The following is a 136,085-nucleotide window of genomic DNA, read 5'->3' on the forward strand; positions in this document are numbered from 1 at the left end:
AGATGGCCAGCATGTGGTGCACGTACACACCCACGGACACACAGAGGCTGTGTTCTAAAAGGAACTTCCTCCCTACTCCCACATTCTACCTGCGGATTGCCATAGCAGGTGCACAGCCAAGTTGGAAGTTGACCTGCAAACTTGGCTTGCCACAAGATGGGCAGATCACTCAGCCTGTAGCCAAGAATCTAGAGAGGGAAGAGGAAGTTTGGACTTGAGCGGCCCTGCAAGGCACAGTGGCACACAGCAGCCATCTTCATGCACGGATCACGGCCTTATGCATTCATCATCAAAACAGCTTATAAAACTCTTTTCTCCACCCCTCCTCCTCTTCCCCGGCTAGCAACCCCACTCGGCACAAGTTGCCACTCTAACTGGCACGATTCCCATCTACACTTGCCAAGTTCTTTAAGCTTCGCTTCAGGTTTTGCAGTGGAAAAATGGGTGGCCTGCCAACTCCAGAGAGTTGGGGGCAGGAGTTCAAGCCTTACAGCTACTCAGGGATCAAAACAACTAGATGGGGAAGCCCTGCTGGAGTAGCAGAACTGCTGTGATTTAGAGTTCGCAGGCTGCTCTGGAGCTCCAGGCAGGAAAACTGAGCCACAAAGCAGCTTTTGTACAAGATCAAGAGAAGCTGCTTCCAGATAAGGAGAGATTTTTTTTTAATTATTAGCCCCGCAGTAGCTCAGTTTCTGAAATGCTTAAAACTTATAGTTGATGGTGGGACTCCCACACTACAAGCATGCCAACATCCTCTACTCAGCCCTGGGGGTTACCCACCAGGGACTGTTGCAGGTGAGCACCTCTAGGTGCAAAAGCAATCAATCAATAAACTAAGAAAATACTTCTGGTTTAGCTGGTCAAACAGCTGCTGCCCCTCCCTTAAAACAGTGGCTCCCAAACTTCTGACAGCTGAGACATGCATGTTTCCACCCTAAATCTGAAGTCAAGGCACACATCACACACATTTGTTCACTCTTAAAGCAAGAGGCGTTACTCAGTCTCGGAATGGCTCACTCTGCTTCCATCAGAGATGCAATGGCAGTTTCTATGGGCAGAGCTGTATTTTGACATCAGGAGAAATCAAATTAGCAAATCACGTCCAATATAGACATGCAGCAGGATTGCCTACCCACAGAGTCTGCATGGAAACAGCAGCAACTCTTGCAGAGACGCTAAAGTTTTCTGAGTAATTCAGAGCTGCCAGGGCCGCTGATTCCTCATCACTTGAAAAGGGACCCTAACAACCATTGGGGATTTATCACTATGATAGGCCCTATCTCTTTCGGTACATAATTGTGAAGATCCATCTCTTGGATTAAAAAAAAAAAATCAGATAAGGAATTTCTTTGGCTCTATTGACTGGCTTGGCATTTCTCACATCATTGAGTTTGGCTGCCTTCTGGAATTTTCCAGGACCATTGCAGGGACACACCTTGGACTTTGCTGAGGAAGTAGGCCAGAGCAGCAAAACACCTAATCATGGAGTGGGAAGAGAAGTGCTAACTATCTAACTTGCTAGATACCAGCACTGCTGAAACCACCCCTGCTGTTTCGTCCTCCCCCAAAGTACCTGCCTTTGCTGTTCAGAGTCTTTACTCCTAAAAAATCTCTGCTCATGACTAGATCCACGCAGCTGGTCATGCAACAGGTCACAGCTGCTTGTCCTAAGCAGAGCCAGTCTCCCGGTACCTTAGTGCTATGTATGTATGTATGTATGTATGTATGCATGCATGCATGTATGTGATTTCTATACCGCCCTTCCATACGGCTCAGGGCAGTTTACATACAACATGGGGGGATACATGGAACGAATTAATATATAATATAAACAAATACAACAACAATAATCTAACACAATTTCAGTGATCTTAAACAGTATAACAGGAACAGAACTTAGCTAAGGCTCTTAGAGAGGACAGACTGCTTCAGGCCATGGAGAGGATGTCTGAGGGGGGACCTGTTGTCGGTCTCAGGCAAATGCCTGGTGGAGGAGCTCCCTTTGGCAGGCCCTGTGGAACTTTGGAAGTTCGGAAAGAGCCTTGATCTCTTCAGGAAGCTCATTCCACCAGGTGGGGGCCAGGACAGAAAAAGCTCTGACCCTCGTTGAGGACTGACGTGCTTCTTTGGGACCAGGGATCACTAGCCAGTTGGTGGTGGCAGAGTGTAATGCTCTTTTGGGGGTATAGGCAGAGAGACAGTCTCTTAGGTACACTGGGCCCAGACCGCATATGGCTTTGAAGGTAAGAACCAAAACCTTGATCCAGAATTCAATTGGGAGCCTGTTGAGCCTGTTTAGATCAGGCCATACCCCTTGAGGCTATCACATTTTATCTCCTCATACAGTAAGTTTTAACCTCTATCCCCTACCTTTCCAAACCAAAATTGACTCAAGATCAGGATACAGTTCCAGTTCTGCTCTTCAAACTAATACCTGCTTTTTAATCCCCAAGGTCCTCAAAGCAGCTTACATTTCAAAAGAGAATTTGAACTTCCCTTCCTGGTTTCTGATATATTAAGCTCCCTTTGGTGAGTTGAGAATGGCAATTGCTCAGATAGTGCATATTCTTGCCCAGGAACCTCCCAATAGAATCCATGGGGACTTTTTCAACTGAAATCAGCCAATAGTGGGTGCCACAGCAAAATGGCTGCCATGGACAAAACACAGTTGTAGGTTCTATACCAAACATCTTCCTGTGATGCAGACAGCTGTTTTCAAATGGGTACTCCATGCAGACACAAACATGCTGTCTACCATGCTTTTAAAGCACCCCTTATCCCAATGAAATGGATAAAAACCAGAAATGCTTCAGGGAAAAAAACAAGAACCACCAGGAAACTCATCAGGATCACTCTAAGGATCAATGCTCTAGCCCTGCTTTTGCCAAGACTAGAAAATCCTGGGGCATTTCTGCACATCAGAAAAAATAGCATTACACTAGCTGAATGGCATAGTGCTATATATTATTTCGCCTCCAAGCCCCTCCTTACCATTTTAACTGTGTCACTTTCATCTGCTGCCTTTCGCGCTTCTCATCCTCCACAAGTGCTGCTGGAAATGGCAGAAGAGAGCAACACGCTTTACATACGACTCTTCCACCTGCCAATCAACCCAGGCAGCCAATCCCCTTTCTCCATGTTTTTAAGGTCCTGCGATGCCCGCTAATTTTTTTAATTCATAGTTCTCCGTTTAAACATATAAATGCATATAAATTTTGAAAATTATTCTCATACCTGATTTTGGGGGGAGGGGGAACTTTAGAGAGGCATGCTTTGTGTTACAACTTGGAGGAAAAAAATTATCTCTGGCATTGCCTGCACACTTGTCCTCCTATTTGTTGCTCCAGGATGTTAGACCTTTTAAAAAAGAAATTCCTGTCCCCAGGAACAAGGGAGAAGGAGGTGAGCGTGAGGGCAGGATGAGGCAGGTGCCTTTAGCGCATCTGAGCCTCCATAACTTTCCTCTGCTGGTTGCTCTCCTGTAGCTCGCACTAAATAGGTTGGGGAATCCACTTTATGTGATTCCCCAACTAGCACTTTACAATAGAGTTACTGCCAGTTACTGCCCAGATGTTGGTGACGTCATATGGAGGGGCCGGAATATAACGACTACATAAGGCAAGCATTTCACTACATTTAAAGGGTGCGGAAATGCCCTTGAAAATCCTGAGGCACAAGCAATCAGGGGCCCCTTTTAATATTTTCCTGTTGGTGGCTTCAGGAACATCTCCCTCAGACTCTCTTTACAAAGCTGCATGGCTGATATGAACTCTACCAGTATCTGAATGGGAGGACACCCATTGGATTATTTTCACCAAATAAGAGAGTTGGGTCCTTAGTACCATTAGAGCTGTTGCAAGTATCTTATACTCTTCATCACATAATTTGCCCCATTCCTAAAACAGGAAGATGTACATTACAGGCTGAATATTTGAAATTGCTTTATTAATCTGACCCATTGGTCAGTATTGTCTGTTTTGATGGGCAGCAGATCTCCAGTTTTTTTTTTGTATCATCTACTATATGAAGGCTTTAATTAAAGAAGCCAGAGACTGCATGCAAAACAGATGCATCACTGAGCCATGACCCCACACATTATTTCTTTACTTCCAATATTTTCTAGTAAAATAATGTTAATCATAATTTAACAGCTGTGCATTACCTATAGGCACCAATAACAGACAGTGTGTGCAAAGTGGTGACATGTACTAGCGGAGAACTAGATGCACTGAAACCTAAAGTTTCAAGGAGAACCTAAAGGCACAGCTAGATACAGCTAACACAAACATGCTATTCAACCAGATACTTTCCAAGATAACAGGAATGGGGTTGGGGCGGTGGGCAGCACTTATATGGGAGACTTGGCTAGTGGAAGAACAAAACCAGAATTAATTTACACAGACTATATGATTTCTCTTAAAGAATTTAGAGTGTCTCAATGAGGTATTTAAATAGTAAGATATGGTCCTTATGTGGTTTTACTTTGAGATTAAAGCAATAGTTTTAGATTTCATTTATCTACAAAGGAACAAGTTTCCCTTTCACACAACTGTGAAGCACTGACATGACTTTTTTTAGTAATGAAATAATTTATTTTCTAACAGTTGAACAATACAGAAGTATACATATACACAGCAAGGTCTTCTAAAACATGTAATTTCTAAAAATGCATGTGCTAACTGTAGTAAAAAGCACCATTATATGGTCTTGACACAGGATTTGTAATGACATATTTACATTAGGAACTGAATATCTGGAAACCAGATTCCTGTTTCTCCCTGCCTGCTGCTCCCCTTTTAGACTGTGTTTTATTTGGAAGACTCCAAAACCAAAAAGCCAAGAGTTCAAAACAAGCAAATGTCACTAAGAGCACCTATTTGAGGAACGAGGAAAGTTACCAGGTCAATCAGAACAGCACAAAAATAAAGCCAAAGCCAGGCTACCAAGCCAGTCAAATCTTTGGGCACTTCAGAAGGGAACGGCTGAGTTTCGGCAAGCATGCTACAATCAAGCAAGCAGATGGCAGCCAGGAACAAACTGGCGTTTAAGTGCTGTTCAACCAGACCCCAACAGTAAAACATACAGGTTTGCTAAAGCCAATCTTGGTATATAGACTTTGGAATGTGGAAAACACTTATGTTTGTTAAGCAATTATGGGCAGCTTTCCCTCAAAAGCAAATGCATCACTGATTCACGTAGGTGTTCCAAGAGCTTTAGGTGGCCATAATGCACAGGAATCAAATCACTTGCACTAACACAGAAAGCAAAAATTCTCTCTCAGGTCAAAGCAGCAAGAGAGGAAGCAACACACTACATCTTCAGGGGAGCAAACACACAGCTGGGTATCAAAAGTAGAATTCGTCCAATACAGTTAAGTGTCAAAACCTGAAATTTGTTAGAGGGGGCAAATGGAGGATAGCAAGTCTTCCTAACATATTGCTAGACAGTACACCAAATGCCTCAGTTTACTCAAATTCGGCAGTGAGCACTTAAATAATCTTATCTCCCACCCACTCCTCCATAAGAGAACACAGAGCTCCCTCTGTGTGGCTATGTTTGCAAGCTTTATTGAGATTCAAATGGCGGGTTCAGGGGCAGGAGAGAAGTGCCACATTGTGAGAACAAAGTGCTAAAACGGCAGTTGGCAGAACGCAGCCTGCATACGCCGAGAGCTCTGGAATCAGGAGGGTGGAAATGTTCATGGCACCTCATATGACAATTTCAAATAATCTGAATCCAAAACAGATATATGCACCAACCCTGGGAAAAGTTCCTAATATGTATCTAGCAGCACCTGAAAAACTTGGCTATTTATTTATTTTAAATCTGTGTGTTCAACACCCAGGAGAAAAGGTTTATCAGGTACAGACAATGACTAGGGATTCTATGCCACAAAAGTACCGCAGCACTCCTGGAAGGGAGTTTTCCAGCATCCCCCTCTCACTGCAGTCCACCATGGCCCTTTGGGAAATGCATAGGGATGAAGTGGAAAGGGGAATCTGAGAACGGCTCCTCTCCTGCCGGAGGAAGTAGTTTCCAGCAACTGAGGACATCGTTAGAAACTGTTAATATTTTAGGATACTTCCATCTGTCACCCTGACACCCAGAGTTACTTCAGATCAACAAGATCAGAAACTTTGGATTTCTTATCCAGTCAAACACACCCCCAGATTCACTACTGCATCGGAAAATGCCGCAGCAGAAATTAGTGTAACTTGAACATATTTTTGTATTTGGATATGTATGCTGCTTCCTGCTGTAAACATGGGCACAGAAGCAACCCATGACAATCTACAAAACCTAATTTTCTGCAGTTTATTGAATAATAATGCTGGTGGATCAGTGAAATCGAGAAAAGGCTGGCTGACCCAGAATGTTATGTTTCTATGGCCCAATTTACACACTGACCAAATGGTATTATTGCTTCCATATGACTCTGCAAGTGCATGAAACTTCTGCTTGTGTTTATAGGTGACAACTGTTACCCCTAATAAGTTGCATGACTTCTCCAGATGTAAATAAATGTTACATATCACTCAAGGAGCATGGAAGCAAACACACTAAACAGACCCATGAAAACTGGCCTTATTTTTCCAGCCTTGAAGCGGACATAGCTGCCTGGGGGATGGGCTGAGCAAGTAGCAAATAGGACCACAGAAGTTTGGAGCTGCCGAGGTCAGTCCTAGCCAAGACATTTTTAAAAAGTAGCCCTGGAGCTCACAGGACAATTTGATTTATCTGCCTAAATGTTTTTGAAACACTAAACAATTCCTTAGGCTTGTTTTCAACAATAGTGCACCATTTGCAAAAGGTCAACATTTTTTGTGCCACCCAAAATTTTGAAAGGACCAAATTTAGACAGTGCAAAGATCAATTACTGGTTCACAATAGGGACAAAAGAATTCCCACCACAATGTTGCACTTAAACAAAAAAAACGAATGGACACAATCCATTAAGGATTTCTCCTGATCAAAGTGCACCCAAATGAAAGCAGCTGAAGAAAAGCATGAACGTGCTTCTATACTACTTGCACACATTTGGATGGAGCAGGCCATGCCCAAGAGATTCTTGAAATGAATTGTGTCCCTTTAGAAGTAACTGAAAAAGGCACAACAATTAAAATACATTAGGTTAAATTCTTAAGACATCTAAAGAAAAGTACACAAATGTATTTTCATATTTGCCTCAACAATACAAATCCCAACACCTGAAATTACTTTCAGCTTTAAGGTGGCAGCAACTTGAGCCAGGTGTGAGGCAGTTTTATGCAACACATTTAACCAATATAGAAGCTCAAAAAGTCTCAGGCAAGAAACGGGTCAGAGCAAAGGACCTCAAAGGGCAGCAGCTCAACTTCTTTAAAGGTTGGGAGCTTGCTCTCTGATGGGCCTCTGCTTATTTTTGAAGCCAGCTCATAAAAGCAAGGCAGCCTCCAACAAGTAGGAGTTCAGTGCAAATCTGCTGGACACCTGAAAATTCCAGCTGTTATTTGTGTTTAACATAGCACACTCAAAAGAAATCACTTTGGAGATCTTTAGCAATCCACTAGCCTCACTTTCCATCTTGAAAATTTATCTAGAGAAAACTGTCAAGCTTCTTGAAATCAAATTTCATTTGTAAGTTGCTTATTTGGAACGTTGACAAAGAGTCTTAGTGGATTTTGGCAGTTTGAGTCATAGCCTGCTAGCAAGCATGAATGACATTTTTAAGCTAAATAAGCTATATAGCCCTTTTAGAGTGAAGTTGCTTAACCAGCTCTTGAGTATCCTCTGATTGCTGGGGGGACATCTGGCTGCATATGGAGAACCAAGAGAGTATGTTAAAAGTTACTAGGAAGTGGCCAAGCAGGCATAATACTAATGTTAACAAGCAAGAAGAAGACAACTAAGAAATGCTCTTGGTTAGTAGACCTTGACATACAAAGTTTCCTGAACATCTATAAAAGCACAAAATCATAAGAAGGTTATCTATTACATTAGGCTTATATAAAAATGAATAAATACTATTTATAGGTCTTGTTATATACATTTGCGTGTGCTCTACTTAGCTTAAAAGAAGAGGTGGGACACCAGAAATACGGTGAAAAGGGGGCAGAAAAGATTGTAAAGGCAACCCAAAATCTACAGACAACCACTTTCAGAGTGCTACCAAATAATTTAAACAAGGTATTAAGTGCTGGAACGCCAGGAGGGCTCCAATGACTTGCTGCAGTTAACTCTCCTCAGTCATTAACAACTCAAAGCTAGCACAGCTAACTTTGTCACTCGGTTATTGCTGAAAATTTAAGTAAACAGATTGGACTAGAACCAAGTATACAAATGAGGCATAATTCTTTTTTCATTTTGTGCTAAAGGGATCGAGATCAGCTTTGTTCATCTCTCTGAGGTAGAAAGATTTGTCCCAGAGACAAGAAACAGGACTTAGCAGCCAGAAAAAGCTGCTAGGAACAAAAGGTAAATGCAGCTGTCAATGTAAAGACACTATCATAAAGATTGCACAGGAGTATTCTGAAGTACCATTTGGTCTTTTGACATCAAAGATATTGAGACTGATTTGAGCATAGGCATCCTACTAGGGTAATCAGCTACAAGTGGAAACATTTCCCTGCCTCTACAAAGAGCCTGCAACCTGATTCTGTTGATACTACACTACTGTCAAACTAATTTTATTCTGTCGGTTACCTGTCACTAACTTAGTCCTATGGTGCTACTTTTCACAAGGGTTGGCTCAGACTTCAAAGGTTCAGTACTGGCCGAAAGGCAGTCCCAGAAATGGCCATATCACATCTGCAGTGACTTGGGACACGTCAAAATAAAACTGCTGAGTCAGTGGTTGGGAAGTCTCACTGCATAATTTCCTATTGGAAAGTTACAATGCTTTGTAAATTTGCCATGCTCGTCCCTGTTCTGATTGACAAGGATGTGGATTTCTGTCTTTCGAGGTCACATTTGAGGAGTAATGGCTAGTCTGGCTATTGTTTTTTCAAACATCTTATAATACAGCCCACCCCCTACCCCTGACATAAGGTACATCTAGAACAATAGCAGCACAGGCAAAGTGTGTATGTTGCTATTATTGCAACAATATTCTTGGGCGCTTAGGAATTTGGTTGGAATGTTCAGTCTCATAGAGATGAGTTTACCCAACAGAAAAGAGAAGCTAGTGGATGCCATCAGATGTGTGCTCCAGAGAGTAGCTTGTAACCCACAACCCTATGCACTGTTGTCAGACTTAGGCAAAGCAGATTTTGGTAATGTTGGTGGTATAAGAAGTTTACGTGCAAGAGAATTGTGGGACGGTCCAACATACTACCTAATAAGATCCAACAAGGAAACAGCAAGGATGGAAAGAAAGCCACTGGCTTCTTATAGCTTCAGGCAGGCCTTGAGATTGTTCTGCAACTTTATTCTCTTAATGCCGGCACTCGAGTAGCCCTCATCACTGCAGACACTTGGCAAGCTTCCCCTTTCATCCGAATCACTTGGGCTGCTGCTGCTCCAGTCCAGGTCCCCCGTTAGGTAGTCTGTACTTTCCACATCCACATCAATTTCTTCTGCAATCAGAAATTGAGACCCCCAGTCAGCATTTGCCTCTTAACAGAACAGCTAGCTAGCAGCTAGTGTTCAGGCCACAGGACCAGCTCCCTCAAGGCCACCACTTACCTCTATCTGAATCAGACCGTTCAGAAGAAATAGTTGATCCTATGCTATCCATTCTTATCCGTTCAATGCCCAGTTTCTCCAGCTGCCTTTTCAGGTGCCGCTGTTCTCGCTGCAACTGATCTATTTGGTGTACCGCTTTCCTGTCATAGTCTTCAAGCTTCTGTTGAGGAAAATAAGAATCATTATATTGTTCTTGTGCCTCGTGTAGTGACAAACTAAGGTTGACTTACTTTTTTCCAGAGGCAGAAATCAGCACAATTTACTTTAGTTGTACCTCTGTTTCTCACTACTCACAGCAACAACAGTTTCGAGGTACATGGTCTCTTCCCCACCTAGTTATATATCACCTCCTTTGGGACCTGATCACTTTACTCCAATCACCTGTCAAGATTAAGTATCTTCTGTATATGTTCTTCAAATGTGACAGTTTCCCAGGTGGGAATATCAAGACAACAGGTCTACCATCCCTTCAAGGCTTGCTCTAGTATTTCAACTGGCCTCTATGCCGCCAGTGAATTTGAATCTTACTCTGTATTTCCATTTTCATTACATATGTGACCACAAGATTTTAAGTGTACTTGTGAAAGTAATGAATCGCCAGCTCCTAACTTACCTTTATGTGCAATTTAGCTTTTGTTAGTAAACTCAACGTAGTATGTCTACTTGATTCTGGTCCAAGTGGCACCATCCCTTTCAGCTTCTCCAGACACAGTCGCAGATGAGCACGTCTGTTAAAGATTTACACACATTACAGCTATAAGATCAGTGAATGGGAAGGACACATTCATCATGGGCACTTCTGTAGGATGCCATTAAGGAAGCATGAAAAATAATCATGAAATCAAGTGAAACACCTTCTTAGGTGACTTATAGCATTTTCATTCCAGGATCTTCTAAAAGGTTATTGTACGTTAGATTCGGGAAATGAAAGCTGTCCTAAATAAACTTTAGGTTAAACAAATGCCATACAAATAGCATCTCACAAACAGGGGCTTTAATAGGCCAGTGAGCTATAAGCTGTGTTATAATAATAACGACATATTACATGCTAAAGTTTCATTAGAAACCATTCTAGTTCTAAATCACCAGCAATACTGGTTTTGGAGATAATCCCCATCTTGCTGGTTGACAATCTCATTCTAGCCACAGAAGATATGCTACTTGCTAGTAATTGACTGATGGAGAAACCTTTTGAGCTTTTCCATGCAATAAAAATGGTGTGACATTTTTTTTTAAAGCAGGTAGCTTTAAAGCATGGAAGAACACACAGTGATACTCAAGACGCACTTTTTGTAAGAAAAACAAAGATGCTTCATTTAATCTTCTGCTTTGGCTCATTTTGGCAGAAGCCATTTGCTATTTCAGCTGGATTTTAAGATGAAACTATTTTGATTTCTGCAAGAAGCTTATAATGGACAACACCCTGGTGAGATATATTCCTGGCCCAATTACTTGATATAAACTAGAACAGGGGTAGTCAACCTGTGGTCCTCCAGATGTTCATGGACTACAATTCCCATGAGCCCCTGCCAGCAAACACTGGCAGGGGCTCATGGGAATTGTAGTCCATGAACATTTGGAGGACCACAGGTTGACTACCCCTGAACTAGAAGGCTGTCCCTGTCTTAATTATTACTGTTTCTATAGGTATGATGAAAAGTACAATTTCAGACTATTTAGCACAGCAGAGACTAAAAACAGCTTTCCAGCTCTCTTACCAAAGATCTTTCAAACTTAATATGTCAGAATTAAACCTGTGCACACAAAGCAGTTCTTCTGTCACTAAGCTATTGCCTCTCTTTTATTATAGGGTTCAGAATATTTGTAGGCCAACTGACTATCCTCCACCAAGTTTCAGCCTCTAATGCATGACTGCTTAGGGATGTCATTAACTATGATTTTGTAAGTTTCCAAAACAAGTCCTGGAAAACAAATATTTCTGGCTGAAATTTAAAATAAAACACAAGCTAAGTTACACAATAACAGGACCTTCAATGGGGGAACTCAAAGTAGCTGTTTTATTGCAAAAGAATTTCAGAAATAGTGGAATAGAAGACTGTTGAGTTACAAGTTATTACAACATTCAGGACAATGGAAGCTTCAGGGCTTAATAGAGATATCAGGTTCTTATCTCACCACACAAGCTAAGTCATTCAGTTCTCACTAATACCCAGACTTAAACTTTCTTGGTCTTAAAGGAGCCACTGGTCTCAAACACAGTTCTCACATTAACTTTTACTACCTGCATATCCATGCCTACTATCCATAGGTCTTACCAAATATTTTATTCCAATCTTAGTTATATTAATTGCTCAGTTACTTATACATCAGTACTCCCAGTAGTCCCTCCTGGCAACTATCCCCCCCCCCCGCTATATGTAACATCTGACAAACTCTGTTTCAATGGCATCTGAAGGAGTGTGCATCATGTTAAGTCTCTCAGTTCTTGTTTATATCCAGCATTGAACTTTGCTGTTCTTGGAGGTACCACTGGACTCAAACTTGGCTATCACATTTATTTGTTAGCCCTAGTATGCTGATTTACTGTTATTCACATATTTATTTACCAATCTTAATCCAATCTCAACTATAACTACCCAATTACTTATGCATCTTAACTTCTAGTCCTTCTTGGCGATTAACGCCCCCTCCCCTTCATCTTACCTATATGTAATGTTTGAAAAAGTGCACATGCACACAGAAACTTATGCCTTGAATAAAACTTAGTTGGTCTTAAAAGCGTCACTGAATTCAAACTTTGTTCTGCTGCTTCAGGCCAACATGGCCACTCACACACCTGAAGCCATAGCAAGTGCTACTCCTTCACTGTTAGAAGCCCATCTTTAATATTTTCCTTTACCCCATTCTGCAGTCACTCACCAGAACTAGCCTTGAAAAGGAGCATTTGTCCCTTATTTCACTGCTGCACAAACAAAATTTGCCTCCAATCAACCAACTCTAAGAAAAAGGGTTCTGTACAACGGTAGCATCAGACTTCAAATACAGACAGACAGTTTGGCAACAAATGCTTCAGCACTAATTGTCAAATGAAGTACTAGTCAATTGTCAAACTAAATTCTGATACAGGTTGATCTGGCAGAAACGCAGCAGTCCTTAGGACTTAATATTTCTGACCAATCATTTATTTTTCTCGAAGAGTACAACTGATCAGAAGAACATACAATAAACTTAACCATTACCAAACAGCTATACTCTCTCAAGAAAGTGATAATTCAAGTTGCCCAGCTACACTATACACAATATAGGCATGTAGTTATCATTAAAGGATCAGGCATCAGTTGAAAGATATTGCATTTAGCATTCATATAAATGACATTTAAAAGGATATTAGCTCTGCAGAGTGTTGAACTTGAGGTCATGTTTTCAAGTGCCCAAACCATCATTTTAGAACAAGGGATAACTTTTGGTGATGCCAACAAGCTTATACAGCATCTTGCTTCCTCTTGTCAGTTCAAACAATTGTGGCTACCGATGAAATCTTTATTATTGCTGATTTGGACATCCCTCCTGCCCCAGTTCCCATGGTCACAGCCTGTTGTTTTCAACATATGGGCAATGATTAATCAAGAGAGCAACTCATCAAGATGCTGAACTTTCAGTATGGTGACAATGAAGCCTAATCCTCCATTCTAAGCAGAATTTCCTTTGGTTATGCTATATTCTAAGGGCCAACTTAAACTTGCTGAGCATGTTGACAATTCCATAACAAACTGGCTGTCATGAACAGAGGGAATCACCATAGAAATAGAGTTTGCATTTGGTGAGGCAACATTACTTCTTTTTCTAGTTCATTCACCCATCCTTTAATGCAGGGGTAGTCAACCTGTGGTCCTCCAGATGTTCATGGACTATAATTCCCACAGCTTTAATGAATGTTTTAATTTAATGAAGAAGAGGCTGGAAAAAGAGTAGAAACTGAAAAGAGAAGACTGTATACCATACCACTTCAAAGCTCCTGTAGAACCCAAGTTGTCCACAGACCCCTGGGTTGGAATCCCTGGCCTAGACTACTGCAAGAGGCAGCAGGAGCTTAATTTTCCCTGTTCCTCTACCTATCCCATCACCTTTAGTACACATTGAGGCTAGCTGAAGAAGTGGAATGGGGTAGGGGAGAATGTCAAAGGCTTAAGAAAATGAGGTTGAGAAAGATGAAGGAAGAGGGAAAAGGGAACTTGGAAAAAGATAAGGGAAGGAATGCAGAAGGGGTCAGTAGAGTGGCAAGAGTGACTGCTAGAGTGGCAAGAGTGAATTTACACGCACCATACAGGAAATCACTGTTATAATCCATCTTGCATATCCATTTGCAGGTGACAAATACAACTCTTGCTATTTGCAGGTATGATATGACATATAGGGTACAAGCCTGTAGAGGTTAAACATCCTTGACTCCCACTAATTAAATATCCTTACATTTTCCCCAGCCAAGGGTCAGTTAAGGCCCTGAAAGACTAACAGTAGTTGAAATAATTGCAATCAAAGTCAAAAATCAAGGCATGAAATACTAAGCTAGAAACTTACAATTAAAAGTGAAGCATATTGTAATTATAAAACATTATCCAAATACAACTGGATAGCAACACAAATCAAGCGCTTATTGAAACATCAGATGTTCCTAATTTGTACAAAAAGTTAGGAATAAATGAACAAGAAATAGTCCACAATGCAACCTGAACAATCAGTGAGAGAAATAAAAAGCAACTAGAAGTAGATATAGTCTCTCTTTGCTGCCTGCTTTTCAAAACTATGCGTTTTTATGCAACTTCCAAAATTGGGCCCTGATTTCTACAACAGATTGGCAGCCAACTCCTACGCACTTAATGAGCCTATTAAAAAGGCCTCAGAACAGGCCATGCCAACACTCATCTTTTCACATAAACACATGCAATAAACTAAGCTCCTGCCTCAAGCAATGCCAACAGAAACGCAAGCATTTAACCCATCACACAGTAAGCCAAATATTCACCACCCAGCTGTTCCATCATACTCATCCACCACCCCAGAGGACCATGTTGACTAAAACTCCACAAGTGACATTCTGAAAAAAGGCAGATTTACTCCTTAGAATTGCTATGGGTACCCTACCTGTACCAATAAAGGAGACATAGCAATTCCATATAAACATGATAAACAGGACTTAAAACAGTTGAGAAAACGGATAGTTCCCCAATGGAGGGAAGTAAGCAGTGGAGTCAAGGGTGTACCTAGCCTATCTCATGCCTGGGGGCAGGCAGGGCTTGGTGTTGCAGGGGTGGGAACACAGCTGCTATGTCAAAATTAAAGCCCAGCCTTGCTGGCTCTGGGTTCTACTTCATCATGGCAATCCAGTGGCCTGCAGGGACCAGAGCCTGGTGGAAAGAAGGGCACCAGCAGGCACCACCCCCTGGCTGGCCCAGTCCTTCTGTCCATCGCCAAGGGAGGGCCTGCTGGCCAGACTACTAGAGTTCTTCTGCACCCCACCCAAGCAACAACCAGGGCATGCACCCCAGCTGCCATACTCTGGATATGCTACTTAGTGGAGTCACACAATGATCAGTAATGTGCCTAATACTATTTAATATGTTCATAAATTATCTGGAACTAGGAGTGAATGTAGTTTGCAGATGACACAGAATTATTTAAGATGATGATGAAAGCTAAGGTCAACTGTGATGAACTCCAAGGGGAGGAGGAAGTCTCCATAAATTGAATGCAACAATGAAGTTCAGTGGAGGTAAATGAAAGGTGATGGACATGGGAACAGAAAATGCCAACTTTATATATGCTAACAGGGACTGAATTTGCCAAGACTGAGGGGGATACACTTCGTAGTTGTGGTGGATAAAAAAGAATGAATCCAGCATGCCAAAGCAGTGAAAAAGACCAAAAAGTTGGGGGTCATTAGGAAAAGAACTGAACATATAACAGTAATATTATAATGTCCCCAAACAGATTTACGGTGCAGCCTTATCTGAACTGTGTACAGTTCTGGTCACCATATCTCAAAAAGGACACTGCAGAGGTAGAAAAAATACAGAAGAGGACAGCCTAGATGATTAACAGACTGGAACACTTTTCCTATGCAGAAAGGATGAAGAGTCTGGGATTCTTCATTTTAGAAAAGTGATGACTAAGGGGTGAAGTTTACATAATTATGCTCAGGATAAATACAGTGGACACAGAAAACTCAAAGGCATCCAATGAAATTCATGAGTAGTAAAATTCAGGATGCAAAAGGAAATTCTTCTTTACACAAGAAGTGATTAAAATGTGGAATTCACTACCAAAAGATATAGTGATTGCCACAGGCATAGACAGCTTTAAAAGGAGATTAGACAGTCATGGAGGCTAGGTCTAACAGTGGCTACTAGCTATGGTGACAGAAGGGAGAACCTTTACATTCAGTAAACCTGCAAATATCAGTGACAGAAGGCAAGAATGCATTTGCCTCTGTGCCCTAATGTGGGTTTCTCCAGACTAGTTGCCCACTGAGAGAGACTGGATGCTGGCCTAGATGGACCACTGGCATGATCCAGCAGGGTTCATGTTCCTAACATGGCTTTTAACCTGGCAGGACACAACTTCACTCTAGCAAAGCTCTTCTGAATGAGTAAAATTAGAATCAGAGTTGGAAAGAGACTCCAGGGTCATCTAGTCCAACCCCCAAGCACAATGCAGGAACTCACTACCTTCCCACCCACGGTGACCCCAATTTCATGCCCAAGTGACCATCCACCAAAAATCTCCAGAATCCAGCCTGGCCTGGAGGAAATTCACCTACCATCCCACACTGGCAATGAGCAATTCCCTGGGTATTCAAGGAAGGCTACAAGAGAGAAACACTGGCACATCCCTTCCTGCCCACCCACAATCTGCCTAAATCCATAAAACTTATATATTTTCATAATCAAAAGGGCAAAGATAAACTGTGAACTATTTTTCTAAAGCACACTACTTGTGAAGTACTGAACAAAACCTGCATAGTACAATTAGAACAGTGATATTAAGTATAAAGATTCCTATTATGTGTGATGGATTGTTCCCCAACTGCTCATTTATAAACACCACATGGGCAGCAGCCTACTTACCAAAATCCAGGGGAATAAGGCTACCAAAGTGCAATCCAGGAGAAGAAAACAGGTCCTTCTTCCTTTTGTGCCAAAGTGCAAATACTGTTTTTTTCAGCATATTGCATGGCCTTCTGCACTCCACAGGGCTATTATGCTCAGGGTAGAGAGACACAGGCTATCAAGGCTTTGAAAGAGTGATGTCGGAAACTACAAATATTCTAACACTCCCAGACAAAGAAAAGAACAACAATTTTGAGCAGACAGCTATTAATCCACTCTGTGTCAATGACACCTGAATAGAAGATTCCTAACACACTCTGTTCAGGGTTTAGCACATTCTATTGTATGGAAATATGATTACAGCGTGTCAGTGTACACAGGAACCAAAATAGCTCAAGGGCAGTACATTAGATATTGCATTAGGATGAAGTCTCACCACTTAGCCAATGTTGCCACACAAATATGTACAAGTCTGCATACTGTAAATCACCATCCAGAAAAACCAGCTTCCTTAACACGGACTCTAGAAAAACACTAATTTTCTTCCCCTGAAAGGTACTGGGGAAAAAGATGGGAGTTGACTGCTTTTCAGATAAAATTGTATTGAAGACTCACCTGTTCTTTTCCATTTCATTATGTGTTGATCTTAAAGAGAAAATAAGAAAAAAAATACCTGTTTACAATTAACAGTGATAGAATAAACATGCTGTAAAAGTTGTTGTAGTTGTAACTGTAGCTGTAATAAAGACTACAAACTCAGGACTTCTTTTAATGTATATGGTCATATTGCTGGGTATCTTGAAAACAGAATCAGGCTTCAGACTCAAAAGTCAAATGCCTCAGCTGCAGTTAAGGGCTAGCTCACCATCATTACACCTACCTTTCATATGGATCTCACTCCTACATGAGGCAAACTAGCATTCTGAATTGATCCAGGAATGCAAGTCAATCCCTACCTAAGAGAAATTCAATCCAGCAAGATCAACAGTCTTTCCATACCCAGTAATTTCCAAACTAACAAAGATTAGGTTAGTCTGACTAATCTGAAGAATTTTTTCAGAGCTTCTCTCTTTTGCGTTTGCAAACTTGAATTCTCAAGGGCAAAAAAAAAAAAAAATTCCAGGGATTAAAAAATACTTAAATTTAATCTAACTAGAAGATGCCATTTTAACATAACCCTTCTTAAAACATAATATGCATTTGAGTGTAAGACTGAGTGTACTACCTCCATTTGAATCATCCATCCTCACAAATGCTGTCATTTCTATTAAAAGATGAGGCTGGGAGAAATGAAACTAACGTAACACACTGTACATACATCACCTACTCTACAAGACATACAGCCAGAAGACAACCTAACGTTGCACAGCATTATTACACATGAACAGTCAATAGACAAGAGTAAATAGAAATACTTTATTAAGCCTCTATTGCATTTGTTTCCCTTCATATTAATAACATACCACCCGCATCAGCAAGGCCCAGGATTTCTCTCCAGATTTCTACAAGCTTTACATGTATTTTAACATGAAAATGCCAAGCTCCACAGCTGAATGGCATGGCATCCCCTAAAAGTGACCCTCTGCCTGAAATTTAACATATAAGTAGGCAAAATACAGATTTACTGAGAAGTTTCTAATCCTGCCCTCCATGGAACTAAAGTACACTGAGAACTAACACTGGAAGTTTCATGCAAAGTTTTGAAGTGATCAGCATTGACCTGAAAGACTGAAGAGCCATATTTGAGCTCCAGTTTTCACTTCTCTGACACTATTTAGTATAAATCAAATAATATACTAGCACTAGTACGGTTACATATTCATTTCAAGACCACTAGCTGCTACTGAAACCTTCGATATGGATTCATTAATTTGAGCATCCTATCTCATAGTGGCCAACCAGCTCCTCTGGAGGGCCAACAATAGGGCATAGAGGCTGAAGCTTTCCCCTGGCTCTGAGATTCGGAGACTTAGTGCCTCTGAATGTGGAGATTTCCCCTCAGTCACCACGGCTAGTAGCATTGATAGACCTATCCCCTCTGAATCTATCTAATCCCCTATTAAAGCTGCTTACTCCTATGGCCATCAGTATATCCTCTGGCAACAAATTCCACACTTTAACCATTTTCAGGGTAAAGCAGTATTTTCTTTTGTTCACCCTACTGCCCATCAGCTTCATTGGATGCCCTCAAGTTTCAAGTATTCTGGGAGGAGGAAAATGTATTCCCTACCAACTCTCTCCAACTCATGCATAATTTTGTAAACCTCTATCATATGTCCCCTTAATTACCTGTTTTCTAAAGTCCCAGACTCTTCAGCTTTACTTCATACTCCAAACCCCTAATCACCTTGGTTGCCCTCTGCTGTACTTTTTCCAGCTCTGCAATGTCCTTTTGGAGATACAGAGACCAGAACTGTACACAGCATTCCAAATGAAGCCATACTTCAAATCTATACAGGGGGATTACAATATCAGCTGTTTTATTCTCAATCCCCTTCCTAATAACCCCTAACACGGAGTCTGTCTTTTTTACTGCTGCAGCACACTGTGTGAATGCCTTCACCAAGCTATCCAATACGACACTAGAGATCTTTTTCCTTCTCAGACTCAGCAAGTTCAGACCCCATTAGCTTAGAACTGAGTCTGAGTTTTTTTGTTACAATGTGCATTGCCTTACACTCGCCAATGCTGAACTTCATTTGCCACATTGTCGCCCACTCACCCAGTTTGTGGAGGTCCTCTTGGAGCTCTTCAGAGACAATCTTGGTTTTTGCTATCCTGAATAATTTTCTCTCATCTGCAAACCTGGTCACTACACTACACACTCCTGGTTCCAGATCACTGATGAATCAATTAAACACTATCAGCCCCAATGCTTGTGGAATCCCACTGCTTACTTCATTGGGAGAACTGTCCATTTCTACTCTTTGCTTCCTGTCGTTTAGCCAGTTTTTAATCCATGAGAGAACCTATCCTCATAATCCCATGACTGCTAAATTTACTCAGGACTCTTTGATAAGGACTCTTTCCAAAAGCCTTTTGGAAATGCAATTATATAGAAGAAGAAGAGTTGTTTCTTATCTGCTGCTTTTCTCTACCCGAAGGAGGCTCAAAGCGGCTTACAGTCGCCTTCCCTTTCTTCTCCCCACAACAGACATCCTGTGAGGTGGGTGAGGCTGAGAGAGCCCTGATATCACTGCTCGGTCAGAACAGCTTTATCAGTGCCATGGCGAGCCCAAGGTCACCCAGCTGGCTGCATGTGGGAGAGTGCAGAATCGAACCCGGCATGCCAGATTATGTCTATTGTGTCACTGTTGACTACATGCTTGTTCACTTCCTCAAAGAACGCCAAAAGGTTGGTGATTTCCTTTCAGCATGCTTTATCTGTATATGTGCCTAACAATTCTATCTTTGATGACAGTTTCTATGGATTTACTTGGGACAGAAGTTAGGCCGGCTGGCTTGTAATTTCTTTGTTCCCCTCTAGATTCCTTTTTAAAAATTGGTGTAAGAATTGCTTCTCCCCAGTCTTCTAGTACAGTGGTTGAATATAGTGACTGTTTATGTATACAGGTTAATAGATCTCATATCACAGTTCCTTAAAAAATGTAGGACCTAGACACTTAATTCCCTCTGTAGATCTAGAACTTCTCTGGTCACCTCAATTTGGTCAGTTCTTCACACTCCCTTCCTGAAATGGGGCTGTAGTTATGGGTACATGTGCCACACTTTCCACAGTAAACACAGAAGAAAAACGTTACTGAGCTTCTTCTACCAGCTCCCCATCTTCCTTTAACAATCCCTTTATTCGTTACACATTGCTTCTCTGGCTGGTCTCCTGCTCTGGGTATATTAAAAAAATGTTTGTCTTGATACCTTTAGCAACCTGTTCCTTGAAATCTCTTTTTGCATGCCTAATTATTGACCTATTTCTTTTATGAGAGCTTGTGGTCCCTTCCTTAATTAAATGAGGACAGAGCTTCCACTTTTTAAAAGAAGCCTCCTTCCTTTCTATAATTTGCTTGTGTTGTTAACTACACAGGTTTTGTTAGTGCACTTGACAGTGCCTTCCCTAACCTGTGGAATGCATTTTATTTGAGTTTCAGTTAGAGTGATTTTTAAAAGCTTCCAAACATCCTCTAGGGATTTGACTCTTATGTTTCCCTTTCAGCTTCCTTTTTACTATTCTCTTCTTTTTTGTAAAGTTCCCTCTTTCAAAATCAAATGTTAACATTTTTGAACTTTAGGGTTAACTTTCCACTGACCTGAATGCTGACCTTAATAGCAGTGTGGTCATTGTTCCCAATGTCTTACCAGATCTTGAGACCTATTTAGAACCAAGTCCAGGATAGCTATCCCTTTGGTTGGTCCTGTGACCAACTGTTCCAGTGCAGTCATTTATGATGTTTAAGAATCTCATTTCTACAGCATGTGACCACACATTTATCCAGTGACAGTAGTTGAAATCTCCCAGTATGACATTATTTGCTTCAGTTTCCACCCTTATTTTCTTCTCCATCTCAAGATAAGCTTCATTTGATCAAGGGGCCATAGTACACCCCCACTTTTAAGTAATCCTTACGGTGCAGAATTTCCACCCATATTCATTCTGTTGAAGGGGTAATTTCCCTGATGTTTCCTAACTTGTTGGATTCTATGCCCTCTTTGATATACACGGCAACACCAACATGATCTTGTCCCTCCTGATAAAGCAGATAACCCAGAATGGTTTATCTCATAGATTCCAATGTTTTTGAGATACCTACTATATCTAAATTGTCATTGAACACCAAGGATGCCACCTCCCCCATCTTGACTCAGATATCTATATTGTGTTTTCCTCTCCAGTAACCTTCGCCTCCCTCAGTCTCTACACATGGCCCTTAGTCACTATCATGTTCTCATTCTCATGTTCTAGTATGCTCCTATCAATATTGCCCTGAGTGCTTATGCAATCATCCCTTTGGATTGACTTGTCCCAAACCAGGGACTTCATAGCTCCGGTCAGCTCCCACCAACAACCCAGATTAGTTTAAACACTGCTCTGCCACCTTTTTGATATTAATTTCAAGATGCACCAAGCAACTACTCCTACATTTCTTCGAATCTGGCTTCTAGAAAACAGCAGATGCATTGTGCAAACATTTTCACTGATAAGATGACTTTATAAAAATAAATCTTCCATGAAGTGCACAGTTAAGGAATCCAATCAAAAAATCTCCACAGAATTTACTCAGTGTGACTATATATATTTTGTTTTAAAAGCCAATGCATTCTGAGCAGAAACAAAAGTGAAACTTATCAGGCAGTAAGCAGCTGACACGGCAACACACGATTTTTTACTCTATGGTGTGACTTATAGCATGACTTTCCACAACTAAGCTAAATAGCCTTGTGATTAGCTTACACCCAAGACACTCATCAAATTACAGCTAAAACTGTCTTGGACATGACTGAATTTTGCATGATCAACCCTGCAGAACCAGAACAAAAGGGGTTGTACATCATCATGTGTTTCCTTACCTGCTACTACTGCTGTTTTTCTTGGATTTGTTTCTTCGTTTTAAGGCATCTCTGTCCTTGCTGTTGTAGGGTAACATGGAAGCATATCCATGCTCAGCTTCTGAGGAAAAACAAACCAACCAACCCTGCATTCACTGCATTATCAGCCTTAGTCAAAACTGAAAGTTTCTTCTCCTACATTATCCCTGTCCATACAATCGCTATACCACTTACAGGACTTAAGCTCTGCCCCCACCCTTCAAGATTTGGGTCACAGGCAAACCAGGACCTAGAAGTCTCATCCCTTCCACGTGTAATATGAGAGTGCCAATGTTGCCAAGCAGTTTGCGTATGGGGGAATGTCGGCATTTAACATTTGGAATGCCTGACACGTCCTGCGCTCACGTTAATTACAATACTGGATCACGTCCGGCGAGGGGTGTGACTTGGCCCTGACACCCAGGCCCGAAGAAGCAGCACAGAGAGAGGCTGCGAAGAGCCAACCAGGCAACGCAGCCCGCCTCCTGGCCGGAGCGGCTACGTGAGAGAGGAAACGCAGCCAGGCCGAGCATGCCTCCTCTTCGGGGCCCGGATTACAGCTCTCGGCGGGGGGATGCCTGGGGAGGCCCGCCCGCTTCCACGGCATCGCGACGCGACGGGCTTGCCGGGGGTCGCAAGTGGGTCAAGTGCAGAACAAAAGACGCGCAGCGGCCCGAGGGCTCCGCGGCGGGATCCGGGGCCAGGAATGACGAGGGGCGGCCCCCACCCCCACAGCAGGGCCAGGCGGGAGGAGGCGGCGCTCCCTCCTCACAGGCCGCCTTTGCCGACGAGGCCGAAGGACCAGGAGCGCCGCCACGGCCGCTAGGCCCCTTTCTTTGCCTCCCACCCACCCACCCACCCACCCCGGTCCGTCTCCAGGCGCCCGAAGAGGAAACGCCGCCGCCGCCGCGCGCCCTGCTTTCGGCCGGGGGAAAGGCCGGAGAGCGGCTGGGCTCCTCTTGCGCGGCGGCGCTTCCTCGGGCAGGGAAGGGGGGAGCCCGGGGGCCGTTGCCGGGGCGCCTACCTCGCTCCCGGCGCTCCAGGAACTCGGCTGCTTCCAGCAGCATCTGGATGTTCTCGCACACCTGGGCAGCCGCCGCCATCTTACGTCTCCGTCGGCCTGCGCTGGGCTACTGGCTCGCTTGGTGCTGCCGTCCCTGCGGCCCCGAGCCTGGCCTGCCTGCCTCCGCTCAGCCTCGCCACCCTCCGCTTCTTTCTTCTCCGGCAGGCGCAGCTCGAGTGTGTGTTTATCCCACCTCAGCCTGACAGACTCGACGCAACCAATCCCTCCCCCAGACGCCAACCGCAACTCAACCCACTGCCGCCCGAGCGCAGGCCGGATTGGGGAAGAAGTGGCGACTCCGCCCATGTCGTCGCTTCATTGGTCCGCTAGGAAGGAAGAAAACAGCACGCCACGCCCACCGCGCACGCCTCCCTTTCCATTCGCCCTCCTTGGCATAGGCAGAAATTCAGCTCTTTTATTGGTTCAGAAGCCTGTGACCCCGCCCCGGGCAGGTTTCCGCGAGTCATTGGACGAGCCATATTCGCTCGCTGTCCCGTAATATCGGGCTTGGCCTCTACTCGCCTGATCCCATTGGACCGGGCATTTAGAGTTTCGCCCTACAATGCTTGGGATAGGTAGAGCGTGTTTCTATCGGCCTTTTAATCCCGTTCGCGACTCGTCCCTGATTGGCTTGGAAGCTTCTCAGACCCGCCCCTCCCTAGTTTATTGTGTTGATCTTCACTGCCTTGCTCCGCCCACCGTCCACGCGCTCTTGCAGGGTTCAGACATTATACGAGCGAGAAGAGGGCATTCTACGGGCCGTGTAAATTGGGCTGCAGCCTCAAGTAAAGCAGCTTCCCGTGCTGCGGTTGGTTTGAGGGGGCCTTGTAGCCACGGCGCCTGCACGCCAAATACGCAGGCCTAGCGAGTTTGCAGGCCTTTGAACTGGATGCTGCGCAAGTGGCAGGAGCCATTTGACGTATTTAAATCAAGCCAGACTAAGCCCTCGGGGATGCGTACTAGAAATTCTTGCTATTGTTCTACCATTGCAAGGCCACTGGCCCAATTACATATACATTTATATTCTCAGAGCCTGGAATTTTTATTCTGTACACTTCATTTATACACATATCCAAAGTGAGCCCCACAAAATGGCCCCCATCATCTTCCTCTCTTTTATTCTAAAAGACGACAAAGAGTTGGGTCTTTTAATAGTCCACTTTTCACTACCCAAAGGAGTCTGCAATCATTTTCCCTTCCTCTCCTGCAACAGACACCCTGTGACGTAGGTGAGGCTGAGAGAGGGCCTACAGAACTGCTCCGTGAGGACAGCTCTATAAAAACGGTGACTACCTCAAGGTCACACAGCCAGATGCCTGTGGAAGAGCAGGGGATCAAACTAGCTCTCCAGATTAGAGGCTGCCATTCCTAACCACTACACCAAGATGACTGGAGGGGGAGGGGATAGTATAGCGCTTGATAAAATTATGCATAGGATGGGAAAAGTCCACAAATTATTTTTTCTTTCTCTCCCCAAATACTAGAATTGGAGAACATTCAATGAAACTGATGGGCAGTAGCCATAGGAGAATCCCTCTATGAATCCCAGAGACAGGAAGCAACATCAGAGGAAGGCCTGATGCCATCAACAAGCCTCTATGCCCTGAGGAATTGGTTGGCCACTGCATGAAACAATATACTGAACTGGATGGACCATTGGACTGATCCATCTGGGTTCAGTTTGGGTTCTTATTCTTACCACAACCCTGTGAGGTAAATCGCCCAACAAGCTTTGATGGAAGCAGGGAAATGAACACATCTTTATATTAAGTCTGACCATAGATCAATCAAGGTCAGTATTGTCCACTCAGACTGCCAGCAGCTCCCCAAGGTTGTTGAGATCTTTCACATTACCTATTACCTGCTACAGGAAGAAAGATGGCTCAAAGCCTTGGTGAAATTTAAACCAGGAACACCAGAATCTTACATATCAGGCTTTTAGGTACCATCTTAACCCAGTTCTCACAGGACTCGAACTGCAGGCAACATCACACAAGATTCACTAAGAAGCCACTTTATATTCTGATTCTCTGAGAAAAGTCTGTTCTAACCAAGTTTTACTTACTACGGAACAATTCACAGATGTCATTAACAGGCAGCAGACGTACTACCAGCCTTAACAGAAAGATAAAAAATGTAGGCGCCTCTAGCACCATCCCACTCATATGCACAGGGCTTTATTTGAAGCTCTCCCAGTGTGAAACACGATTTTGGCAAGTAGTACTGGAGACTGCAGATGGCTGTCAGAAACACACAGCAAAAGGCCCACTATGCACCACGCAGTTCTCTACACTAGAGCACAGGTCTGTTTCAGAGCAGGTCAATTAAAGAGGCAGGGGAGAGCTGAGCAACCCACAAGCTCCATTCCTATAACACACTTGCCTCCCCTGGATGGCACACTCTAGCCTGGTCTTGTCAGATGATGGAAGCTAAGATGAGTTGCCCCTAGTTAGTACTTGCATGGGAGACCACCGAAGAAGTCCAAAGTTGCTGTGCAGCAACAAGCAATGGCAAGTGATCTCTGCTCTCCTCTCTTGCTTTGAAAGTCCAACAGGGTTACCATAAATTGGCAGCAACTTGATAGCACTTTCCACCAGCACCCGATACACATTTATGTTGCCCTGCACTCTAAATGTATTAAGAGTTAATCACAAAGTATACCCATGAATCAGTCATAAAGCAAGCCTATCCATTACCCCATTGTATTAAAAAAGCCAGATTATAGCCTTAGCCTCTCCAGAGGAGGAACTCTCTCTACAAATCTCTTTTTAGTTTAAATTCCAGAATAAGGTGACACCAAAACCATTTCTATGTTACCTAGAGAAAGAAGGAATTTAAGGAATCATTTAGATGAAGAGCAACTAGTCTTCAGTGGTATTTCTCCAACCCCCCTTTTAAAAAATTATTTCAGGTAGCTTTCAACAATTACATTCTTGACATCCAAAGTTAAGTTTTATAAACAGGCTAGTGTGTACATTGCAAGAATCCCTTCATGTGATCTGACAGGCTTGACTTTAGAATTGTCTGTGGGATAATCTTATGCAAGGCACACCTACTTGGACTGCGTGCTAGCAATATCCTGTTAGCTTTAGGACTGTACATTTACTTGTGTGGGAGGAATAAATCACATCCCCATTCTAGGTCAAAGGAAGCTGAGCAAGTGATTTTAATCTGGATCGTATCTCTGTCAAATTCATTGTGGAAGGGGGGGGGGAAAGTACCGCGAACACTTAACTGTGCATGATAGTAGCAAAACAACTCAGAAGCAAAAATGGCTGAACTATGAAGGGTTTACTCTCAGGGTATAACTGTGCCTGGGACTTCAAGCTTTCAATGGTAAGTACTCTGAGGGGGGGGGGGAGAGAACAGAATCTTGAGGGCATTCACTTGCTAAGATGGAAAATTCAAAACTCAACCTCCTACACTTAGATGGTGCACAATCCACCAGAAAGTTCTTACTTTCAGAGTGGTAGCTTGTACCAATGGTTTGTATCTACCTGCCTCATACTATGCTTTCATCCCCTCTGTACCTTACCTTAAGCCTTAAAACGCAGAAATTGGCAGTATGAGGAAGCAATCCAATACAACTGCTAGCCACATCCTGCCTGTGCAAACAGGTATATTTTTCAAAGGAACACGATGTATAATGCAGAATTTGCATCAAGAGGTGGTGATGATCGTTAGTTTAAATGGGCTATATAAAGGCTAGGGAAAGAAATCACACATGTTAGCAGTGGTTGTTTGTCTATGTGTGTCTCTGGCAAACCTCTTACTAAGTCAAAGCATTCTCTGCATACCCACACAACTCCCCCAGAAAACCTATTTCAAAAATTCTGTACTGAAGGTGACACAAAACATTAGCATGCAGAACTGTGTGCACAAAAAACAAATGTTGATTTGTTCTGTAAACAATCAGGAGAAAGTTACCCATAGAATACAGGGATATCATACAAGGAAACATACTGGCTTTTCTTACTAGTGCAACTGTGGTGTCCTCTGCTGGACAGAAATGGAATGAAGATACTAGACAAGCCGCAAAGCAGGAGTGGAAAAAAATGAGGAGGAGGAAGACTACAGGCTGCTGCAAAGCAGGTTTTTTCACCAGATTTCATCAGGAAAAAAAAGTCTTATATTGCGTATTTAGCAACATATTTTACAAGCCTCTGCAACATAAATCCACTTTGCATCCTAATGTTAATCTTTCAAATATACTCTGCAAGTGTGCGCCAAGAAATATTTTTCTTTTTTCTTTTTAATTTTAGCTGGCAACATTTAAAAACTGAAACCTACCCTTCCCCCCAACCCCCACCCCAAAGGGAAAGATGCATGGAGGCCATTTTGAAACAAAAAGCCACAAATATTACCATCTCCCCTTATGAGATAAAAGTCATTTTCATGAACTCTTCGCAAATGAGCTCCCTGTTCTCTTCATCACAGGTTCCGCTGATAACACAATACAGTGATGGGAATGAAGTCTTTTCCTGTATTATAAGCAGAGGATTCAGGCAATAAAATCCAGAGGCCTGTTGAATCCACCTTTCCTGTTCATGTACTGCCTGCCATGAATGAAAAAGCAAATGTTAGCAGCAAGCTACCCTGAAGCCTAATTGCTCAACTCCTCAGAGTTGTCCTAGACTACAAAAGACTAAAAATCTTCACCAGACATTGCCTGTAGAGTTTAAAACTCTGTTGTGTAAGAAGAAGACTAGTCTTTTTTTTTTTTTTTACAGAAAGACAAAAGGCAGGATTGCTTGGATACAAATTGTTGCACTCAACACAGAATGTGTTAATATTGTGGAGTAAGGACAAACCTGATATTTGGATATATTTAGCAATACACACAGTAGAATGCCAAAGTGACTGTAGCAAGTCAATTGTACAGTCCTAAAGGTTTGTGTCTTACCTCAGATGGTAGCAGAATAATCTGCATAATGCTACTGAATCTTAGCAAGGAGGATGGGAAGCATGGAGCCAGGGTCATTTAGATGGCCCTTTGCTCTCCCTGTAAGCCCAACTGTAGGCATTTTATTTGTACTAATAATGGAACTCAAGTCCCCCCTCAAGGTAAATGGCTCACTTATACTCAGTTCATGAATCACTAGGACAATTCAAGTTTGGTACTTGTCAACTAATCACCAAAGATGAAGGTACTTTCCATTAAGAGCTTCAGTGACTTAAATCAGATCCTCCACCCTTCCTTTTTGGGGGTTAACAGAGAAACACACAGCTCTTTTTGCATGCATTCCTGAGAATCACAGAATGGTAGGCAAAACAGTATTCTCTTCAGCATAAGGGAGATCTGAGAGTCATGACCAATCTGTGCAAGTGGAAGACGCTAACCTGTACTTCCTCTTCTGGGACACATTTATAGCATAGGCATTTACGGAACCGTCCACTTTCTTGCCCTGAAAAGAAAAAAAATGAAACAAAACAAAAATCACCTTCCAAGTCAGTTTTGGACAACAGTAACCAAAGTACACATGCACAATCCTAAAAAAATCCATTATACCAGCTTTCTAGTCTATTAAACACATTTTGCTCCTCTTTGTACACTTTAGAAAGAAGCTGTTTGGCAATGTTTCTATACAGAGCATATGCCACAAGGACAAATTTACATTTTTGGTTTTCAATAAAGTACCTTTTCCCCTGGAAAATTGCATCGCAGAAGGTTTTGAAGGATATTCAACAGGTGCTAGAAAAAATCAAGAGTCCAGTAGCACCTTAAAAATTAACAAAATAGTTTTTAAGATACTACTGGACACTTGATCTTTTCTACTACTACAGACAGACTAACACAGCTACCCATCTTGATTTATCACCAGTAGCCTAGTCAGGCCCACTGAACTTGGGCCAAGTGAATTACGAGTGCCCTGTTGAACACAATCAACATGCCTCCTGCAGTGGTGTATGGCCAAAGACAATCAGGAGTTAACCTGGGATTCTGAAGGATTCCTGTACAAGTCAATATTTGAACAAGTTCCTAGAATGATCTGGGTACCGAGGTAGGAATTAGCTGAAATCAAACAAGAGGAGCTAGTATTTCACACAATACAACAAACATAAGAGCTGTGAGATTTAAGCCACTTTCAAAATTTCATAGCAATGTGCAAAAAAAAAAAACAACAACAGGCAAACAATAAATACAAGTGTAATCTATTTTGGTTTTCTGTTTTGCAATAACAGCAGCAGGAGCAAGATCACCAGAATATTAACAAGGTGACTTTCACACCCCTTTGGAATGCATGAATTTTAAAACTAAAGAACTTAACTATGGGGGAGGCAGAGTGAATTCCTGCTGTGTGCAGAAGCCAATGTATAATATTGGTTACCATTCTCCCAAACAGCTCAGGGCAGGATAGTTGCACCCTTTCCCATTTTCTCCTCACAACGAACCCATGAGGTAGATCAGGCTTGAGAAATGACTGATGATAGTAAGGCTACTCAGTAAACTTCATGGCAACCTGAACACTTGAACCCAGATCTCCCCACTCCCAGAACAATCTGGTATACCTGCAAGATGCAACATGAAACAGGGCCTCTTTGCATCATCTCAAACCATGAGGATCTTTGCATTTTGAGATCAACAAGCCACAGGTTGTTTAGGACTTTATATCATGAAGTCAGCATCTTGAATTTGGCCTCGGGACATACAGGAAGACATCATGATTGCTTTGGCCCTGATGCAATGTGTTCACACTTGATAATACCAGACAGATGTCTGGCCATCACATTTTGCACTAGCTGAGTTTCAAAATTGTATTCATGGGTAGCTCTGTGAAGAGCACACTAAAGTGTCTCATCTTGAAGCCATCAAAGCTTCGATAACGGCAGCTGAAACTTGGTCTTCCACCACAGGAGCAACTGCCAAGTTAGCCAAAGCTTAAAAAGCTACTCCAGCACACACAAAAAATCTGACAATTCAGCAGAGCTCAGAGCACCCCCAAGCTGAAAACGTGAGCTATTCAAAGGACACCTGACCTCTTCTTCTACATCAGCCCTTTCCCCTTTAGCCAGTTTGTGTTTCCTAATATATCATCCACCCTGACCTGGATGGCCCAGGCTAGATTAATCTCGTTAGATTTTGGAAGATAAGCAGGGTTGGCTCTGTCTAGTATTTGGATGGGAGACCAACTAAAAAAATCCAGGGCTGCTGTGCAGAGGCAGGCAATGGCAAACCACCTCTGAACTCTGTTTCATTTAAAAATCCTACAGGGTCCCCATAAATCGGGTGTAACATGATGGCACTCCCCCTCCAAACCACAACACATCATTCACCCCGAGTCAGTTTATTACTAATTTAAGACACAGTGGAGAAGCAGAAACGGAATAGAGAGCCGGGTATTATCGGCATATAGACGACTTAGCACTCCATACGTATGGATGATTCCTCCAGCATTTCCACATAGATATTATGAGTATGTGTGATATAATGGGCCCAAGAAAAAAATTACTCCCTTGGGGGTCAAGCACCAATCTTCTCAGCATGTCTTGTGGACATACCCAGTCCAAGGAGTTGAACCACTTAAAAGTCACGTCCTGCAACTCTTAACTTTGCAAAAAGCTGCAGAGAAAGCAAGATGATTCAGCAATGCCTCACTCCTTCTGTCCAAGTTATAGAATGTTCAAGGCAGTCTCCCAAAATCCAATCCACCCCAAAGCTGAAATGGACAATCAACTTGAGTCAAGAATACTTGAAGCAGGTGGACAACCACCTGTTTGCCAAAAAGAGATACATTTAAGGCCTGACTATAGTATTTTGGATTCCCCACACTTGGGCTTTGTGAGGTTCTGTTTTGAGTGTCTCATGAATGCCTCCTTTTGACATTTCTCCAGTGGTCTTCAAGTATTCATAATCCCATTGATTGCATTAGTCTACTTGAACTAGCTTGACAACATTACCCATAATGAGCAAGGCCGGAGAAGACAAGCAGTGGTATGAACCGGCTTGAGTGACTATGGTCAAAATGAATCCAATTAATCCAATTATGCTCAGCACTGCTGTAGAAGTCATGGGAACATAATTACCAACAGTGCATCATCTATGGAGGATCAGATGTGGGCGATTCACCCCACAAAGCTTCATGCAAAAGAAATGCCAACAGGCAACTGACAGTTCATCATAGTCATTGAACTGTGGTTGGATTACTAGTAACAAAAATAATCTTTCTTCTATAGCATTATGTTGGCAATTGGCTGTGTAATGGAGCTGTGCTGGGTTACTAGAAGCTTAATCCAACCACGGTTCTAGGAACCTGTTGAACAAAACTTAGCTAAATGAACCAGTGGTCTGACCTGCTTTAAAGTCTATACTCACTACCTTAGATTCCACAAAAACCTGAGGGGGAAATTAAAAATTAGCTATGATTTATAATTTCTTTATCACACACTGACTCAATTAGTCTAACTCATGAAACAGCAATCCCTCAATAACTATTAGATAAGAAACAAAATCTGGAGGCAGTTTGTCTGTCCTAAATACAATCTGTCTGGAGGCAGTTCATTTGTCCTTTTTTGCAATAAATCTGGTTAAATACCAATTTCTATTTCCAGCATGATAGTTCATCATTCCAATGAAGAGGTTCACTTTGCAAATAGGGTGTTACACATCTCCAGTATCACTGCATTATAAGGAATCCAATCTTAATCCACAAAAATACATTGTGGATTAATTTGCTTAATTTCTCATTTGTTTCTATTCATTTATTTTGATTTAGGCAGTCAGAGACAAGAACTCTGCTGGGAAGTGCTACAGACTTCCCCCCCAGTCCCACTTCATCCATCCATCCATCCATCCATCCATCCATCCATCCATCCATCCATCCATCCATCCATCCATCCATCCATCCATCCATCCATCCATCGGTGGTGTACATGGAAGAGTAGAACAAGAAAGTATAGAAACACTTGCAACAATATGAACAAGAAAAATAGAATCATAGAATAGAGTTGGAAGGGACCTCCTGGGTCATCTTGTCCAACCACCAGCACTATGCAGAACATCACAACCCTATCTCGCATCCACTGTAACCTGCCACCTCCTTGAACCTTCACAGAATCAGCGTCTCCGTCAGATGCCTATCCAGCTTCTATTTAAAAATTTCCAAAAATGGAGAACCCACTACCTCTCGAGGAAGCCTGTTCCACTGAGAAACCACTATGACTGTCAGGAACTTCTTCCGGCTGTTTACATGGAATTTCTTTTGAATTAATTTCATCCCATTGGTTAGTCCCTCTAGGACAAGAGAAAACATCTCTGCTCCATCCTCTACATGGCAGCCTTTTAAATACTTGAAGATAGTTATCAGATCCCCTCTCAGTCGTCTCCTTTTCAGGCGAAACAGACCAAGCTCCCCCAATCTTTCCTCATACATCTTGGTCTCCAAACCCCTCAACCAGCTGTGTTGCCCTCCTCTAGACACCCTCCAGTTTGTCTACATCCCTCTTCAACTGCAGTGCCCAAAACTGAACACAGTACTCCAAGTGAGGCCAAACCAGAGCAAAGTGGTACCATCACCACCCATGATCTGGACACGATACTCCGTTTGATACAGCCCCAAATCCCGTAATAGTTATGAACAGTCAAACTTCATGATAGTAGGCACAGCTCACACATATTCAAAAAAATTATGAAAGAAAAGTTCAAAAAGTATTGTGGGGTTTCTGTGCTCCTATTAAGTTGCCTTAAAGATACCTTTAAGGCCCTAAATGGTCTTCGTACCTGCAGGACCACCTTCTCCATTACGTCTCCAAAGAAATATCTGATCAAGCACAGAAAATCTGCTCAAGAACCCAAGCCCCAAAGAAGTTAAATTGGCTTCAACCAGAGCCAGAGCTTTTTTCTGATCTCCCTACATAACATAAATGGTAACATCTGCATATCTACTCAGTGTTGCCAAGAAAGCACCACATCACCCCCTCTCTCCCTATCAGAGAGAAGGCAATGAGTTCTGATTGCTTTTTATATAAGCCTGATTTTTAAAAGTTTAAAATGTTTTAACTATTGTCTCATTATATGATATATATGATACACTATAAGTCACCTTGAGCCCTCAGGGAAGGGCAGTATACAAATGTGAAAATAAATAAAATGATACATTCATTCTTGCTGATTAAAGTACTGACCCGAGAGGAACCCCAGCAGTTAAGAGCCTAAGAACCAAGGATAAGCACTTACTTTGGTTGTGTCAAAGGATGCAAAACCCATTGTTTTCATCATTTCTATTTCTTCTTCTGTTTTTCCCTCTAGGTCTTCCTCTAGAAAGGAAAACACAACCAAAAGATAAAGAATGTAACTAGAAGGACCTTACTACTTATAACATCAGCGAGAAGCCAGGATCCAGAACTGCCATAATGTTCTTGGCACAATTTGCTTTCTCCAAAACACATTTTTTAAAAGGTCACCTTTCCATGTGTCTTGGCAATTAAATCTGTAACTTCACCGTACATAAGTCTAGTAAGATACTAAGTTTGTACTATTCATTCTTTGAAACCATATGAAATACCAAGGAAACTTTTATGATGACTAGGGTTGCTACACATTTACAATCCAAAACATCCCTAGTAACTTGTAATCACATACAACCAACCCCACTCTGTTTTGAGGAAAATCAATCATAAAACATTGCCTGACAAATGTGGCTATTTCTCAGCAACAGCTATATTACATTGGGGGCAGATGTGCAAGAAATGGAAATCATATAAACTTTATACAAATTAAGTAATCATATGGAAAGTCCTTAAACTGAATTCCAGAATACTATTCACTGGGTCTTCTCAGGATGGTTGGCTATATACTGTCTACAGAACCAGGAAGTCATCAACTAAAATTTCTTGCATAAAGAGTGGTTCCTGCTCACATTAACACCCACTTCTCCCTAATAAAGTTTCATCTTTATAAAGTTTTCAAGAAAGCAGTTTCATAATATAATTTAATAATATAATTGAGTTAATATATTTAAATTTAAAGCACTCAAAATTGTTTATCACACTGATTGCATATGTCTGATTGTTACCCACCCAGAGCCAAAAAGCTAGGGCAGACTATAAAAATAAAATAATTATTTATAATGCATATAATGTTGTCCAGACCATAGGTACAGAGAGTTGGCATTGACAAGGAGCACAGAGTCAAAACGTTATTCAGAGTCAAAACGTTATTCAAAACGTTCTGTTTCATTACCTGTGATTTGGCGCTCTTTGCCTTTGGAGTCTTTGTTTTCCTTTTTTTCATCATCTCTTCTTTCTTTTTGTCGGGAAGGTGAAGGGGAGCTGGATCTGTGTCGCCGGGGAGACCTAGAATGTCAACCAAGTGCGGTATTCGACTTAATAATGAGAGGAAATGAAGTGGTAGGCTTTGCCAGCTTACAAAACAATAACAAAGAAGTGCTTGCATGTTCACAGGGTGCACCAAAGGGGTGTAAACATAAAATCACAATTATATCTCTAAATCTCTGTGCTAAAAAACTTTCCCATTTTATCTTCACTCCTGGAGGGAGTAGTGTGGGGGGGGGGGTTCCATAGACAGTCACCATTACATAGTTATTTCCCCTCTTACAAAGGAACTGTTTCACCACAAAAGCTTTATTGTCCACAGGATCCAACAAGAGTGCAGGGAGCTGGACTCTGCAGTTAAGAAATTAATTTCTGATCATATTCACATTATCTGAACACTGCTGAGTGTCAATTTAGCTGGGTGACAACAACTGCTCCATGTCATTCATTTCAGTGAACAAGGATTTGAGCCAGACAACAGTGCACTATGTACCATAAGGAACTGCCCCTGCTCAGATGGATTGTTCTCTGCTGCCTAAGCTAGATGGAGAAGTGATAACCAAGGAGCTTCTTTGCAACTGAACAGCCCTCCTCCTTCCAGCCATCACTGAAGCCCAAAGAGAATGGACAGCAGCAGCCAGGCATCATTCATCATATGTGCACCAAGATCTTTTTTATTTCTATATTGTATGGCATATGTGTAATATAGCCAGGAGATTCTAAAATTGTCTGGCTGCTAGGCAAGAGACATTCAGAGACAGTTTGCCGTTGCCTGTGCCCACGTCATGATCCTAGTAGTCCTTAGACATTGCCCCTCAAATGCCAATCAAGGCCGACCCTGATCAGGAGTGCCTGGGCTATCCACTGATGTTCTATTTTAACTGTTATGAGTATTTGTTTTTAATTACTGCAAACTATTGAGAATGCACAGTTTTGGTTAAGAGGTGGGGTAAAAATTACAACAAATAATTCAGTTGCTCAACACAGGAATTTTCTAGCTGCTCAGAAAACATCATTCATTACCAGTACTAACCCCTGAATAATCCCTCTTGCCAGATATTGCACAGCAAAAATGCTGGAGATGGTAGGTAGGAAAACAGTAAACATGTTGAAGGATACTTATGAGATGAATGGGAAAGACACAAACTTTCCCCTTCTCTATGCAAACATGTATCCCAGCTGCCTGAGAAAAGAGAAATGAGCATTCATGCATCTTTATTAGGTAACCATGCCAAGCCATCTTTCCCCTAGAGGTTTCTAATGACAAGAGCTATTTGCCTTCTCTATCCTCACATATACGCCTACAAAAAGAACATCAGCTATGAGAGATTAGTAAGTTGCCTTACAGAACAGGTTAACCAGATATTCAGCACTACTATCAGATGTCACCTTCTCACCTCGATCGCCTCCTGTGTGGTGAACGGGAACGACTTCTCCTCCTATCTCTCTCCCGGGACCTCGACCGCTCCCTCCTCCTCCTCTCTCTTTCTCGTGAGGTGGATCTAGAGCGTCGGCGTTCTTTACAGAATGAAAGAAGAAAAATTATGAAAAGGGAAAACCAAGAGAGACAAAATCTTTGTTACAAAGCTTGCTTTCCTATCACTTGGGTCACATCTATAATAAACCAGATCCAAACTTTTCAAAAAAACTAGGTTACCTTATGACTAGTTTTCAATTGACTGGTTAAAACACAGCCCCCTAGTGAGTAGTATCAAATACTTAGCATGACATAGTGGTTAAGAGCATCAGACTGTAATCTAAGGTGACCAGATTGTCCCACTTTTGGAGGGACATCTGGGGGTACCTGGCAAATTGTACTTATGTTGAAATTAATATATATATATATATATATATATATATATATATATATATATATATATATATATATATATATATATATATATATATATATATATATATATATATATATATTACAATACTATTTTTGCATTCTATGAAACTTTTTGTTGCTCCATATAGACCCAATTTTTAATCAAGAACCCCCCCCCCCCCCAGTCAATGGTGTCCCGCTTTACCAATGTTAAAATCTGGTCACCTTACTCTAATCTGGAAAACTGGGTCTGATTCCTCACTCCACCACATGGCACCTGCTGGGTGGCCTTAGGCCAGTCACAGTTCTCTCAGAGCTCTCAGCCCCATATATCTCATAAGGTGACAGTTGTGGGGAAAGGAAGGAGACTGTAGGCCACTTTGAGACTCCTCAAGGTACAGGAAAGCAGGATATAAAAAAAAACAACTCTTCTTCTCTCATGGGCTACTTTAAAATTATCATAAGTGTTTTAACTCAGCTGAATACATACACTGAATTATTTATGCCTTTACAGGATGTTCAAGCAGCAAAGTATAATAATTTCCCCCCATTAGTAAGTTAAAACAACGTTTTCCTCTCTGGCAGCATGACAGCTGTCCCGTTTTGCATCCCACAACCTGCTTGTTTCAAAATGGTCCAGGAAAAGTATTACCGTAGCATCCTCCCCGCCCCGCCAAGTTAACCTGAGAGTTACGTTAGCTTCCACATGAACGTTTTCTGATGCATGCAGCACCTAAGGATGCATGAGATTTGGAAGAAACTGCGCAGGAGAAGCAGCCCGCCAGGAACTTGCAACTTGCCACCGACGGTGGAGCGAGGAACAAAAGCGACTGTACAGGCAGGGAAAAAGAGGCCTAGGAAGAGCCCCTCATTGAGGGAAAGGAGGCTGCCAGGAAAAGAGCTTCGCCCTGCTGCGGCGGCCTCTGCTACTCACCCCTACGAGGCGGAGACCTAGAGCGGCTTCGGCCCATCCCGGTCCTTTCAAGGCGACACAACCGATACCACTCCCCTCGCCCGCCTGCCGGACTTCCGGCCTGGCGTTCCGTTCACGTTCGATCCGACTGGAAACATTCAATCCATCATCTTCCGTTCCGCCCCTGAGATTGGCCTTTCTGATCCGTTTGGACCAGCCTCTGACCAATCCGCGAGCGGCTGCTTGAAGAGGCTTAAAACGGCAAGACCCGCAGATGTGGGACCTCAACTGGGTATAATGCCAAAGGATACATATACTCTGCAAAGCAACTGTGTTGCCTACAGATCAATTGCAATTCTGGAAGAGCTCCAGATCCCACTTGGAGGTTGGCAGTCCTAGAATCTGTTGCATAAAATGGCTTCAGATTTAGCCTTTGTCACTGTTGATACCTCTGAGCCATCATAACCATCAAGATGAGCTGAGAATGTATTCTTAGCTATACCATCCGTGCCCCATGTGCAGACAGCAGGGACGCATGGAAAAATTGGCTGCAGTTCCATCAAAGGATAAGCCTGTGCATTTTTTTTTTGTAAATAATGTCAAATTTTCCTGGTTGTGTTGGCAAACAACTGGAGTTTAAAAGCCAGGAGTAATTTTAATTGGTGGCTATTTTGTTATTATTTGTTACAATTATGTTCGCATTTATTTTTTTCTAGAGAAGGGGCAGTAAACCATGGTTTGGAGTAGTGGTTAAGAATGGCAGCCTCTAATCTGGAGAACTGGGTTTGATTTTCTGCTCCTCTACATGCAGTCAGTCACAGCCAGTCACAGTTCTCTAAGAGCTCTCCTGTGTCACAGGGTTTCTGTTGTGGGAAGAGAAAGCTGCTTTGAGACTCCTTTGGTTAGTAAAAAGAGGGGTTAAAAAAAACAGCTTTTCTCCTTTTTCTTCTCCTTTTTTCTAATATTTTGCTGGCCCAAGACATGTCATCTCAAGAGGCAGTTAGTTAGAGAACAGCTTTCCAGAATTCTTTGACCATCCAGTCATCCTGTAGAGTGAGATTCCTCCATACCAGTCCTCAATGGATGATAAGCCTACAGTTCTAAATAGTTGAGAGCAACAGTTCTACAGTTCTAAATAGTTGAGAGCAACAGTCTAGCCCTGCTTTTAAAAACTGTAAGTGCCTCTTGCTGAATGAAGACAGAAATACAACACAGCTGAGAAACCAGAGGCTTGGCTCCCTATGGAAGTACCTCTGACCTGTGTAATAAGACCCAGTGGGTCAGACTCAGCTCCCCCCCCCCCTATGCGATGGGTCTTTCTAGGAGCCTGATAGCTTTCTTGTTTTTGCAGTGCTTGGTAGCCTTTGGGGTAAAACAGGAACATCTAGTTCTTTTTTTGTGGACTTTGTTTCAATGTAAAAATTGGGAATCAGATGGAGCTCTTTGGGGGGGGACCCTATGAAATAGTTTCTCTTTTAAAATGAGTAAAAGGCTTTTTAAGAGGAATCAAATGCTTTTCTCACTCAAATATATACCATGGGTAAATTGGGACATTTGGGGAACACTGAAAACTCTTGTGATTTCCCCCCACAATGCTTTTTAGAATGAGTTCCAGATAAAAATGTGTTATATAAAAAGTTATGTATACAACAGTCTATAGCAGAATTCCTGATCATGAACCCCTGAGGGCCCGTGGGAGCTCCAAAGGGAATCCACTGCCTTTCCCCTCCTACCTTAATGAATTTGGCCACAAGCTAGGGCTTGGGCATGGATGTAAAAATCAAAGTGAGGGACTTGGTTGTGATATGGGAATGGTGATCCAGGCTTTCTCAGCTTCTGCCCTTCCAGACTATATAAGGCAGAGGTGCCGTGATAGTAAAGGTTGGGGGAGGGAGTGAAAAGTGCATGTGGTGATGTCACTTCTGGTAACATGTCACTTTGAGGGGGTGCAGCAGGGAGGTGTGGCCAGTTGACATCACTTCTGGGGGTCCTCAAAGCCTAAAAATTAATTTCAGGCTCCTCCATAGTAAATAGGTTGAAAAAGCCTGGTCTATAGTATGAGTGGTCAAACTATGGCTTGCCAGATGACCATCGCCTACCCAGCGCTGTATGGAAGGGTGGTAAGATAAAGGTAAAGGTATCCCCAGTGCAAGCACCAAGTCATGTCTGACCCTTGGGATGACACCCTCTAGCGTTTTCTTGGCAGACTCAATACGGGGTGGTTTGCCAGTGCCTTCCCCAGTCATTACCGTTTTACCCTCCAGCAAGCTGGGTACTCATTTTACCAACCTCGGAAGGATGGAGGGCTGAGTCAACCTTGAGGTGGCTACTGAGATCGAACTCCCACCCTCATGGTCAGAGTTTCAATCAGCATGTCAGCTGCTTTACCACCCTGCGCCACAAGGGGCTCTCATGATAGCATGATGCTCATGGGAATTGTAGCCCATGGACATCTGGAGATCCACAGTTTGGCCACCCCTGGACTACAATATAATGGTAATTCCTAGGTTTATTAGGCATGAACACTTCAATTATATTTTTTATTTACATGTAATTAAATGTGATGTGTTACTGATCATACATTAAGGTGCTCAGTGTTTTCAGGGTTATTAAATATAACAATGTTGTGAAGTTCGCCCTTAATATCCAGATATGCTAGTAGTCCTGTGACTGTATCTCTGGCCAATGCTCTCTTATCTTCTACAGAATTTGTTTTCTACCCTCAACTTTTATTTTTCCTACATTTCTCAATGAAAAAATAAAGATACATGTAATACAGGATAGGACATTGCTGTTTGCAATAGTTTCTCAGGCACTGGGTATACTTGCAACAATGGAGATTCAGTTGACAGAGCTCTTCTTTGTAAATTGGTCAAGCCCTGTAAGAATAGATTTCAGAAGCAAGGAACCCATGTTGCCCTGAATCTGGAGGCAGAGGGGTTCTGAATCCACAACTCCATTGACCTACTGCATGTGATGTACCCACCACAACTGCCTTTGATTTTCAATCTTTGCAGATACTTTCTTCCTGCCCCTACTAAATAAGAGAGACTTCAAAAAGGCTTTCAGTGATCTGGTGGAAGTTTATTTGTGTGGGTTTCCCCCCAACCCCGAGCAATCAAAGGAGACAGTAGCATTTATTTAGCAGTACCTTGCTTGGCCTTTGACATCCCAAAGAGAGCCAACCTCTCCCTCTCAGCTGAGCACAATTGCTTTAATACTGCAATATCCATGGCCTGGAGAAGGAGAGCATATACGTAGCGACATGCAGCATTAGCAGACTTGCAAAGCGCGACACCGTTCGGAAGGGCTCAGCTGCCAATGTGTAAAATTCTCTTGAAAACAACAGGTAGTCAAAGATTTTTTTAAAAACCAAAGTACAATACAAAAAAGGAAGATATAAAATTTGCAAAGGAAAGCAACCATCAAGAAAAACGACTCGCCCGTCGAATTGTCCCTGTTGTTTTAAAAAGGTGATAGTAGCGTACAGAACAAAAATAGAGGCTTTTGTGTAATAATGCACAGAGAGAGGAGTCGTCAGTCATGAGAGAGGGATTATTTACATCTGAACTCCAAAGGTCAACTTCACAATATCAGTAAAAGGCGGAACACAGGACACATATTTACAGAGGGCAACATTAAATAGCACTTTGAAGCAACGATTGTCAGACACAGACATTGAACTTCTTAGCAGCCTGACCGGTGCACATAACTTTGTGGCAATTTTAGCTATTTGTACTTTTCTTGACTGGTCTTGGCCAGAGCCACCTCTGATAATTTCCCTCCTTTTGGCAAGAATGGGAAGCAGGAGATTTCCAATATGACTTTTACCTGCTTCTCCCCTGACAACAGCTTGCTGCTGTTTTAGTTCTGCAACCTGTGTTGCTCTCTGGGGGAACGGCAGAGAGGATGGCTTGGAGATTGTCCTGGATCTGGAGCTTGGCTTTGCCCATTTGTGGGCCCTGGGCAGCTTCCCAGCTCTTCCAGGCTCCCACCACTAGCCATGAGCTACGTGGATGCAAATGTCATTTTGTCTTGGGGCTGACAGGAAAAGACCAAGAATGTCAACTGAGGGCCGTCTGCAAAAGGGCATGATGCAGCATTACCAGTCAATCAGAAAGAGAGATCTGATGTCATTTGGCATTTGAAACATTCATTAACCTTTTCCCATCTCTTTAGCAATTTCACCACCACTTCTGAATCCCCTTCTTGCTCTTCCAGAAACCCAATTGTATATCCCGGTTCTTCAACCAGAACTTGTATGAACCAGCCCAGGTCTATAATTATCCCAGGAGGGAGGAGTGCTTGGTGCAGGGACTTGCCTTTCAGGGGGCAGGTTAGCAAGAAAGCCATACAAGAACCTTGTGGACAATCACCCCAAGATTCTGCAATTTAATTCTCAAGAGTTAAACCTACCCCTTCCTTGAAAGCCTCCAGGAAGACTGGGAAACTGTTGTCTTTCAGAAGGTTTTCAAAATTATTTGATACTATCTGATGGTTTAATCTGACTTGATTTGAACTTTTCATTTATTTGTTTGATGATTGTACTGATTTTATGATTTTGTCAGAATCCACTTTGAGCTATGTGTGTTACATGAAAAAGCAAGTAAGTGATTGGTTTGTTCCAAACTCCTTTGACTTTGCTGGTTCCACAACTGTTTTTTGCAGCTGTGAAATGGCATAAAGTCCTGAAAATCACAATGGGGATGGATGGCAGAGAATACTTTACTCCATTCCTTCAGCAAACCCACTGGTGCAACATATTATTTTTTCAGACCCAATAAAGCTCTGTATGACTGTCTCCCTCTACCCTGCAGCTCCTTGCAGTTCCCTAGTGGATCAGTCAATACCTTCCTGACCACCCCACATTTGTATCAAGTTAATGCAGAAAAGACACACATACATGTGTTTGTTGCTGGTGGGTATTTGAAGTAGGGCCTGAGAGGTGTTTAGTAATGAAGCCCTGCAGTTTCTTTTGAGCAGGTGGACTTGGCTTGCTGGTAGCCACCTGCTGACAAACCCCAACCTATCCTGCTGTTGGGCTGAAAGAAAATATGTACACACAACTTTTCTTAGCTTTGATAGGGACTGAAAAGCAGTTGATGCTCCTTCCATCACCACCACCAAACTCCCCAGCCTGATTAAAACATATGTTTGTGGAATGGGGCACCTTCTTCCAGACCTCACTCTCCCATCCTCACACTCTAGAAAATAAAGATCAAATTGCTTATATTGTTGCTGAGGAAAATGAAAACAAAACAAAAAAAAAAGCCCTTCCGCTCCCTAGGAATGAATACCCATGGATCAGCTGCAGAAGTATAGAGATAATTACTGGGCTATTTCAAAATAATTACACACTTGCTTTTGCTTTGCTGATTGCATGGAAGAAGTTCTCCTGTGAACAGATTCAACTCATAAATGAATAACAACTAAGTAAATGTCTCGTAATTACAGAGGCAGGGTTGGGAGTCTTTGTTCCCCACTAACTCAAGTGTCTCTCTTCCAAACATGAATTGGAAACAGAGCAACACTTGGAGGGTCTTTTGCATTTTCAGAAGGGGCCCCTCAAGGACCGTTCAGATGAGAGAAATGCCATAGTCTGGGGCTCCAGATCTTCCTGCTGCGTGAGCTTGTGCTCTTGCTCTGGGCTTCTTAAACTTCTGGGTGGTTATAGGCCACGTGGGCCTTCTGGTGACATCCTCTGCCCACAGGGCCATTTTGCTGAAGCCAGGAAAGGCTCCACTCATGGGGCTAGTATTTTGAAGGAACTGTGGCCTGTGTACCCATGCAAGAGGATGAGGTGGTAGTACGAACCATTCCACTGCGGACTGGGGAAGGTCAATTCCAATAGTGAGAGTTCCTTTGCATTATATATAAAAAAGAATTCCCTTGCAAACAGAAAGCGAGCATTGCAGAAAGAGAGGTTCTGCTCACGCTCTATGCTTGCAGCCTTGTTTTTTTAATTTGTATTCGGGTTTTAAGGTAGGGGAATGTTCCCAAAAGTGGCCATTTCCCCAAACCTGACACGCTGTATTCCATTCTACGACCGTTCCCCCTACCTTATTCTGGTTACCCCCTTCTATGTCCCTTCACTTCAGAGAACTTAGAAGTAACGGTGTTAAGGATTGTGCAGTACATAAGGTCTGAAAATCACTCTTGCCATTTAGGTGTAGAGTCGGCATGTGTTGTGACTTCCCAGGGAAACTGACTCAAGTCATCAACGCTATACAGCAGTAGACAGACTATGCCTTTCCCTCACTACATAACAACTTTTCGCCTGTCCCAACATTTCCCCTTCTTCTGCCTTCACCTCTCAGCACCTAGGAGCGTGTTTTATGCATCTGATGAAATGGGCTCTGCCATCCAAAGCCAATGAACATGTTAGTCTTCATGATAACACAAAACTCTAGATGTTGGGGTGTTGGGTTTTTTTGGTGCAACAGACCAATATGGGCTATCTATCTGCAATGTCATGCTCAGAGTTAGAGAGAGCTTCTTTCTAGGGCAGATTGTGATGTTCCCGTGTAGGCCTGTGATCCATTACCTCTCTTTTCTGGGAAATTCTACAACAGGGGTGGGCAAACTGTGGCCCTCCAGATGTCCATGGACTACAAGTCCCATGGGCCCCTGCCAGCGAATGCTGGCAGGGGCTCATGGGACTTGTAGTCCATGGACATCTGGAGGGCCACAGTTTGCCCACCCCTGTATCTACACTGTCCACTCTCCCTTGACAACATTCTGAGAATATAGTCCATAAGCACAGAGTGCAAGGTGTACTTCTCACTGCTAACCTTATGCTGTCCTGCTCTACCAAACTGGCCTCACCATCCAACTCAGGCTCCCTGGAGGTATACTGAACGCCCAATCCACGCCCAGCTCAGCAGTTACCCGGACAATAACTATAACAGGTTCTTAAGGGAAAATGTCATTTGTACATTTGTACAACATTTGCCCATCAAACACAGCCTCTGTTTTGAATTTTTAGGTGGTTTTCACTGTAATCTGTGAGTATACTGAGTATACTGAGGTGTGTTTTTCCCCCTTTAAAAAGCCTGCACATTCATTCACAGTTGATAAGTTACTCTGAGTTAGGATACCAACTTAATGTATTACAATAAGTAATAAATAATTATTGTCCATCAAAAACTGCCCCCGTTTTGAATTTTTAGGTGGTTTTCACTGTCATCTGTGGGTACATTGAGGTGTGTCCCCCCTTTTAAAAGCCTGCAGGTTTATTCATAGCTGATAAAATTACTCTCAGAGTTAGGATAACAACTTAAACTCCTGTATTCCAATAACTATTAAATAATTATCGTATTCTGTTTCAGTGCCCGAGACAGACATCTAAAGGGTCTTCACTGGCCACTCAGTAACAATTGGGCACAAACTGCCAGAAGGTTCTCCTGTGTAAGTCAAATTGAAACGAGTGCAAAAGCACTCCTGTTCATTTCAATACAACGTGTACAGGAATGTCCTCCAGACTGTGTCCTAATATTCAGACCTGTCTTAAGATCTGCCAACTGTTGCACCTTCAGACAAGCCGACCCGATGCATGGAAAGCAAGGCTGAAAGGCCTGCTGGGGAGGAGGCATTTCTTACAGTTGCTTGAAACATCGCATAATAAATGTAGTGCTGCTGGCACACACAGGTCATACATACTCCTTTTTAAACAAAGGGTTTGATGCTGTCAGTATGCCTACATGGTACATAGGTCAGGGTACGCCAATAGTCACTTAGCAGGGAGACAAGGGAGCTGGTTAGAAATATAGGTGCTTCTGAGAAACACAATCCGAAAACTGGTGCCAGCACAGGTGTGTAAGCGCATGTGCTGCCCCACCGCTTCCACATGGCTCTCCATACTTTCTCCACTAGGTATGCTAGGGACAAGTCACATATATATGTTATAGATTTATATATAATAAATTCAATTAATGTAATGAGCTGGTATGTGGAAGCACCAAAACCCAGAGATATTTTTCCAGAAGTAATTTCAGAGCTTCTGGGCATCTCCATCCAGTTGGGTAGGTGTGGCTTGTTTCAACTGGGGAAAAAAAAAACAACCCTGCTACTTAGGTGTTCTACAATATGGTCTCCCTTTGGGATTTGGTCCTTTTTACAAGAGAAATGACGAGCCTCTTTATGCAAAGCACCAAAGTAATTAATGAAGTTCCAGACCAGATGGGCATTAAAACTTCTCCATTGAAGTGAGATAAAGAAGAAAAGGATTTAGCTATTAAAAAGTAATAAGATATTCTTCCCCGCCCCCACCTTCCACACATCTGAGGCATCTTCTCTGGTTCAGATTTAAGAAGTTTCCTCTAAGAATTGCTGGCTGCTCTATAGAAAATTTGAAGCCTGAGCCATTCATGGCTGCTTCTCCAGAGGTTCTACTACATAGCTGCCCTTTCATTCCAGGCTGTTACTTTAAGGAACAAACGGAGGGCATGTGCAGACATGAAAATAATCTAAGCGTTTCTTTTAAAGCATGACCCCCATTTCCAAAGGGGCACTTGGGATCGAAGGAGGAGGGCTTGGCCCTTTCCATTCCAAATCCCTGCTGCTCCAAATCCCTGCTGCAACACACAAGGGCTTGCTGTCATGCAGCTCTCCCTGCAGATAAGTGTGTATTTGGAACTCCTCCAGGAAGCGGAAGGAGCAGCTTAGGGGAGGCAAATTGGAGAAGGGAAATGGTGGCTGTGAAGAGCCTCAGAAGCCCCTTCCACAAACAATCTCCATGGCAGCCAGTGTTTTCTGATTGTGGACCAAATGGATAATGCTAAACACCCCTCTGTGTAACCTGATAAGGTCCCAAGACTAACGGGAAACTAAGTACCTTTGAAGATTTTGTGTGCCTTGCACAAAACTCTCTGGCCTTTGCCCCACTTTGCTACCCTCTCGAAGCACAGAAAGTCTGAGGAGGGCTAATATTGGCAGAAGATCCATTCTCCGTGGCTTGGCCAAGTGGAAGGCAAGATGCTTTCCCACAGGGAGTGCGGTGTGGAGAGCAGAGACCTGCCCTTCCAAAACAGATGCTGCATTCCACTCCATCTGGCTCTTTAATTCCGTTTACAGAGGCATGACATTGTGTTCATCAGTTGTGAAAACACCTGACGTGTGAACATGTTCCTTCCGAGTGCAGGAAGTAAGACATGGTTTGTTTCTTCGGCTCTCTCTTGTACCGTGACTATTACACAAGTGATGACGATTGGCAGTGTGTTTGTGTGTCTTTTAAATATTCCAAACGAATGAAGTTTAGCACTTAGTGACTGAAGTTATATTTTAAATGTGATGCCAGTGGAACCTTGGCGAAGTCTGGCTCCCCCCGCCACTCACACCCAGATTTGTGGGGGGCGGGGGGGAGGAGCCGTGCATATTCCTCAATACAGCTTACACGGGTTCATGCATTCTCTCAGCAGCTGGACTAGATTAGCCGTGGGCAGCAGAAGGCTTGCAGCGGGACTGCTGTGTTGCCCACAGGGGTGTTGCTGTCTAGGGGTAGGGGTGGGTGGGAGCAGGAGAAACACAGCATGAACATCCAAATGTGTTTCCCTTCTAGACAGGGAGGAGGGTGTGTGGGGAATCAGCATGTTGCTCTTAGAACTAGAAAACAGTTCCATTTCAGAACCGGGGCCAGCTCAAGACATTTTGGTGCCAGGTTACAAAACTGAAACGGCACCTTCCACTGTGAATGAAATGGAACAGAAGTCACTGGGAAATTCTCCTGCGTAAGTCCCACTGACATGAATGGGAACTGCTCTGCTCTTACCCATGGCCTTTGGCTATCATTGGAGCTTACACAAGAGAAAGTCTGTTTTCACACATTTGTACAGGAGGGACTGGCATCCCAAAACAAAACCCAACCCTTCCCTTTTGAAGTTCAGAGCAAAATCCCATCGGGAATAGAAAGCAGGGATCTGATCAAGCACCAAAGCAGTTCAGCACACACCCTCCCTTCGCTAGGCCCCTGATTTCAGCAGGGGATCAGCCTTTCCCCCAGTGTGCAAAATTCCTCCTAACAGCGGCCACAAGCATGCCATGAAGCAGCTCGCGGGTAACCATGAATCCTGGGACTCAAATGGCTTGGATCATTAGTGCTGTGGGAGTAAGACTCATTTCACGTGGAGGACTGTTAGGTGCAAAGCATCCCAGACCCACCCCAGTGGATAATTAAAATGCTGAAATAACATTCTTCAGCTAAGTGAGATCTGTGACTTGTGGATTAAAAGGGAATCATAACAGTGAGGAGCAAAGGGGTGGGCGGGCGGATCCTGTCCTACGAATCCCCAGGAAGTCTCCCCCCATCATCTCGAAACATCTACGCTTATCCCAGGGAACTACTAAGGAAAAGCCACGCTGGGGTTCCCAACCTCTCCTTTTCGATGTCACTCATCAGAGGAAGATTTCCCCTGTTGCTCCCATGACTTTGTAGCAAGAGTGGAGGGAAGAGCAGAAGGCAATGGGAGAAGTGGGGAGGGAAGAGGCCGAAGGAGCCATTCAAGACTCTGCCTTCTCTTTCTTCTTACTCTTTTTCAGAAAGGAGGGAGCCCGGAATTTCTTCTTCTTCTTTGAAGGAGACTTGGATGGCGAGCCTTCCGGAGACACAGGCCCGCTGGTGACAGACTCGTTTTTGTCCTTTGCGGTGTCAGTTTCTGTGTTGGTGGTCATCTGGCTGATTCCTTTGCTTAGAGCGTCCTCTACATTTTGCTCATCCTCTTTCCCATTCTCCACCACTGTTGCTGGCTGGCCTGTTGTGTCAGTAGCAGCAGGGTCAGCGGGTGTTGGGCTGCTCTCTGTCTTCTTCTCGCCTTTCAAAAAAATAAAAGTGGGGTGGGGAATACATGATCATTAATAGATGCCCTTGAGTTCACTGGGAGAAACTACCAGGAGCCAGCATTGCAGTGTTGAACCAGGGCTGCGGAGACCCAAATTCAAATCGGCCATTCTGCTGCACCAACCCCCCCCCCCCATATATGTGCTATGGAAAGCACTATCCTACATAGATTATGCCTCTTAAATCCAAACCTGTGCAAAGAAAACTGTACAAGTAAGCAAACGACACAGGAAAGTTCCTACAAGTACGCAAGGCTTTTCACACTGAGCTGGTCCATCTAGTGGGAAACAGGCAGAACTGCAGGAAACGCCCAAGATTCAGCTCAAAACTAAGTTGAGTGCAACATCTCTGAGGCTTCTTACAGTCTAACCCCACCACCGTTTATTAAGGCCATTGCTGGTTCTGCCTTTTTAGAGTCTCAAGGAAAACTCCTCCCTGCCCACATCATGGGGAAAACTGGGGATGATCTTAAGACCTTCCATGTGCAAAGCAAGAGCTTTTCCACCAAGGTCTATCCGGGTCAATATTGTCTATTCTCGATGGGCAGCTGCTCTTCAGGGTCTTAGGTTGAGGAAATTCATGTTACCGGATCCTTTTAAACTGGTGATGGCAGGAAATGGACCTGCATGCAAAGTGAGCGCTATGCCACTGAGCCATGGCCCTTCCCTTCGATGAAGGGAGACTTTTTCAGCCCTAGAAAGCTGGTTTGAAAATGGCTTAAAATATCCCTCCCTCCTCCTGGGGGAGGGGTAGCTGAAAATTGAGAAAACAGCCTCTCCGTACTTACTAAAGTGACAAGTATTCAGACTCAGAAGTAACTCCTTTGATGAAAGCAACATATGGAAAGAGAAAGGAAGACATTGTGGAGACAAACACGCCAAACACAATGAGACACAATGCGACAATGAAAAAAAAAATTACACAGACAGAAGGAAACAAAAAAGAATACCCGGCAAGAGAAGCTGCAGACAAACCTGTTTTCTAGTGCCCCAATTCCATTCCTAAGAACAAACATCATGTCATGCTGCTCTTGTGTGTGAACTTACCGTCTTCCTCTGCAAAGTGTTCGCAGGCAGGACAGGTGGAAAGTGGCAGGTGAACAGCCAGTGGCTGGCAGACGGTGCCACAAAAACAACCAGTGGCATGGAAGGGTTAAGTGTCTCTACTCTCCTGCCCTATGAAGGTGCCACCTCCTACAGGCAGAAGGGGCCACTGGGGCCTCAAATATAGTGGATTTCCATGCCCACACACAAAACTGGTTAATTGCTACTGGAGGTGCCAACTATTACGTGGCCCAGTCACCCCAGTGTTGCATGAGTCTCAAGAAGGAAGGATAAATGAAATAAGGAAGTAAACACGTCATTATGTTCCTTTGCTCCTTTCTGCATTTCCCCTGCTTCCCCGACACCATTGCCCATTAAAATATTATTAAACATGTAGTGCCTGTGTAGGATTTTTACCAGATATCTTGATGTGGTGAGTACTGGTGGACTGGCTAAAGATGTCAACCACTGCATGTGTTCTGAATGACGCAAATAAGAGACACCAGGATCCATTTAGTCCAGCATTTTGTTTTCAGCAGGGCTATTCAGATGTTTGAGAAAGCTTCCCGACATGGCCAGCAGCAATGAATAGAACCAACTGCATTCACAAATCTGCCCAGCATGTCTAAACGTAATCAAAGTCCCTGGCTATGACTTAATCTTGTGGCAGTGTTTCATACATCAATAATGCACTGTGTGATGAAGTAGACACATTTGGCAACCTGGATTCTTGGAGGCTTTCAAAGGTTCATCTTACCTTCTGAAGACTTGGATGGTGACATGGGTGGGCTTTTCAAGCCAGGCTTTGTGGGACTCTTTACTGTGTGGGTAGCAGTAATTTCAGCTGGGGAAGTCACCTGTTCCTCTGCATCAGCATCTTTCTCACCTGGAAGGAGAGAGGGAAATGAGAAAGAGGACCATCAGGGTCAAAGGAAAACAAAATTATCTTCTTGGAAATTTTGTAAACAAGGCCTAATCCTATATTTTTAGCTAGTGTGTCTAGTTTTCAGAATTGTACCAGTTCTGCAGAACACCCTACATGCAATAACTAGACTCCCATAAGAATGAGAAGATAATATATCTGCATTTCCAAAGAGTTCTCAAGCAGATCTCCATTTGCAGAATGATCCATGTTTCATGGAGCAGTTGATGGATGGTGACCCCTCTCTGCCACTTTAGGGAAGTTCTGCCCCCAACCAACTCTAGGGCCTGGTCCTCAACAGCATACAAACTACTTGCACATTCTGCCCTGATATATTTACCATCCAGACCCATTTTCTTTCTCTCCACCTCTTTCTTGTACTCCTCCAGCTCCTGGTCTGTGAGCTGGCTGAAGGGGTTGGGTGGTTCCGGCTCAGGAAGACCCTCCTCAACGGCTGCATCTTTCACTTCTCCATCTGCCAAGTTACTTTCTGTTGACTGCAAGGTAAACAGGCACAGTGTCACCTCGGTCAGCACACCAAGGGGACAGCTACGGCAACTGGGAAGTAAGGCTCTACTGAGGCCATTGATCTGTCCGGGTCAGTATTGCTGACTGACTGACAGCAGCTCTCCAGGGTCTTGGACAGAGGTCTTTCATATAATCTGCTACCTAGTCCCTTTAATTGGAGATGCTGGGGATTGAACCAGGGACCTCCTGCAGGTAAAGCAAGACACTGAGCCACAGCCCTGCTGCTTTAGATAGTTTGCCTGATTTGATCCAACCCTCTCTCAGATCTGTCTCCTCTTCTTTTTAAGGAACTTTGGGTGGTACCACCCTGGCCTGTACGGCCCAGGCTAGCCTGATATTGTCAGATCTCGGAAGCTAAGCAGGTTTGATGTTGGTTAGTGTTTGGATGGAAAACTACCAAGAAATTCTGGAGCCTCTTTGCAGAAGAAGACAATGGCAAACCAACCCCATTAGTCTCTTCCCTCGAAAACCCAATGGGGTTGGCATTAGTCAGTTGCAGCTTGACAGTACTTTACACATGCACAGAGTGCTGCCTGCAGAGTTATCCCTGTTTATATCTTCACAGCCATGGTGAGATAGGTTGGTTTGAGAGAACAGGCCTGGGCCTTAGCTGTCCTGGGAGCCCAGGTCTCCCCAGTCTGAGAGCCTCTCCTTCTCTACACCCCATGGGCTCCAGAGCACAGCACCGCAATGACAAGTACCGGGCTTCTGCTTTTCTCTGCTATCACGCTGGCGAGTAGCTGAGACTGGGGCCCTGCTGATTTGACATCTTGTCGGTTTTGCTCTCGAATCTGCAAGACGAAACAAAGGAAAATGGTACACATGATCACTCTCTGGAGAAGGGAAACCCCTTGAAGGCGAACATTTTATTTGACATAGAGGTCCAGAAGAGGTATGATTGTGACATGAAGTGTCATGACTGGCTCTTCCTGAGTGTTTCTAAAAGGCCAACAGAGGCTGTACAGGACCTCAATCTAAATAAGGGCCTTGGCCTAGGAGAAGAAGAATGTCATCCTTTCGTTTCCCATGTGGAAAGATAAGATGGGCAATGAGAAAATGCCCATCTATTTTTCTTCCCTTCCACAAAAGGCAAACAAATACATTATCAGTAGAGCAGCAAACTGGAACCATCCACAAAGAAATTAGGGATTTTGGCATACTGTTCAGGGTTTCGACTATATATGCAGGAAAATATAAATGAGAAGACACTTCCTCTCACAGTGTAGTAGCAGGCAACTGTGATTAGCAAAACCATGTAGGGGCAGAAGAACTAAACTCTTTTTCCCCCTGCATTGCAGCCCCAACAGCGACAAGATTATTAAAATGCTGAGCGGATCTATTCCATCAGGGGTCTCCTACTGTCACATCTGTTTGACCTCTTAGCTTCTACTTTTGGAGGTACCCTGCAAGTGTTACAAGGTTTGAACTGGGACTTTGAGGATCAGACCACAATCCTCCTAGCCTGACACAGGAAGAGCCTAGAATTTTCAGCGTCTTTGCCGAACTACAGTTCCCAGGATTCTTTGAAGGAAGTCATGATTGTTAATGTGGTATAAAGCTAAGACAGGCTTTTGGTGTGAATATACAGCAGTGAGAGGGCTCCACATCAGCACCTGGAACATCTAAAAGAGCAAGAGAAATGGTTATGTACCTTGTTCCTCATTTCCAGAACTTCTTGTGGGTCTGTGTAGAGAGGCACAAATTGGTTTGGGTTTTCAATTCGGATTGCCGTCCCGCTGCTGGTTTTCTCCACCTCGTCAGCTTTCATCCACTGGACAGAATGTAAATTAAACAAAGAAAAGCAAAGGGAAAAAACAGCAAATCAGCAGAGGGCATCCTGTCAAAGATGGAGAACAGAATGTGGAGCCCTTCTGAGGAAAAGGGTCTGAGCATCTGGCTTCTGCTTTCAAAGATGCTCAATCACCACTGGCTTTAGGATTAGGAATAGCCCACACACAACACCAGATAAATGTAGTTTAATTCTAAGCAGTGAAGGGCTTTCAGAAATAGTCATTGACCAATTGTGATTAAGCGACAGCCTAAAGAGATGGTGAACTCCCCCTCACCAGCAGTCTTCAAGCAGCATCTGGACAGCTCCTGATCCTGGATGCTTTAGGCTGATCCAGCATTGAGCAGGGGGTTGGACTAGATGGCCTGGATGGCCCCTTCTAACTCTAGGATTCTATGATTCTATAATCTTTTGATCATCAGACTATGAAACTGCAAGCATCAGTGGTCACCCTGATCACATAATCATGTGAGAGCTGGTAAGATGTAGTGACTAGATTGTTGGATCAGCACTAGAGAGACCTGAGTTCATATTCCCTCTCTGCTAGAATGTCCATAATGTGTCCTTGCCTTCTTTCATTCTTTCCTACTTCATAGAGTTGTTGAAAGGATAAAAGAAAGGGGGATTATATGTGCCACTGCAACTTCCTTTGAGAACTGGAGGAATAAATAAAATATTATAAACATGTTCTCGGTGTTACCAACTGATTTGAAGCCGTTTTCATTCTGGGTGAATAAACTGGGATGCCTGAGCAAAGACTCCTTTTCCATGTTAACTTTGCTGACAAAGATCTGCTGAATATTGCAAAGGATTTGAGAGAGGGTTCCAGGGCTCACGCTCAAATCTCCTGCTGGCCAGGTGCTTCCCCCAGCGTGCTCAACAGTGTATTAATTGTGGTATATTGCAGAAACTCAGTGGTGACACCAAGCAGGGGGCCTTTCTTTGCTGGCCTCTTTGGAGAACTAGCTACGATTACAAAGACCTACATGTTTCCCCAGCAGGCAGTTAACATTTAAGAATGGGACACTGTAGAAAAACGTGTCAGGAAAGTGCACGACAAACCAAAGGTATAAAACCTGGCCCACAGGTTAACGCCAGCTTAGCTAGAAACCTCTGCAGAACTGCCTAGAAATGGCTCTTGCAAACCTTCCTGGCCACTGTCCTTCTCTTGCCCCCAGTATTTGACAAGGATATGAAGGACAGGCAGAAGCTGCTATTCCATTTACCGTGGTTTTAGTGCGTTGACTCCCTGCACTGCCTTGGCTTTCCTCAGCCACGTTTACTCGCAAGTAGGTGTTTGGTGTGTTCAGCCAGCGGGTCTTTTCTTTCTGCTGCTTCTGAGCATGCTGCCGTAGCGTCGAAATGGGGGCCCCCTCCTCTTCAAAGATGAACGCTGTGACAGTGGCTGGGATCTCCACTTCGCTCTTATGCTTGCTTTTCTCCTGGACGAATGGGTAGCGATAGGCATACCCAGTCCGGTAGCCCTGTCGAGGACAAATGGAGTTCCTTGAATGCACATTTGCATGGCTACCCACGACAAAAGTGCGACCAACCATGAAGCTACAAAAAGTCCTCGTGAATTTAGCTTACATAACCCCTCTTGAAAGGCTGTACCCATCTGGGTCACTAGAAGTACAGTTTAAACTATTTTGGGACTGTATATATCATTCCATTGCTTATCCCTAAGTCCTATAAATAGTTCAGGGTTAACAGGTCTGATTTATCTGTTCTGTGTCTCAATGGACTGTGGCCAGTTCAGCAGTTTGTGGCAGGTTGGAAATATTTAACTTTTTCTTCTTGAGGGGAGAAGATAAACTTTCTCGCGCCTTGAAGTTCTAAAATGGCAGTCATCAATATCAAAGCAACTTTGGATGAAACCATCCAGGAATCAGCCTGTAAAAGACACACTAGACATTTAGGGAGGTCCATGCGGGAAGAGCACAACTCATGTGAAATGAACTGGTAAAGGTGGCTTCTCCACTTGCCAATAACATACAAGGTTGTCCAGCATCCTCATGAGGGCTTCGAATTCATGTTCTCCCAGGCGACTCTTCTGCATAGGTCCAAAGGTGCTCCCAGCCCATCGGACCGAGCCAACATCGTGGGGTCTGTGTTTTTCTCGCTCCAGCATGATCAGATTCTCTGTTCCACCAGCACAAGACTGGGCTGAGATCTAGGGGAGAGAAACAACAGGAGAGGAGTGAGGAGGAGCATGATAGGAAAGCAGTTATCGAGACACACCTCATAATACAATCCCTCTTTCTAGAGTTTGGAGGTGATTTGGATTCTCTTAGGGCAGAGTATGGGCAGCTCCAGCCTCAATTCTGGGAAGCAAGAGTCAGTTCTTAAACATGTCAAAAGTGTAATGCTTGGCAAACAGGACCTCTAAGGACATAGCAACTCTTGCAATAGACAATTAGCCACTGAAAGTTGGGTTATTAAAAGAGAGCAGAACAGAAACAGAATATCCTCAAATATTTAACGTTTGTGACATTTCCTCACTCAAATTCTGTCCATAACATTGGAAATTTAGAACTGGGATTTATCTCAAAGTTCACCCTGTGAGTCCTTTAGATTCACTGTTATATCTTAGTTATTCTGGTAAGTAATCAAGTACAAAATCTCATAAACTGTCATTAGATAATGTCTGCTGATGGTGTCAGATACAAAATGCCCTGGAAAATATGGCCCTGGAAAAACACCCACCCACCCCAAGCATGGCAAGGGCTATCCCTTCTCTTGGGACTAGGGTGGCCTTGGTGGAGGGAGATCTCCAAAGCAATCAATTCACCAGGACTTTTCCTGGTGGCCTTTATGACCAATCTGCGCTGGATTACACCACACACTATACATTAAGGCAGGGGTAGTCAAACTGCGGCCCTCCAGATGTCCATGGACTACAATTCCCATGAGCCCCTGCCAGCATTTGCTGGCAGGGGCTCATGGGAATTGTAGTCCATGGACATCTGGAGGGCCGCAGTTTGACTACCCCTGCACTAAGGATTAACATTCAGCTTCACAAATCACAAAGGAGAATAGTTTAGGAGGGCTGTGAGGCATAACAGGCAGGTCCAGCTCCACTGTCCATATGATGCATAGAAAGCATCTTGGGACGCCTGTGGTCCGCAGGAGCCTGCCCGGAGTTGGTGAGGGGCTTGCATTGCCAGACTTCCGCCTGCAGGTGGCTCCCAAGCTGGGCCCTGGCATGTGGCTGACCTAGTTTTTTCCAGCTGAAGAAGTAGGCTGATGTGCAGAGGGGAGGACAATAGCGCCGAGATTCTAAGATAACAATTTCCGCCCGTCTGCAGAACCCTGGCACTCAAAAGCTGCTCCTTTGCTACAGGGCTGGTTGGTCATTGTCCCATCTAGGCAGAACTGACAAGGGTGTGTGTGGTTCCTGCTGTGTTTTGCAGTCACCATAAAAAAACAACAACACCCAAAGCAGGCAACAGATGTTGCTGGAAAAGGATTTGGATCAATCAGGTGCAACTTCCTCCCACCCAAATTTGGGAGCCAGTGATATTTTCTAAGGAAGTAGCTTGAAGGCTGAGAGGGAGAGAGAGAGAGAGCTGAGTGCACCAGTGTGTGGAGGTCGGTTGGTCCTCCCCCTGCCTCCACCCATCTGGGCAGTGCCAGAGCTCAATCTTCTATGGAAACTACAGAACCCAACCTAAGCAATTACCCAGCAATGAGAATAACGCCCTCCACCTATGCTCAGAGCTATAATTTTGATTGTGACTTCTTTCCTCCCCTTGTCAGCAGCCTAACTGCCAGGCCCAATTTTTAAGTTCCCAGGATTTTTGTTGTCATGTTCAATCAGAGCTGCAACAACTGGAACATTCCTCCAACATGTTGTGCTAGGGATGGCAGTCCCCAGGTTGTACCTAGGGACTTCCCGGAATTACAGGTCAGCTCCAGACTAAAGAGATCCATTCCCCTGTAGAAAAGGGCTGGTTGAAGGGTGGACTCCAAAGTGCTATACAACATGAAGGTCCCTCCCCACCCCAAATCCCACCCACCCCCAGCTCCAACCCCAAATTCTCCAGACATATCCCAACCCAGAGCTGGTAACCCTATGTTCTGCCCTGCACAGCTCACTAATTCTGATGTTAACTGCAGTGAGTTTAGACTGCACAGGTCTTGTGCAGAATGCTTTGTGTTCTTAGACACAATGTCATTTAATGTGGGTTAACCCTGCAATCAGAAAGGCCAGGGAATGGCGAAGAGCTGTTTTCTCCCTACTAAATGAACATAGGTTTTTAATGGACACAGAAACTGCCAAAATAGGTCTTCGGAATCTTCTGAAATCATTCTGATAGTTCAGCAAAGGAACTTACCCCATAACAAACAGAGTGTGTGGGCACAGAAAGCTAATGTTAAGTGGCCAGTGTTCATTTTTGAAGACTGTGTCCGGCATTCGTCAATAGAGTATGGTGAATGGTCAACCCAGCCCCAGTAGAGGGCAGTGGTTGACCAATGTGATCTTGAGCTGAAGAAGACATTCAGATAAAGCCTGTATCCATACAGAGAAATCTCTTTGGGCAAAGTCATGCAATATGACTAATGTTGAGGTGCCACATAATCTCAGGAATTCAATTTGTTCCCTCTCCACCCATAAAGTGTAGGAAGACTTGCACATCTTATAATGTTACCGTGCTGATTATGCTGTCCCTTTCCCTGCCCCCACCCCTAACTATGTGAAGTCCAGGATATTAAGCAGGGCAAGGAAATGCACTTGGAGATGTGGGATCCCAGAGACAGAAGGAAGCAGTCAACCCCCTTCCCCACCCTGGCGCAGCCACTGTGCCTGGATCCAGCTCCAGCTGAGAACCCCCCTGGAAAGAACATTGGTTAGATTGAATGTTGCATTTTTAAAAAACAACAACTCTCAATAGCTGCTCTCTGGGAGCCAGTTGTGGATAAAAAATAGAATGTGCATCAATCAAATACATAAATAAGCATGTAAGTATTGACGCAAGAATGGCAGCTGAGGCAGCGGCTCCGTGCAGAGCATGCAGTTCCACCCTTCAGGGCAGCCTGCTGCTATGGTCTCTGGAGGACTGATCCACTGGGGGTCACACTGAAAGTGTGTTTACAAGTGTTTGACTGCGTGTCGCTCACCTGTACATCGCAGGCAGCCTGCAAATGAAAGATCTTATAAAACGCTTCTTCCACTGTGTCCCCAAGAGCCACCACACCATGGTTCCGCAGCACTAGAACCTGCCAAGAGAAGCTGACGCTAATTAAAATAGCCAGCAGTTTCATTTCTCAGTTGCAGACTATGCTCATGTCTCATTGCCCAACGATTTCCGAACCTCGGGCTAAATTTTTTCCAAACAGCCTAGTGACATTTTAAATTGTTTATGGATCGGCCTCATGTCCCCACCCCACCCTGTTGTTGTCATGGAGTGAAATGCTGAAAGTTCCCCATTGAAACCTAGATTTCCAGATGTGTGTGTCCTGACCCCCAATGCAATTTTCCCAACCTCAAATTGAACTCCTCTTTGCTCCCCTGGCCATACATGCAACTCACCTGTACAAATTTACCCATATTCAGTATCAAAATGATTCAGAAATTTAGATCTTAGTTTATATTATGCTTTGATGTTGTTACTATTTTTAACAATTAACTAACCAAAAGGAAATCTGAATTGCCTCTCTCAACCCTCACCTTGCAAGTGGGCCCAAGACACTTCTGTAACTCAATTCTGTCTGCTTCATCCTCCATGTCACCATTGTAGTCAAAATATACCATATCCCCTGCCAGCAGTGCATCATGGGAAATAGGCAGGAGACCACATTTCATTGCAGACACCTGGGAAGAGGACAAAAGAGAGGAGAGATGGAGAAAGAGCATTCTTCATCCCGGTCTATCAGTTTGCATCAACACGCCCAAAGTATTTTAACGACCAAATACAAAATTCATTCCAAAGAGACAGTTGAGAATTAATCTGTAAAAGTGTCCACTCTTTCAGGTTATACAGAGATTTTCAGTAAATGAATGAGCAAGGGGAGGGCTGTATATAAATATAATAAATAAATAAATAAATAAATAAATAAGGCTCAGAAAGAGGGGAGAATATAAGAAGGACATGATTTGCAACTATATTAATACAAACCGACATAGAAGAAGAGTTGGTTCTTATATGCTACTTTTCTCTACCTGAAGGAGTCTCAAAGAGGTTGTGGGTGGCGGCGTTCAAATTGGCTGTTCCAGGATTTCCTGGAACGGCCAATTGGGATGCTGCCACGCACAACCCTGGTCTCAAAGTGGCTTACAGTCGCCTTCCCTTTCTTCTTCCCAAAAGAGACACCCTGTGAGGTGGGTGAGGCTGAGAGAGCCCTGATATCACTGCTCGGTCAGAACAGTTTTATCAGTGCCCTGGCGAGCCCAAGGTCACCCAGCTGGCTGCATGTGGGGGAGTGCAGAATCGAACCCGGCATGCCAGATTAGAAGTCTGCACTCCTAACCACTACACCAAGCCAGCTCTTGTGTCTTTCTAGGTGAGGCGAGTGGATACATATCATTGTTCCTCTTTTAGTATAGTTTCCCCCATCATGGCGTCATATACATGATGGCAGTGGTTGTCACAGGGTAGCTAGGTCTTTTGAAAGTTTCAATTCATGACAATTTGTCATAAGATGGCCTCTGAAGTTTGTATGGCAAACAGGGGAAATGTGTAGAGATTTTGGGGGTGGAGCCTAAAGAGGGCAGGGCTTGGGGAAGGAGGGACATCAGCAGGGTGTAACACGATACAGTTCACCCTCCAAAGCAGCCATTGTTCCAGTCATCTGGAAATCAACTGTAATAGTGAGAGATCTCCAGGTGCCACCTGGAAGTTGGCAGCCTTAATTGAGGATCTGCTGTATTGTTTCAAAGGCTCTTCTGCTTCTCTGCTAATTTGTTGTTCTTTGGCCGGGAATTGTATCTGAGGTACCATTAAGCAAGGCACTTGGCCAGCCTTGACACCTTTCATTCAAGGTGTTTCAGAGCCTCTGTAGTGCTGGAGAACAAAAGCCAGGCTCCAGCTGCCTCCCTCCCGCTTCCTTTTATCTGGTTTAATGCTTTTCTATAAATCAGCTGCCAAGCCCAGCCCACTGTCTTGGGGCCAGGCATTTTCTGTTGCCTGGCAGAGTGTGCCTGTCAACGAGATGGATGGCATTCCTTACTGCAGCTGTGGCGGGCGTGTGCAGATGGATGATGCATCTCACGTCGGGTCTAGCCGCGTAGATGGCCGAGTGCATGCTGAATCCTTGGGTGTCCACTGGGAAGCTGGTGCTCCCTTGCTCTACCACCTCCCCCAGCACGTTCACTTTAACCTGTGGCACAAATGCAAACAGACAAGACAAAAGTAGAGGGTGACAAGGAGGAAGCATCTCCTTGTGTAGCAGACGGTGGTATTCCATGGCCACCCTTTTCAAGCTGGGTAGTGAGGCAGTGAAAGGAAGTTTATGAGAAAGGAACAGTTCTTGTGAGCCCAAGTGACAGACCCAGTGAGGAAGATACCTGCCATATCTTTGCATTGTTCTGGTCCCCTTCCAGTCAGGAACGAAGATGCAGCAAAATCAACCCCACCCCCTCTCATATACGCCCAGGGCAGACTTGCAGCAGGTGTACCTGTTCTCAGATGCAATCTCTGTTGCAGCTCTGCATGTGTCATTGATTTAAGTATTCCTTCTTAATGGAAAGAATTAAGCTCAATGACGCATCCAGGAACATGGGAGAGAGGGAGGTGGGGTCTTCTCTGATGATTTTTATTCATGCACAGTTCAGTTTAGATGGGCGGAAAGGGTGCCCTCCATGATCAAAACTCCATACTTTTTAATCCCTCCCCCCTCTTCCAAGTAGATGGAGGCAGCCGCAAAATATAGGAACAGAAACTTCCTTTTCAAACTTCACCCTGCAGTTAACTCAGCCTTTTCAAGAGCCATTCCCAGTTGCCCATACCATTTTAGTCTGTCCAAATCTCTTTGACACAGGGCCTCTAAAGTAAGAATACTGGAATTACTCAGCCACCTTTCTTTTTCACATAACAGGCTTAAAACCACTTCTGGTTTCAAGGAAAGTCTGTAGTGCAAATATAAGCTTTACATTATTTCCCCAACTCAACTGTGGTCTTCCTATGGAGAGACCTGGCACCAGGGAGCTACTCAAGTGTTCCAGGGCCTGATTTGGCTTGAGAGGACAGTGCTGGTGGAAAAGGGGCTTCAGCCTTTCCTCCCATGCCATTTCTAGGGTCAAAATGGCCATTGGTGGGGAGAGCATTATTTATTGTCAGGTCCCAAGTCAAACTCTCCATCCAATAAGCAGACTCTTTAATTGAGAAGCTTCTATATTAAAGAAGAAGCAAAGCAGGTAGACAACATTCCTTGCTGAAACTGAGGTTCACCTAGTACAGCACCCCTATATGAGTACCCCTGTGATCCCTCCACCTAAGAGCATCCTCTTGGTTGGCAAATGGTCAGGTGCCAGATTGCCCTCTTCCCACGCCATGAGAATCAAAGTGAAAGCTATAAAATACGCCTTCAGATACAGCAGGGCTACCAGTCTCCCAGTCTCCAAGGCCAGTGAGATAACCCTGGTGCTTCAAAGAAGGCATCTGAGTTTTACAGCATCCTGCCTGGATTGGAATAACAAAAGAGTCGACTGGAACTTGCCAGTTGGCTCCAATTACACCAGCCTCAAAGGTTAGCCAAGCTAGGTGTGAAAGAATAGTCGAACAAAACAATTTACCAGAGCACTAAAAACCTTACAACCTGGCTAACAAGCTGATACATGAAACACAGCACATCGGAGAATCCCAAATACCCATACATAAATACTCAAGCTCACAAAGCATAGGAAAAGCAACATGGCAAGAACATGTGAACACAGGATCTTGACTTTTGCCCCACTGTGGGGTTGCATACACACTGATTGCACATGCACATTTGCCCTCTGCTCTCTCTACTGGATGCCATGACCATTAATAAAAAACAGGATGAGAGCAGCCCAACGCAGATCCTTAGTGCTCAATTATAGGAATTCTATGAACACAGCTCCCAATGTTTAATCAAGTGCAATAGGGACCCAAGTTGAGGCCATGGTGTAAGGGAAGGGCTAACTTGAAATGGCCCTGAGGAGCTGCTATGTTCCTCACAGAGGTAAACACACAAGTGTCTATATGATTGTCCCTACAGCTGTTTCTTGGAGTCATTTCTGGTTGACAAAATGGCATGGATGAGATGCTTAAATCCTCCTTCCCTTGTGCCATAGTCTTCATTGGAATAGGTCCCTCACATACCTGAATTTTAGAGAAACTAAAATGCTGAGCACTCACTCATTCACAGAGCTCCCAGCATCTTGTGTCAAGTTTCCATAACAAAGTGGCACAGCGGAGCTCCTGTTAGGGCACCATAAGCAGCCAATCCAGTGGCGTGGGCCTGGGAAGGTGCTCCGAGGAATTCCATCAAGGAACAAGGGCACTGATTTGTACTAGATGTTACAGAGGGAAAGAGGGGGGGGGGACTTGGCTCAGGGCTGCCATTTTCTCTGGCATCTCTAAGGCAGGGGTAGTCAACCTGTGGTCCTCCAGATGTTCATGGACTACAATTCTCATGAGCCATGGGAATTCCCATGGGAATTGTAGTCCATGGACATCTGGAGGACCACAGGTTGACTACCCCTGCTCTAAGGCATTCTCCAAGGAGATTTAACGTTTGTGTGTGAAGTACCACCCCACCCATGCTTAGAATTCTGGAAAGAAAGGTGGAGGTGCTGGAGACAGAGCACTGAGTCCAGAATACTCACCAAAGTCGAAGCGGTGACTTCATGACAGGAAAGACCTACAGGGCAAATCAAGAAGTGGTCCTGCTCTTTGCTGACCCGCAGCTGCCAGGGAAGAAAAAAAAATAGACAGCTTATGGTCTAAGTTCCCCTTGCTCATGGGAGTATGTTATTCCCCAGGATTACTAAGGTTGGAACTAGATGAGATGGGAAGCATGCCACCAGCAACCCTACATCTCTTTTTCCTCTCCCCCCTGGAAAGGTCTACTAAACATAAGGTTTGACATTATGGTGCTCTGGAGTTCTCTATCCCTGCAGGCAGCCACAAAAGTAGTGTGGGGGAGGGAGAGAAAGCTTGAAGCATGGAGATGACACATTGTAATATGTACAACTAGAAGTTACCATGAAAGGAAGGGGAAGCAGGAGAGGCAGGGCTGAGGGTTCCAGTGCCAGCCACGTGTCTCCTGTCATGTCTTGTTCTGCCCTAATGGGGCTCATGTAGCCCTCGAGGGGGGAAAAGTGGAGAATAGGAGCAAAGCCATCTCCTCCCACCCCCCACCAATGCAAAAAAACATTTCCTTGAAGGATGCACTGAGAGTTTCTGCTTTAAGGGCCAGGAGAGCAGGAATGGCTCTATTCTTGTATGCCTTTCTAGCATTTTAAGTTTGCCTAATCATGCTAGCATAATCATTGAGCCTTCCAGAAGTGATCTCAAAATCTCACGCATGGTGGGCCCCTGCCTGTAGCCCATTGATTACATGTATCTGAGCTAGTGGGGATCGTCACAGCAGATGGGATTCACCATTGTAAGCATGTCTACAGATGCACAGAATTAGGGCAGTGAGCCCATCATGGAAATACATCCCCTGTGCTACATTCACACATGACAACCCAGGATTAAGTTCAAGAGAATGTTTGCAGCCAAACCCAGGATTATCACGTCTTGAGATGTTTTTGTACAGGGTGGGTTCATCTCAGTATTTCCACATTAGATATTTTCTTAGGCAGGAATTTGGGGTATCTTTATGCGAGAATAGACTCTGGCAGAATTATTGATAAATTGGTAAAATGGTAAAAAAAAAAATCATGTTTCAAATGGGCAAAGATACCTGTAAACTCTCATGGGTCAGAATTAGGTGTGAAGAAATGTTTCAGTCTACTAAGGACTAGGAGTTTACAGTTTGCTTGTTTCTGAGAGAGACATGGGTGACATTTAGTTCCACAGAGATTACATAAAATTTTTAATTCCAATTGTTGCCGCAATTGGAAATGTCAAGATGGAAACTGGAGTTCTTAACAAATTTAGTGAACGGGTAGAGATGCCCAAGTCTATCAGATTAGAAGTCTTCACTCCTAACCACTACACCAAGCTGGCTCTCTTAGATCAACCATAAGTGGCTTGATAAAAGAAGAAGAGAAATTTACGGTGGGGCTATTACTGGCCATGGCAACTGATGCCTATTTCAGTCATATCCTTGCTGGTGAGCTTCTAGAGTCTGGCCGCTCTGGGAAACAGGATGCTAGACGAGCTAGACCTGCGCTTGATCCAACAAGGATCTTCTGATGTTCTTAATTGTTTTGCCGCAGTGTCATCTTTCAAAGCATCTGCCAAGGAGATGTGCCCAGGCTCCAGGCCAGCACATGATGCATTCCACTCTCAACTAATTGAAGAGGGTCAAGCGCTTTACCAGATTCAATTGTTTGTTTTTCCATATTTCAACGTGTTAACTTTATTTGTATTTTTAAATGGTTGCTACTTGCCTGAGAGGATGAAGTAGAAAGGGATGAGGAAGAAGCATTTGAAAAAGAAACAGGACGGTTAAAGAAACCCAGTCTTAATTCTGACCAGCCCTCCCCCAGTCAGGCCTGAGCAAAGAGAGATCTTTTACCGTGACGTAAGTGCTGCTCAGCTGTGCCCAGCCGAAGAGGTCGAGCAGTCGGTAGATGCTGCCAACCTTGCAGCGCATGAGCCTCTCTCCTTTGGCCAGAGATGCGGAGTCGGTGCTGTGGAGGTCGTTGATGGGCATCACTGTAGAGAGGTCTGCAGAAGAGAGTTAAGCAGGGGCTTGCCCTGAACGTGGAGGAATCATTTGTATGTCGGGCGGTCAGGGAATGTGAGCCACACTTTGAAATCCAAAGGGTGTGAGAAGGCGCCTGGGATACTTGGTGGTACTGAGCTAGGCCTTGGCCTGATTCTTCAAGGCAAGAGGGTCTAACTATGCCAGCTAATGGCAGAGCTGGGAAGGGAACATGTGGCTTCCCTGTGAACCCTTAATTATTTATTGAAACATTTAGGAGCTGCCTTTCTCCCTTACTGAACTCGAGAGCTTACAATGTAAACAAATCAATAGCCAGAACGATACAACCCCCCCCCCCCCAATTTAAGACAACCAATAAGTAGAAAAACTAAATTAATTAAATGCTATCCTAAATAAAACCATGCCATTATTCTCACTACTAGGTCAGCAGAATTTGTTGTTGCTGTTAGGTGCGAAGTCGTGTCCGACCCATTGCGACCCCATGGACAATGATCCTCCAGGCCTTCCTGTCCTCTACCATTCCCTGGAGTCCATTTAAGTTTGCAAGCAGAATTTAGGTAAAAGGTAAAGGTATCCCCCATGCAAGCACCGAGTCATAGGGTGACGCCCTCCAGCGTTTTCATGGCAGACTCAATACGGGGTGGTTTGCCAGTGCCTTCCCCAGTTATTACCGTTTACCCCCCAGCAAGCTGGGTACTCATTTTACCAACCTCGGAAGGATGGAAGGCTAAGTCAACCTTGAGCCGGCTGCTGGGATCAAACTCCCAGCCTCATGGGCAGAGGTTCAGACTGCATGTCTGCTGCCTTACCACTCTGCGCCACAAGAAGCTCTTAAGCAGAATTTATAGCAGGTTAACTGCCAGCATATGAAGACTTGCAGCAAAAGGGGGCATTGCTTAAGCCATGGATTTCCACCCAGGGTTCCCAGAGAACCTTTGGGTTACGCAAGAGTTCCCCGGGCGTTATATGGCCTTTCCCAGAAGTTCAGAAGGCTGCTAACATCAATAGACATCACTGGAGCCCACTTCCCCTGTTGCTCTACAGGCCTGGTCGCTTTCTCCACAACAGAAATGGTAAATGATCAATTGGCTGACTCCCACTTTTTACTTCCATGCTCACTTCTTTGAAGGGGCAGGTCACCACTTCTGAGGTTTCTTGAAGTCTGAAAAATATTTCAGGGGTTTCTCCAAGGTCAAAAGGTTGAAAAAGGCTGGCTTAAGCCAAGGCTGCACCCTTGTGAGTTCAGCTTTACCCTACCATGGGCATCACTGTGCCACACAACCTGGATGGAGCTTTCTGCCTAAAGTAAGAAGGCCTAACCTGCCTACCCTTAGTGGCCAGGATGGCTCCTGCCATGCTGTGCCATGTCTATACCACTCAAGTTGGATACCACTTGGAGCAAAAGCAGTCAACGAAACATAAAAGCCCCAGAGCCCAAAGGGAAGGAAGAAGAGAGAAGAAGGTGGCCAAGAGTCATAGACTGGGCTGCTGTGGAGCAGGACCAGGATGCTCAGGGCAGGAAACCAAGGGTTTCCTAGACATGAACTCTAAGAAAGCCAATATATAACATCCCAAACTTCAAAACAGGGTTTAAAATGGCAATCCACCCCCACACCCATTCCAGTTGTGGTGGACATAAACTAGGGAATGTCAGATGGGATATGGTAGAAAAGGAAGGGCTGGGAGCCACCAGGCCCCTCATCATGGGATGGTGGCCAGGAGGTTGGGCTTTGTGTCTGCTGCACCCTGATTTGTGAGTGAGAGGTAGCATGAAAGAGGGAAGGAAAGGGCAAGGAGGTGTAACAGGAGCGAGAGAGGACACAGTCAGAAGCCTTGACACTTCACCGTGAGTGACCAAACATCTTTCAGCAGGATTTTTTGCCTCCTCATGCTGCCAACATACTCAACGGTGATGTGGGGAAGACAGAAGGAGCAGTGCTGGCCATAAAATCTGCAATCTGCCGAAGGGCCCAGATATTGGAGTTGTTTCCCTTCTTCATCTGCTCTTGGATGAGGCTCTCCAACTCCTCCCTGAAAGACTGAAAAACACCAGAGAGATGTTGAATGATCCAAGACTCCACAGCTGGATTCCCTTCCTTTGAAGAGAGCCTTAAAAAGAGCTTCACGGTTTAGCTCTACTGATGGCAGCTGCACTTAGCATTGGAAAGGAGGCAACGGGCAAACAGAAGGACCTAATATCCTAAAGAAGTGACTTCCTGTGTGCATGTGGCCCTCAGAATCTTATTTGGGGAGAGGTCCTCAGTAAGAAGGCTGGCAGTTGCCCACTGCAATTGCTCTTCCCCTGTTATATGCTCCTGTAGGGGATTATTAGGGATGCACTTGGATGGCGCACTCTCCATTAATTGGGAGGAGCACACAATGAGGGCAAATAGACCAGCCAGGAGCCTGCATGAACAGAATATGTACACTAGAACAGGGGTAGTCAACCTGTGGTCCTCCAGATGTTCATGAACTACAATTCCCATGAGCCCCTGCCAGCGTTTGCTGGCAGGGGCTCATGGGAATTGTAGTTCATGAATATCTGGAGGACCACAGGTTGACTACCCCTGCACTAGAACACTCTCTAGCATCCTCTGCGATGTGCCAGTGATGTGTTACAGGTAAGGCTTTGTGGAAGAGGGAAAGCATGAAAGAGGGGTTGGATAAACCGTCTTCTATCTATTTGCCTTTCTCCTTCTCCGTTTGATGTGCCTCCTTGATGGTTTGGCCTGCTCCTCGAACCATTAAGAGCCATGCAAGCTGTGACTCTACAGACACCAGCCCTGGCCACGTCGTCTTGGAAACCAGCAATAGTTTTTTCAGAAGTGATAAAAAGCCCCCTTCTTGCTTGGCAATGCTAGAGGGGTAGCTGCGTTAGTGTGGAGCCTCAAGTTAGAACTAGAGTCCAGTGATTCCTTAAAGACTAAGAACAAAATGTATTCAAGCACAAGTTTATGCTGGGATGAACTGTTAGTCTGTAATGTGCCGCTGGGTCTTTGGTTCTTTTTGCCTGAGACATCCTTTTTGGGTGCTTCCAAACATTAAACCGGCTGGCTGCAAAAGCACCACCCAGATATTAACCTGAGGGTGACAATAGCAGCATATCAGCTGCTCCTGTCCCTTTGGCAGAACTTCAGCCTATAACAGGTCCTTTATTTCTTCAATTGTATTGCCCTTCCTGCTGATAGCTCAGGGTGGCCCCCATGGCTCCCTCTTGTCCATTTCATCTGTGCAACACCCTTGTAAAGTAGGTTAAGCTGAGACAGCGTCTGGCCCACAGGTGCCATGCATCTCAGTCTACGGTCTATCCACGGTACCACACAGGCTCTCTGTTAACACTGCAGCTGGTACACATGACAGCCCCCCCCCTTCGCTGAATGCATGGGGATGTCGAGTGGGAGTGTGTGTGCAGGAGGCCCCGCTCCCTGTCTCTGTGCAATCGCCTGGTCACCTGCAGGCATGCAGAGGAAGCGGTTGTGCAAGCTCTCCTGCACTGTGATCAGCAACACCAGTCTGGAATGTCGCTGTTCTCAGAGAGGAAGTGTTTGCACAGCCTCTTCCTCCAGGTCTTTACCCTCGCAGATGACCCAGTGGCTGTGCAGAGGCAGGAGGCGGGCCAGCAACTTCACTCCTGCTTTCCCTCCCCACATGCCTTCAGTGGACACTGGGGCGGTCGTGTGTACCAGGCTTCTGTTAAGTGTGGGACCTTGGCCAGGACATTCCCACTAAGCTCTGGGAATGACAAGGAAACAAGACAGGTGAACCAAGGAGCCTCCAGCTCAGCAGTCAGCCCTGGCAGACTACATGTGAGTGCTTCCCAGGTGGGGATGCCAAGCAGAGTCAGCAGGACAAAATCCAAGGAGCCCTGATCTCCCTGAGGGCCCATGGGCCAGGCGAGTCATGTGGCTCGTTCTCCTAGGTGCTTGGGTTGTCTCTGAGGTGGAAGCCCAATGGGAATCTTGGCTTGGGGGCCTGTGGTGTCTCTTGGCAGCTGCCGCACATCCAGGCCATGCTTGTTTACTCCTCTGGGCAACATGAACTCTGCTGTTCTTGCTAACTCTGCTGCGGCTCCCCTCCCGCCTGCTCCGCTTGCGGCTGGTCCACTATCGCCACCAAGCCGGAAGGTACTTACAGGGCTCTGCAGAATCATGGTGACTCTTTTCTTCTGTTCCATCAGGTTGAAATCCTGGCGGAGGTCAGCAGCCATGTTCCTCATGCGCAAGTACTCGGGGTCGTCTTCGGAGAACTGGTCAAAGTAATGCTGAACCTGGGAGGGCAAGGAGGAGACCTCCTCGGGGATGGTTTCGTTGCTCATCTTGTAATCTATAGTTGGCTTTGGGACACCTGCAGAGAGACAGAGAGGCTCTGCTGAAAATTGTCTTTCCAATATCAAAGTTTCGGTGATGTAGCAACACTTGGAGCACAGGGATCCCCAACCAAGGTTCCCTGGAGCTCCCCAGGGGCTCCCTGGCCTTCTCCCTATAGCCAGTCTTAATGGCCATAAGCTATTCATGGCATGGCTGTAAAAACAGGCACTGCCAGCTTACATTGACCTGGGGGTGACGTTCTTGCATGGTTTTCATGCCTGGGAAAGTGAACAGAGACTGGACACCTGCTTCAAACTCCCTCCCTCAGTCGTGGCAGGCAGGCGTGGCCAGTTGACATCCCTTCCAGCCTGGCTCCAGGACTCCTTGAAGCCTGAAAAATATTTCAGGGGGCTCCTCCATGGTCAAAAGATTGAAAAAGGCTGCTTAAGTGGGAAGTGAGCCACTTTTGAAAAGAGAATTCGATGTGAAGCTCAAAAGCACCAATATTCTCCCATGCAAACGAAGAGAGCCACACATGGGGAACAAGAAGTGGTATAGTGGGGGTCAGACCCTGCCTCCCGTTGGGTGGCTCAGCTCTCTCTGCCAGTCATCCCTGCAGAGGGCTGCTATAGGTGTGCCTGGGCTGAAACCACTCAGCCCATCAGAATGATGGATATTTAGCTACGTGTGAATGGGGAACTGTGTGTAGAGGAAGGGCGTCATAGAATCGTAGGGTTGGTAGGGACCATAAAGGCCATCTAATCCAACTCCTTGCTCAATGCAGGATCAGCCTAAAGCATCCTTGATAAGTATCTGTCCTGCCACTGTTTAAATACCACCAGTGAGGGGGAGCTCACCATCTCCTTAGGCAGCTGATTCCGCTGCTGAACTACTCTGTGAAATCCCCCCTGATATATAATAATAATAATAATAATATCTAGCCAGTACCACTCTACATGTAGTTTAAACTCATTACTGTGGGTCCTGTCCTCTGCTGCCAACATGAAACACTCCATGCATTCCTCCCTTTCAAATAGTTAGAGAGCAATCATGTCCCCTCTCCACCTTCTCTTCTCCAAACTGAACATTCCCAAGTCTCTCAGCCTTTCCTCATAGGGTTTGGTCCCCAGGACCCAAATCATCCTCTTCGTTCTCCCCTGCACCCTCTCAATTTTGATCACATCCTTGTTGAAATGAGGCCTCCAGAACTGCACACAGGACTCGGTCTGTGTATCACTGCAGAGTTAGGCTGTACACCAGAGACTCCTACAGACTTCTCCCCCTCTTACAAGGTCCCTGGTGGCAACAATCTAGCTTTTTCAAAGGTGGTAAGCAAGCACACTCCCAAGGTGATCCCACAATGTAACCCTTTCCCGCTTCCTCCTTCAGGAATGCATGGCAGCCATTTCCAGAGAGAAATACATGGATGATCTCTTCCATCACAGGGGTAAAGTCAGAAAACAAGTGGTCATATTGTTCTCTCTGCGCATCGCCATTTCCATTTTCTTTTGTCCACAGGAATCTATTTTCAAATTCCATGACATGTTGGACAACAAAGCCCCCCGCCCCCAAAATATTTGGCAACGAACACAACAAAAGCAGTTTTTAGCAGCACTGGGTAGATTTCATACACATCCAAGATGACACAAATAAAAACAGGGAGCAGGTTTAGTCCCAAGCAATTGCAGCTTTAAGGGCAAGAGCCGACAGAAAGCCCTTGCCTAAATTATTCGTTGCCGCTACCATTCCCTGCCTTCAGCACTCCCTGGAGCTCATATCTTTAATAGCAATCCGTGGGGCAGGCCTGCTAGGTGGCCCGAATGCCTCTTGCTTCCAGCCCCAAAAGGTGCCCACAGGAAGCAGAAGCTGGCATGAAGAATGACCCCCCCACAAGACTCCAAAACCTGCAAGAGGTACTTGTCTGGCAGCCCGCGGCAAAGAAGAATCTCCTTCAGGCCATCATGCAAGGAAACTCTTGTGTTTTTTTAACGGTTGGTTCTCCCGGGCAGGGCCAAGTATACCTTTCAAGACTAAACTACCGTGCAATATTTCAACTACCAGGAATCCATTCACTAAAGCAGGGGTAGTCAACCTGTGGTCCTCCAGATGTTCATGGACTACAATTCCCATGAGCCCCTGCCAGCATTTGCTGGCAGGGGCTCATGGGAATTGTAGTCCATGAACATCTGGAGGACCACAGGTTGACTACCCCTGCACTAAAGAACAAGGCGTTCACTGTCCGTCAGACAAAAATACTTTCCCACATACAATTGACGCTGGTGGAAACATGAAACTCCCTTGGGGAGAAGCAGTAGTGCAATGCTGCCAGCTATAAAAGACACAAGAAGAAGGTGGGAAACATACACAAAAAGGACACTTGACGGAAGGCTAAATCAGCCATGCTTTCCAGCCTGTCTGTACTTCCTGCATTCCTTCCCAGTGTCCTATCTAGAGACCCTACGTGGGGGTTTCTGATTTTAGGCAAGATCCGCCTCCAACCTCCATGTTCTAAACCCAAACGGCATCATCCATCGGCTGCAAAACAGAATCACTTTCCCCTGCCTCCCACTCGCACTAAACTGTGGCATCATTGCTGTTGCCTAGTTACACAGATGTATCAGTCACCTAAAAATAAAGATCTGCAAGGAATTAAAGTGAGCTGGAGGCTAGGAGAGGCTTCCTGCGGAAGGAAAAAGGCTCATTTAAGGCAAGGAGCAAATCTGTTGGTGGCACTTCACGAGACTGGCTTGGATAACTGAGAACAACGAAGGGAATGGCCTCACCAGTCCTTTACACAAAAGCTGGACTGCAAATCTCTTTCTTGTTCAGAGCCCTCCTTGGCAAATGCTCCCCGAAGTCCACCTTACGGCTCCTAAGTGAGTGGAGGAACATTTGCATTAGATGCTGCCACATCAGTGGTTCCCTCAATGATCCCAGCACGGTGTGTGCTGAGATTTTTTTCTAGCTTCCCTGCCTCCCCACCCCTCTCATGACAGGCATGAAGTGAGGGGCAATAAGGGTCATTCCATGGCTGGTGCTCCTTTAGCAGCAGACCTGGAAGGTGGGGCAGAATTTCTAAGAGAGGAATAAGGCTGGGGAGGGAGATGAGATGACAAAAGCAGAAAGTCATTTCCAGAGAGCTCCTCACTGGGGGCCGTTCCTTCAGCAATGTTAAATCTGTTCTATGGTGCTCGCCTGCCCCACTCAGCACCTTCCTCAGCCTCGGGATGCCTCTGTAACTGTGTCCCACTCCTCCATCTGCCAGTGGCCGTTACATGCCAACTGCAGACGCCACCAAGAGGGAAACTGTTCCCCTCTTTAAACCTCTCTGCAGACACAGAGGAGGAGGAGGAGGAGGAGGAGGAGGAGGAGGAGGAGGAGGAGGAGGAGGAGGAGGAAGTCACAGCAGAACTGGCTGAGATTTGCTTGGTAGAGGGAGTGGGCTTGGAGAGGAGGTAACATCCATCAGCGTTCAGGGGCACTTTCTACCACCCCAGCCTCTGCCAACCCAGAGGTCCAAATGTAACAGGTCAACCATGGTGCCAAAGGCCCTGGTGCCAAAGGCCCTGCCATCACTGTGTAAATCAGCAGGGCGATGTTCCCTCCATGGGAGAAGATCTATCCTCTGCTCGGGCCATGGCCAGAGCTGGAAAAGGAAAGGAAATAAAGAAAAGAGGGAGAGGTGCTTAAAAATGAGAAAGGGCTGTCCTTTTGAAATGTTAATCATGTAACTTTATACTACCAGAGGGGGGGGGGCTTTGATTCACAGAGGTGGTAGAAAAGCCTGTGGGCCAGCCCTGCCCATACAGTTTAGGTTAATGCACACTTGCAATCCCACCCCCACCCCCTACCCCCACCTGCAAAAAACACAAAGACCCTGGCATCTGAGCCAGCCGAACTGTTAGAAGCGTTTACACAATAGGGGCTGGCAGGAAGAATTGTCCCTGCAAGTACGCTGTTTTGTGTTGCCAACGCAATCGAGCTGCATGAGCACATTTTTGCAGGCACAGATCACTTTTAGCTTGGTTGGCTGCTTTCCTGTCCACAGACAGCCTACCATGCAGTGCGTTCCTTACTTCAAACCTGCCCTCAGGATTGCATAATATGCAGCAGACAGATCCTGCTCTCCATAGAAGAGGAGTTACATTTGCCCTCCCTTTCCTCCCCCCACAACAGACACCCTGTACTGTGGGTGAGGCTGAGAGAGCCCTGATATCACTGCTCGGTCAGAACAGTTTTATCATTGCCATGGGGAGGCCAGGGTCATCCAGCTGGCTGCATGTAGGGGAGTGAAGAATCAAACCCAGCATGCCAGATTAGAAGTCCGCACTCCTAACCACTACACCAAACTGTCTCTCCATACTACAATACCCGCCTTTCATTCTCTCTTTAATCTTAACAGCCCTGTGAGGTAATTAGGATGAGAGAAAGTGACTAGTCTGAGGTTGCCTGATGAGCTTCAACAACAACAAGGACTTTATTGGCATATTGCCTGATGAGCTTCAAGGTTAAGTTGAAGTTATCACCCCAGTCCAATTTTTTTTACAAATTTATCAGCTTTATATCCTGCTCCTGCTCCTTCAAACAGAACTCAAAGTGGCTAGCAGCATATAAAATACAGCCAATAGAAACAATGCAAAAGATAAAACACATAAATGTTAAAAATATATCTCCATTAAAATCTACCTACTATCAAACAGGGTAGGATGTGTTGATGGTGAAGACCCAGCTGAAGCATAGGATTACAGTCACCCAAAGCAGCCTTGCATGCCCCAGGGAACCTAGGGAAGTCCTACAAGGACTTCAAGGCAGCTAATTCCATTGGATGGGAGCCAGTACTGAGAAGGCTCTCACCCATGTTGACACAAGGCAAACAGTTTGTGGACTAGGGACCTTCAATAAGCACAAACATAAAGATCAGAGAGAATGCTACTATGACACTAATCCAAGGGTCCCCAAGGTGGTGCTTGTTGGTGCCACAGCAGCCACTAACATATTTTCTGAGACCCACCAAGTGTTTTTAGAAAGTGGGTGAGGCCCGGCCAGCAAGGGTTCTGATTGGTCAATGGAGATTTGGTTGGCCATGCAGATTTTTTAAAAACTTTACTTTGGCAGAAGCTGTGACCTAGGGGTGTTTGCACACATATGAACAGGGAACAAATTCTAAGGAGAATAATTATTAGGAAAAATGCAGCTTCAGCAGCTTACCAGAAGTTCTAGCCATAGATTTCCTGGTGATTCCTAGGGCTAGCCATGTCAGTTCCACGTAGCTCTAGAAATCACCCAGAACTTTATGGCCAGAACATCTGATAAGTAGCTGAGGCTATTTTTTTCTTTTTAATTTTCCTCCCCAGGAAAATAGTTTCTGGTCTTGAGAATCCGCCTCCCACAAGTCCATCCAACCCAAAGGCCCCAGCCCTGACTGCATATGTCACTTTGGAATGTTTCTTTTTGATTTTACCTTTAAAATTCCTTAATAGATTTGACGGGGAGGGAACAGTTAACTGGTACCTAATGGACTTCTGCTTTCGCCAGTCTGTCGCCTTGGACTGCACAAATATTGCCCGCTACCCAGTTTTGAAGATGGGAACCACATGCCTACACTCTTGCTGCTGTTATGATACACAAAGGGACCATTGTCTGCATCCATTCAGAATCAAAGATCCCAAATCAATAGGCGTCTGTGCATCACTTAAGAAGAAGAAGGGAAAAAACATACACAGATGGGAGCCATGAATGGAAGACAATGAGACAGATAATGGAGATCACTCACCACAGTATAGAACTTTGCATTGGCAGCTTATTAAAGGGCTAGTTTAGAGCTGCCTGATTCCAGGGGACACATTTGCTCTGGCATATGGAGCTTTGGAAATGAAATAATGCCAGGTGGCAAGCATCAGCTGGATCATCTTTGATGCACTGGAATTGTCTATTGCAGGGTGGGGGGGCTTGAAACTTTCAGAAAAGGTGTCCGAGGGGTGGGGGTAGGGAGGAAAGGCTGACCGTGGTGGACTCATGGGAGGCGGGAAGACTTCTCTGGCCCTGAGCATCAGCTCTTCTCAACTGCTTCACCATTCTTTCTACACAAAAAAGCATGAAGACCTGGAAAACAAACTGGGAAGGAGCCTTTAGGTTGGTGGGGACATTTGTAAGGCCAGCCTAAGACATTTTGCAATGATCCTGATCGGAGAGCTATGCCTTGAGATCCTTTGGCGATGGAAGTTATGATGTAACTTTTTTTTTTTATGGCGAATTTTGTTATAGAGAGTGAAACAACAATGAGTGGTAAGTACCTTTTGATTATTCAACCATAGCTTATTCCAGTCACAATGGGTCAGAATCATAGCATTCTAGAGTTGGACGGGGCCATTCAGGCCATCTACTCTAACCCCACTGCTCAAGCATCCAGGATAAGTATCTGTCCAGCTGCTGCTTGAAGCCTGTCAATGAAGGGGAACTCGCCACCTCCTTAGGCAGCTGATTCCACTGCTGAATGCTTTCCATCCCTTCTCTCCTAAGGAGGTGGTAAGCTCCCCCTCACTGACAGTCTTCAAGCAGCAGCTGGACTGATACTTGGAGGCTTTAGGCTGATCCTGCATTGAGCATTGGGTTTCATCCCATCTCGTGCTTTTGCTCATGCAAAATCTTATGCAAGTAATTTCTGGGTACTAAAATATATTATTTATTTAATTGATTTAGCTTCTATGCTGCCCTCCCAGTGAACCAGCTCAGGGTGATATACAACATGTAAACCTAACAGCGCTAATTAAAAACATAAATTAAAACAAGGTTTAAATTAAAATTAAATTGATCTGAAGGGCAGACTTGCTGGTGCCGGAAACAGAAAAAGATGGTGCCTATGTCAGAGCTCTGAGCAGCAGCAGGAGACCCAGATGGGGTGTCTTCTCCTACCCCTACTCTATTGCTTTTAATGAGGTCCTTGAACTGTTTAGCAGCAAATGAGGAAGCTTGCCAGGCCAATGTTGCGTGCATATTGTTATGCCCATGTCCGGGCCAAATGGAAAGTTCTCAAGGCCTGACCCCAGTCCTTAGGCTATAATTTGCCTGCCCCATCTCTAGAATCGGCTCTGCCCTTTCTATAAGGCAGCCCACAATTGCCAGATTCAACCCCAGCACAGCTGGTATGTAGAAAGAGGAATCCAGAATAGTAACCAGGGATACCAGCCTGCTGGTGGGGCTTGAGGATCCTACAGAATTACAGCTACAGAAATCAGTTCCCCTGGAGAACAGGGATACTTTGGCGAGTGAACTCTGGCATTGTCCCCGATTGAGGTCTCAGCCTGCCCCAGAACACATCACCAAATGTCCAAGAGTTTTCCAACCTGGATTTGGCAACCCCACCCCCACCACTGGTGGCCACAGGGGACCTGGCACCCCAGCCGTAACCACCTCACCTTTTAGTGTTCAAAAGCTGTGTGTAGTGCCAAGTAGAAGATGAGAGTGAAAGTTCCTAAATGCTTGAGGGGTGGGGTGCCACCTCGAGTCCCCCTCACTGGCATAATTCTGTTTATCATCTCCACTGGTACCAGACAGCACAAAATGTCTGGTTTCATTTACAACTGTTGTTCATACAATCTAAATCTTTGTTTTTCAGGCCATGTTTATGAGCTGCCCTTAAGATCTCCTCAGCCAGCTGTCTTCACAAGCCTGTTTGACCCTCTGGCCCAAGACTCTCTGGCCTTACCTCTCTTCTCTTCTCAAGGGACCTCACTTTTGGTAGCAAACATCAGGTGATTTTTCTGAAATTGACAGGACTAGTTTAGCCAAGCCTCAAAGTGGATTAACTAAATGGCTAAATAGACAAGAGAAACCAATAAATACAATTAAACTGAGCATCAATCATGTGCCTTTCAGTGAGCTTTCATTATCATGTGACCCACTGGCCTTGACCCAGAATGCACTGCTCCATGTGTTCATTTGTTCTACCTGCTAGTGTAAACTTTTCCAGGGCAAGCTACAACCAAAAGGCTGCTTGAAACCTTATGTCTGACTGTTGGCCCACTTAACTGGGGTTGTGTTGCTAGGTAGAGTAAATACCATCCTTCCCTTGCAAAACCATTTAGAACTGGCTCTGTCTTTCCCTCCAAACCCACAATTTTAATGCTACCTGAGCCTACAAAGAAGTTGGTCCCAGTGATTTCCATAGGACAAGTAAAGATTGCAGCTTTAAAAGGAAAATGAATGTACAGGGAGAACAAATTATTTGCAAAGGTGTACCTATAAAGAGCCTCTTGTGGCGCAGAGTGGTAAGGCAGCAACATGCTGTCTGAAGCTGTCTGTCCATGAGGTTGGGAGTTCAATCCCAGCAGCCGGCTCAAGGTTCTTCCATGACTCAGCCTTCCATCCTCCCGAGGTTGGTAAAATGAGTACCCAGCTTGGGGGGGGGGGGCGGTAAACAGTAATGACTGGGGAAGGCACTGGCAAACCACCAGTGGTTTGAATCTGCCATGAAAACGCTAGAGGGCGTCACCCCAAGGTTCAGACATGGCCCGGTGCTTGCCCAGGGGATACCTTTACCTTTTACCTATAAAGAAAATATTTCTCAGTGATAAAAAATGAGAGTGTACAATTGGATAAGCATGTGATGTTCTGCATTGTCTGTGTTCTATTTGTTTTTTGTTTTAATTTCAGAATTTTACAAAAAGAAGTTTCCTAGGGCAGGGCTCAACATTTCAGAGGCTGATCCAAGGAAATGTTGGTAAACTGATCTACAAGCTGCCACCGACAAAGGATTAAAAACACAGAATGAAGAGACTCCTGGATGTTGCCCAGATCAATAGACAAGAGCAATCAAAAACAGCACAGAGCAACTGCTGTAAGTCTGTGGCATCCCATTCTGAGAGCATTTTCATCCACAATAGCTAAGGACGAAACTTTGTACAATGCTGGGGATTCCACAACATATCCGCCCCCCCCCCCCAATTTAGGAAGCAACAGGACTTCTGAGTAATTTCTCCAATCAGAAATACATCCCATTGGATGATTTAAGCCTAAAGGGGGTGGGGTGGGGGAAAGATCCCCATGATTATAATAAAATACTGCAGGAATAGTCAGGATATTTTGGTCCCCAAAGTAGAGAATCTCACAGGTACTTCTCCCCCTACTATTAGGTTATACTACTGAATGTTACAAAACTATTCCTTTAAGGAATATTATACTTCTTTATTTTATTGCAACTAAATTCAAGAAAGGCTACCACACTTCACTAAATGAATAAAGTCAATTATTCAGGTAACCTCTTTAAGACAGCATTTTTGTTGTGCAAACATCTCATTTTGTGATGAGCACCAAACTTTATGATACTTCGGATGCCAACGTGAAATATCAATGGAACACTGGGCCATTATGTGTTTTGCTATTCCTTATGTTCTGAACCAAGGAAGCAATTAATTTTCAACTTGACAGTTTTGAACTGTGACATAGTGGTCTAAACGAGTGTAAATAAACATCTTGATCTGGGAGCAACCTATACAAATGATCAAACTAAAGTTACATTTTTCTGTCCTCCCACGACCGATTGATGACAACCTAAGTAGTTAGATTTGCTGCACTAGTTTGAAAGGTGAGGAGAAAGTTTGTCGAGAGCAGTGTGGTGAATTATAATACCATTGTTTTTTTGTGCCGTTTCTTTCCCTGAATACTTGAGGAAAAAGCATACTGATACCAATTTTCTGAACTCCACAGATTACACACAAAGGTATTTTTAGAACAGAAAGTATCAGATTGACAAAGCTAAATTTACAGTATGAATCAAAACTATTGGGGGATGCAATTATCCCGTGCAATTTCTCTCATAAGAACTCTTTCTTCTCATTGTTCAGAAAGGGTTTGTCTGATGCATTACAGCTGCTTTAGAGGACCAGATTAATTCCGACAGCTTACTTTGTCCTCACAAAAATTCTTGTGCCACCAGATCCATGCTGTGCTGGTAGCTGCAGTAATACTGCTCAACCACCTGTAGTGGTGGCACTGCAAAACATCAGAGATCAGGGCTAATTCTGCACTTATTTCCCCCCCCCCCCTGCCCTACTGTCAAGTCTGCTGAATTCAGATTGATTTGAACCCGGGTCTTTCTCCCCCCCCCCCAACTGAAACAGAAAGCCTTCTGCACTTGATTGGGGAAACTCAGAGGGGGGAGGGGAACGGTTGTCATGAAGCTGAACTACCTTTCCTGAACTGGCCGGGGGGGGGGGGGGGGTCAGGTGAAGTCCAGCCTCCAATAGTGCTTTATTTCTTCTCTTTTGTCTCCCGAGCCAGCAGCAGCCTCTCAGAGAACAAGGCAGATCTCTGCTGAGAGAAGTGTGGGTTTCTGGAGTGCAGTCACTTTAAAACAGGGAGGGAAGCCTTGCAACAAGGAAGTCTTTGAACTGACACCCTGGCCAATCAGGGAAGACTGCTTTGCTACCTCAGCATTGCAGGCATGGAACAGTAAGTTTATTTGCAAAAAGCAGAAATCTACAGTTATACTGGTGGCGTTTTTTCAAATATCGCGGCTTGTATCCACTCCTGGATATCGCAGGGAAAAGGTAGGGTGTGGATCAATCATGCATGTTGCAGATTTAAAGCACCCCAAAGCAAAATGGAAATTGAATTCAGTGTAGACGGGAGAGATTTATTCAGACTGGGAGTGGATAAAAAGCCCCATACAGACTCGACCCAGGCCAGCCATTGCTTGCACCTACAAACTGCCAGAGTGTCGCAGGGATATTAGTCTTCATATGACGGATCCATGGAAAAAATAAGGCACATGAGTATGCCGGCCATACATCTGTGTGTAATTACTGGAACATGATAACAGATCCTATGTGTGTACAAATTGTATGCAGATAGACTATGTTTCCTCTGGGATTTTGCTTTTTCATCTACAACTAACTCACGGGAAGGGAGCCTATGACATAGAATCATAGAATAATAGAGCTGGTAGGGGCCTCCTGTGTCATCTAATCCAACCCCCTGCACTATGCAGGACACTCACAACCCTATTGCTCATCCACTGTAACCTGCCACCCCCTTGAGCCTTCACAGTTTGTGTGCGCATAGATACCATGCTTACTTGTTTGTTTATTTGGCGTTGTAGCTGTAGGACTTAACATCATTATAATCAACAAAAGAAACCAAAATAAGAGAACAATAATAACAATGCTGAATATCAGAAAAAAATATACACAGCAATACGTACATGCAATAAGTACATAAACCACAAAGGTCCTAACCATAAACATTCACTATTTAAAAAACAAATACATTTGTAGTTTTAAATTCCCTTCACATTTACTTTAACAAATGTCTTATTTAATTTAATTGACAAACATCAGCCAAAAGAAAATCAATGGATGCCTCGTCTGAGTCACAGAGGCTTGGTATAACCTGACTCAGCTTAGTAGGGATGGAATCATGAATCGGACACTGCAACACATCATGGAAGTGCCCTGCTTACTTTTCAAAGGGGGAGAGCCCACCACATCTAGTTGGCAGTGGTTTGGGGCAAGCTATCTTTCCCCTGGCTGTGTCACCCAAAGAGGATCACAGAAGGATGAGAAAGTTGCCTTTTTGTCTTAGTGAAAGGTGGAAAGTGAATTCCAGAGCCATTGTCTTTGCTTTCAATGCTAATTGTAGCATATGGCGAGCCATGGTAAGAAAGGCATTCCTGACTGAAGCTCTGGGGGACTAACAGTGGAATCCTAAATTGAATTAGACCCTTCTAAGCGTTTTGATTTCAGTGGACTTGGAAGAGTAACTCTGCTGAGGATAGCTTTGTAGATGCACTGTATGTCCTAGAGAGGCCTCCAGCTCCTCTGAGACGAAAGTCTTCTAGCCAAACCTGCCCCCATCCCCTTATTTCCTTCCATCATGTCTCCACTTTGCACTTGCTTTACCCAGCGGCTGCCAGCAACCTTGCATTGCAAGATGCCTCCTAAAAGCATCCTCAAATGGCAGCCTAGCAGCTGCAACACACAGAGGGATTATTTTTCAGATGGCAGACTTAAAATGGTCTCTGAAGAGATCTGGGCCATTCATGAATTACAGGGGGAAGAAAATATACGGAGACATTTTGTATTCCTTTCCGCTCCAACGTGTTTTATGGCTAATTTTCCATTTGCCTCTCAAGCGCATATTCTAACTGCCTGCCCCTTCCTCAATGTGGCTCATCTTGAGGGTGGACCATGGCTACTCATGCCTATTATGCACGGCCGCTGAAACGGAGAACGCGGAGGAGGAAGAAGCTTACGCACGGGACAGAATGCAACGGCGGCAAAACCCAGAGGATCCGATTATGCACGTGGCTACTCCGGAGCCACTTCTGGTTGCGCCCTGGTCCCGGGAAGCTCCACTTTCTTCCGCATCTCTCTAATGCAGCTTTTTCAGTGTCATACGTTGACTCTGCGCCTGGTTGCTGTCTGCAGCGTGCATAATTGGTGATTTTAGCCGCCGCCATTCCACCCCGAATGCGGACCTTCCACTCCATGCATAATGGGCCTCAGTGGCAAGCATTCGTAAGGTATGAATTTTACCTAGCCAAAGTCAATTGAGTGTCAGCTTGCTGGTCCTCATCCATCCCATATTCACCTCCAGAGGCTCTTTCAGAACATCTAGTGATTCATCCAACTCTGAGGACCAAACTGGATGGCTGGTGTCCTTGTGGCCAGCATGAGGACACTGCTGCCATTTCAAAGTCATTGTCCAATGCCATGAAGGCCTGATCCTGATCAGGCCTACAGCACAGCAGGCTGAGCCATGCTTGCTCTTTCAAATGCTGAAAGATTCTCACCCCCCTCCATGGCTATTAAAGAACTTGAAAAAGCTCAGGGAGGGGAGCAAGGGGGCTGTGTTGCTGACCCAGTCAGGGTCTGGCCCTCTTGATATCTGTAATGATTTTAAAACTGCAGCTTCCTTCTTGTGGTGGATACAAGATACCATCCCATCTAGCTTGGCCCTGAAGCTAAGGAGAAAGATTTGAATCCCTCGGCACTTCACTCCAACCTTCTAGACTAGGGGTAGTCAAACTGCGGCCCTCCAGATGTCCATGGACCACAATTCCCAGGAGCCCCTGCCAGCATTTGCTGGCAGTTGTAGTCCATGGACATCTGGAGGGCCGCAGTTTGACTACCCCTGTTCTAGACAAATAATGTTGGAGGTTTCAGGTAGATTTTAATTGGCCAAGGGGACAGGATGGGACCCTTTCAGACTCCATAGTGCATATTCTGTTGAGCAACTATTCCCAGCACCAGAGTCTTGAACCCATCAGGTAGTCCAGATGGGAACCATCAGAGCATCACCATCGATAACAACAACAACAACAACAACAACAACAACTGTTTACTACCGCTCTTTGCCAATAAAAATCACAATAAAACCATATAGTAAAAACCAGTCTAAGAGCCCTCCCAATATCCTCATAACCCAAGTCTACAAGCCTCCACCCCAATAGGCCTGATGCCTTGGGGAGTGCGCAGAGGAGGGCAGGGTGGTCCGATATTCATCTCAGCCTGCTGTTCCTGAGGTCATCATGGCTGACGGTACTGGGAGGAGAATTAAAGTTTGCATTCCCTGCCTCTCTTGAACTGACACTGGCGGGGTCAACCAAGCCAGCTTCACAAAGCCACCTGATAAATTGGATTGCAATTGACCAGGATCATCCACTTTATTCAAGATTGCTGCACAACCACCACTTCCCCGCCCAAGGAGATATTTGCTGCCAGATGGTGGTCATTAAGGGAAATCAGGGGCGGCTTTTTCAGGAAGAGTTTCATGACCAATTCCTTTTAGATAGCAGATACATAAACCACCCCCCTCCCATTTTTTTAAAACATTCATTATTCCTGGGATCCAACAGGACAATCCTTTTGGGCAGGATAGAACAAGTCATGCCAAAACAGGGAAGTGTCTGGCTGAATTTATTCAAAGAACTTGTCTACACCTTTTGTGCCTTGGTAACTAAAAGTCATCCAAGCAGCTGTGACCTGTAACACTAAAGGTAAAGGTAAAGGTATCCCCTGTGCAAGCACCGAGTCATGTCCGACCCTTGGGGTGACGCCCTCTAGCGTTTTCATGGCAGACTCAATACGGGGTGGTTTGCCAGTGCCTTCCCCAGTCATTACCGTTTACCCCCCAGCAAGCAAGCTGGGTACTCATTTTACCGACCTCGGAAGGATGGAAGGCTGAGTCAACCTTGAGCTGGCTGCTGGGATTGAACTCCCAGCCTTATGGGCAAAGCTTTCAGACGGCTGCCTTACCACTCTGCGCCACAAGAGGCTCATTGCAAATGGTGGCCGTTAAGAACATCCCCCGCCCCCAGCACACAAGTCAAAACAAGCCTCCACATTTTTCAGGCCTGCATCAACAGTACCCCCATGGGAAAATCCCCTTCATCATTCAGAGCGACAACATGGCTGGATGGCACCACACAAGCATGACAGTGGCAAGAACAGTCTACGATTGGAGATGCTAGGGATGAAATTGGGAAAGTTGGGCCTACAAGCCACATGGCCTGCCCTGAGCTATATTCCCTCACCATTTAAACTTGGGTGTCTTCTACAATTCCCTTCCTTCCCCTTTTTCTGAAGTTTGCGGGGTTTTATTTATTTATTTTCCACCCTCCTGGTATTGCCAGTTCGGGGTGCTTATAACATGATCTTAAAACATATACAATACATTTATATTTATAATTTATAAATAGTTATAAATTTAAAATAATCTAAAAACAGTCAGTCATCTATCTGGGCAGACTAAAGCAAAGAGCGTTGTGATTTTTTGATATTTCGGGGGGGGGTATATAGGGAGCCCAATGATGTTTTACTTAAGCCATCTAGATGTTCATTGGTCCCAACCAAATGCCTGGCAGAAGAACTCTATTTTACAGGCCCTGAGGAACTGGAGTCGTTCTGTCAGGGTTCTCAGCGCTTCTGGGAGCTCATTCTACCTTATGGTTGAAGAATAAGAACATTTTTCAAGGATAGACTGATTATTTCAATCCAGGCATAACAACTTTTGAAAGAAGGATTTGTCCTTCCCTATCTATTGTGACTGGATAAGCACCAAGCTCTGAAGGGGCACATCAAACGAGCAAAACCAAAACACTTTGCTGGGGCCATGTGATCTGAGAAGAAGCGATTTTGGATTGGCAAAGAAACGCAGCGAAAATCCCTTTATATTCCAAGTGGGGCATTATTGTCTAAGGACTCTCCCCACCGAACAAAACAACAAACTGGAAGGAATAACGAGGTCAGTTTACAACACACATATAAAATCTCCAAATAAAACCCATGGATGATAGAGGTATGATTTCTTGCACACCAAGAAAAGAAGGTCAGTGACAGATAAGCTGTGCTTTGTAGGAGGGGAGCCCCTTCCATCTGTCCCATGCTAAATAAAACACAGCTGGCCAAAAGGGCAGCCAACTAGCTAGAGAAAAGTGACCCTTTCTGAAGAAGAGACTTTCTTTAGGGTGCGCCCTGCAGACAAAACTGTAGCATTTCCCCCCCTTTTCACATGCACTAAGCAGAAGAGCTCAAATGCTGCATTTGTCAAGGGAAAAGCGGTAAGAGCAGAAATTCTCATCCACTGTTCTGAGGAATATGTGAACTCAACTGACCCTGTGTGTGAAATGCAGAGATCAATATTACTGATAGAACACGGCTGGTGCAATGCTGGGATCTTCTTTACACAACTGGCCAGATAACTGAATGGATTCTCCTTGAGCAGGTGAAGTACACCTTTGAAGCCCAAGTTGCTGGAAAGAGGAACTTTGGGAGGCTTGATGGAAAAAAATCAGTAATTGTGATTGTTGATTGGTTGTAAGAGGAGAAGGTGCTTGCATAGGAATGCAGCCTCCAGGTGAGACCTGGTGATCTCTCAAAATTACAGCTCATCTCCAGAGAACATAGATCAGTTCCCTTGAAGACAATGGATACTTTGGAGGGTGGGCTCTGTATACCCCTAAGGTCCCTGTCATCCTCAGGCCCTACCTCCAGATCTCCATGAGTTTCCAACCTGGCAACCACCCCTACACCCCTGCCAGTGGCAGTGGCCAAGGGGCATCTGGCAAATAGGGTTATAACATGGCCCGAGACCCAGAGAGATTTCAGAGATTAACCTGCTTTCAAGAGTTCCTACTGAGAGGCTGAATTTTGCATGCAGAAGGCTGGAAATAAGCATATTTCCTCTGTAGCTCAGACAGTTATTATTAAAAATTCATCAGGAAGCCCAGATCAGTCTGTTCTTCCGTCACGTACAGAGGAAGGAAACAATATTAGAAAAATTAGTTGCAAGAATTTTTGAAACCATGTTTTCTTTCTTTCATGAACGATGATAGCGATGAATCTCTGTGCCTCTAGCCATCAACAAAACCTGAAACTGTCATATGTTAAGGTATTCATACCCATACTTTCCTCCTCCTCCTCCTCCTCCTCCTCCCCCTCCTCCATCTTATTCTTGCGACAACTCTGCATGGCAGCGTTGGCTGAGAAAGAGCAACTGGCCCAAATTCCACTGCAGCAAGCTTTTAAGGCAGAGCAGGGATTTGAACCTGGTTCTCCCAGTGCAGCACTCTAATCCCTACGCACTAGGCTGGTGTCACACAGGATTTAGGGCTTGGCTGCATCAAGCATGTCCTGGGGGGCAGTGCCAACTTGCCACTGATTTAAACAGTAGCTGTGCCAAACAGCTTTGGGGTTTCGTGCAAGTGCGACTGCACATCTGTGATGAAGTTGACTCAGAAGAGGTTAAAAAAAAAATTTAGCACACCAGTTTTCCTTGCGATAAGCTTCTCTTGCAAGCTCTCCAACCAGGGCTGGAGCCGGGCAATAGCCTTTCAGAAGGTGGAGTGACAGATTTGTTGCACACTGTTTTGTCCTACCATTGCCTGTGCTCAAACCCAGTTTATATGATACCAAAATCCCACAAAACCATTTTGATGACAAATTAGAGTGAGACTCTACAGACCATGATCCTCTGCCAGACCATTTCCAATCCAGAGATAAAGAGAGTCCACGAGTACCCGGGGTGGCCTCCGGCCAATCAGCCACATTGAACAGCCCCCAAGGACTCCCCCCACCAATTGCTTTTCTCCTATTCAAGCTGTCCCATCCCTCACCAGTCCTGCTTCTGTATCCTTCACGGTTGAAACCAGCTCTACTCGGAGCCCCTTCTGCTGAGTTCTGCCTAGCACCGCTGAGCAGACACACACGTACATTCTTGCCATCTGCCTCAGAGGCCTCAACGGGCTAGATCTCATGTGGCCATGAGGGCACAGACACCTGGGCACTTCCAACAAGGACAGTTGCTTCCAGTGATTCACCTGCCCTCCTGCAAGCCTAGGGAATCTTGCGCCTCAAGTCTGGAACTGCTATAGGAACACCATCTACCCCCAGCTCAAAAGCCCAAGTCAATTTCTCTTATTGCTTTAGAGAAGAATGTTTGAAAATAAAACTTCAAGGGTGGCTCCTACCCTTGTCTTTCGGAGCCATTGAGCCATGTTTGAAGACTTCCTCTTACAGAAGAGCTACTTGGAGACACTCTCCTTAAACTGGGAGGCTCCTTGGAGAAAAGCTGCCCAGTAAATATTCAGCAAAATTTAAATCCACCTCTGATTTTTGCAGAAAGGAGTGATGAAGAAAAAGGAGGAGGAGGAATTGGTTCTTCTATGACACTTTTCTCTACCTGAAGGAGTCTCAAAGCGGCTTACAGTCGCCTTCCCTTTCCTCTCCCCACAACAGACACCCTGTGAGGTGGGTGAGGCTGAGAGAGCCCGGATATTACGGCTCAGTCAGAACAACTTTATCAGTGCTGTGGCCAGACCAAGGTCATCCAGCTGGCTGCATGTGGGGGAGTGCAATGGTGGTAGCAATTTATCTGGATGGCTCTTTCCCCCTGCAGACCCCCACTTATTTATTTATTTATTTTTCATATTTATAAACTGCCCTCCCCTAAGGCTCAGGATGGTTTACATGGAATTGGGGGGGGGAACAGTACAAATAACATGATAAACCTATGTTATCCCCAATGGTCCACTGATCCCCACAACCCAAACTTCAGGGGCTTTCAGAGAATGCTAATGTGCAAGAAGATGGGTGCAGTCACTTTATTAAAAGAGCTCCATTAGGGCAACATCCTTCCATCTTCAGGCTCTGACTGTCATGCTAGCCTTAGTGTTATCAGTTCTGGGGTGGGAGGTACCGGGATACTTTGGGGGTGGAGTGGGTAGGGAGGGACCTCGGTATTGTATAATGCTATGGAGTCCACCCTCCAAAGCAGCCATTTTCTCCAGGGGAAATGATTTCTGTTGCCTGGAGTTGAGCTATAATTCCAGGGGATCCCCACGTGGCATCCCTCTCACCCACTCTTATTTCCCCAAAGAAGCACTATTATTGCATTGACACCTTTAACAAAAGGGTATCGTGGGGTTAACAGTGAAACAGGAGAGGCTCCTGGAGCACCAGGGCCTGGAAACACAAAGCCAGGTCACGCCTCCGGAGGCACAATTGCCTTTTGATCCATCAGCCTGCACTCCAAATTGCTCCTGTTTCCGGCATTGATCCTGGCACTTAGCAGAGCTGCTTAGATACAGGCAATGGCTGACAGAAGTTGAGAGCTGCCTGCTTATGGGTGCCATAGCCAATTTTCAGAGCAATTATGGTATTTTCAGGGACAGAAAGGATTTTCACTTCAGATAGTCTAGTCCAGTCTTCTCTCTAGTCACAGCTTAACTCAGAGGTCCCCATACTTCTGAGAACTGGAGCACGGGCTGTATCAAGGAACCCTGGTACAGCTTCCCTTAGGAATGGGGGTAATCAATGCTGCCATTCCGCTCTTTCCCTTCCAATGAGCACATACTGTGGATACATTTGCCACAGGGGTGGAATTTTTCAGGGCGAAATTAAACGCAATAGCAACAGGGAATGGGAGCATTTAAACAGGGAGTTTACTCCGGTTCCACTGAAAGGGCTCATGAGAATCCACTCTTAAAAAGCCAGCAGGGGTACAGATGTAGAACCCTTCTATAACCTGTGGCCTTCTGCCCCCATGGAGCCCCAACCAGAGGAAAGCGTGTGGAGATGGAGGGTGGTACATACCAGAGGTAGAAAAGGACAAGGAGGGAGGGGTGCAGGGACTAAGCAATGGGATGGGGGGAATGGGTGATACGGTTGCCAGTCCCCCTTGGTCAGCAGTGGGTTATTGTGGGAATAGGGCTGCTAATTCCAGGTTGGGGAACTGTTGGAGATTTGAGGAGGGAGCCTGGGGAAGACAGAGACCTCATTTTTCACTACCAAAAAGGGTCTCAAAACAGCATACAATCGCCTTCCCTTCCTCTCCCCACAACAGGCACCCTTTGAGAAAGGTGAAGCTAAGAGAGCTCTGAGAGGAACTGTTCTGTGAGAACAGCTCCATCAGGACTCTGGCTAGTCCAAGGTCCCCCAGTGGGCTGTATGTGGAGGAGGAGTGGGGAATCAAACCCGGCTCGTCAGATTAGAAGACGCCGCTCGTAATCATAACACCAAACTGGCTCTTGGGTTAGTCACTCTCTTGTACCCTGACCTACTCCTCAAGATGGCTGTGAGGATAAAAAAAGGGAAGAGATAATCACGAACTCCAGGAAGTGCTAGTTGGAATGGGAGGGGGGTGCACCTTTAAGGTTCTTGCTGCTACCCATGGGCAGTGATCAAAAGGAAAGCTTTCCTGGACAGAGTTCCAAAGAGCAAAGAGGAGCTGCACTGCAACAGAAAGATCCATGATTCCCTGTCCACCAGCATGTTTGTGCATCTGCTCTGTTGAAAGTAATTAATCATTTCATTTATTTATTCCATGAGTTTACTGAGATTGGTGGACACAGTGCTTCAGAGACAGCATATTAATTAGACACGCCAGTAACAAACAAGAGAAAACCATTTCATTAATACCGGGACGAATTACCGCAGCAAAGAGGCATTAGAAAGCCATCCAATAAGTATGGAAATGCCGACTGTTCACGGAACACATCGCTTGTTCTGCATGGCCACGCTGCAACATTTGTTCAGTGAGAACAGATATACTTAGGAACAAATGACCTGCCCTGCCAGATTCTGATATTCTTTCTCCTTTGCCAACTAGCTGCCCCTGGGGAACTTGGAAGCAGAGTAGGAAACTGCTGGTCTTACCCTTTTGCTTATTTCCATTATCTGGTTATCCAGTGGCATACTGTTTCTGAATACGAAGGTTTCAGCGTAGTGACTTCCACGGATAGACCTCTCCTCCAAATGCATTCTGCACTTAAAGAACTGGGTGGCTCATCATAACAAGTTAGCATATACTGCACATGTAACCTATTTAATTCTGAACCAACTGTTTAGAAGAGTGTTCCAGCCAGAATATCATGCAAGGCACATGATAGGGCTGCTGACAATGGGCAGAGCCAAAATTACGGCTCATCTCCAGTGTATAAAGATCAGTTCCAAAGAAAATGGATGGTATGCTCTAAGTTAGGAGTAGTCAAACTGTAGCCCTCCAGATGTCCATGGACTACAATTCCCACTAGCCCCTGCTAGCGTTTGACTACCCCTGCTCTAAGTCTATGGCATTACATCCCTCTGAAGTCCTCCCCAAGTTCGATCCACAATCTCTAGTTGTTTCTCAGCCTGGAGCTGGCAGCATGAACCTTGGTAGCCAGGGGAACCCGGCAACCCTAATGCTGACATAATTGTAATTATGAAAAAGCAAATCTGGAAACAGCACCCTGCTCTGGGTTCAAAACTGGCTAAGTGAACAGCTGTTGCCATAAGCAGCTCATTGGATCCATACCCTTAGCTTCACTCTGTGCTTACACAAAGAGTCTTGCTCATCTTGGCATGCAATGAAATATTCTTTAGGCGACGGCAGCAGGCTCAAGTTCAGGTCACAGATGTGAACTGTGAGTTTCATACTGGGGACAAAAACTTGCTGGGCCTCAATCTGAATCAGGGCCACTGGGGATATGGTTTTCCCCATTCTGTTTTCTTGAACTGAAATAGCAGGGGAAAGGGGGTATTATTTACCTCCTAGGGATACAAGCCTTCTTACCCCATTTACCATGCACCCAATCCAGATTGACCGTTGGGGTTCTTGATTAAAAATTTGGTCTATATGGAGGAACAAAAAGTTCATAAAACGCAAAAATAGTATTGTTATATATATATATATATATATATATATATATATATATATATATATATATATATATATATATATATATATAATTTCAACATAAGTACAATTTGCCAGGTACCCCCAGATGTCCCTCCAAAAGTGGGACAATCTGGTCACCTTATGCTATCTACAACACACATGATCATGCAGAGTTGGGGAGAATGTGTCCTTAGGCCACACAAGTGTGGTAGGAAATTCTGGATCCCCCCCCCAAAGCTCCATTCCCTCTTATAGCAATGCGTATTTCTAGTTTCACATCATCAGCCTTGCAAATTTGATAATTCATTTATTTTGTATCAGACTTTAATTTTCTAACAACTACAAATAGAAGGGAGGGAGAATTAAATGCCAAGATGATTAATTTGGCAGGCTGATTATCTGGCATGACTTATTCCTGCATCATTCCACTCTAGTTTAGTAAAAAAACAAAAACCAAAAGAATGACAGAGTCACGACAGAGGACTAGGATTATTTACCAGCAGTGGTGTGAGGCCCACATAAGTGGAGGAAATCAGAGCAGATGAGTACAGAAAGAGGAGAGCAGCAGCTGTAATCCTTCTCCATGTCATGCAAATCAGGAGAGACCCTGAAGCCCCCTGGCAAAGTGCCAGTGAAGTCATCAATCAAGCGCATATTTTAATCAGATATAACAAGAGCACCCTGTGGCCAGCTATTCCTTCCAGATCCACCCCCATATTGTATTTCATCACAAATTCAGGTCAACAGAAGTATTAGATACAGTTAATGGAAGCACAATCAAAATGTACAGCATTTTACGATTATACATTGCTGAGCGCATGGACGACTACAGTTACTCCTTACCTGGCACTCTGGATTCAAGGATCTATTCATATCTGATGGACCAGATTTATCCCTGGGGCCATCACAAATCCACTCTGGCCTTTTGTCCCCCCAGGGGAATCTATTGCCTTATTATGCAAAATTTAATACACAGCAGGCTGAAGCTTTCTAAAAGAGAGATAAGGGAAAGGGGGCAGCCTCTGACGAAGACTTGAAGCCTAATGAGTTTATCAGAATACATTTCAGTTTGCTGTCTTGGAAGAGTTTATGGGCTGAGCCAAATGTTTTAGGAATGAAACATGTTTTTCAATCTACATTGCTTTGTGCTCGTGGCAATGAAACCTCTAGCATCAGTGGACTGAACTGGTTGGGTGGCTCATGGCATTCAGTTGCTCAGAGAACTGACAGTTCCTGTATGGAAAAAGAAAGGTGGTAGTTTGGCTGGAAAAGCCAAGGAGCAAACTAACTATACATTGCATTTAACTTGTGGCTGCCGCAGAGACTTGGAAGTCAGATAGTGCTGCATATTCCCCATCCTTTTAGAGAGTAGTTTAAATGCAGTTGTCAGCAGCATCTCGCTCAAAAGTCCTATTATGAAAGCAAAAATAATATGCAGAAGGGCTAGCAAGGAAAAGTACCCCTGTCTGGAGATAAAACACAGCAGCATGGGGAGAGGAAGGGAAGGCTGTTGTAAGCTGCTTTGAGAGCCCTTTGGGTAGTGAAAAGTGGGACCCCCTAATCCCATATCATTTCTGTACTTCTAATTGGGATTGCGGTTTGTCGGGGCATGGGCTTCAGTCTTCCTCTGTGTGCCATTTTTTGACCCAGTATGGTCCTGAGGGGCATTATTTGTCCCATCAGGTATGTGTGCATGGGGGAGACTGCATATGCACAACATTCAGTTTGGAAAACCTACTAAACAAGACATTGGAAGTCCTCCATCTTTAAAGTCTGCACAAAAGCTGCTGAATTCAAAGTAGAATTACGGTGCTGCTGGACATGCAGATTAACCCTGTCACCCAAGATGGCATGCACCCCAGTAGAAAAAAAGCCAGTTTCTCTACCCCAGAGGGGGCTAAGCAACTGCTTGGGAAGGACTTAACCCTCCCTTCCATCATACCATCATAATCCAGGTCCAAACTGAGTACCCTCAAAGTTGTGTTTAAGTTAGATTTTATTATGGCTTTGTCTTGCCTCTAGCTGCACTACAGCAACACCCTATTCCTGGATATCATATCTGCCCCTCCAAGTGAACTTCTGTGCACATACACAGTATTATTTGAATGACACTGTTCACCATGGCAGTTCTGGGGAGAACAATATAAAACCCACCCTTTGCATATCTACTGTGCGTCTGTCAGGTGTGACAGCACAGTACCCATCAGTCCAAGCCCTGTTTAGAAAAGCAATTCAATCCTAGTGCTTCATCCTGAAGTACAAAAGCATTTGAGGGAAAAGATTAAATGGTTAACTCTGCCTCTCCATCAAGGTGGCATTTGGATCCATGATGTCTTAGCTGGATGGGGGTGGGGGTGGTTAGGTGGGGAATCAAAACTACATTATAATATGAGCATCTAGCAATTTCACTCAGCAGTCCAGGCAACAGCTCTGCAATCTAAGCCAATGCTGTCAATCTCTGTCTTGCTGGCTGGGCTCTGAAGTCGAGCTGCAGAAGCCTGCCTTGGTGAGAAGCTGATGGTCAAAGCAAGATCTGAACCAGAGGCTTTCTAGAGGAGTAAAAAAAAAGTAGAGGTATCCCCTATGCAAGTACCGAGTCATGTCTGACCCTTGGGGTGACGCCCTCCAGCGTTTTCATGGCAGACTCAATACGGGGTGGTTTGCCAGTGCCTTCCCCAGTCATTACCATTTTACCCCACAGCAAGCTGGGTACTCATTTTACCAACCTTGGAAGGATGGAAGGCTGAGTCAACCTTGAGCTGGCTGCTAGGATCGAACTCCCAGCCTCAAGTGCCACTGAATAAAATAGAATCTACTTCACAGAAAACATGCATTAAGGTTGCATTGCTAGTTACTCCACTCTGCTTTCCAATGGACTACCAAAAGCAGAGTTGGCCAGCTGTATAGAGGGCAAGCCTTCTGGAACTTCAAGGAAGCATCCGTAAGATGAACGCATTTTCACCCACCGTTGAACCAGCCAAGAAAGCCCCAGCAGCTGCATCCTCCTTCTCCTCCTTTGCCACAGTCACAGCAAAACCAAGACTCTAAGAATACTTATTAAGGGGGTAAATAGCATTGAATTGAGCAGGGCTTACTTGGGAGCAAATGAAGTGACAGGAACCCATAGGGTGGTGTCATGCAAACTGAATAATGCACTTTCAATCCATTCCCAATGCGCTTTGCAACAAAATCCACTTGCAAACCATTGCTGAACTGGATTGAAACTGCATTATTTAGCCTGTGTAAAAGGGCCCATATATGAAAACAAGAAGCCGCCTTATACTGAATCGGATCATTGGTCCATCAGTGTCTCCAGGGGTGGGCAAACTGTGGCCCTCCAGATGTCCACGGACTACAATTCCCGTGAGCCCCTTCCAGGGGCTCATGGGAATTGTAGTCCATGGACATCTGGAGGGCCACAGTTTGCCTACCCCTGCGTTGATGGGTTTCACCCAATTGGATCATCCCCAGATAAGTTATCCTGTTTACAGGAAAGAAGCAGCTGTTGAGAAAACCAGAGAAGGGAAAGGCCATGTAATCCTTTCTTCCTTCCAAAGGTGTCAGCCAGTCCACAGATGCCCTGGGGAAAAAATGGTCTATGTGTTCGCTTTCAGTATAATAAACACATAATGTTCCCCAAGGCTATTCCTCCTCCCCCAGCTTGCAAGAGCATTGACTTATTTTCTGAAGAACCAGCTGCCCTCCTGTGCACTAGTCAGGGGGAGGGGGCATCTGCCATCCCTTCCAGAAGGCACAGACATGGTAGCCCTTCTGCGAGGCCGGGCCAGGCAGCCATTGCTGCAGGAGTGGTGGAGAGCTGGGTGACGACAAGCTGATTTGCCTCGACATGCTCCAAACAAGCTCCCTCAAGAGGTCGCCATCGATTTGTTTGAGGCCTGAGCAGGAGAACTTGTGGGCCATTCACACCCCCATGTCCATCAGTTGGTGGGGAGGAGCTTCTACCTCCTGCCCCCGTATGTCACTGCCAAGTTGGCCCTCAGTCTAGTCTGTCCTTTCCTTCTCATGAAACAGTGAGGCATTCCTGAAAGGTCAGTTACATAACAGGAAAATCGATCAGTGTACTGTGACCTAATTTAAAAAAAAACAGATGGGGAGGGGGGAGATTGAATTTGAGCAAGTGGAACGGGAGAGAAGGAGTTTGAGTCCAGAATTTGTGAAGATGAAATGGATGTGTGGTTCGGTGTACAAAAACTGTACAGACACACACACCGGTTAAAATATGGCCCTGCCACAGAACAACAATTGATGAAAGTGTGGCTTAAGCCGCACCATCTCTGGTTCTAGCTCGACTGTTATATAAACCAGTCAAAAGATCAATATTAATCTGCTTACTGCTAAACATTGATGCAGCAGAGAATGAGGCTTCTAGTTATTTCATGGAGAATATGGAAGCAGAGGCTTGTGAAAGAGCTGTGTTTTTTTGGAGAAAGGAGGCAAGCTTTAAGAGAAGACTGTGAAGAACTTGATCTTTTTTTGGGGGGGATACAGTTGGAACCCACAATGTCTCTGCAGATCATTTCAATTTGTTTACCCTCATAAGCAGGGGTAGTCAACCTGTGGTCCTCCAGATGTCCATGGACTACAATTCCCATGAGCCCATGCCAGCGTTAGCAAACGCTGGCATGGGCTCATGGGAATTGTAGTCCATGGACATTTGGAGGACCCCAGGTTGACTACCCTTTTCATAAGGACTTTTCTGATTCCAGACACAAGTTAAGAGTATTCAGCCTCAATTCTAGTAACAGAATTAGACGGAAAGGGTGACCCCTCACTGCAGACCTCGGGATGGCACTTTTCTATCCACACCGAATATCTTTCAAAAGAGCCAGCTTGGTGTAGTGGTTAGGAGTGTGAACTTCTAATCTGGCGAGCTAGGTAAATCTAAACCAAGCAGTAAGATCAGGAGAGGAAAAGGAAGGGGATTGTAAGCCACTTTGAGACTCCTGGTAAAAAACAGCAGCATATAAGAACTAACTCTTTTTCTTCAGCACTATGCTTGAATGGTACCAATGTACGTGTTTCAGTTTGAGTATTTTGGCCAAATGTTTTGACTGAAGAGGGTTACGTGTGCATTCTGCATCTTTGAATGAAAGCTCTGGAGACAACATCATTGATGTTATGAGATGGAAACCTAGGAATAATTGACATTTTTGCCTGGAGCAAAGAAACCCCTGGGGGAACAATGAGAGAAGTGAATTCACAATGAAGTGCACTGAGGAAGCTGAGAGAAAGGAGGTGGAATTCAGCATCCATGGCAGGTACCAGGTTTCATGAATGTAAGGTCCATGCTCCTCTAGCGCATGTTACCATTAGTAGCCCTTTCCTCCCTTAATCGGGACATAGATGTCCATTTCTACTTGGTTCTCTATTGCTCCAAAAATAACTCCTGTACACAAAAGGGGCTTGACAATAATCTGTTGGCAAGTCACTCTCTCTCTACCATGCTCTGCTTCAAGAGTTTTGCTTTTATTTTCTTTTGTCTCCATATTTAAGGTAAAAAAACCCAATTATGTACAGGTCTAAAGAAAAAGTTAATCTTTCTCTCAAGGAATTTTGGAATGCTTTTCTGCAGTATGGGAGTTTTTTTTATATAGCATGAACTAAAATGGCAGAACTAGATGTCAGGGCAGACAGGAGGCTGATGCCATCTCCTGCATCATGCATTGCAGTTACAGGAACCACTTGGATTTGGACTATGTTAAGGGGAATGGTGCATACTTCTACAGGGAAGTTATACCCATTGTGGACAGTGGGAACTTCCACTGGGAAACCTCTTCTGCATTTGGCATAACCTGTAGGACTCTGCTCTGTATTTCCCCCCACTAAGCTGAAATAAAGAAAAACCTCTATTAAATTGGCTCATTGAGGACATGGTAGGGTTACAACAGGTGGAGTGTGTCCATGCAGATGCCCCACTTGCAACTAATATGAGGAGGGAATGGAACTGAGCTCCATGTGGGACAGCTTGCTGTTCCATGCCATTAACCTCACTTTATGTTTCCCCATTGAGCTGTGGTGCAGCACACAGGACAGCTATGAAAGGAAAGGGGGCTTCAAGCAGTGGGAGGCACCAAAACTTTGTCACATCTGCACTCCTGCAAGGACACAACACATAAAAGTTGTGGAATGGAATGTCAGAAGCAAGTGCAGCAAAATGGCTGTTCCTGTCATATTGGAGATGTGTTTTCATGCTCCACTATAGAATCAGTCCAGGAAGAGATCTGTGGAACTTCATCATTGGCACAAGGAAACTCTGAGCCTGGCACACACCAAGGATGCCCAAAGATTTTTTTTATTCTAAAAGTTCTTAAAGTAGCCCAGGCTCCACTCTATCCTCCCCACCCCCCAATCAAGGCCTCCGTCATTAAGATGCTGGCACTTCCACCATCAGGGTACTGGTTGTCTCCGGGATAGTTGGGCTTAAGGAACAAAATCCAAAACAAGAAATGTACTGCTAACCTTTATTTTTTTAAGTGAACATTTGCTACATCTTGATTACAAATTGTTTTGGCAGTCATGGGCTAGATAAATTTGTTTCAAGGGTCTGGGTTGGCTCTCATCTGCGCTGCAAATTCCAGCCAAGAGAAGGAATTAATTTGATGAGAAACTTTCCACTCAAGAGCTGAGATTTCAGAATTTGTGCATCTCCAAGTCAGTATTCAAATTGCCGCAGCTTGAGTGCTTGCTTATTGACGGGCACCTAACTGGAAGTCTAAGTTTGGGTTTATTCTTATCATATTCCTTGATGAGTATCAAAGAACTAAACCACTCAATTAGATCTAGAAACATGCTTGTTGCATTCTTAGAACACTTAAAGCTGAGCAGAACATAACCATGGAAACAGGGATGTAGTTTTTTTCCCCCCTGAAAGCCAATTAGGATATCAGGACCAGAAACCTATAATCACAAGGAAGAATTCTACAATTAGAAAGAGCTTCTTAAGTAAAGGAAGAAATTATTCACTTGGTAAGAACTAACAAGTGAGGGGAGTGAAAAAGCAAGAAGAGGCGTATGTTGGCAGGACGTAATACAGAACCATGTGGTCAAAGAATGGCTCAGTAAAGCCAGGAATACACTTTGGGAAGTTCAGGAGACAAACCAGCAGGAACAGCTCAGAGTAGAAAGAGACCAAGGCCTATTCTTCACACAACAGATAATGCACTTTCATTGGACTTTAGAAGTAGATTTTCCACACAGAAAAATCCAGCTGCCAAAGCACATTGCAAGTGCATTATCCTATGTGTGCAGAATGGGTCCAGGTCACAATGTTGCAAAGGACTCCTGTATAAATGCCACTGCAGTGAGTAGCAGCCCCCAGTCCAAGCCTGAGGAGTTAAAGATAGAATGAGCACATTTCCCAGCATTTTGTAGGCAAAAATAGAGATGCTTTTTCTAACATCCTTATGTTCACATCAGCTTTCCTAGGCAACCATTCTCCCAACTCCTGCATATACTGGAAAGCTTGTTTCTGACTCTGAGTGGGCTACATTCATTTGTTCTGAACAGCCAGTCCTGCAAAGGCACCATGTGTGCCCATGCATCAGCTCTGAGCTGATTTTTTTGATGCTGCTTTTCAATTTAAAATAAAGTTTTCTGCAGGGACCAGCAACATAGTAAGACAATGTGAAAATCAGAACCAAATACTTTAGCAGTCAGCACATTAAAGTGTTATTAGTAAAAAAACAAAACAAAACTCAGCAAACAAATTTCAGAAATTTACATTACTGTCTTTGCCCCTGTCGGTAGAAGTGAGTCAGGTGGCAACCAAGGATAGATCTCCCACCCCAGGCTATGGACCCCACACTTCTAGGGGCCCTGCATGGTGCCTTCTCCCCCATGCATCAGGGCTGTAGCCTCTATCCTCCTCCCTTCAAGGACACTTGGAGTGAGACCCCTTTCCACTGTGGGGGGCCCTTCCACCCCCAATCTGGCTGCTTCTGCCACAATTGTACTCTGCTAGGGCTCTGCAAATCCTTAAACTGGCTCTGTTGCTATGGGCCCTGAGAATCCTCGCCCCCAGCAGCGGCATCTTGTGCAATGCCCTTCCCCTCGAGGAGACTTTGGGGGTGGAACTGGGAAAGGGTGGGATTTGGGGACAGGGAGGGACTTCAGTAGAGAATAATGCTTTGGAATCCACCCTTCAACGCAGCCATTTTCTCCAGGGGAATTGATCTCTATTGCCCAGAGATGTTGTACACAAAGAGATTCTCAGGACCCACCTGAAAAGTGGCATTCCTCCACTGAGGCCTGTCTGGCACCATCCTACCCCCCTTTAGGTGCTCTGCCAAAATGTCTCTTTATACCTAGGCTTATAACTTAAAGGCTTAATCTTTCAACATTACCTGTGTTCTACTCCTAGCCAGAGAACTGTTCTAGAAGATTCAGTCTAAGCTACTCAACGCAGTGTTTTAGGCTGATTCATATTCCCAGTGTGTCTGCCGTGTTGAGCAGGTTCTCTGGAGAGGTGGCTTGGAGATTTTCTAAATAAATAACTACCATTTTCTAACAGAGGACTGAGCTTTGTAGACTTGGTGATTTCTTTCAAAGATCTCAGTTCTCTCCTTTCTGCCTGTTTCCTAGTGCAGAATTGCTGCTATCTTCTTATTTGTTTTAAACATCCAGTTGTTATGGCGTATCACCTCTTAGTCATTCTCTTCCATGGTGAAAGAGGAGGGGAACTAGAAGCGCATCAATAGCAGGCTTTGGAATCCTTACCCTGAGGTTTAACTCTTTTCTAGGGAGGGAGCATGAAAAGTTGATGAAGCCTAAAACGTCAAGTCCTGAAGGCCAGCCAGCCCTATACCCCTTCCACTCTTGGTTATCTTCCAAAACCAAGTCAAAAGTATCTCTGACTGCATTCACTCAGTTCCTCTCACCTTTGCCACTCCTCTCCCTTCAGGGTTTGTCCCTGGCATAAAAATGTCAACTGTAAGATCCAGAGAGCACTATACATGCACACTTATTTTTATTCTATTTATTTCTACCTCACTTTTCTCCTTGCCAGGGCTGGCTTATAAACCATCTATATTTACTCTCCTCCAGGTGGGACCTGGAGACCACCTGATACTACAGCTCATATCCAGAGGAGAAAGTTTAATTCCACTGGAGAAGATGGCAGTTTTGGCAGATGTACTCTACAGAATTATACCCTTGTGAGGTCCCTCCCAAACTCCACCCTCTGCAAGCTCCACCTCTCCCCCAAAATCTTTCGGTATTTCTCAACCCAAAGTTGGCAACAATCGCTCAAATGAGAAAAATAAGCCATCATGGATGTGGAGGCAGATGTCATGAAGCCTGGGAAGTAAACTCAATATGTTTTGAAAGTGAACCTCATGGATGATCAAATATTACTCCTTGATGACGGAACATGTTCCGATTAGTCAGCAGGGACGGTGACTCAGGAGGAGAGGTGGAGGCTAGAAATGAGAGCCAGTGTGTGCCATGGTCAGAGCAGAACTGTTATCTTTGAGAGGAAGAAGACAAAAGGAAGGGTTGCCTATGTAAATGCCAGGGAGGAGGGAGAAGGCCAAGCCCAGGTTAGGTACAAAGAGTCAACAGACACACAGCCATTCTTGGCATGCTGGAGGGGGGTGGGATCATGTCTCTTAACCAGGGGTAGTCAAACTGCAGCCCTCCAGATGTTCATGGACTACAATTCCCATGAGCCCCTGCCAGCGTTCGCTGGCAGGGGCTCATGGGAATTGTAGTCCATGGCCATCTGGAGGGCCGCAGTTTGACTACCCCTGCTTAACTGACACGAAGACAGCGTCAATCTTTCAGGACAGTACAAAACCCCAAACCCATAATGTCTCATTGCCACATTTGCAGTCACTCTAGAGAGCCCAGAAGACACCCCCCCCAAGTATCTATGCATGGACTGTTGCCTAGGAAACGAGGAATTCCCAGAGATCAAACACCACAGACCGTCTCCCGCATCTAAGCCAGATCAGAAGATGCAGCCAACCGTAAACAAGCCTCTTTGCCCGCATCCTACTAATGACTGGATGCTACCGCCGTTGTATGGTGGCCGATGTTTCTGCTGTGTTTCAGCCCACCGGGGTGTGCGTGCCTGTGGAAAACATTAACTAGCCTAGGTTAGGGCTCGCACACACCGAGGCCGCCGTGCATTGCCTTACAAATCTGGCCAAGGAGCACAAAGACGACAGGTTTTCCTTCTGGTCGGAGAAAGAGCATCCCGCCGCCGAAGCACGGCACGCGATCTTAAGGGCCGAGGCGGAGAGAGCCACGGTGCAAACCAGCGGCAGCCGGGGCGCCGAAGCACGTTTCCCACCCTGAATGACCGCGTCTGCAAAAGGAAGGGGAAGGGGCCGCATCTGGCACCTCGACCACCCCGGGTGGAGAGGCTCAATCCGTAACCCGGGCCGGTTTTCCTCCCCCACAGAAAAAAAAAAAAAGCCATCAAAGGGGTTATGATTTATTGATCGAGTGATACAGCCAGGAGATCCGAAGACCGCCCGGCAGCCGGGGAAGAGACGTTCCGAGGCGGTTTGGCCACTGCCGGCCCCCGCAGCACGACCCCGGTATTCCTAGTAGGTCCCCCATCCAACACTAGCCAAGGCCGACCCTACCTAGTTTCCGAGATCTGACGGGCTCGCGGGGCTATCCTGCTCGGGCCAGTGCAAGGAAGCAGCGGCAGATTTGTTCGCTCGGAGCCATCGGGGAGGGTTAACCGGGAGGCCGGCGCCCAAAGACCTTACCCCGTCAATCATCTTCCAGGACTGATTTGCCTTCACCTGCAGCAAGAGCCCTCCTCTCCTCCTCCTCCTCTCCCTTTCCAGTCAAGGCAGCTCCTCGGAGGAGCCTTTTCTCCCCATCCTGCAAGAGCCTGATTTGACAGGGCGCTCACCACGCCTCTCCGGCACCTCCACTTCTCGGTGCGCGCAGATAAAGAAGCGAGCCCTAGAGAGATGCGAGCGGCGACGGGAAGATGCACAGAAGAGGCTTCATTTCCACCCGGCCGCCGCACATTAGCATCACAATTAAAGTCGCGGGGTGGGGCGGGGAGGGGAAAGAGGCGAGAAGCGCCCGGCTCGCCAGCCCCTTTTAAGTGACAAAAGGGCGACTCCCTCTGTGTCCTCAGCGCCCCCTGCTGGCAGACTGGCCCGCCAGCCCGCGTGAGGCTGGCCGCATCCCTGCATCCCTTCCCCTTCTCCGGAGCCTTCGCTCCTGCTGCAATGTCGAGAAATGACGCAATGATCCGTTGCCATCACGGCCTGTTTTTCTCCAATCGGTCTCCCCAAAGCAGAGTCTCGTGGTCTGCCATTGCACTTGTTATTGGTGGGCCGCAGCCTGGGGCCCTCTCCAGAGAGAGGCAGTCGGCCAGCAGCCGCAGCCCTTGACGACTCCAGGCTCTGTAGGAGAAAATGCTCCTTGGCTGACTGCCCGAGCCTGCACAGGTTTACCCAGGAGAAGTAAGCCCTGTGGTCCTGGCTGTGACTTACTCCCGTGGAGCACTGCAGCCCTTGGATGAGAAAAGAACTTATAATTGGGGCGTTTGTGGAGGAAGCCCGGTTTACTTGTAGATGCTGTGATGTATCATTGGGACACCTGGGGGGGGGGTAAAACTCGCCCCAAGGAGCTTACAGTCAGAAAGGCAGAATGGAAAAGCTGGGGCAAAAAGAGAAGAGTAAGTGTGCGTCTGTCAGGATGCAGGGCTGAGAATCTGTTCACATTTTATGTTTGCAGGGTCTGGATTACTTTGATCCTTGGAAGCGAACACAAAGCAATACTGTGATGCTGCAGCACAAAAGTCAAAGAGCATCCTCGATTGCATTGACTGACAGGAGCATCTGTTTGCTCTTTGGAGTGTGACCTTTCAGAATCCCAGCTCCAGCAGGAAAATAAAGAGTTCAAACCAATTTGGAAGAACTCTGCAAGTAATGGGGGGGGGGGGCATACCTTTCTTCTTCAACAACTGACCCATGAAAAGTAGGCATATACTCATGACATGACAAAAATGTTACAAAAGCACCCCACTCCATACAAGCTGCTGAAGGGTCTGTTGCATCTTCTGTTATTTACTTCTCACAAAGACTCAGGGCCGATTACACAGGTTAAAAACAATGCAAAAAGAACATTGAAGCTTTGAGGGTGGTGGGCTGAGAGGTTAAGACCCACGCCATGGTTCAGACAGAGGCCTGCACTTGGATGGATTCAAAAACAATGCAAAAAGAACAGTATAAAACATATAACCAACAGTGCATAAAGCCCCAGTGTTATGTTTACTCTTTTCAAGAGGCATTCTTTAAAAAAAAACACACACACACACACAGCACCACCAAACAGGTGACTATTCTATAGCATTTCTCAGCAGTTCAAAACACATTTCAGTGGCTGCTGGGTATAAAATGGCAGACTGAGCATATGCCTCAGGGTTTATGCACATACTTCACCTGTGCTCTCAGATTTTCATATATTGCACCAATCCCATCACTTACCACAAGATCTGGCTCACACCATAATAGAAACGAAAAGCCCACTTATTTGGAGAAGGACATTTACAGGCATTCGGTTATTTGTACTAGCATGCCAAAGGGTCACTGATGCATAATCTGCGGCAAATTGGGGTTGGCAGGAAAAGGTTGTCTTGGAACATGAGGATTGAGAAACCAAGGGATTGGAGTTTCACCCATCCTGGGAGGAAATTCCAAGGAAGAGACAGTGAGTGGGCCAAGGTCACCCAGCAAGCTGTTTGGCACAGTGGGGATTCAAACCAGGGTTTTCCAGATCCGACTGTGACACTGTAGCCACTGCACCTCTGATTTCATGTGACCACAAAATAGCTGCAACACTGTGAGCACTATCCATGGCTTTTAAATCCATCAGGATGGGGAAATATTTTTCACTTGGAGAAAGCAGCCCATAGACATCAGGGAGAGGGGACAGTTCAAACCCTCCTTTCTCAGCTCTGTGGCTCCAGTTCAGAGTAGTCCCCAGAGGACCAAACTCCACACTGGGAATTTCAGGTGTGCAGCTCCAACATCACATGCAGCTTGGCCCAGAGAAACAGAACAAAATAATTCAGCTGATGATACAAGGAGACCATCACAAGGAAGCAGAGGACCGAGGTCACATATTGCAGGTAATGTACATCCTTATTTGGGCAGGTTGACCCATCCCCTCCCAAAGTGGCCAATGATGGTCCTGGAGGGGGCGGGAAGTGGAGAGGCCTTGGTCTTTCAAACCTTTCTAACCAAGGCTCCTCTCACTTCTGGGGGCATGGCCAGCTGACATCACTTCCTGGTACTTCAACACCTGAAAAACATGGTCCATGGTCAAAAGGTTGAAAAAGGCTGCTTTACGCCAACAGTGGCACTGTTAAAACCAAGAAAGTTTTATCGAGGTATAAGTCTTTGTGTGTAGGCGCACTTCCTCAGGTATCTATGTCTGACAAAATATGCACACACACAAAAGTTAATACCTTAAAAGTGCCCCTGGACTTAGACTTTGTTCTGCTTCTTCCGACTAACCTGAATGCTACCATAGGCTAAACCTTGAAAGAAGGGGAAAGGCCTTTTGAAAGGCCCTGTTCAAATGAGGTTGGTTTGCAGCCCCAAAAGGTAATGCTAAGGCTGCCAACTCCAGTTTAGGCAGTTCCTGCATATATGAAGGTGGAGCCTCAGGTAGGCATGGCTTAGGAAGGGAAGTGGGGTGTAATGCCATTGTTTCCATTCTACAAAGCAGACTTTTTCAGGGCAACACCTCTGTAGTCTAGAGAGCGGTTGCCATTTGTGTGTGTGTGGGGGGGCCTTCTAAGCCACACCTGGAGAATGGCAACCCTACCTGCCAGCAGCACTGTCAATGTGGGTTGTAAGAAAACTGGCTTAGAAGAGAAAGAGTTGGCTGGAAGTGAAACTCTTTGAGAACGCAAGATCTTTGGGGCGTCTGACACGAGCTATGAGATCTGCTAGCCCTGTCCAAGGAATTTTTGCTACCTGTTGTGAGATGATCACTCTGTTGGAACAAGCAGAGTATCACAGGCCAGATCATGAAACAGTCCTACATGTTTGCCTGCCTTTCCCCATAGTGCACTGCTGTCTGCACTCTGGCTCACTTGTCCAATGCATGGGGTGGATGGATCAGGAGGAATGCTGCACAAGAACTGCAGGTTGTGGGACCACCTATTCTGGACATTGCTTAGAGCATATTTGCCAGGAAGGTCAGGCTCCACTGATATTAAGACTGGTTATCATTTCTGCATCCTAGATGGCCATTCATAATGGCCAGAGCACCAAGTGTTTCTGGGACTTGGGCAAAATATTAAAGGATCTCAGCTGTTTCATTTTTTAAAAAGATAATGGCATGGGGAAGGTGCTTAAGCCAAAGCTGATGGGGAGATGACAGAAGGAGTGCAGCCCTGTTAATCTTCCAGGAACTCTCAGCATCCCTTGCTGCCATTGATAATGCTGGTCTTCCAGACCACCTTTTGGGGTTGGGACTGGGAGGCAGTGTTTTGTCTTAGTCCTACCTTGAAGGGAGGTTTCAGAGTGTGGTTCTGGGGTTGTGCTGCTTGGCTCCTTGGCCTCTGGTTTGTGAGATCCCAAAAGGGCCCATCTTGTCCCCCATGCTTTTTAACATCTTGTCGTCATGTGACCACAGTATGATTAGCTCAGTTTAGTCATTTTAGCTTCTAGGGGAGAGTGTGGACTTGATTTGATCCAGAACTCTCTTATTTGTCTTTGGCGGTTCACAGTCTTCATAGAACACCAACACCACACTTCAAATAAAGCGATTTTCTTCTGGTCAGCTTTCTCCCACGTTGTGCTCCCTCTGCTCCTGTCCAGAGTCAGCTTTGTCCCAGAGGTCCAAATGCACGGGCGCAAAGTGAGAATGCTCATTTAGTGCAAAACTTTATTGTCTCTTAGACAAATTATAAGCGATTAAGGGGGGAAACACCCAAAACTCTTTAGGGAAATAAGTGCTCACTCTGGAAGTAAAGATCCTGTACCCATCCATTATGGAGAACCTGAAAAACAATTTTATTACCAGTATGAAGAAGCTGCAGCTATTTGTTTAAGACTTTAATTGCTACCTATTATTTTTACCAAGTAGCAGAACTATTTAAATCTCATTAAAATAAATCATTGCTTTGCTCCTTCAGAAATACAATTAGCCAGGCAGTGATGTTTTCCACAGACTTCTTCTAACTATGCAAACTAGTACATTTCAAAGGTTTTGGGCTTCGATTCTTTTCTTTCACTGGGTCTGCCCATCTTTGCTTATGAGAAGGCAGGGCTAGAGTCTGTGTGCGTGTGTGCGTGCGCATGCGCGCGTGTGTGTGTGTTTCAGAAAGTAGCTTGTAGTGTGCTTCCCCCTGCTGGAAACATACCGATCTCACATGCAGAGAACACTTAGCCAGTCCACTGCTGCACTCCCTTGTGAGAAGACTGATGCCTGTTAAGGAATGGCAGAGGACGATACAGGAGGAGCTCCTGCATAAGTTTAGAGCTTGCCCAGTGGGCTGCATGAAGACTTCAGCATGCAGAGCCAAGGCTTTCTTGGGTCTGCATGATCCCTGGTCTGCATGATCTCCTTGGTCTGACTGATCCCTGACTGCTATGGTTGGTTGGTTGTCCCCCATGACACATAAGGGAAGCAAGCTGGCCAAGAAGCAGCCTAGCTGCCGTTTTTTTCAGCTGCCCAGTGTGAAATGATGCAGTAGCCTGTCCAAGGTCACATCCCTCCTCTCCCCATAGTTTCAGCAGGGCACACAGCTATACTTGCATGTGCAACTGACTTAGCAAGAGACATTCAGAGGAGGTTTGCCATTGCCTGCCTCTGCATAGCAAACCTTCTTTGGTGGTCTCCCATCCAAGTACAAACTAGGACAGATGCTGCCTAGTTTCTGACTAGTCAGTTTGGTGCCAGTTTGGTATAGTGGTTAGGAGTGCGGACTTCTAATCTGGCATGCTGGGTTCGATTCTGCACTCCTCCACATGCAACCAGCTGGATGACCTTGGGCTCGTCACGACACTGATAAAAATGTTCTGACCGAGCAGGAATACCAGGGCTTTCTCAGCCTTATCCACCTCACAGGGATTCTGTTGTGGGGAGAGGAAAGGGAAGGCGACTGTAAGCTGCTTTGAGACTCTTTTGAGTAGAGAAAAGCGGCATATAAGAACCAACTCTTCTTCTTCAGGGCTAGCCTGGCCCATCCAGGTCAGGGTTGTTATCTCGTTGGGGGCATAAACGTTCCCATTGTCCCACAAACCACGTATTGGCATAACCATGCAGTTTAGAAGGGGAGCTGGAAGCAGTGTCACCTCTCCTATGCTTCTGCTGGCATGGAAGGCACTTCTTGACTAGTAGAATCATATAGGGTAGGGAGGGATCTCCAGGGTAATCTAGTCCAACCCCTGCAGAATTCAGGAAATTCAGAACTACCTGCTCACCCACAGTGACCCTATGTCAGATGAAGCCCCCCCCCCCCAAAATCCCCAGAATCCCTAGTCAGTCTGGTCTGGGGGAAATTCGCCTTCTAACCTCAAAGTGGTGATCAGGGCATGCAAGAAAGGGCCACAAGAGCCAAGCTCAGATACAATCCCTTCTGCCCACCCACTCAATCTGTTTAAGTTCACAAAATCAGCATTTCTGTCATCTATTTAGCCTTTGCTTAAAAACTTCCAAAGAAGTAGAGCCCACCACCTGTCCCACTGAGGAACCACTCTAACTGTCAGGAACTTATTCCGGATATTAAGCCGAAAATTCTTTTGAATTAATTTCACAGCTAAACCAGCTATCAGAATACAGACTGAGACTTCCAGTTTCAAGTTTCTAGCCCACTCTGTCCTAGATTTACCAGCTCCTGAAGCAGCATTCTTCTTTAGGAGAATGCAATTTTCTGTGTGCTGCAGCAGGCATTGGGTAAAAAGTAATACACTCCAAAAATGAAGCAGCTTACCCATTATCAATTTTTGTGAAGCTCTATGAGCCCCACGTAGGCTGGCAGAACACTCTCCCTCCATGTATATACAGGGGCCTCCGCCACCTTGTTTGAGCATGCTGTCTGTCTGTCTGTCTCCACTTTAATGTAGCAGCTGGAACTCTGTGGTACTTTGCTTCCCAATAAGCATCTCTCTGGGGGTACTGGCACAGAAGTGGTCCCAGAAGGTTTATCATCAACTGGGTCTTCCAGAGTCTAGAACCAGAAAGTAAACACATGGTTAACAAATTAGCTTGGGTGGCCAAACTACACATGGACCAAAACCATGGACAAGCCAGTATGATCCTGGGGCAGAGCTTTAAGAGTTCTATGAAGCCTGGTCTAAGCAAACAGCAGAACGAAGTGGTATGGGCTTTGTTGTATTTGACTGAAGATGCGCGATGCCAACTTTGAGTGCTCTACATGTAGAAAAAATCCCTTTAAAAAGGATCCCTGCTGCACTAGCTTTCTACTTGCAGGTTTTGTTGAACATGTGAGCCCTTTCTGTAATCTGAAGTGGTATAGTCCATTATCATTGTAAGCAACCCCAAGATTACTGGTCCGAGTGTGAAGGATGAAGCTGAACAATGGGGCCGCACATAGACGAGGTAGGATTCTCCAGGTACACAAAAAAGAGACCTTGCAAATTAACTCATAGGACAAGATGGCCTTTTAAAAAAGTGAGGGTGTGAAGCCCAGTGAGGACTAAAAATACCCTCTAAAATATGAAATGTTGAAAGCAGCTGAACATCACTAATGGGAGATTTTGGGAGGGAATTTTAAAATTCCTCCCCAACCACAATTCCTCATTGCAGACCTTACTCAAATTTTGCACAATTAAATGGAAGAGTTCTGGGACATACAAATTCAGACAAACACCAGCTGGAAGAGTGTGACAGATTTTTAAAGGCTCTACCAAGCACAATTTTCTGCTTGCAGTAAACTGGCTCCTTGGGGGACAAAGATATGCAAATCATTTCCTCTAAAGTGCTACATGCAGGGCATTTTTTAAAAAACGGAGTATTCCATTGGAGTATTCCATTGCTTCCATTGGACCTTAGATTCTCATGCCAAAAATATAACTTTGGATTGAGACATTTTCCTTAGCACCACAAAGTTCAGTCTTTTTTCCTGCCTCAAGAGACCTAGGCAGTTCAGCCATGACTGCTCCTTTGCATAGGGTAAAATGTATAAGATAAAATGTGTAGTGTTTAGGGACTGTAGATCACTTAGTTTTCCCTGACCCTGCAAATGTAGAGCCCATTAACTCTTCTCACTTTACCCAGCTCCCTTCTACTTTCAAAGTCCGTGGGCAGCACATATGTCTGTGCAAAGGAGCCTCTGTGATTTTACACGGGAAGCCTGTTGCAAGCGTGAATAAGCATAGTCGAGAAATGTCCTAAAACAGCGGCTTTCAAACCCTGGAGCTCATTCCTTGGAATCTTACCAAGATTTGCTTATTCAGAAGGTTGGCAGGGGCAGAGGAACTCCTCTTGTAATACCAGTAGTGGAGCAAAGCATGACCTACAGAAGAGGAGCAACAGGTCTGGCCAGTGTTCCAAGGAAGCCACTTGTGCATCCTGGCACATGGCCTCAGCCAATCCTTCCACAAAGCACAAGTTTCTGCAGCATGCTTAGAGGTTCCTCTGCAGAGCGCTCCAAGGTGGAGAGGGCTCCCTGATGCAAGCGAGTTTTACTACAGGGGAGATAAGTAGAGAGGCTGAAAGTCAGCTTTCCTCCTACCTCTCGTCCTGCTGTTTCCTCCAGAATCAAGTGCAAGAGGCGAATGTATTCGGCTGCTGCTTTAAGCATGTCGACTTTACTAGGCTTCCGGTCTTTTGGGATCAGCGGCACAAGAGACTTGAGTTTGGAAAAACCGCTGTTCAAGTTCTTTATCTGCGTGAAAAGAAAATAAAAAGAGTAGGAGATTAAAATAAAAGCTCCTGAATCGCCTTCTCACCCTTCTCCCCCTGCAAATGTCGGATCATCCATCATTTGTTTCTAATTGGGTTACACAACTATGCCTGAAATCAGGGCTGGCTGCAGGATTTCGGGGGCCCCCTTCAGGCCCAATTTGGATGCCACTCCCTTCTTCTTGCCATGTAAATTACAGCTCTAGAAGACCAGGAATGCCTCTATCCTCCTTTCACTCCAGACATCCTTCCTACTCAGCAGTGAGAGATACCACAAGGATGTCTGGCGTGACCTCACATTTCCTGTTGAAAAAGGGAGCTGTGGACAGTGATGCTCCTGGGTTCCAGTAAGGTCACAGAACTGCAAGTAGGGCCACGAATATCCACGTGGGCCCTGGAGATGCCCCAGAATTACAGGTGATCTCTAGATCACCTGTAGAGAGCCAGTTTGGTGTAGTGGTTAGGAGTGCGGACTTCTAATCTGGCATGCCGGGTTCGATTCTGCGCTCCCCCACATGCAACCAGCTGGGTGACCTTGGGCTCGCCACGGCACTGATAAAGCTGTTCTGACCGAGCAGTGATATCAGCGCTCTCTCAGCCTCACCCACCCCACAGGGTGTCTGTTGTGGGGAGAGGAATGGAAAGGCGACTGTAAGCCGCTTTGAGCCTCCTTCGGGTAGGGAAAAGCGGCATATAAGAACCAACTCTTCTTCTTCTTCTTCTAGATGACTCAGATCAGTTCACCTGGAGAAAATGTTTGCTTTGGAGGGTGGACTCTGCGGCATTATATCCTTTCATCCCCAAAACTTACCCTCCCTAGGCTTCACCCCCAGACCATTCAGAAGTCCCCAACCAGGAGATGGCAATCCCAAATCATTGCTCTCTTACTTCTGGAAGAGGAGTGGCCAAATTGTGGCTCTTCAGATATCCATGGACTACAATTACCATGAGCCCCTGCCAACAGGCCATGGTGGCAGAAGCTTATGGCAATCGTAGTCCATGGGCATGTGGAGAGCCATAGTTTGGCCACTTCTGTGTAGAGAGGAAGCCAGTGAGGTTTATTTGTTCTGTTCCCTTTGCTCCTCCCTGGTATGTGAAACTGAACTCAATTAGCAATTACTGACAGCTTGCCCAACTTTGATAGTTTTCCATCCAGCAATCTAAGGGTTCACAAGAAACATCAACATTTTCAGTTCTACTTTGGCAGAGCAATCTATTTTGAAAACCCTGGAGGGGTTTCACTCTGTATACTGTCCTCACTCCAGACAAATCCATTATATGTTTTCTAGGTTCTTTGACATACACGAGAAACCACATGAGTACATTGTTTTAGGAGCCAACACATCCAACCATAGCCTGAGGATACACTTTCCCCTAAAAAGTTGAGCACCCAGCCAGTACCAGCAGGTGTGTGTGTTCTTTGGATGCCTTGCATATTCTTCCCACTTGTGTGTAGGCTCTTCTCCTTTCTTCTACGAAGTGCTGGCTGTTTTGCTGAATCCATAGACTTCCCTCTTCACCTTGTGACTGTAACTTCTCCCCAAATGCAATTCCCTTTCACCCCTGCCTTTCTTAGATAATTCTATGTGTAAATTCTAAAGTGCTTGTGGTATGTGCTTGTGTGTTTGTTTGTACTTCTTTAACTTCTCCTTAATAAACTTTCCCGCTCACTCCAGACTGGTTTATTTAGAGTTTCTTATGGGAATCTCCTGGTATACATTGGTCTCATCATTGCACCCTTTTCCTAAGATAATTTCCCCAACTAAATTCAAATAACCTAATTTGTGTAACAGAACTACCCCACTCTGCTCCTAAGACTCAGCTGCAAAAACCAAGCATCGAACAGGTGGCTGATGTATTTCACCACCCCAAAGTTTACCCAAGTTATCTAGAGTCAATATTTAGTGCAGCGAGTTCCCTGATAAGAACTCTCTTTAAAACATCAGAGCTATTTTATTGCTCTATTCAGACACCATTCCCAGAAGAACTGGCACAAGAAAACTATTTTATTCCCCTGGAGCCTGCTTCTCTGTCTCAGAACATGCAGGATCTCGGTCACAAGTGGCAGCACAATAACAGCTACTAGGATACTGGAAAAAGAGAACACTCCAGAATCATGTTTTAGTAGTGTTAAATAGTGATTGCCCCACAATTTGCAGAACTTGCATGGCCATGTACAGGAAGGGGCTGTGGCTCAGGGGTAGAACATCTGCTTGGCATGCAGAAGGTCCCAGGTTCAATCCTCCACATCTCCAGTTAAAAGATGTGGCAGTATGTGATAGGAAAGACCTCTACCTGAAACCTTGAAGAGCTGCTGCCATACTGAGCAGACAATACTGATTTTGATGGACCAAGGGTCTGATTAAGTATAAAGCAGTATCATGTTTGTTCATGATGTAGTTGGGGTCCCCAAGCTTTTTTGAGCCTATGGGCATGTTTGGAAATCTGACACTGGGTGATGAGTGTAACCACAAGATGGCTGCTATGGGAGCCACAGCCAACCACACACGCATGCACAGAGAAGACCAAGGGCAGGGGACAAGAAAGGTAATAAAATAAATAAATCCTGGGAGAGAGGAGTGAGCAAGATTGTAAAATCCATGCTGTGGTGGCAGTTGCCACTGAAATGTTTCTGACAACATGCCAATCAGATCTCCAATAGCCAATCAGAAGCCATGCTGGACACAAGTGCCACCCAGCCCCACCCACTTTCTAAAAATATTTGAGGTCCAGGAAAGGTGGCAGCAGGTGCCATTATTTACTAGTATGCTTTCAGAGACCATCCCACCAAGTGCCTGACAGGAACAGCTTTCCCAGTAGTCATGCTCTGGAGGTAGCTATTTTCTGACTTCCATCACAGTTGGAAGAGAAGGACTTTGTGTTGACTCAGGATCAGAGGGGCCCTATGGAGAATCAAAGAGAGAGATCAGGAAGGACCCTGATCATCCTTCCCTTCTACTGCTCTGCTGCTCTCCTTTTGATGTGTAGACTGCTACTCTATGGGGAAACTTCCTTCCTTCCAGCCTGACAACTTCTCTCCACACTGCGACTCTCTTCTCCATCTTGGCACCATGAGAGCAGGACATGCCTCCTGCATCTCTGTCCATCCTAGCTAGTTAGACTAGATGAGAATCCTAGCTCTACTCTATCCTGTCTAGAATGGAGTTCCTTAAAATAAAAGGTTCCAATTAGTTTAGCAAAGATAAAGGGACTCCATTTGCAGCTTTGTTTGTCAGCACACACAAATCAGGTATACTCTGTTGTCTTAGATACTATGAGTACTTTGCTAACCCAATAATCCTTCAATCACAGCACCTGAAATACAACCAAATACTTTCAACAGATAACCTGTTTTCACCTGAACAGGCTTCCAGCTCACTTTGGATACATCAGAGACCTTAAGTGTTTACATAGGAGTAAATGTATGGGATGTAGCAAGTTCCTTTCCCAGTGTGAGGCGTTTGTTGGCATTTTTTTTGCTTTTCTTTGTACAGTTAATTCAACCCACCTCTTCCACTCTGGCTAATTCTTCAATGTCTTCCTAAATCTGTAATATTTTGGTAACTTTAGGAACAGCATCTCTCCATACTTATTTGAAAGCAAGACTTGCTGTGTCCAATGAGGCTGGCTCCCAGGTAAACTCTATAGGATTGCAGCCCAGTTGCTGATGAATGAACACATTCTGCTGGCTTTTAAAGAACTACAGTTTACCAATTTGTTTCAGGAGCAATCTGCTGGTCTGTATCTTTAAAGTTTTAGGCAGCTCTCTTTTCCTCCTGTTCATGTTTCATTGCTTATTAGATATATATCTAATAATTGGAGATTCAACTCCATAAAATAATTGGAGATTCAACTCCATAAAATATGGAGATTCAACTCCATATTATTATTTCATTGTTCTCCAGTTGCGAAATCCAAATTCACTGGGTGTTTTATTGCATTGTTCTTTAACTGCATCACACAGTTTTATTGAATTAATCATTGTGTTTTTATTTATTTATTTATATTTTTATTCCCTGCTATTCTCGGAACTGGCTGGTGGTGGGTGACAGATAGTCCATAAATTAAAATCCGAGTTAAAACCCATTAAAATATCAAAACAGGACATAAAAATTACAGCATATGAATAAGAAAACATATATCTGCTACCAATCCCCCCCTTAACAACGTCCAACCGGGGAAGTGGTAAAAGGGGAGTCATAACCCCCACCCTAGATCACCCTGGCATACTGTTGCTTAGTACTTGCATTTACTGCATTACTTCCATAACTCTGAAATCTGATTCAAGTCTGAACGAGAAATGAAGGAAATAAATAAGCTGCTGGGTTTATTTACCCAGAGTTTGGGTCAAATTTGTTCTCTCTTATCCCTCCCTCTTTCTTTCTTTCTTTGGCTGGCCTGTTTTAATGCTTCAGTCGTAGTTTATTCTGCCACCACAGATGCTGGTGCTTCATCATTTCCTTACAGTGCTTTACTGATTTACCATGGGCACTTTTAACCAAGCACCCAGCCTGTAAGCCTTCTCATCCGAGCTATTGTCCTCTACTTACCCTCTCTCTTTCTTTGGCATTAGCGGCATGCCTCCGTCCCAAGACCTGCTCCCGATTCTCGGTGGGAAAGTAGTAGCCTGAGGGCTTCCTCTTCATCCGGGTGATGGGTGCCATGAAAGGCAGGGGGCCAAACTGCTCACGCAGGATCTCTCCGAGAATCTCTGGGGGTGAAGTCAGGAGCAGAGGCCACGGCTGGACTTCCTTCAGGGGGGCTTCAGCCATGTTGACTCCCTAGGATGAGACAAAGAGACAATGGTGACCTTTATAGTCTTGTCTGCAACCACAGCTGGTTTTATGTACGAGCTAAGTGAACTGCATGAACGGCTCAGATTGTGAGGGGCTTCTAAATAATTCTTTTTTAAGAACATCTTCCTGAGAGTTGAATAGCCTTAAGTAAGATTCTGAGGAGATCTGTCCTCTAAATTAGTATGCTTTTTTGGGGGGGGGGGGAAAGTAATGCTATTGGGCCTTTTACACTTTAAGGCTTCAGTTATTTGCATTATATATTTATTATATGGTAGAGTTACACACAGGAAACATAATATGAAATATGTAGCTAAGTAGGTACAACAGTTATGCAGATTGGGCAATCCCCATAAATGCTGATATCTAAATTTTCGGTCCACTCAGTTGTAGCTGAGGAGAGTTCAAAGTGCTCCCTCACATCTCCCTTGGAAGAACAAGGCTCACATTCTGAGGAAAGATGGAAAATCATCTAGCAGACTGCATATCACATTTGGGATTGAGTAAGACTCAATCTGGCCCTGTTTACATTTTTTTTTTTTGCTGGAGAGAACCAGAAATGCACCTCAGTGTATCACTTCCCTTATTGTAGGCTTTTCAACTCTGTCATACTTTAAGGTTGGTTTGTCAGATTTATCTGTTACAGTTCCCTCATTGAAACACCCCCCAAGTTATAAGGAAAGCGTAGGGCACTATTGAAGCCAACTTTCTACTTACAAGTCTTGAAGAAGAAACAGAGAATCCACTTAGCAGCCTCTAGCCCAAGCTAAATAGACCCAGAAGCTGCCCTGAGGTGCCCCTTCAAATCACTGCAAGGACATGATGGGAAAAGCCACACCTGGTGGTGCCCTTGAGGTGGCTCTTAAAGGCACAAGAGCCCTCTCCTCTGGAAATAAAGCCCTTGAATATGCCTTTGATTAGGAGGAACTCCCCAGGAAAGAGGAAGAGTTCTGATAAACCAGGGCAGGCCCTTAGGCCAAAATATTCATCCAGTCTTATAGTTGGGGAAGTTCCCCTCACTCCAGTGGTTAACTGAAGCAGCACTAAACAGGTCCAACAGGGACAAGCCCCTTCTGACCCTGGGAGCTGTTATGGGACAAGGTGCTTTCCACACAAAAGCTTATACCTGGAGTTAAATTTTGTTGGTCTTAAATTCAAACTTAGTTTGGTTGTTGATGGTGAAGGTTCCCATGAGGGGAAAATTTGCAGTTCTCAGAATTCTCAATTGAGACAAAAATGGGCAACCCTGGCTAGCCAGTGGTCCTTTTGGTCTGAAGTAGCGCAACAAAATTTGATTCCAGTGGCACCTTTAAGACCAACCAGGATTTATTCAAGGCGTGAGCTTTTGAGTGCAGGCACACAATGGAGACAGGGCAATGGTTATTTCCTCATATCTCCCCCCCCCTCCACAGTTATTAACATCTCTCTGTCTTCCTGAGAGGAGTACGTTCTTGCAGGGCTGATTTCCCAGGCGCACAAATCTTTCATACTTTACCTCTCCTCCCTAGCTGGAAAGACGGTTTCTCATAACTACTGAATTAGGGTTAGGAGTGTAACATTTATCTCAGCTGTGATGTGCAGGTCATACCACAAGACAGTGCTAGTGAACCTGGAATGCTACATCAGAGTACTTGCAGAGGAATATATCTTTCCCACCATGCTTCCTGCTGGATAATTTTTTATTTGAGCAAAGCAACCATGGAACACTAGAGGGTGCCCCATACCAGCTGTTGTGGAGGGCATGCCTGCATATTTCACAGGGTGCAAACAGCTGCCCTCTTTTACTGGTCTAAGAGCACCTCAACAGGCAGAAATTTAGCAAATGAAACTTTTGCCATTATGTCTGCAAAACGCCTTACCAGTCTGTTGTAGCACCCTCCCCCCAATCTTATGGCATTTTAAATTCAAGCCGATCATTGCAAGATAAACGTTCTTGCTAGGTCAGATCTCAGAAGCTAAACAGGATCAACATTTGGATGAGAGACCTCCAAGTAAGTCCAGGGTCATTCAGCAGTGGCCATCTTGGCTCACTTCTTGCCCTGAAAACCCTATGGGGTTCTCACAAATCAGCTACAATTTGACAGCCCAAAAAACGTTTTGTAGTCTAGAGACCTCTTCGTCAGATGGATGAAGTGAAATACATATATGACACATAAGAATGTGAACTATGGGTGTAAAGTGCAAGAGGAATAGTCTGTAACATTTATGTATTCAGAGGCTTCACTTCAAGCATCCACTGAAGCAGGGGTCTTCAAGGGGAGGGTCTACTAGGATTTCCCAGTGGGGGCAATGCACCCCCCATCCCAAATGCCAGAAAGGGTTGCCAGGCTTACTGGTCTGGGGAGCAAGGAATCACCTGCTTTCTGGACACATCTCTTCCCCAACCTGGAAGAACATTGACATCACCCAGAATTGATGTTAGTATGCTACGTTGAGTGTGTGTGTGTGTGTTGATGCTCTGGTTTTTGGGTAGAACGCTAGTTTGAAGCCAATTCTACCATAGAGTTTTTTCATTCCCATCGTCCCCATCCCCCCCCCCCCCCGACATCTTCAACATTCCGATGTCACTTCTGGGTGATGCCAGCACGTCAGAAAGTTCTTGGAAATTGCCTCCCCCCCATCCCTCACCTGCAGTGAAGAAGGACTTGGCAACCTTAATGCCAGACCTTCCAGTATCCCCTGGTGGGCTGCCAGGTAGCATCAGGAAGCTTCTTAGGCTGTCAATTTCTCAAGTTCAGAAAGTCCTGTTTGTCTTCCTAGCAATTTAGCAAGTTCCTGGGAAGCATAGGGCTGGGTTTGTGTTGATAAAGATAAGGGGGAGGGAACCTTCAGTAGATAATATTTACTGACTGCGAAGAAGCCTACTTTAGGAGTTAAAAATACCTGGCTTTGGAGAAGATGAGGTCAAGGCTGTCCTTAGGCCATGCTAATAAGTGACCCAAACTTTAGTCGGGACACTGAGTAGCTGATAGGACATTTGCATGACTACCTGTGTCCACAGGGACTTGGAAAGCCATGTACCAGTGTAATCTCATCAACAAATACAAGCCTCCCTGAGTGCAAAATCTCAGGTGAGATTACCTTTTACTAATGTTGCCAGATAAGACAGGAATGTGATGGGCCAGTGTGGTGTAGTGGTTAAGAATGGCAGACTCTAATCTGAAGAACCGGCTTTGGTTCCCCACTCCTCTTCTACATACAGTGCTTGGTGACCTGGGAGTAGTCACAATTATCTTAGGATTGTTCTTTCAGAGTAGTTCTGTTAGAGCTTTCTCAGCCCCACCTACCTCACTGGCTGTCTGTTGTGGGGAAAGGAAGGGAAGGCAGTTGTAAGCTACTTTGGAACCTCCCCCCAGAAGTAAATAAAATATCCAGCAGCTGTTCACACAGTCCACACTTTGGTAAGGAGAGATTCCTGTTATATGGTGTCCTACCTCTGAAGATGCCAACCACAGTTAGGGGCAAAATGTCAGGGGCACACAGCATGGAAAACCCACAACCACACCACTTGTCTGAATGTCTCCTGCATGGGTGAAGTCTCTGTACTGTCAGCTCTTTTGTTCGCCATATTAGAGGCATTTTGAGCTACATGCTATTCAAGTAGATATCCCAAAATCCCATGTTCTTCCTACTCCATTGGCAACTGTATCAGGTTTTCAGTTGGGAAGAGGTTTCTCTAACATTGAACTTAATTCTTCCAAGTTGCCTGGGTTTCTGGGTGCAAGTTCTGGCCTCAGTCCAAATGTATCTATGGAGCATGGACACAGGTGGCTTGCCATTGCTTGCCTCGAGCCACCCTAGAATTTATTTATTTATTTATTATATTTTTTTATCCGCCACTCCCAACAGCTCGTGGCAGGTTACAAGCGTCTGTATAAAACCCCCGATAAAATACCCCTTAAAACCACAGACATAAAAATACAACAGATAAAGACAATAAGATGTGGCAAAACCATATTCTGTCCCTGAAATGGCAAAACCATATTCTGTCCCAATTCTGTCCCTGAAAAAAAAGGCAAGGAAGGGCAGATTAATGAAGTCCGCCATTCATATAGTGATGTCTTTGTCCTGAGGGAGGTCAACAGATTTTCCTTAGCATGCTGGCCATAACCTGGTGGAAGAGCTCCATCTTGCAGGCCCTGCGAAATGCTGAAAGCTCTCGCAGGGCCTGTAGCTCCTTCCTTGGTGGTCTCCCATCTAAGAACTAACTACGGCTGACCCTGCCTAGCATCCAAGACCTGATGAGATAAGGTTAACCTGAGCTATCCAAGGCTATCCTTCTAAGCAACATTCCTATTTTTATTGCTAAAATAATAGCAAGTGGAAACAAACCAAATGACAGCTCAACCAATGCCTCAAAAGCCATGCCCATTCTTGGCATTTTCTCTCTCGGGAATTGAGATCTATTTTTTGTTAGCAGTTGAAAGAATGTGCATATTGAAACACTGGAGAAGGACCATTCTATCTCAGGAGGAGTGAATAGCACAGAAAGATTTGGGGCCTCCTGCTTAGGAAAAAGCTCATGTAGCAACCCTCATATCCTCTGGGGAAGACAAGGAGGAAGTGTTTTGCAGCTTGTTAACCTTTTTTGAACCTGGTGGTTCCACTACTCCAAGTACTATGGAGACAACTCTGGGCTTTATTGCCATTTTGAGATGGGACATAGGCTGTGAAACTGGGCTATTGACGTATGGCCTACAAAACATGCACCAATGAGAAAATAAATGCCTTGTGTCAGTTTAAGACTAACCAACTTATTTCAAATAGATTCGGGTGGGTAGCCATGCTGATCTGATAACAGAACACAATTTGAATCCTATGGCACCTTTAAAACCAACAAAGTTTAATTCTGGGTATAAGCTTTGTGCGCATGCACACTTCTTCAGATACCTTTGTTCAATTTACTGCAGCATAATCTTCATGGTCTTGAGCTCAAGTTGCCAGATGCAATATCTCGCTGCTTGGAAAAGAACAAATCAGTACAAATCTGACCAATATGCAAATTGCAGGAGGCAAACATTTCCAGCTCCTAAGACATTTGGGTGCAGACCTGAGAATCTGCATTCTGAAATAAAGGAATTTCAAATGGGAGTCTCTAGATTAGTGTTCATCAAGGAGCCATGAGGAAATGGCTAGATTAGTGTTCATCAAGGTTCAATAGTATTTGCCAGGAGCTCAATAGTGCTGACAGTTTTCTCAATCTAGTCTCTGTAGGTGCTTAAATTAGCATAACTAAGGAGTCTGTTATCACCAATTACAGCTTTTAAGAATGATCATTGTGCTTATCTGCATACTTTTGATAAACAGGAATCTTATGCCAGCGCAAACTGAAGTACTAAATAGAAATATCACAAACTAGGATTTGAAAATGGATTGGGTAGCCATGTTAGTCTGTCTGTTGTTGTAGAAAAGAGAGAGCCCAGTAGGACCTCAAAGAGTAACAAAATTTGTGGCAGGGAATGAGCTTTCATATATCACCATTCACCTCTTTGTTTATCCGTAACAAATGTTGTTAGACTTTAAGGTACCACTGGACTCAAACTTTGTTTTAAGGTTTTTAAATAATTGCTTTTTTATTTTCTGTGCTAAGAATTTGCTAAGAATTCACTCCCTTCCTCTGGTATTTCTCTTGACCAGCTGCCTACCACACCTCTAAGTACACCTTATTGTTGTGACCTTTGGGACCTTTGGATGAACTCCTAGATAATAGAAATATAAATAAATACCATGAAGGCAGAGAGGCGCCACATTTTTATGAAGTTAGGGGGAAATTGTGGAGAAGGAAAATGATCCCAGTCCACACACAGAAATCTCATGTGTAGAAGAACTGCTGGGAGCTCTGAATAAAGGAATCTCAGCTATATCTGCTTTGGTCCTCAGTGAGATATTAGTCCCCTGAGTGGAGTTTGAGTAGTCTTTAGGTGATTGGCAGAACATTGCTGCTGGCTTTAGCAGACAATGTTTTTAACTATTATTGTAATTTGGCATTGAACCTTGAAGAAAGGTAGGATAGAAATTTTTAAATAAATGAATAACTAATTGCACAATTCTCCTTTTACTTTTTATCCTCACAGCAACCATGTGAAGTAGGTTAGGCTGAAAGTGAAAGTATTCACCTGGTTCAAAGTCACCCATCAAGAGTCCATGGCCAAGTTGGAATTTGGACCTGGCGGTCTCAGATCCTAGCCTGACACTCTAACCTCTATGTTACATCAGTGTTGTGATTGTGAACATGGGTAGCTTAAATAGCTTTAGGGGGAAAAAAACAATCAAAGAGCACGAGAACCTCCCTGGGCAGTTTAATTGCAGTCCACTGGCATGCAAAATGCTTGGGAGAAAGCAATAGTGGGGTTTGCCATTCCGCCACCAGCTCACAGGTGACTCACAGGTGAGAAGAGCTGCTGTTGACAGACCTTGATCTTATCTAGTGAGGCAATTCTTATGTTCTCATCTTTAGTACTATTGAGATGAGGCTCACTGATAAAGAATCCAGGTTCATACATTTCATTTCTGGGTCATTGATCAAGTCTGTTTTGCTTACTGGAATACTGAACACTCTTGAGGAGTAGTTCAAGGTCCTGGTAGCCATGTGAGATGTCAAATAACAAGCAGAGAAGTTTTCAGTCGGCACAGTGGTTTTCATAACTTGCTTTCCCCCCCTGTTTTCATCTGAAAGCAGTAGGGATGCCAGGCCCCAGGTGTGCCCTGGGGATCCCCTGGAATTATAGCTCATCTCCAGACTAAAGAGATCAGCTCCCCTGGAGAAAATGGCTGCTTTGGAGGGTGGACTCCACAGCATTATATTCCACTGAGGTCCTCCCTGCCCCAAATCCCAGTTACTCCCGGCTCCACCCCCAAAGTTCCCAACCTAGACCTGGCAACTCTAGAAAGAAACAATTTGGGGGACAACAGGGGGAAATTTGATCCAGCTGCCTCTTCTTCTCTATGGGTTACCTATGGAAACATTTCCCATCTCTCTAAGGTTCTTAGATGACAGGGATAAAGAAAATAAACCTGAATATTCTGAGCTCCTAGTTGTGGGGGAGTGCTCTGATGGCAGCCTAAAGGAGTTCTGCCCCAGTTCACCAAAAATACCTCCCTAGACCAGCCTGGAAAGGGCCCAGTTAAAACCCCTGCTCTGGAATGTGGAGGCCCAGCAAACACAGCCCTGCAGTTTTTAACTTTGCACCTTCCATTTCGTAGCAGTGACAAGTCTGAGAGCTGGATGCAAGACCAGATTTTACCGGCTATATTTTTGATCTGGACAGACTGTACCTCAGGTGGCAGTAGCTGATCACAAAATGCAAGCAAAGGAGTGTGAAGGACTGTAATCACTAGGTCTTGCATAACTGCCTTAGTTTCCAAGGGTGCAGGGCATCCCTAGGAAAATATATGCTGCTTCTCCCAGTTCATTGCATTTTCCACATAAGCAATTTGGCACATCCTGTAGGTCAGGTGGCTGCTCCCTTCGGGCCGGTGGAAGCTGACGTGTTCCGCCTGGCACAGACTTACCTTTCTGGGTTGGCACAGGTGCCTTCTTTCATAATACTGGGGATGAAAAAAAAACACACCAAAGAAACTTATTTCCTGTAAGGTGTGAGCTGTTCAGAGACAACGTAACTGTACATATAATTGGGGTAGGCCTGGAGGGTAGGTATATATAATTAGGGTAGGCTTAGAGATCTCCTGAAGAGCCTCTTGTGGCGCAGAGTGGTAAGGCAGCAGACATGCAGTCTGAAAGCTCTGCCCATGAGGCTGGGAGTTCGATCCCAGCAACCGGCTCAAGGTTGACTCAGCCTTCCATCCTTCCGAGGTCGGTAAAATGAGTACCCAGCTTGCTGGGGGGTAAACGGTAATGACTGGGGAAGGCACTGGCAAACCACCTCTTATTGAGTCTGCCATGAAAACGCTAGAGGTCATCACCCCAAGGGTCAGATATGACTCGGTGCCTGCACAGGTGATACCTTTACCTTTAGAGATCTCCTGGTAATACAACTGATCTCCAGACCCCAGAGATCAGTTCCCCTGGAGAAAGTCGCTGCTTTGGAGGGTAGACTCTATGGCAGGGATGGATGGCCAAACTGGCTATCCAAATGTCCATGGACTACAATTCCCATGAGCCCCTGCCATGATACTGGTAGGAGCTCATGGTAATTGTAGTCCGTGGACATCTGGTTAGCTACAATTTGACCACCCCTGCTCTATGGCATTATAGTTCCTCTCCACTTGAATCCCTGCCCTTTGCAGGCTTCACCCCCAAAATCTCCAGGAATTTCTTAACCTGGAGCTAGCAATCCTAAATGATACGTCTGATTCAGACTGCCTGATGATTCTATGGGGAAATCCCTTTCCTGACTTCTACGAAATTTAGCAGGAAGATAACAGCAACCTGACATAAACAGGTGCTGATGTAAAAAGGCCCAGGAGGAGAATGGTGAAACACTTGGCAACAGGGTTGCTAACTCTGCATTGGGAAATACCTGGAGATTTTGGGGATGGAGCCCAAATTGTAATTCTGAGTTCAAACCAGGACATTTTGGCCCCATTCAACTATTTCCAGAAGACATTTTTTTGTTTCAACTTTACTTACAGGTTCTCCAGATCCTGCCAGCACCCCCCCCCCCCCCCCCCAAAAAAAGGCATTCCCGGGTGGAGAGCGACAGACAGACCTGCAGATATTATAAAAGCTTTATCCTATCTGCTAGTGGTGAACCTGAGTTGTAGAACCTTGAGTCCTAGTCAAAGGATTTATCTCGTTAAATGAGTGACAAGTGTATGATATGGCACAAAAGGATTGAGTCTTACCTAACTGATAAGAGGTAGTAAAGGACAAAGATTGAATTATTGAGTTTCCTTTAGAGGTAATAAAGAGAACATTTACTTAAGGTAACAACGTGATCCAAGTCCTTTCCCTTTAGTAACAATTTTATTCTGGTGTTCCGGTGGTCAGAGCTCATCCCATGTGTCCATATTGAAAAGGGGAAATGAAAAGGCATTGTTGCCCCAAAGGAAGGGACTTTGAGTGTGGCAAATACTTTGTTATCTAGGTCAGGGGTAGTCAACCTGTGGTCCTCCAAATGTTCATGGACTACAATTCCCATGAGCCCCTGCCAGCACTTGCTGGCAGGGGCTCATGGGAATTGTAGTCCATGAACTTCTGGAGGACCACAGGTAGACTACCCCTGATCTAGGTAATTTGTAATGTCTCTTTTTACTTAGAGAGCACTCATGGTAACATACAGCAAACCATAGGCCAAAAATCATTTTAACAATACAGAATTCAGCTCGGTTCCAAATTTCTGCAATCCAAATCTAATTTCATTTTTATTGGATCTCCCATCCTGTTGATTGTACTGACTTCCTCAGTACAAAAGGTGGACTATACATAACATTAGTAAAGAAACACAGACCTTCCTGAGTAATAAGCGGGGGTTCAACTTGCTCGTCTCCTGGGGTCTGCAGGCTTAATGACCAGTTCTCCTCCTCAAGGGACCTCTTTCCCCAACTTGCTTCTAGATTACTTTTTAATGAAGGGATGACAAGGCTCCATTCAGCAAGCATTGATGCTGTAGTCGTAGAGACATAGGACGGATTTTGACTTCAAGATTTAACTCTTCTGTAGAGCAGGGAATCTCTAACTATCAAGAGACAGCTGGAGTAGAAAAGCTGCAATGTTCTCTATTGTGGTTGTTAACATTTTAGGGACTACATTGAGAAAATGTTATTTCATTGATTTAAGAAATGTAGCCACACTCTGGATGGAGTGTGGCTGGATGGAGTCACTGAAGCAGTCGGTGCAAACTTAAATGGACTTCGAGGCCTGGAGGATCATTGTCCATGGGGTCGTGATGGGTCGGACACACACCTACCTAACAACAACATCAACAAGCCACACTCATGGCTGTCTATTAATCTTACCCTGGCCTTCCTCCCAGGAGCTAAAAGCAGTTTACATGGTCTCACCCTTCATTTTATCCCCATAACTGTGGCCAAAAAGACATGTGACTCAGTCTCCCTGTTTCTAGTCCAATGCTAACCCTTGAACTGTACAAGGCTGAAGCTACCACCATATTTGATCTGAAAAACCTCCCTAAAACCCACCCCACTGATTCTGCACAGAGGATTTCCTTTGGCCTATGCCATACAAATGAAACAACAGTTGTCCTGGTTCAGGAGGATTGACATGTTTGAAATAATGTATGGTATTGTGGCATGTTCTTTATTTCTGTGGGTTATTGGGTTTTAGTGGATTTGTGTATTGTTATCTCACTGGTCCTTAATGTTTTTTTTGTTGTGTTGTATACTGCCACGGGGACACTGAGTTGAAATGAACTACACCAATGAACGATTCAGACTGAGGAACCTGTGGTAGAGATGGAGCCTGGAGATCTTCCCACTATTCTAGCTGCTTTGAAAGGTGGGTTCTGTGGAATTGTATCCTGCTATTCCCTCCCCTCCACAAGCTCTGCCCTCTCTAGGCTCCTCCCCACAAATCTCCAGGCATTTCCTGACCCAAAGCTGGGAACTCTAATTGCTGAGGCTCTTATCAAGTGCTTTTCAAAAACTGATCCCTCTAATCAGGACTATTCCATTTCTGTCAGCAACAACAAAGATGCCTTTGGAAAAAGTGAATGCAACAGCCCTCCCGTGTTTGTTCTCCCCAAGTTTGGAATTCAGATAGACTGCCTCTGAGATTGGAGGTTCCGCTTAGCACCCAGAACAAACAGCCATGAAATAGTCATCTCCATTCATTTGTCTAATCCTTAAAAAACAAACAGGCTTTTAGCAAATTTAAACTCTGCCAACAGTGAATGGGCTGTTGCAGGCAGGAAATAGTTCTATTATGCAATGCGTGTCAGTCCACATGTTCTGCTGCCATGATTTGAGGGAGCATCAGTTAAGGTGTGAACCAGGGCTGTTACCTGAGTTGGGAATGTGTGAATGGCCTTCAGTGGAAGGTGTTATCTTTGACAGTATGAAAAGTTATAGGAATGTGGTATTAGAACTGCAATGGCTTATTCTAAACGTCTGCCTTCTCATGATGCTGCACACTGTGAGTGCCACAGCAAATACTTGGGGAAAATATGGCTAACGGGCAGGATGCAGAAAGGTTATCCTGCACATGGCAAAAGCTGCATGTGGGGTTCTAACTTTTAAATTGGTCCCTTTAGTCTCAATTTGATTTGATCAGCAGCATTCAGGTGATGTTATTTAGTTCCATGACGAGCAAAGCTTCGGCAGCCCGTTTCCGCACAAGAAACCTTAATCAAAGGTGCTGGGACATTTCCCCCCTTGGGTCAGTTGGCAACCTTAACTGTGCATGAATTGAATGACCACACACAGGGAGTCGAGATGTGCTGAAATGGTTCTGTGTACTTTGGCTTTCACAGCCTTGTCTGGGTTTGTCAGCAATGTCTGCTTTAGAAGAAACTTGGCTTGAGGGTCTTGATGCAACTGTGGCTTGGATTCTAGTGCTGGTGGAGGGAAATATACTGCCAGTTAGGAGGTTTCATAGAATAGAATCATAGAGTTGGGCCATACAGGCCATCTAGTCCAACGCCCTGCTCAATGCAGGATCAGCCCTAAGTTTCCTTGCCTGCATGTTCATCTGCTCTGCACCTTTCTTTTGCTCTTTTCCTCTAGAAGCCTTTTAATGTTTAATTCCTTTCTAAATTATGCCAGCTGCTGGGCTTGACCTTGAGATACTTCTCTGAAACAGCTCAGAAGAGAAGCTAAGGGAAGCTGCCGCTGCAGTCTGTGAACTGGGAGTTGAGCATCATTTACAGTCCATTTTATTTTGTCAAGACTCAGAAGGAGCCTGATAAGTTAGAGGCAGACTCTGGTGGGCCTGAAGTGGAGCCAGGTCATAACTGGGCAGGTGCCACATGCATAGGAATTCCAGCCTGCAGGTGGGACCTGGGGATCCCTTGAAATTACAGCTTATCTCCTGGGTACAGAGATCGGTTTTCCTGGAGAAAATGATGCTTTGGAGGGTGGACTCTATGACATTTTACCCAGATAAGATCCCTGCCCCCCTCCAGTTACATGCCCAAATCTCCAAGAATTTCTCAGCCTGGAGTTGGCAACCCTATCCCTCCCATCCCCTGCCAGTGGACAGAGAGGACATGGCACCCCTCCCCGTGGGGCCTGATGGTTCAGTGTAGAGTCAGGTTTTTCTGGCTTTTCAGCCCTCAGCATTGGTTACCTGGCAGAACTTGATTTCACTGGTTGGACCAGATGCTTGACTGAGAAGCTGAGCTGGAGGCTGTAGACATCTACTGTTGGTCTTGCATTGCTCTGGAGGGCTCTTTGGGCCCAGAAGCCTTTGCTTCAGTGCTTTGGCCGCAGCTAGAAAGAGAGGAGCATGAGCTGGGAATGGGTGCTGCTCTTTAGACCTGCTGATCTCGTTTTTAGTGGAGGCATCCTTGGTAGAGTTGCCAACCTCAAGGTGGGAGCTGGAGAACGCCTGGTATGGCAGCTGGTGAAAATGGCTGCTTTGGAAGGTGGGCTATATGGCATTAGACCTCACTAAAGTTCCTCCCCCCCCCCAAATCCTCTGTCTCCAGGCTCCTCCTCCAAATCTCCAGGAATTTCCCAAATCAGTGTTAGCAACCCAACATCCTGGAATTAGGCAAGAAAAATCTCTTATTTTTAATGGCAATCTTATTCTGCCCTTTCCCTAATAAAAGACTCAACCGGCAAACTCCCAAGAGGTGTTATATCTTGTTGCTGATTGCTTTTGGTCTGTCCCTGACCTAGAATGTCTCTGTTCTCCCTACGTTGGCTAGAACTGGGTGACAAGACACAGTCCCAAATGTGACTTATGTTTATTTTTGAATGTGCTGAGTGGACTTCTGCCTAGTTTCTTGTTATGTTGTTAGGTGCGAAGTCGTGTCCGACCCATCGCGACCCCATGGACAATGATCCTCCAGGCCTTCCTGTCCTCTACCATTCACCAGAGTCCATTTAAGCTCACACCGACTGCTTCAGTGACTCCATCCAGCCACCTCATTCTCTGTCGTCCCCTCAGTCGCTCCCAGCATTAGGCTCTTCTCCAGGGAGTCCTTCCTTCTCATGAGGTGGCCAAAGTATTTGAGTTTCATCTTCAGGATCTGGCCTTCTAAGGAGCAGGCAGGGCTGATCTCCTCTAGGACTGACTGGTTTGTTCGTCTTGCAGTCCAAGGGACTCGCAAGAAGGTCATAGCCTAATTTCTATGAATCCCTTATTTTTGATGGTGCCTTTTTTTTCTCTTTTAAGTCCAGCCAGTAAAACGTCACTTCATCAGATTTGCCTTGGCATGCCCTTGGCAGGACCTCGCTTGAAAGCGGGAAAGGATTTTGGAGCAAATCTCGTATTTCCCAGGGATGCTGGGACAAGCATTTTCTTACTAATGAGCAGCCTCTGGGCATTATGGGGTAGGTGAATGTATTCTGTGTTTCCTTGATGACACCACGCAAATTTATAACTTGATATTGTTACAAATTTGGCTGTCTTAGTAACTAGAAAATCATAGGCCAATTGGCACAATCTGTCTAGAAGATTAAACTATGATAAATATAATCTTATTGATGGCGAGAAATCTCTCTCTCTCTCTCTCTCTCTCTCTCTGGATTGCCTCCAGTTTGTGGGAGGTCTAAACTGGCCCACAGCTGATTAAAATAAAGAGAAACATTGAATATTGACTCTTTAAATCTAATGTCATAAGATGTCAAATCTAGTTATTGAATTTTATTTGAGTCATTGTAGACATTTGACTATTCAGAGATTATTAGGTAAATATTTGGTGTAAAATGACTTGATACTGTAATTTGGGTTGCTGGTCCTTCAAGATATTCTTTTAATATCAGCTTCATCTGCAGGAGTTATCAAGAGATTTTATTTATCTTCAACCACCAATTTTGGTATATTAAAACTCTCTTAAAGAAATGGGATATTTTCCCCTAGTCCAATCGGCAACCTTAATAGTAATTAGAATCACAGAATCGTAGAGTTGGAAGGGGCCATACAGGCCATCTACTCCAACTTGCTGCTCAGTCCAGAGTCAGCCTAAACAAACCATCCATGAATGTAGGATCAGCCTAAAGTATCCATGATGTCATATGATTTAGATTTACTTTATAAAACCACAATACATTTTAATTTTTTTAATGTTAAAAATTCACCGGGGAAATTCCTCCATACTCAGAGATGGTTTATGGGGCAGTTGGAAGAAAAGCTGCGGGAAAGAGAGGAAGAATAAACAACTACATGTTGCTGTCTTCTGTTCTGCTCTAGGAACCCTATTGATGACAATACTATCCTGCTTTAGAAAACAAAGTGTTTTTGCAATGTTTAAATTTCCTGCCTAGCTTGACTGACTAAATAGAGAATGACAGGTACAAAATTGCTTAATTTGTCCCATTTGGGGCAAGGGAAGTACAGAGAAGGTCAATGTCATCACTCTGGAATTCACAAATGATGCAGCTCAAGGAAAACAGGAGCATGCTAGTTGACGTGATGCTAAGAAGCGTGGATTCTAGCCAAGGCCATCTTCCCGCTACCCACTCTGGAACGGTTTTGTCAGTGCTCTCAGTTAGAATAATAGAATCATAGTCAGAAGGGACCTCCTGGGTCATCTAGTCCAACCCCCTGCACTATGCAGGACACTCACAACCCTATTGCTCAACTACTGTAACCTGCCACCCCCTTGAACCTTCACAGAATTAACCTCTGTCAGAGGGCTATCCAGACTCTGTTTAAAAATTTCCAAAGATGGAGAACCCACCACCTCCTCTGAGGAAGCCTGTTCCACTGAGAAACTGTTCTAACTGTCAGGAACTTCTTCCAGTTGTTTAGACGGAATTTCTTTTGAATTAATTTCATCCCATTGGATCTGGTCCGTCCCTCCAGGGCAAGAGCAAACAACTCTGCTCTATCCTCGGCCTAGTCTGCACACAATAGATAATGCACTTTCAATGCACTTTAGAAGTAGATTTTCCTGTTCTGCACAGGAAAATCCAGCTGCCAAAGCACATTGAATGTGTATTATCTACTGTGTGCAGACTAGGCCCTCTACATGGTTGCCTTTTAAATACCTGAAGATGGTTATCAGATCCCCTCTCAGTCATCTCCTCTCCAGGCTAAACAGACCAAGCTCCCCCAACCTTTCCTTATCTGTCTTGGCCTCCAAACCCCTCACCATCTTTGTTGCCCTCCTCTGGACATGCTCCAGTTTGTCTACATCCCTCTTCAACTGGGGTGGCCAAAACTGAACGCAGTCCTCCAAGTGAGGCCAAACCAGAGCAAATCATTTCAGAGAAGTGTGTACTGACTGTGGGATGATTTGTGGGATGGTTTGTGTGAGCTGGCTGGCAAAATGAGCAGCAGGTGGGGAGGGGAGATTTTGTTCATATGATTGGGTGCCCCTCTTCTGACAGTCTTCCAACCAGCCCAGCTCTACAGCTCTAGCCTTAGTTTCTAATCGGAGAGTTTCTCTGATGCTCTCGCAGTTGGAGGCTGTGCTCTCTTATCCATGCCCCCTTCACAGCCGGCCTGGGTGTCGTTACTCAATGAACGGAAATTTCAGAAGGGGAGCTGAGTTAATCTGTTGCAGCAGGACGACCAAAAAGGAATCTTGTGACTCCTTTAATATTAAGTGACATAATATGGCAGACTTTTTTGTTGGGCAAAAACTGGCATCTTTTACAAAATGAGTGGGAAGATGTTTCCAAATGGCAGGACATTTTGCTGCTGAACTGGAAGTTACTGTTCCTCAAGAAAAGGACTTCAAAGGGAGATTCCGGGGTGAAATGGCTGAACTAGCATGTATCAGTAGATGTAATGGTTTCAGTTTATGTTAAATTAACATAACTAGGAAGACTGTGTTACATTCCATGGCTTTTTGCTCTGTTCAGGTTCTCCCGTTCTCTCCATTAATTGAGGTTTCAGGGTGCATCTGATGATGTGGGCTTTAGTTCAGCAAGCTTATTCTACAGTAAACGGCTTTCCGCACCGGGATCTTTGTAGCAAATTGGTTGCTGAATGAAAAATCGCCATTTAAAATAGTGGAATTCGTCGTTATGCATACCTGCCTTTGTAGTGGAATCCAGTTGCGTTTTGTAGCGTTTCCCACAGGCTTCCGGTCTCGGCAAAAATCGCTAGAAAGGAAGCGCTATTGCCAAGCTCGTCCCGCCCCTGGCCGTCAAGCAGCCAATGGGCAGCCGTTAGCATGCTCCCAAACAGCCCCTTTCCCTTTAAGAAAGTTAAAAAAAAAAGAACAGACCCATTGCAACGAATCTGTGTTGATTCGTTGCAACGGAGAGACCCATCCAGCTGCCTGGTGTGTTTGAGCTGTCGTTTGATCGTTGCCACGCTCCCTCCGAGTGAAACCCCCCCCCCCTCTCACGGGCCCGATTTTCGGCTGAATGAATGTGTAAAAAATAAAGGGAAAATACATCAGCAAACGGGCTTTTCTGTTCTTTGTGCTTAGTGACTCTGGGGAGAGACTGAAGCCGGGGAAGCCTCTAAACAGAAAGAGGCTCGCTGGTGCGTTTATTCCCGCTCGCTCGGAGAAAAAAAAATGGCGATCGCTTCGCCGGAAGATCAGAGGAGAGAGCCAGGGGGAGGGACTTTGTAGAAACCGCAACAATGTTAACGCACAGGTCTTTTTCGCTAGTGTTGCAGATTGGTTGCAGGAGTGTATCGCTTTCCGGAGGGTGAATCCACTTTTGGGGATTTCCCTGAAAGCGCTACAAGGAAGCGCTTTTTGCAGATCGGTTTCAGGTGTGTGGCAGATTGTCAACGATGTTGTGCATAACGGCAAATCAGTAGCGTTTTCAATTGGCAACCATTGTGCGATTTTGAAGGCGTGCGAAAAGCCCCTAAGTCTAGACACCATGAGAAGCTCTTTTCGTTTCCAATGAACAGAAAATGTGCATATGTTCAAATATAGAAGAAGAAGAAGAGCTAGGCTTTTATATCCTGTTTTTCACTACCTGAAGGCATCCCAAAGTGGTTTATGAACACCTTTCCCTTCCTCTCCCACAACAGACACCCCATGAAGTAGGTGGGACTGAGAAAAGGTCCCTGTCAGAACAGCTGTCAGAGAGCTGTGACTAGCTCAAGGTTACCCACCTGGCTGCATATGGAGGAGAGGGGAATCAAATCCAGTTCTCTAGGTTTAACCACTGCACCATGCTGTCATTACCCACACTTTCTAAGAATGGGGAAGGCTCAAATCAGATTCCATCCAAGATATTCTGATATTATTAACCTACTGTTTATGTATGTCTTCCATTTACCCCTCACTTTCACCCCCAAAAGGGACCAAAGCACAGTACATCTCCCCTCCTCCCTGTGAGGTAGATCAGGCTGAGGATCTATGACTGGCCCAGGATGACCCAGTGAACTCCCATGGCAGAGTGGGGATTTGAACATCTGGGGCTCCCAGATGTAGAGGTGACGGGTCCCCCCCCGGCCACCAGCAGGGTGTGCAGGGCCTAGTCTGACCACTATACCACACTGGCTCTCCAAGTGACCAGAACCTGCTAATGAGTGGTGTTCAATAGCTTCTTCTCTGCTCCATCCTCAACCATATACCATTTTCCCCAAAGAACTAAAGCCATGCAGATTCAGTTGTGGGGAGAGGAAAGGGAAGGTGATTTGAGACTCCTTCAGGTAGAGAAAAGCAGCATATAAGAACCAACTCTTCTTCTTCTTCTTCTTCTTCTTCTTCTTCTTCTTCTTCTTCTTCTTCTTCTTCCTCTTCCTCTTCCTCTTCCTCTTCCTCTTCCTCTTCCTCTTCCTCTTCCTCTTCCTCCTCCTCCTCCTCCTCCTCCTCCTCCTCAGAGGTTGTTTTGACCTTAGCCTCTCTAGTAAGTGCTAATATTAGGGTTAATTAGTTGTTAACCGCAACAAGATGTCTGGTCCAGGAGCGGTGGCCTGCAAACCCAATAAATAAATAAAAATAAATAGAACCCAAATTATTTGAAAAGCTGGAAATGGAATATGTAAATTAAATGCAGGTGTAATCTCCAGAACAATTATAGAGAAGCCCTGGGGTATCACCAACACGCCAGCGCTGCGTTTTCTTGGTGCTCAATACATAGAAACCCTATATCTCTTTGCTTCCCAATTTTTCTCCTGTCTGTGTAGACGGTGAGCAAAACCAACACAGGGCAATTGCCTTGCCCCACACAGGTTCCTAAACTCAGTGCTGCAGAAAAAGAGAAAAATATATCCTCAGTATGCATTTTTTATATTTTCACTAAGAGCCATGATGGTATGGCAGCGAGAGTGTTTGAATCCCCACACTGTTCTGCAAGCTTGCTGGGTGACCTTTGGCCAGGCACCTATTCTCAGCCATGCCTACCTCACAGGGTTGTTGTGAGTATAAAAGGAAGGAAAAGGATGTAAGCCACATTGGATCTCCATTGGGGAGAAGAGCAGGATATAAATCATGGGTAGTCAAACTGCGGTCCTCCAGATGTCCATGGACTACAATTCCCAGAAGCCCCTGCCAGCATTCGCTGGCAGGGGCTTCTGGGAATTGTAGTCCATGGACATCTGGAGGCCACAGTTTGACTACCCCTGGTATAAATGATAAGTAAACAAATATGCCTGGGGATTCAGGAAATTTCCTCTCTGTTCAGATGCTCCATCTGGATCTCAGCCAATCCTTGGCGCTCCTTCAAGATGTGCTTTGTCTTGTTGTTGCTCCTGATGCTGCATACGACTTACGCAGCTCCCTGTTCCTTGCTACAGGCCCAATGTGGTGGTGCCAGGAGGTGCAGCGTGCTGCAGGGAAGCCTGAGGCTGGGGCAGTTCCCTTTCACTGAGCCTGGTTGGTTTCTCTCCTGCTTGTTGAAACTTGTGTTGTCAAAGGTTACCTGTCTCTGGCATGGAGGGTGTCTTTCCAAATCACCTTAGCTTTGTGACTGTCTCATATCTTGGAAAGCTGCCTAGTACAGTTGTGGTTCCCAGTTTATAACCTGCCTCTGCCACAAGGTCACCCGGTGGCTTCTGGTAAGCCCATTAGATTTCTATACCACCCTCCCATACGGCTCAGGGCGGTTCACATACAACATTGCAGGGGGTAATACATGGAACAGTCAGAACATATAACACACACCTTGTTGGCAGAGAGGTCCCAAAACTCTCCTCCACTCCCTGCTTTCTTATATCTGCAACACGGGAGGCGTTAGCCTTTAAGAGAGCCAGTCTGGTGTAGTGGTTGTACTACCACTGCAGTAATCTGGGCTCAAATCCCTGCTCTACGATGGCATTTACTGGAGTGCCCATGGGCCATTATCTCACCCTAACCTTTCTCCATGGGTGGTTGTTACATTGGAGAAGGGAAGAGCCATCAGCCCAAGTTCCTTGGAGGGAAGGTTGGATAAAAGCACACTAAATAAAAGACCACAGACTTCCTGTTTTTGCTATTCATGGACATCTGGAGGGCCAAGATGCATGGGAAGAATAACACTAGGCTAAGCTTGGAAGGCTGTTGTGGTAACTGCTGAGGGAAAGTGTGGACGAAGGTCACTCCACAGTCTTTATGCCAGCTACAGACTCAAATTACAACTTGGGTGTAGCCAGACATTACTCTATTGGTTTGAGATGACAGAGTATGATTTAAACAAAGGTGTAACCCAGGCAAGCTCAAAAACCCTCAGGCCATGACTGACAATGGTTCTTCATGCCAAGCAATTCTGAATCCAAGGGGATCTCAGTTACCAGGACCATGTGGTGCTCATAGCATAAGGCAAATGCCCCAAGGGGGGGGGGGTGTCTATCCTAATTGGGCAGAATTTCAGTTTTAAACCTACATTCCTCAGGGTACACCTGAGGTGCAGTGCCTCAGCTGCCTCAGGAGAAGTAGCTGAGGCACAGTGGTAGACAGGGCCCACCCATGCTGTTGAGTGGTCTCAAGGGCTGCCCCATCATTATCTGGTGTCTGTAATGGAAGAACAGCAAGTATCAAGGGCGAGAAAGGACGAGGAGGAGGGTAATTCCAGGGTGAGGCAATAAATGGATGGCTTCGCTTTTCATTTCTCAGACAAATGTAACTTGAGGGTTTTTGTTCCCTGCATGAGAAAGGAAGGACTGAGGCGAGGGAAACTTCCTCCAGCCCACGCCTAATCTCTTAGTTCTTCTTGTGATCTCTTAGTCCTCTCTTAGCCCTCCTTGATGGCCCCTGTACTAACTTGCCTGGACGGAACAGCCAATGGGCAGTTGTTAACATGCTCCCGAAAAGCCCCTTTCCCTTTAAGCACAGGTTAAAAAAAAAAAACACAGTTGCAACGAATATGCGTTGATTCGTTGACCCATCTACCTGGCATGTGAGCTGGCGATTCATCGTCACCATGCTCCTCTGAGTGGGAAAAAAATCCCCCCGCGCATGGGCGTGATTTTTGGCCGAAATTAAAGGGAACTGGTGAACAGGGGGCTGTGTTGTACTTGGGGACTTAGGGGAGCTTTAAAGCACTTCTGTGGAGGGACTGTAGCTGGAGAAGCCTCGCTGGGTAAATGAAGCCTCACTGGTTTGTTGCTTTCCCCGCTCCGAGGAAAAAAAATGGCGATCGCTTTGCCAGAAGTTCGGAGGAGAGAGCCAGGGGGAGGGACTTTGTTGCAACCACTACATTGAGAACGCACAGGTCTTTTTCGCAAGTGTTGCAGGTTGTTGGCAAGAGTGTAGCGATTTTCTGAGGGTGAATCCACTTTTCCCGATTCCCCGAAAATTGCTACAATGAAGCGATTTTGGTGCTGGTGTTGCAGGAGTATTTCAGATTGCTCATGACATCATGCATAATGTAGTTTTAGTGGCGAAAACAAAATGTAAGACTAGTGCTATATTAAAGTCGTGCGGAATGGCCCTTGTTCTTCAGTAGTTATCATGCAATTATGAGAAAGTCGAGTCTATTACACCACACACATAGATTAAAAGGCAATAAAAAGAGACTGTGTCCTCATGTTCTTGTTCTGGATTACTTTACAAATGGCTTGTCTACATTTCTTTCTGATGAACTTTGTGTTCTGTTCCACTTCATTAGTGACCAAGGTGCCTTCTGAGCATAAGAGGTTTTGGGGGATTGGCCGAGGGCACCATCAAGTGAGAGCAAAGCTCTACTGGATTCCCCACTCTTGTATTTCAGCTACACGGAATTACTCCTTAGGAATACCCATCTGCCTGGTTGGTTCACTTGTTCTGCACACTAACCCGCCTTAAGATTACAAGACACTGTCATGGCATTTGGTGAGTTTACTAAGAAGTTGTTGCAGACTATTCTGAAATAAAAGAACTTGTTTAACCCTTCAGACAGCCGTTGTCACAGACCCTGCTTCATGTCTCCTTATTCCTCTTAACCATTTTTCTTCTTTTCATTCCCACGTTTCTTCTCCTCCTGCTTTTGCTTCTCTAATACCTTAAGTGCAGTGATCTTAGTCCAAGAGGTAGAACAGATTGACTGTAACGTTGATCTTGCACAGAAGCCTGGTGGCACCAAAAAGACTGAGGTACATTTATAGCAGCAAAAGTTTTTGTGATTAATTAATTAATTAATTATTGGACTTGTTGCCCGCCATTCCGGGGGAACTGGCTCACGGCAGGTTATAAAACAGGTTCTCACTTCATCAGATGTATGGAGTGAAGGTAAATATTTTGCTTTGTCATTGTGAACATTGCCTTATACAGAGCTTTGTTCCATCTAGATCAGTACCGTCTGCTCTAACCTGCAGCAGCACTCAGGAGTCTTTCTCAGGACCTGTTTCCTGGGAGCCTTTTGACTGGAGTTGTCAGGGACTTCGCCTGGGATCTTCAGCATGCAAAGCAGGTGCCTTCCCACTGAACTGCAGCACCCCCCAAAAAACAACTGTAGTCTAGATTGTACTGATTTACAGTGGGCTGATATCAAGGGTGGATTTATTTTTGGTGGTGGGAGTCTTAGAAACACACATGATAGCTGTATGCTGGATGAATGGAGCAATTCTGGAATTTTCACATCTTGATCCACCTTCTGACCTGCTGCAATGCATTGACTCAGGCTTCACTCCTGACTCAATGCTTTGTCATTGGTTCCAGTTGGTGGACTATGAAGGTCTACTTTTAAAAAAAAAGAAGCCCTATAGATTCACAACAGAAGAGAAAGAGGAAATATCATGCTAACCAAAATTCTGCCTGTCCTGGAAAGCAAGGACTTGTTAAAAATTTTGGTTATGAAGGGTGTTGTTATTTTAGATATGTATTTTTTAAATGATTCCACCAATGATGCCCCTTTTAGGAGCTTCTCGGGGTTGTGCATTTCTGATAGCAGCACTATCTTCTTTCTTCGTCTGCTGCAACCTTGATTATATTTCTTGTAGTGACTCCTATAGCAAGCTACAGAGCATTTTCATTCTGTCCCTGGGTCAAGGCCAGGTCTCCCTCCAGAATGGTTTGATTTCTTCATTGTGGCTATGGCAATAATATTTTTGTCCTCTTTCTCTAAACATAAGTAGAATGGCTTTTGATTTTAAAGATCATGGTGATTGATGCAGAAATGCAACATCTTTTGAGAGACGCAGCATTCTTCAGGCAGCGGCTCCCACACCTGCTTGCTTAAAGAGAGGTCATTTCAGGATACTGGCTTATTCTAGGGTTGCTGCCTGCTGTCTACAGTGCCAGCGATCTATATAATCTCTGTTTAGAGAGACTAAATAACGCATCATCA

At 45.0% G+C, this 136,085-nt stretch overlaps 4 protein-coding genes across 7 annotated transcripts; all 4 read right to left on the reverse strand.

Annotated features, from left to right (window-relative positions):
• Positions 1-3,924: 3,924 nt before the first annotated feature.
• Positions 3,925-23,546, reverse strand: MXD1 (MAX dimerization protein 1). The gene is made up of 6 exons (XM_077306509.1): positions 23,296-23,546; positions 22,254-22,353; positions 17,346-17,375; positions 10,277-10,391; positions 9,664-9,823; positions 3,925-9,554 (listed from the first exon to the last, which is right to left on the reverse strand). The coding sequence occupies exons 1-6, from the start codon at positions 23,372-23,374 to the stop codon at positions 9,367-9,369; spliced, it is 672 nt and encodes a 223-aa protein (XP_077162624.1). The 5' UTR covers positions 23,375-23,546; the 3' UTR covers positions 3,925-9,366.
• A 2,930-nt stretch (positions 23,547-26,476) lies between these two features.
• On the reverse strand, positions 26,477-37,528 carry SNRNP27 (small nuclear ribonucleoprotein U4/U6.U5 subunit 27). The gene is made up of 6 exons (XM_077306511.1): positions 37,371-37,528; positions 36,003-36,123; positions 34,514-34,626; positions 33,509-33,588; positions 28,675-28,739; positions 26,477-27,890 (listed from the first exon to the last, which is right to left on the reverse strand). Exons 1-6 carry the CDS (start codon positions 37,405-37,407, stop codon positions 27,836-27,838), a joined length of 471 nt encoding a protein of 156 aa, XP_077162626.1. The 5' UTR covers positions 37,408-37,528; the 3' UTR covers positions 26,477-27,835.
• Positions 37,529-40,412: 2,884 nt separating this feature from the next.
• Positions 40,413-100,835, reverse strand: ADD2 (adducin 2). 3 transcript variants are annotated; one of them, XM_077305201.1, is made up of 15 exons: positions 100,619-100,835; positions 68,400-68,611; positions 66,171-66,306; positions 64,118-64,269; positions 62,253-62,333; positions 59,633-59,782; positions 58,134-58,277; positions 57,584-57,682; positions 54,459-54,635; positions 53,689-53,946; positions 52,325-52,444; positions 51,375-51,464; positions 50,486-50,642; positions 49,981-50,109; positions 40,413-48,154 (listed from the first exon to the last, which is right to left on the reverse strand). In XM_077305201.1, exons 2-15 carry the CDS (start codon positions 68,580-68,582, stop codon positions 47,844-47,846), a joined length of 2,187 nt encoding a protein of 728 aa, XP_077161316.1. In that variant the 5' UTR covers positions 68,583-68,611; positions 100,619-100,835; the 3' UTR covers positions 40,413-47,843. The 3 variants fall into 3 exon arrangements, with proteins under 3 accessions (XP_077161316.1, XP_077161315.1, XP_077161317.1); XM_077305200.1 differs by having other exon boundaries at positions 100,470-100,830; XM_077305202.1 differs by lacking the exon at positions 100,619-100,835 and adding an exon at positions 100,341-100,476.
• Positions 100,836-104,605: 3,770 nt separating this feature from the next.
• Positions 104,606-114,241, reverse strand: FIGLA (folliculogenesis specific bHLH transcription factor). 2 transcript variants are annotated; one of them, XM_077305758.1, is made up of 5 exons: positions 114,117-114,241; positions 113,157-113,387; positions 108,437-108,589; positions 106,673-106,909; positions 104,606-104,737 (listed from the first exon to the last, which is right to left on the reverse strand). In XM_077305758.1, exons 2-4 carry the CDS (start codon positions 113,376-113,378, stop codon positions 106,679-106,681), a joined length of 606 nt encoding a protein of 201 aa, XP_077161873.1. In that variant the 5' UTR covers positions 113,379-113,387; positions 114,117-114,241; the 3' UTR covers positions 104,606-104,737; positions 106,673-106,678. The 2 variants fall into 2 exon arrangements, with proteins under 2 accessions (XP_077161873.1, XP_077161874.1); XM_077305759.1 differs by lacking the exon at positions 104,606-104,737 and adding an exon at positions 104,778-105,165.
• Between the last annotated feature and the right edge of the window lie 21,844 nt (positions 114,242-136,085).

This window comes from Paroedura picta, chromosome 12 (assembly GCF_049243985.1).
Source record: "Paroedura picta isolate Pp20150507F chromosome 12, Ppicta_v3.0, whole genome shotgun sequence".
Classification (NCBI taxonomy): Eukaryota; Metazoa; Chordata; class Lepidosauria; order Squamata; family Gekkonidae; genus Paroedura; species Paroedura picta.

What these genes read in the sequence shown, in the direction of transcription:
- MXD1 (XM_077306509.1), bottom strand. Translation starts at nt 23,374, where the DNA reads ATGGCGGCGGCTGCCCAGGTGTGCGAGAACATCCAGATGCTGCTGGAA. An exon ending in CCTGGAGCGCCGGGAGCGAG is followed by an intron (nt 22,354 to 23,295) that starts GTAGGCGCCCCG and finishes GTTTTTCCTCAG; the next exon opens with AAGCTGAGCATGGATATGCT. An exon ending in AAGCTAAATTGCACATAAAG is followed by an intron (nt 9,824 to 10,276) that starts GTAAGTTAGGAG and finishes TTTCCTCAACAG; the next exon opens with AAGCTTGAAGACTATGACAG.
- SNRNP27 (XM_077306511.1), bottom strand. Translation starts at nt 37,407, where the DNA reads ATGGGCCGAAGCCGCTCTAGGTCTCCGCCTCGTAGGG. An exon ending in CCACACAGGAGGCGATCGAG is followed by an intron (nt 34,627 to 36,002) that starts GTGAGAAGGTGA and finishes TTGACATTCTAG; the next exon opens with GTCTCCCCGGCGACACAGAT. An exon ending in CATCCTTTGACACAACCAAA is followed by an intron (nt 28,740 to 33,508) that starts GTAAGTGCTTAT and finishes TTTTCTTTTCAG; the next exon opens with GGCAAGAAAGTGGACGGTTC.
- ADD2 (XM_077305201.1), bottom strand. Translation starts at nt 68,582, where the DNA reads ATGAGCAACGAAACCATCCCCGAGGAGGTCTCCTCCTTGCCCTCCCAG. An exon ending in CCATGATTCTGCAGAGCCCT is followed by an intron (nt 66,307 to 68,399) that starts GTAAGTACCTTC and finishes GGTGTTTTTCAG; the next exon opens with TCTTTCAGGGAGGAGTTGGA. An exon ending in GTCAACGCACTAAAACCACG is followed by an intron (nt 52,445 to 53,688) that starts GTAAATGGAATA and finishes CATTCTGTCCAG; the next exon opens with TGGATGAAAGCTGACGAGGT.
- FIGLA (XM_077305758.1), bottom strand. Translation starts at nt 113,378, where the DNA reads ATGGCTGAAGCCCCCCTGAAGGAAGTCCAGCCGTGGCCTCTGCTCCTG. An exon ending in ATGCCAAAGAAAGAGAGAGG is followed by an intron (nt 108,590 to 113,156) that starts GTAAGTAGAGGA and finishes CTTTTCACGCAG; the next exon opens with ATAAAGAACTTGAACAGCGG. An exon ending in AGGAAACAGCAGGACGAGAG is followed by an intron (nt 106,910 to 108,436) that starts GTAGGAGGAAAG and finishes TTCTGGTTCTAG; the next exon opens with ACTCTGGAAGACCCAGTTGA.